The sequence below is a fragment of the Ambystoma mexicanum genome, chromosome 8, assembly GCF_040938575.1.
Source record: "Ambystoma mexicanum isolate Mex_15411 chromosome 8, UKY_AmexF1_1, whole genome shotgun sequence".
NCBI classification, from domain to species: Eukaryota; Metazoa; Chordata; class Amphibia; order Caudata; family Ambystomatidae; genus Ambystoma; species Ambystoma mexicanum.
In genome coordinates this window covers 979,253,476-979,397,654 of record NC_090929.1, presented here as the reverse complement: position 1 = coordinate 979,397,654, position 144,179 = coordinate 979,253,476, and positions in this window count along the sequence as shown.

Genomic DNA, 144,179 nt, shown 5'->3' with positions numbered 1-144,179 from the left:
CTCACTGGGAACCAGGCTCCTATATGACCAGTCTCCCCCACACAGCCTGCAGGCCTAACACTCACTGGGGGTTGTAACTGTAACCTCTGCATTCCCCCGCCTCCTTGCACTTACCCAGAGCCAAAATGCCCTGGCTGCACTTACTCAGAGCAATGCTGCCCTGATCATATTTTCCCTTTCCCTCTCCCTTGCACTTCTGCCACCCCACTCCCCTGCTCCTTTCGTTGCGTCACTTGCACGATCTGAATGACATAAGGCCTAGTAAGATAGTTTGACTTGTCTTCCCTCCCTCCCTACCCTCCCTTGTCTTGTCGCACAGAGAAACACATGTGTACAGGCATGTCAAAAATGGCATATCGTATCACAGCATATGATTAAAGATCTTGAGAAAAAAAGCCCTTATATGGGAATTGGCGATGTGATGTTGAGTGTTTGTTGACTAAATACACGTATGGCAAATATGCCATGCAAGCGTTTGTTCCACACTGTCCACAAAATTATCTGAGTGTAGTCCTGTACCCAAGTCTCCGTAGATTTATTATGCACCTAAACATGAATAAACTTCCTCCATTGGCAACGATTGGCTCGAGACTTCCAGGATATTATCTAATACTCAGAATGTACATGTTTGGCATAAGGCAGAGACACTTATTAATGGTGTAAAATGTAAACCCTCATTTATAGAGGGAAAGGCAAAATCAAATCCATTACCTGTGTACATTACGTGAATCTTATTTTTCTATGAGATTAATGCACTCAAAGAGAGGATTTTTCCTGTCACCGGTGACCCACGATTATCATGTGTGTCTATATATACAAACATGTATGATAATGTTTTAGGTAGGTACTCTTGAAGAATTTTGATATAAGTGTTTTATGATTTTAAAGAATTACATTGTGTGAAAAGTTGTTAACTGAAACACACTAAATAAAAATAATATTTACTCTTCTCACAACTTCATTGTCTAACTTAATGTCTGAAGTAATTAAATATTGCTTTAGTTCAGAAGTGCATGTAAATCCTGTATTTGTCTACTTTCTTTTAAAGAAATGTGGTAGAATCTTCTCCACCACATCAGGCGTGGGGCTGGAATTTCTTTCATCACTCAGTGGCTTGTGTGTTTTTTTGAGGGGATATTTCACAGCCCCTGTAGTGATAATCAAACAATGGCACCCATGTTGTAGTGCTTTGCTGCAATTAAGTAGCTGTTCTATGAGAGGAAACTTAAGTCCACGTTCCCTGCTGAAGGCCATGTTGACTCATACTGTCCTATTCTCTGTTTGATGGAGGTGTGCCACATTCTATACCGTCCGTCCATTATGAGAGATGCGTGTTCTATGTGTGGAAAGTGGTTCATGCTGTGCCACTTTGTTGTGAAATGGAAGCTTGAAGCACTGCTGACCTGTTCTGAGAGGTGGAAAATGTTCACTGCCCCTACCCAAGCTGTACATTTTCTTCAAGAGTGAGGTATTACAAAGCTTGCAATGGTGAGGAACCTCTTTGGTAAGAAAGAAGTAGCCTGTATTGCTGCAATTAATGTTGTACCTGTTGCACGTGTCAGGGTAAGGTTGTATTGCCACAACAAGGCCTTTGCATGTTCCTCGTGAAGGAAACCTGATTTGCTGTTCATGCTGCCCCTGTTCTATTTGCACAGGAAGCTATCTCTGCTGCTTCCAATGCTGTACTTGTTCTCTTTGACAGATGTGGTGCTTTTGGTACTCTTTTATCTTTCCCTATATTCACATTAGAAATTAATCAAAAAACAACAAATCAATAGCATCGATTATATGATCGTGGACTGTTACTTCTTCGGTATGATAGTAGACGTTTGGGTGGAACATCGGGGGGAGAGTGATCCCTTGCCTTTGGTTTCTCGTTTAGTACTCCCTGGATATGAAGAGCAACAAGACTATGAGAAGAGCTTACCACATATAGAATTTCCAGATGTGGAACACATAACTAGTTGTCATTATGCCAATGACATTATCAGCCAGCACCAAATTCTCCTGGGAATGGAGCATGCACCAGAAGATTTAGTGGCATCAATTGAACTGCTAGCAGCAATGGCCCATGACAAATTATTTTAAGGCCAGAAAGAGCATAAAATGAAGACAGTATATAAACAACCACATTCCCCCAGGTTCAATACTCAATGTTGGGCCAGAAAGAAAGCCTAATACGAGGTGCTTAAGAAGCAGCACCCTACAGGCTCTGTTAAATGGGATATCATATTGTGCCTCCTTTATTGTATATATTGGCCTAAGCCCAGACGCTCTGCGCAGAAATCCGCGCTGCAAAGTCCCGACCTTGGACTGACTTAGCTGCCATTTTAGGTCCATCCGCCATTTTGATTTCCATTTCAAAGTCACTCTGTGTTCTAAAATGGTGGACAGTGTTACCCGCTTGTAACCTAGCCGTCCTGACCTTCGCACCAAAGTTAATGTCTAAACTGCCCGTAGGCCAAATGTTAGGTTCGTGTAATGAGACCTTGTCCTATGTTTGACCTGTAGATCGAGGATTACCTGCGCCGACAAGCCCGATACGCAGACATACATCACATACAATGTTGTTTAAATACTAAACGTGAACATTTGTTGGACTGCATTGTATAAAACGTGTACTAAGGCTTAATGTTCAATTCAAAGATACACTTTTGCCATTGTGACTTGTTGTTGTACAAACTGGAAATAATCCACATGCATATAGTTGGACAAACTAGAGGTGAACTTGGCACAAACCCTAGACTGAGAATTATTAACCTGCAGAGGGGTTGGACATTACGATTGGAAAATGTATAAAAGATGCAAATGTTTAGACGTCCAGTACCTCTCACTTCTCACACCGAAAGGGCTGGTATTCGCTGTGATGTACTGAGGGCCAGATAGCTATCTGATACTTTGTTTCTTTGTAAACTGTACAGTTATTTGAATAAAGATCTGTGAATCTTTATAAGCCTGTGTTTGGTGTATTTCCTCTTGGGGTACTCAGCCTCAATATTTTTCTTTGCTTTTACAGCTTGTCAAAAATTTAGACTGAAAAAAGAATATAAGATGTTAGTAAAAAGTAAGAAACAGGAGCTAGTTGAAAAATAAATAGCACTTATTAGCCCAAGCAAGTTATTCTAGAGACTCGTCGCTAAGGGCTGGGAAAAGGGGGGCCATTTACAAGGTGGATTGGTTGACAAGAATAGGTGGATGGTCCACTTTCAGAAGATCTTTTATATGGAGCAAGGGTAGGAGGCTCAACCCCAAATTGCCGGTCCTAATAGAAAGATTGAGTTTAATGAGTCAGAGATTTCTTTGTTTTTTAACCAACTGAAAAAGGGGAAAGCAGCTGGCCAAGGCCAGCTGAATTCAAACATTTTGTGGAGTTCTCTGGTTGGTGAGTTTTGTTAAATTATTTGAAGCAATTGAGGAGGGCACTTTGGTCCCGTCGCTTTGGAGGAGAGGATTAATCACCCCAATATTTAAAAAACGAGTTCCGAACTATGTGCACTGGTATAGAACAATTTCTTTACTGGATACCACATTTAAAATCTACTCTAAATGTATCTTGTGTAGGTTGGAAGAATGGGTGTCCAACAATAACATGATACAGTCATCTCAGGCACCCTGTCAACTGAGAGGAGGTTCTGTCTATGGAGCCTTCCTGGATTTCCAAAAAGCATTTGACACTATTGACAGGGGCACTTTAGGAAGCAAACTGAATGGTATTGATATTCCACCAGGGCTACTTAGATTGGTGCAATTATACTATGTGGACACCATGACAGCAGTCAGGTATTGTGGCTTAGGAGTAAACACACCATATTTTGAGACCAACAAGGAGGTAAAGCAGGTATGTCTCCTTGCCTCCCTGTGTCACGGCTCACTCCCTTCGCTCCCGTTCCCGTCACTTGGGGGCATGTTTTGGGGTTTTTTCCCTACTGGACATTTCCTCCGAACCTTATGCTACAGTGCTGTGATGAATTGGGAGCGCTAAAACCTTATTTTCCAAGTTACTTCCCTTCCGGATCCATTCTGGGTTTTTGGCAGCCAGCATGCTACGTTAATCTAATGACTATGCTTCCCAGAATGCCTGGCTCACTGCCTCACCTCCTCCCTTGCAGGACAAGGTTGGGTGGAGGATAGGCAACACCTGTGGCTGCAGGTGCAGCAGGCGGTACACCTGAGGGGTGTGCTCGTTAAGGAGCTTTAAAAGCCTCAGTTTACTTCAGTCCAGCGCTGGTCATTGTTTCAGTGTTCCTGTTGTGACTGGTCCCTTGTTCTTGGTTCCTAGTTTTTGTGCCTGGTTCCTAGTTCCTGCTTCTTGTTCCTCTGCCCTGGATTTCGAATTTATGTGCTTAATTGATTTCTGCTTTCTGGATTTCCCTTTCTGTCTTCCTCTGTCTGCAGGCAGCCTTTCTCTGTGCTTTACCCTTTGATGCTGCCCAATTTGCCTGTGTTCTCTGTTTCTTTGAAGCTGTCCTTTGCTACTGAAAAACTTGATGCATTAGTCTTTCCCTTTATAGTTTTAGCTTCCTCCTTTTCTCCTTGGATGGGTGGGAAAGGTTTCCTTTTGTGATATCATTTTCCCTGCTCCTGATCCTTACTTTCTATTGGGGTCCATTCCATGTTTTCCATTGCACTTCTGCATTTATTTCCCATTGATTATTAGGTGTGGGGTGCTGTTGTAACTAGTCCCAGTGTGAATGCCCTTTGTTTTCCTCACTATTCTATAATCACTATTCCTACTTGCCCCTTGACTAGGGTCTTATGTATTTAGTTTCCTCCACCCATTGCTGTTATAGCCTTCAGGGTCCCTGTTTGATCAACTGGGTTCGTGGGTTTACTGACATTCAAGTGGTCTTTCCGGTCCTCGTGAGTACTGTTTCTAAGTTCCTTATTCAGTATCATCCAGAGTGTCAGCTCACAGATCCTGTCCTTGCTTGCCCTCTACGTGGGCTTAGCGCTATCAGTATCTGTAATAGCATAGTGGGTACGGAGTTTGTCGACTTTCCTTTCAGTCATAAGGAGGTACTAAGTGCTTACCCCACATCCCTTTTCATATATTGGTATTATTGTTTCACTCTATTTGCATTCCTGGGCTTTAGTATACACGAGTCTTGGGTATTGTATGCACGTTGTTAGATTCAAAGTTGTTCACTGTGTGATTCCGTGCACATTTCCCTTGCCATATTCATTGCCTTCTTCCTTTCTTAACACCCTGTTATTTATTCTCTTTATGTGAGACTTCAACCCAGGCAGGTTTAACACAAAGGTATTCCCACTTAGGCAGAGAAACAAAGAGTACAGTCCCCTATTCTATGCTGATGAGACAGCCATCTTGACTTTAGCCCGAGGTGGTTTGAACCAAGGGTTTGGTTATACCAATGACTTTCTGGAACACCATTGAAGTGGTGAACTGTTATGTCTACCTTGGATTAAAGTTTACTAGGAATAGCCGCTGGACAGCACACATTAAATACCAGGTAGAAAGAGCAACACCTAGACTTAAGAGGCTCTTAAGATTATATTACTGTTATGGAGCACTCAGGTTTGACAAATGTATGGAGGTTTTCAAACTAAAAGTGTCCTCGCTGATGCTCTATGGTAGCAAAAACAGGAGGCATGGAAAATGTATGCTTATCGACATAGCACAGTCAAAATATCTGCACTGAATATTAGGTCTACCTAATATTAATAAAAATATAAATATATAAATAATACCTGAATGCCCAAATGGTGCTTTAAGAACAATTAGGGCTACTGAGTTTTGCACCCTTATCACAGACTAGATATCTGATGTACTACTCCAGGTTAAAACAGGGGTTTTCTGATAACCCAAATACATTGATAGGTTTCTTGGAGATTGAAGGCTCAGTGAGTAGGGACACATATCTCTGGTATAAGGAAGGAGATAAGCTTTGGGAGGTGTTAGCTGGAAGAAGTGGAGCAGATATAACTATGGGGACTCTGACACAAGTTAAAGCTGCCATATAAATTTGGTGTAGCAAGAGGGCATTAGCCGTGGATGCAGATGGAACTAAAGCCTTGCCTTCACTGTCCTCGTACGTCAAGGTTAAGGTGAATCAGACATGTCTGAGGTCTATTAGCAGTATGAAATTGCCCACATTTAGGAGGCTTCTAACTATGACTCAATAAAACATACTTCCGCTCTTTAAAAGAGCAAGCTGTTGTAGAGCCTCACCATAATGCTTGTGTGCTATTGGGGTGGAAGAAGATCTGGCCTAATTATTCCTGATCTGCCCAGTCTGCCATGTAGTGAGGAGTGAGTGGTTAATGCCACATGCCTTGGAGCTTCGTATTAGATCTTGTAAGGAAGTCATGGCGTTGTTGATAAAATGTTTTGAGCCTCTGTTTCTGTACAACCTGGTGAAGTTTATAGACAACCACTTAATATAAGAAGGTCGAAGAAACATACTTAGGCCCTATATTAAAGCCATTAAGGGTAGTGTTTGTCAAAGCAAGTAGACAAGTATTATAAAGGACGTCTACTGAAATCTGTATTTAACTTTATTTGAATAAATAATGTTTCTTGTGGGGGAATTGACTGTCGCACAAAGGGGGTGATGGTGTTCTACAATTTTGATGTATCTATTTAATTTTAATGGAGTATTCTGAAATAAAAATGTCAACTATGAATAGCAATTTATTTTTAAACCTATGCTATAAAATTGCAATTTGTGGCCCAAGTTTTCATACTTCTCCTTGCAGCGTATCCATTCAAAACTCCCTGCAATTCATGGTGGGTTTTTCCCTTCCTGTTTTTTTAAAAGATCACGAGTCATCTCTGTGCCTTACAAGATAAACATGTGTATTGTGTCATGAAATAGCTACATGATGCCAAGCCAAAATGTCCCACACCCTCCCAAATCTCATGATCATGTCTCAATAAATGACAGAGATGAGCCACTGGCACTTATTTGTTATCAAATTAAGGACTGGTGACATCAGACACATACTTTGTCTGGAATTTCAGCAGACGTGTGTTCAAACTTTGCTATTTCTTTTTTGTGTGTGTTTCTATGGAGGATAGTGTTATAAAGTTATTGGTTAATGTTTTGTAAGTTAAATGTGTTTTCTAATTCTAGTTCAGTTCCAAAATAGTTACTTTGTATGTGTTCTATTTGTCTGAAGAGTTCTTCAGATGTTTCATGTAGATGTGTGATTGAGTTTTTGTTGTAGAGCAGAAACATTGTACAATCTATGCACAAGGTTTTGCATTGAGGAATGGTGTGTTGCTAACATTATAATATGATGGAAGATGCTTTTAGAAGCAGTTCCTGAAATGCAGGATAATGAATGTCCTCATAGTCCAGTGTGGATGCACACTGCGTAGGAGTCCATGTTTTGTAAAATGTTGATGCTGCCTCTGTCTTTTATTTTAACATTGTGATTGAGGAATTGGTGTACACATTTGAACAACTGTTGGCACACATTACATATTGAGCTGCATATCCATTAGTGCACTGGACGACTAGTGTGGACATGAGGAACATTTAGTTGAACATGTGTTGGGTAAGATTTGTTTATTAGGGTTTCTTTTGCCATAATGGTGTCTGCTACTATTTCATAGCCTCTTCCAATAGTGTCTATGGAAATGTGGTTTTTTATTGGTGTTTAGATTCTTCTTCATTGAAATACAGTTCTGTTCTACTGGTGTGAAACCATTTGCCTGCACAGGAGCTAGAAACATTATCTATGTTCACATTGCACATGTTTAGAAATTGTTTCTGTATTTGTTTTTATTCATTTTGTTAGTGCTTTCATTCTGTTTAAAACTAAAATAAAGAATGTTCTTTTTAGTTTGAATGTGCTGTCAATCAGATCTTCAAGTGTCAGTTTTCTTTGGTAATTTTTAAGTGAGCCACATGACTTTTCAGATCTTTTTATAAGATTTCTAAGTACTCTGCACCAGCAATATTTAGTTAAAATTGATTTTTTGCATGTTTTACTGTGGCTGCATTGACATTGCTATCGTTTGAGGTTCATTTTCAGTTGTCATTTTGCTACTACATATTTGGTTACTTTTATTTTCTGAAGCAGGAACAATACATTCGTCAGTGGTGTCTGTTGTACTTCACAAGACCACAGTTACTTGTTCTCTCGCTTCTACTTTTTCTATACATTGTGGACGGTGAGTTTATGACTTTCCCTTCTGTTATCTGCTCAATATTTTCCTTGTTTTCTAAAGCGCTGAGTTTTAGCAGGCATTGTTTTGCATTTGTTAGAGAAAAGTAATTGTGTACTTAAATGTTGCAGAAGGGTTCTATGGGTGTTATTGTACGTGGGATGAAGAAGGGTGCTGTGTGGATAATGATGTGCCTTAATATTGGATACTGGGATGCGAAAGGGGGTGTTGGAGTGATAATGGTATGGCGTCCATTCATCGACATGCACCTTTTCGATGGGTTTGTGGAAGAGGGATGTGTAGTTGTTGGGGATTGTGTTATAAAGTAATTGTAGTGATATGGTTGGAGAGTGGTGGTGTTGTTGAATAAGGAGGAATGCTGTGCTGTAATGGAAAAGAGTGTGGATGATGCAATGAAATGAGGAAGTGGGAAATATAGTGTATAGTATGAATTGATAGTTTAGGATAATACATATTATAGCTGTGTTATCATAATTGTTGCGGCATACATGGCACATTGATATACTTAGTTTGTATAAATGGAAGTGGTTTATTTGGTCATCTTTTTTCTGTAAATGTGAAGGAAAGGTAGTTGGCAAGTGTGAACATTGTGCATTACTATAAGTAGTAGGACATGGCATTCACTATGGAAGCAGCAATAAAAGCTCTATTAAAGTATAGTGATGGCTGGTGCAGTGATGCAGGTTTGCAGCATAGAAAACCACTTGCAGTTGAAGTAACTTTGAAGGCAAGGTCGTATAAAATAGCGTAATAGGAAGGTCTGCAATAGTTGTGACAGAAGGAAGGTCATTTTTACCAAAATATGTCATTATTTGTTGTACTCTAGGTTGACAATTAAAGTATTTTTAATTATGGAATTGTTGCTTGGTATAAGTAGTAGCACATGGCATTCACAATGGAAAAAGAAGTACTTTTAAAAGCAGTAATACGCTATTGGGATGGGTGCTACAGTGAAGCATGGATTGCAGTAAAGAAAAAAACCTTCTTGCAACTGAAGCAAAGTTAAAGTTAAAATTTTTAATATAAAGGTCTGCTATAGTTTTGAAAGAAAGCAGGTGATTGTTTTTGTTTAAAAGACTGTGACATTATGTGTTGTGCTGTAGTTTGATAATGGAGGTACTTTTAATTATAGAATTGCATAGTTGCTCAAATACATAAGTACAGGTTCCAGACTGGAAAAGAAAAAAACAGGATTGGATAAGGACCTACAGATTGTAATGGGTCATGTTGGCAACTAGGAAATTGTGGAGTGCTTTTAGTAATAGCACATGTGAGTCACTATATATGGAGAAATACTTGTAAAAGCACTAATTAGGTATTTGCCTAGGTGCTGCAGTGAAGTATGTTTTGAAGTTATATTATCAAGAAGGTGGTATTAAATATTACTTTAAAAAATCAAAGCATACCTGTAGTATATCGTTTTAGATGTAGATTGTGGAATGTATACCATGTTGCTTCTGGAAAAAGAAATCTGTAAAGGTTTGCAAAGTAGGTTGTGATAGAGGAGGCTCTGAATCACAACACAAACATATGTACCAGTTGAAAAATACATCTGAACTGTTGAACTAAGGTGACAGGGTTAGATGTAGAGTTTTTGGATGTGGTTGGTGGGTGGAAGTGTGAATGTTTGAATGTAGCCAATCAGGGACTGTTGCAGAGTCAAGGGTTAAAAGGGAAAAAGGATGGTTTGTGGATAGATTGCACATGCCATCTAGGCTCTTTTCCATGCCTTGCAGGGAAAGAGGACTGCAAGGGTCAAGGACACCGTGGATGTCTGTGGGTGACAGGATATACCAGATCAGGCCTTCTCTCCCCAAATAATCTGGCCACTGACTATTAGTACTAGTATATGTAATTTGGGTTGAATGCATGTATCAATGTGGCTACTGGCCATGGATACAATAGTGTGCTTAGTGGACACGGTAACAAGAGAACATATGTGTTTCTTTGAAAGGAAAAGAACATATAGTTAGTTGTAGACCATGGTACAGAACATATACAAGCATGAGGTTTTACACATACATTTCCTTTTTTGACCCTCATAAGTAGTAGATTGCATGTACTAGGTTTTCTACAATATTGGTGTGTGATACACTGTTGTTGTATTAACATATTATAATCATTGGGTCATGGGGAAAAATTCCAAGGTGGATTGGAAACATTGCTTTTGTATATTTACTGATCATAAAATGTGCATTGTGTTAAACGTTTTGAAGTTGTAACTAGTGTTACAAGTATATGTGGGGAGGAATATAATTATTGGTTCACAATGATTGTCCATATATGTCTTTTTCGGTAATTGGAAGGAATAGTTCTTGTATTTTCCATGCTTAGTTGAGTAGGTTTCTTTGGTAATGTTCTTTTTTATAGAAATGAAAAAGAGAGATTGTTGTCAACTTTGAAAATCCCACCAGCTACCTTGCAAGTGATAGAAGAGGCTGTTGACTCATATCTTTCAAACATAACAGTACTCTGGATATACTGCAACACACCCCTCTGGAGGGGGGAGCAGTTTCAAAGTACTTTTGAAGCTGCATTCAAGGAGCATGAGAAACACTGCCCCCTACCTTAGATGTAACACAAAAGCAACATCTTCCCCTGTCCACCTGCCCCTCCATATTTGTGGTTGGTGCCTCTTCCCTCATTTCCCTCCCCATCTTACTTTCTGACCTCCTGCAAAAAATAAAGTAATAAAAAATCACCAAAAATAAGATTCCTTTAGGAACCACCTTCACAGTTAGTAAATAGAACTAAACAAAATATCTTATAGACTCCATCTACTTTACATTTCTTAGTAAAGTCGATAGACTCAATAAGATTGTCCAACATTCCCATTAGCATTTTGTGTTATGCTAATGGGAAATAATGTGGTGTTCAACCCCCGTTCAAGGGGCTCAAACAGGGATAATGGCCCAGCAGCCCAAGTTATTATCCCAAGCAAAACGAGGGCGGATAACAAGGTCTCTGGGCCGTTATCCCCTGTTCCAGCCCTAGAACGGGAGATGATGGCCATTAGTCCCGGTTTGCCAAAGAGGTAACCCAGGATGCTAAAAAAAGGATTTTGCCTCCTACAGAGAGATGAGCGCAGTGTCCCGCTGTAGGAAGGAAAATATTTAGAAGATGACTGCCAAGGAAAAGGAAGGCGGGGCTCCTTATGGAGCCCCTCTTCTCTTTCCATGGCAGCCTGTAGGGGGCGAAGAGAAGGAGTGGATGCACCCACTTCCACCCAAATAAGGTAAGTAGGTGGAGTGGTGGGGTGGAAAACAATCAAAATGGGACAGAGGGTCGGGGGGAGATAGCGGCAGGGAGAGCAGGCCGTCAAATGACTTGGAACACAGGCTTGTACCAGCGGTTCATGCCTGCGTTCCTAGCCACCTGATTGGCTGGGTCCCCTGCCCAGGGTGCTAATAGACAATTGTATACTAGAGAAAAATATGAAATGACGGAAACAATTTTCTGTACTAAATACTTTTCTCTAGCATACAATAAGAACCATAATCGAAGGACCTTTATAACTATCCACGGTCTCCACAGTCCCCTTTCCACCTTTTTAAATTTTATATTTTTAACGCTCGCTCAATGCTTGCTTTCTAACAGTCGCACATTCATCAACCAATCCCTTTCAAAAACTGTACATATGACCCTATGACAAAAACTGTAAATTTCCCCTGCACTTGCACATTCTCAATGTCACTGGGCCTAGTAAAATTGTTGTTTTGTCCTGCCTTGTTACGCTTGTTCCCCCTCCCTTGCCTTGTCACGCTCTGAAACACTTGTGTATGGGAGCGATACAAATAAAATATCATATCATATCATATCTTGACCAGATTAAGTTTCCACACACCAACTGCCACTTAACAATTTTCTACAAATCTTTTGCATCTGCATTTCCAAAAGTGTACACAATGCTCCTATAAATCTACATATGCATTGTGCAGTGAGAGAAGTGCATAAATAGAAGGGGCAGTATGGATGGGGCAGTGATCATGAGAACCCAAGAGGGAAAGGCCAAGGGATGCCAAGGTGGGATGCCACCGGCTAACTACTGGAGCAGAGGAGTCCCAAGGGTGGGGTGCATCTTAACCATAACACCTCTTTCACAAAGTTGAAGAGGAAGTGCCAAGTGTCATCTGCACTCCAGCCACCCGATTTGAAGTGGCAGGTATGTTCACCCCAAAATATGTGACGTATGATGAACAGATAAACCAGCAGAGAGCCGCAGCTGGGCTCTGCCCAGTGCCTATCAGAGTAACAAAACCTATTGAAGTACCGACACCTAAGAAAACCTGGACAGTAAGGTACCCAGTGAGAAAGCCATATCTACAGGCAAGACAAAATGACATTTGTCAGAATGGAATACCCGAAGAAGCCAAGAAGATAATAAAGGAAGATGAATGGTGACGTCATAAGAAATCGGACGGACACACATATAGAAGATATAATGACCTGAGAATACTGACAAAGAGACAAAATACCCTGGATAAGTGACATCTTGAGCCAAAGATGAAGCAGTTGATGTCAAGATGCAGAAACTTATTCCATATGCATGATGAAGATATTCAGTTAGTTTAAACGTGTACAGGTGCAAGAAACCGCAAGAAGCAAAGAAATCGTTAAGCTTGCTTGTGCTTAGTAGCAAATAGATTGCGTCAAGCGCCAACTATACATATATATATACCTCAAAAAGCACTTTATAGATCAGTGTAAATCCACTATGCACATAAGAGGAATTGAACAAAGGTTACTTAAGGTCTCAAGAGGAGAGTGTTGCAGCAAACAAATTGAGAATTAAGATGGAGAGGAACCCAGCTGAAGGTAACCATGCCAAGAAGCCAAGGTTGTATCGGCTGGAATAGGCCATCAGTGGATACAACTAAAGAGAAAAGAACAGAGTATTCTGTTCAGAAAGGTCAAGATAAGCCACAGATGGTAGAAGACTGGCAGAATTAAATCAAATACACGAAATTACATGGAGAAGAGGTTGATTTCACGGTGCACCGAATTACGTGACAATGCAGGCAGGAAGGGATGTGAGACTTTGACACCTACAAATGGATCCCAGCCATACCCATACTCCTTATCTTTCTCAGACCAAGAATCAGACTTGAGGCCAAACTACAAGGAAGTAATGACACATGACCACTGAGGTGATGATTGATTGTAACATAATTGGAGGGTAGCTGGGGTGCAGACAAACTCCCTTCACCTGGCTGGTTGTTCTGCATGCTGTTAGACGTAAGTGGAAAAGTATGAGTGGGGTTGATGCCAGCCCAATCATAGTGAACCGTGTAATCTAGGGTCCTATAGTGAGTAGAACCAATGGGACGCCGTACTTTTAGTGATATTTATAGTAATCACTTTGAAGGAAGGGCTTAGTTGCCCCAACTGTCATTGATTATCTAATCCCCTCTCCCCGTTACCACATACAGTTATAGTACCTATGTTAAAGTTACCTTCCTATAACCAATCATATGCATGTTAGGTTTTTAAGATTGCGCATCAGCAATGACGAGTTTTTGATATAAATATTGTGTTTTTTCTGAAATTAAGTGGAGTTGAAGCAAGAAGGAAGATCGAGCGGTTGCTGATGTTCATTGAACTCCCTGTTTTTTGTACTTGTCATTAAACGGACTCCCTTTGCCAAACTATTGAGTTGTCATAGTTATTTGGTGCAAGAGTACAAATCTGAATCCCCATCTATCTCGAGGGTGCTGCTACTCATCTTAAAGTGCTGTTTGGAGACCCCCAGTTAAATGGGCCCGGCTGGGGTCCGTCCAGTTCACTTGATAGCAGAGATTAGATGGTTGGATTAGATAAAACATCCATTGGCCGTCGACATAAGTAACTTCGGGTCCTCAGCAATATCACAAGTCCTTTGCCATCCGACTGAAATAACGAGAAGCTCCCCGTAGATAGTGGTTAGTTTAATTAAAACCCTGCAGGTTAGGTGTGAAGGGACCTTTGCTTTCTCCCAAGAACCCCTTCCCACTTCTACGAGCAGCTGATCGATTGAGCGGCACGGAATGGCGGGAAGGAAGGCGGTGATCCTGAGCATCCAGAGAGGAAAAACATGCGAACGGTGAGTGAAAAAGACTGGATGCTTTGGAAAAAGTTGCATGCCTTAAAACAAGTAAAGGGAAGGTAACGGAGGGAGTTGGGACAAAAATAACATCAAAGTAAGAATATAATGTATATATAAGGGGAAAGTATTGACTCGAGGGTGGCCGAGCAATATAGAGAGATACCAGGAGTGGCTGAGATAAGAGTGTACGCCCAAGTTTCTAGGTTTTAAAGAGCGCTAGAAGAAGCCTTCATTAAAAGTCCTGAATTGATAGGATGACGTAGACGACCAGAAAATGCGATCTGAAAGAAATGGTCATAAATTCCATGTTGGAATACAAATTAGGGGCAGGATGCATCTGAGGAAGCAGATGGAATGACATTTGTGTTGCCGCCCGTAGTCTGTCTGTCTGTTTTATATGTTTTGGTAAATCTATGATGTCATAAGGTTAAAAAAACCTTTTTTAAAACAGCATCAAAATTGCATGATTGTAACAATAAGATGTTGCATGCCATATATTGATGGTTGTTGTTAACAAAAGTAAAAGTGAAATTATAGTTGGAAAAAAAACTGGATTGAGCTTGCGACGATTGGTGCTCGCTCATATTGTTGATCTTGTTTGTGAACGTAAAAACATAACAAAGTGTATTATAAGTAGAGGATAAACAGGTCAAGCATGGAAGACATTACCCCATTGATACACATGTGCAAACAGCTGCCGAAGCATGCACCAAAGCTTAAAAAGTACAGTGCAGAATGGGTTAAAGGGATCGCTATCTAAAACGGTCTTGCAGCTCATGACGACATATTTGCACGCCAGGTATACTGGCAGAAAGTTAGACAAGCGCCTAGTGAGTTTAGAACTTTGGAAAATGTACCAAGAGGAAAAGGAGGAGGAGCCACCGTTAGATTGGCTACTGAATGTATGCAGAGGGGGGGGTAAAGAGCCTTCTGTGCCACCCGCCCCATCTGAAACAAAAAGCGAAGCTAGTAAAGACGAATGATTATACCCGTTGAGAGAAATTACAGCAGCCACGGGATATAGCAATGCGTCATATGAGTCGCCTATGCAAAGTAGTGACAAAAGCCCAGAAAAGGACAGAGAAAGAGATATAGCCTCTAAAGTCCCAAAGGACAAGGAGGGAAGCAAAAAGGAAAAAGGAGACCAAGCACAAGCAAGTACATCTCTAGATACGGGAAGAGAGGTAAAGAGATGGAAAGGAGATGAGGATAGGACTGATGAGATGACATTCACACAGAACGAATGGATGAGAGGTCAGATTTTATTGAAACTCGATGGTAAAGGCATTGAGGATATGAGACATAAGGGAGAACAAGATGAATTAGGAAGGAAAGAGAAGGAAAAGGAAAAACGATTGAGAGACAAAGGGGCTACAAAAAAAGATAGGCAGAAACGAGAGCAGTTATATCGTGATGAGCAGGTCAGAAAACAGGAAAAGACAGGAACAAAACAAATGCAATCATTAGCAGAGAACAGCTGATCATAAGGATACAACAGAACAAAGGAGAATAGAAGAAGAAGAGCAAAATATACAGGAGAAGAGAATAAAAAGACAAAGAGATGAGGAAATGCAAAGGGAAAATGAATGAAGAGATGTGAGGAAGCAAGAAGATGATAGGGTCAGAGAGGAAGCGAGGAAGCATAGAGAGATTGATGACGACATAGAACGCAAGCGAAGACAGAGAGCGCGGATCTCGAATATCTAGAAAGAGAGGTTAAAAAATCTGATCCAGTAGTACACTGGGAAGATATAGAAGAATTCTTTCCTGAGTATGATTCAGTGGCAGGCACATCTAGGGCAAATGTAAAAGATGACTTCGACACCAGAAGCATCGGAAAGACGATCGATAGAATATACGATGAGATGGGGCTAGAAAAAGTACCCCAAGGGAAAGGAGAGGATGAGCACCTTGAGAGCACTCAGTTGTAGGATACTGAGGACGCCTCCCGAAGTAGCAGAAATAGAGAGCTGTCATTAGATAGGCTGACTCTAAATAGAAATGACGAGGATGAGAGAAGTTGCACGAGTTGGGCACAGACAATATCGGATGCAGAAAGAGAAGAATGTGAAGAAAGAGAAGACGAGCGAAGAGGCAAAAAACGCTTCTCCAGGGGAAAGGGAATAAGATGGTCGGTGTGTAGTGGATCTGCACCTAAGGCACCGGAGTTAGCCATACAATCAGATCAGCATGAAGGAGTATTATATGGTCAAAGGGGGGTATCTCCACCACCCTATGTGAGCAGATTAAGGACATTGCCAGGTAGACAGCGATGCAGGAACATTACCCCTGCGGTAGACAGAAAAATTATGAGAGAGGAAAAGGAGTGTCATCTGTCACAGTTCCCTTTACTAGAAAAAGGAGGAACAAGGCCACAATATATACCTTGGCCACACATGGGTAGAGAAAACCTGAAAAATAAGCTCCCAATGTAGACATCTGGAGCTGGAAAATTGATGCAATTTCCATGACGCCTGTTATTGGAAACTCTGGAATCTTGGGGGAAATCTATACCCGTGTTTTACCATAATTTATGCCAAGGGCTGCCAGAGCAGGTACAGAAACAGCTCAAGAAATTGGTAGGGATTGAAGCTAAGCCATAGTCTGTCAGGAGTACAGCAAAGCTTGCAACCACAGCAGACAGTGACACATTTTCCACAAGGACAGTCTCAACAGTCGCCAATGCAACAAACAACAGGCACAGGACAGGTACTGAATTCTGGGATAGGAGATGCCACAAGTGATGGGGGAAATCCATTCACTCAGAATGGGACAAAATTATATATGGTCTTGGACAGCTCACTGGGAGACCTGATGTGTTCTATCCTATCAGTGACACCAAACCCTCACGAGGAACCAAGGGTAAATGTCTTTATAGGGGATAAGGAATATTCTTTCTTAGTTGACAAGGGTGCGACATCCTTGTGTATACGTGAAGGCAAGTTTTCTTTGTCGGGTGATGCCATAAATACTCAGGGCTTCACAGGAGCAACAAGTTGTGTTCCTTTTACAAAAATAACTTCCAGTTTCCATAGGAGAATGTGACATGAAAGTGCCACTGCTATATTCAAGGCAGACAACAGTGAATATATTGGGACGAGACCTAATGACAAATTTAAACATGACAATCTTGTTCACGGAAAAGGGAATAGTATGTTCAACTCCAGGAATGCATTATTTGAACGTGTGCGAAATGATTAGAGCATACGCAGAACAAATGGCTATGAGAGCTATTCCATTAGAACCCGAAATATTCTCCTATGGAGTGCGTATATTACTGTAATGGCTACCATGTCTTGCAGACAAAACACCCCAGATGAGTTTCTGTTCAGGCCAAGAATACCTAAGCATGAGGAAAAGGGACGAGTGTTTCCCTTAACAATACAAGCAGCCATAGTGCGAGGGGAGATGGCTTTGCTTGATGGTTGTGATGATGAAGGCAGGCAATGGTGCACAGTAATCACCATTAGGGAAGGTTACAGATTGACTGACATCACTAATGACAAATTATTTGAAGAGCAAATAGGTGACGATGAGATGACAGTTGAGGTTAATCTCATTTATTGGGTGAAAATGATCAAAAGAGAGAACGATTCTGGCACAAAAACGTCCTGAATATTTTGATGACGACAAGGCAAAGGTGCCTGTCTCAATATGGACTACAGGCCCTTATGATGTAAACTTACTGAAAGGAGTCGGAGAAGTGAAGATAAAACCAGGAGCAATATTACCGAAAGCATGACAGTATCCCATGTCTAGGGAGGCAGATGAAGGGATTTTTAAGAGAATTTCTGCCATGATGGAGCAGGGCATCTTAGTGATGGCAGAGTGGTCATGTAATACTTTGATTTACCCTGTGAAAAAAGGAGGCTAGTGCAAGATCTTCGCCCGATAAACCAGCTAGTCGAGGCTGAGTTCCCTCCCGTCCACGATCCAATGTAATATACCCGTTGAAGCGAGGTATTTCACAGTGATTGACTTGAAAAATGCATTTTTCTCAATCCCCTTGCACAAAGACACACAAGATTTGACATTGTTTACGTTCAGACAAGTTCGCCTGAAAAGCACAAGGTTACCTCAAGGATATTGTGAGTCTCCTTCGATTTTCAATAGAGTCCTGCAGATGAACCTAAGCAATATTGCATTAGAAAGTGCTGTCTTGCAATACATGGATGACATTCTAATTTGCAGCACAACAGAGGAAAAGTGCATACATAATTCTATTCAGCTATTAATTATACTGGCTGAGAAAGGATATAAAGTTGACAATGAGAAGTTACAATATTGTCAACAAGAAGTGCTGTACATAGGCCAGCCGATCTCACATGAGAGGAAAAGGTTACCCCTGAAAGGGCTGAAACCATTTCAAAAACAGCCAAGCCACACATGATAAAACAAATGCAGAGTTTTCTAGGATTATGTAATTATGTCAGGGCATGGGTCTTTCAGTACAGCTCTTATACCAGGCTCTTGTTATAAGCCTTAAAGAAAGCACAGGATATGAAAGAAAAAAGTGTGTGGACTGAGACCATGGAAGAAGGGTTTGTTGAACTAAAAAAGGCCATTTGCATGGCACCAGTCTTAGGGATCCCCAATTATGCAGAGGAATTGTACCTGTTTTCACACACGAATGACAGTGTTATGACAGCAGTACTCACACCGAAAACCACATTGAGGTACAAGCCCCATGCATACTACAGTGGGAATTTAGACCCAGTAATGGGGGGGTCACTTCCCGTGTGAACAAAGTTTGGCTGCCGCAGCATTTGTCATAGAGAAGGCTACAACCATTGTGATGGGATGCCCAATGACGTTATTCATTGAGTACACATTATTTGCCATTTTAGAGAAACCAAAAGGCACATTGACATCTCAGAGAGATTCTGCTTATGAAGTGGTCACATCAAATCCAACCATTAAAATAGTTTGATGCAAAATAATGAACCCAGCAATGTTTATAGCAGAGCCAGTCACTGTAGGAGAGCCAATACATAATTGTGCAAACTATGAAGAATTCTATGATGAGATTCCCAGACTAAAAGAAAATCCATTGGCAGAAGGACAAATCATCTTTGTTGATGGTTCTTCGAGGATCGATCAAAATGATGGACATACAGGTGCCGCTGTGATGAAGCACATGGCAAATGGGGAATTTCAAGTACTTATTAGTGCACGATTACCCTCACATTATTCAGCACAAGCTGCAAAATCATTGGCATTGATATTCGCACTCGAGAATCACTCAGATGAAGAAATGATGGTGTACAGTGACTCCGCCTCTGTGACGTCAAATGTGCATGCAGGCCTAGCGCGCTGGAAAAAGAGGGTTGCTGCCGAGCAGACGGCATGCCAGTGCAGCATGTAGCCTTATTGGACAGGCTCATTAAGGCACTACAACTCCCAGTGGGCATAGCGGTCATAAAATGCTCCACCCACACTAAAGGGACAGATTTAATCTCACGTGGAAATCAAGCAGCAGACACTGAAGCCAAGCGTGTTGCAACCAAAGACGAAATAATAATGAGTGTGGAAATAATTGATGTGGATGAGAGAATGATTGTTGCATGAATGAGCCGGAAGGCTATAGCAATATGGCAAAAACTCAGTTAATGGAGCTCCAAGGAGAAGCACCGCAGGAAGAGAAGAATTTATGGAAGCAACAAGGGTGTTCTTTAAACCCCTCTGAGAGCTTGTGGTGACAAGACAGCACTGGTAAACCCGTGATGCCTATAGATTTATTGAAAATAGCACTGGAACAGTTACTCTATCCAGCGCAAATGACAAAGGAACATCTAGCAGCAACAATTGTCGAAGACTGGTTCATACTGAACTTGGCAGAACAGGTTGCATTTTTTATGGTAAACTGTATAATCTGTCAGCAGTTCACGGCTGGGCATACACTACGTGTAATTAGAGGAGTTATCCCAAGGCCTAATGGGCCTTTTCAGCACTTGCATATCGATTATGTCGATATGATTCAAGTATGTAACAGGTATAGGTATCTAATTGTTATGGTGTGTCTATTCTCTAGATGGATAGAAGCAGGTCGATGAACACACCCATACTCTACCTGTGCGGCCAAATTTATGGTGAGGGAGGTGTTTCCCAGATGGGGAGTGTGTGAAGACATGAGCTCAGACAATGGTCCTCATTTTGGTATAAAGCACAAGTTTTCTTCAGCGTATCATCCTCAAGGGAATGGGATAGGCAAGAAGTTCAATTACTTGTTAAAGGAAAGGATAACCAGGTTGAAGCTTACTCTGAAGAAGGGATGGCTGCACTGTCTTCCACTGGCACTGTATGCACTCAGAAACCAGCATGGTCCTGATACCATCTCACGCCGCATGAAATCGTGACAGGCAGAAGGATGCGCACACAATGAACACCTCAAAATAGAGCTAGATGTGATGCTCAGCCAACAGGAGAAGTGTTAGGATTGGAAATGCAAAACTACTTGAATTGCATAACATCTTGTCTTACTGTAATTTCAGGACAGCTGCAGCGACGACAAGAATGGTGTAGGGAAGTACAGAACACAGAAGGAGAGGCTGCAATAGACAAAATTCCAGAATTACGTGTTCCTCCTATATTCCCTGGGGACACAGTCCTGGTAAGAAATCACACCAGAAAAAAGTGGGACAAGCCAAGGTTCAACAGCCCCTTTAAATTGGAGGACGTCACACCCTCTGCAGTCAAGTTACTGGGAAGAAGAGCTTGGACCTTTTTGGGCGACATCAAGCCATACATCGGAGGAAACCCTCTGCCTGCACCCCACCGCGAAGAGACTACAGAAAACAGGGAAGAACCACAGCACGTGCAGATAAAGTCCATGACGAGGAAGATGGATGCATGACCAGCCAAGCAAAAGACAAAGAACTTTTTTGCAAAGTTGTGACTTAGTTCTGGACACTTCCTTTGAGCAAAATAAGGGAAGAAGGACATGAAAACACGGACACTCTGTGCATCCTAGTTGCAAGGTGAAGAAGAAGAATTGCACGTATGAGCCACAAAATAACGTGTTGGCTTTGAACTTTGGACTGAGGCGCACTGAAGCCTTGAAAAGAAAAGATATGCCAAATTTTGATCGAGTATGCATCAATTGGAAGAGAATACAGTATCCTGACTCTTTTAACATAGAATCCCTATTTGGACTTACTTATGGTGTCACGTAATAGTGACCTCACCAAAGACATTCTGATCTATTTTGAGTTAGTATTGAGGTCTTACCCGTCGTTGGTGGGAAGGCTCACGAACATAACAGAGTTTCTTCAAGATCCTGAAAACGAAAAGACAATAAGGAGGCTGCTCACAGTGATTGCAGAGCAGTTGTTCCCGGAGTACAGCGAGGACAAGACAAATGTCCCTGTCACAAGAGAATAGCAGTAATGTATTTTTTCGCGTGATTGAAGACTTTCCAGAACTTGTAGGTAGACATGCCAATGTCTACATCCTCACTTTCATCAGAGACACAGCGAACGCTACACATCTGGATATGCTCCTGCATAATGCAGGTTGAACTTTCTAGTCAGCATTAGAATCACAGGAGAAGAGTGTAAACTTTCCTTCGAGGGACAGATCGTAAAGGTGTTGCCAAAGACTTCACTTTTGTTCATGCTGACAAAGAACCAACATGTCGTCTGGAGTGTAACAGATTAGAGTCATAGACTGCGAATTGGTTTACATGGAACACACAAATTAAGACTTATTGAACTTATTGCCTCATCTGGAACTTTCATTAATGGAAAAAGAACTGTTTCCAAAGACAAGAGAGAGTCTATTATTTGTACAAAGAGGATCAGTCCAGCATTTGTGACCTGCAAGCAGAGGCAGCAGAACCCAGATAAAGTGGTAATGTTTTGCATGAATTAGTTTTGCTTCCTTAGATGATCGAGATGGGAAACCAGAACAGAAATGTAGTCGTCCCTCATGAGGAAAGACATTCATATTGGCCCAGGCAAAATTGTTTCAAATTAACATAAAGTGTATCATTTACACATGCATTGTGTTCATTATCATATTACTGTCATTGACGATTAGAACTGCATTTTTCATTGGTGCAGTGTTCAGATTCCCGTGCACCCTCCTAATGATGTATGCTTGAAACCTACAAAGGTGCCCAGACCCTACATTGTCATTCCAGTTCCTAGAAAGAATGATAGCATGACTGAGCTTGCGATGGATGTGAAAAACAATGAGACGCACCCAGCACTTGCATTAAGAAATGGATTGAAACGCCAGAGACAGGGTCGGCAAAGTAAACCGGAGAAGGGATTGATGAAAGGTATGCATACACAAATAATGAGTACATACACACCTGGTCTAGTGTCAATCGCATCATAGAATCTCATTCCAGAGAATGGGGAGAGTATGGACAGAGCTCAACAAGAAGCTTTTTTTTCCAAAGGGTGTTATAAGACACATGGAAAAGGAACTGTTGCCTGGAAGAAAGACATGGAACGAAATCCTGAAAAACATTTTCATGCCCAGTTGGTATGTTGAAAGGATGAAGCATATTGGACTTCCTCCTACTCAAATGATACAGATGAAAATGCCAGGATCATTGATGGAAATACCTGATAATCCTCCAGCAACAAGAAGCTATACAGATGTGTTCAAAGATGTGGTTTTAGCAAACTACAGGAAGACCTTGAGAATTAGAAGAAGCACACAAGAAGACAATAATGAATTGAACGATTACCTGGACAGCACAGCACACTTGGGAAACAACATATGGTACCAACATCTGAAAGAAGTTGGAAGATGAACTTCAGAGGAAGAATGCTTTGTTTGTGCGCTCCTACCGTACAGCATGGGGAAGTCAAAAATCTTCATAGCTGTTGAAATAGAGACAGCGCACTACCTATCACATTTATCAATGTGCAAGACCAGAGGCCAGTTCATGAGAAGTGATGCTTCACTTAAATGGGCAACTGAAGCAGCTGTCCCAGATGAAGATGATGATGTCCGAGACATAAAGACGAGAAACAATGGCAAAACAAAAAACATTGTGATCAGATAAGAGAATCCTGGAGTTAAAGGGGCAGAGGTCAGAAGAGAAACAAACAGAAAGCTGAACGTCAAAGGCAAATCTACAGAAAGAAGCTTGAAGATGGAAGGACAGAGGTCAAATGCAAATTTGGGGAACAGTGCTTTCTCCAGAAGGATGGGAGAAAGAAGTAGTGATTTGCAGAGCATGGATGATCATTGGATACTACAAAGAAAGAATTGAAAATGCACAGATGATATGCAAACCATTATGGGCGAGACTTGCATGACTGCTAACATGGGTCGACGATAGAGGAGGACCCCTACAGATGCAATTGGAGAATTCCAAACTGTGTTTCAGAAACAATGGTACAAGAAAAATGGGAGAAAATCAGAACTGTGGACGAATCTTTGATGCTGCAGGAATGATGCATGGAACAGCAGTGATCAAGGATCATTATTGGGTGTGTGAGTCCAAAGCATATATCAGATTGCCGAAGAATTGGGGCGGTATATGCACATTGGTAAATGTCCATGTTCCAGCATTGATTCCAAGAAGTGGTCTGAATATTGACAGTTTCCCGAAAGCAGGTGCTCACCTGAGGAAGAAGAGATCTATGGAACTGATAACCAGGATGAAGAGAGAAAATTATTTCTCTGCCAAATCAATAGAAGCCTTTGATGCAATTCCATATGAACATAAGTGAGGTACAGCACTGATGAGGTGATTAGGTTCAGCTTAACCTAATCAGTGTTCACGAAAATCTTGATGCCAATAATTCAGGTTGGAGCAAAATACTAAATAGTTGCAGATAACTAGATGGGAGTTACTGCAGACCATCAACACAACCATAAAGGGATTTAATGAAATCAAAGAAGAGTTAAGAGCAATTCGACTAATGACCAATGACGCTTCAGAACAGATATGTCCTGCACATGATCACAGCTAAGGATGGACGTGTTTGTGCAAAAATCAGAGAATCATGTTGCAAATTTATACCGTCACACAATGACGAAAATGGAACCTTAACAGAAGCTATAGGTATGTTGACAAAACTACAGAATCAGATGATAGATGAAGTTGACGAAGTTGATGATGACAGTTGGTTTGGATCACTGTTTTCATGGGCTTCACAATGGATGGCAGATGCATTCAAGTTCCTAGGAGCCCTGTAGATGATGATATTGCTTGGATTCTGTATAATCAAGCTAATAATCTCTCATTGCCAGAAAACTGTGAAAAAGGCAATAGGGATGAAAATCATGATTGATGTCGAATCAGGATGGAAGCCGAAGGATATGACTGATGAAGAAATAAGAGACTTTGTGAAAGCCAGCATTTATGCACCAAAAGGAACAATGTTTCGGTATCCAAAGAAACATAGAGAATATGTGGGAAAATGGATCTATTGCAATCCAAGTGGATAATGTCAAGTAATGACATGGAACAAAGATGAGCACGTAAGAAAAGCAGGATGCTTGAGGGGAGTCATAAAGATATGGACCCCAAAGAAGCATTTCTTCAGACCTAGATGTCTAGATCCAGAGGATGAAATAAACATGAATGCAAAGAAAGAAATGAGAGTGGTCGATGAACCGCCCAGAGGGGGGAGTGAAGAGGAAGTGCCAAGTGTCATCCGCACTCCAGCCGCCGGCTTTGAAGTGCCAGGTACGTATGTGATGTATGATGAACAGATGAACCAGCAGAGAGCCGCATCTGAGCTCTGCCCAGTGCCTATTAGAGTAACAAAACCTATTGAAGTACCGACACCTAAGAAAACCTGGACAATAAGGTACCCAGTGAGAAAGCCATATCTACCGCAAGACAAAATGACATTTGTCAGAATGGAATACCCGAAGAAGCCAAGAAGATATTAAAGGAAGATGAATGGTGAGGTCATAAGAAATCGGACGGACACACATATAGAACATATAACGACCTGAGAATACTGACAAAGAGAAAATACCATGGATAAGTGACATCTTGAGCCAAAGATGAAGCAGTTGATTTCAAGATGCAGAAACTTATGCCATATGCACGATGAAGATATTCAGTTACGTGTACAGATGCAAGAAACTGCAAGAAGCAAAGAAATCATGAAGCTTGCTTATGCTTAGTAGCAAATAGATTGCGGCAAGCGCCAACTATACATATATGAACCTCAAAAAGCACTTTATAGAGAAGTGTAAATCCACTACGCACATAAGCAGAATTGAACAAAGGTTACTAAAGGTCTCAAGAGGAGAGTGTTGCAGCAAACAAATCAAGAATTAAGACAGAGAGAAACCCAGCTGAAGGTAACCATGCCAAGAAGCCAAGGTTGTATCGGCTGGAATAGGCCAACAGTGGATACAATTAAAGAGTAAAAGAACAGAGTATCCTATTCAGAAAGGTCAAGATAAGCCACAGATGGTAGAAGACTGGCAGAATTAAATCAAATACACGAAATTACACAAAGAAGAGGTTGATTTCACTGTGTCTGAATCACGTGACAAGGCAGGCAGGAAGGGATGAGACTTTCACACCTACGCATGGATCCCTGCCATACCCATACTCCTTAACTTTCTCAGACAAAGAAGCAGACTCGAGGCCAAACTACAAGGAAGTAATTGACACATGACCACTGAGGTGATGATTTATTGTAACATAATTGGAGGGAAGCTGGGGTGCAGACAAACTCCCTGCACCTGGCTGGTTGTTCTGCATGCTGTTAGATATAAGTGGAAAAGTATGAGTGGGGATCGTGTAATCTAGGGTCCTATAGTGAGTAGACCCAATGGGACATCATACTTTTAGTGATGATTATAGTAGCCATTTTGAAGGAAGGGCTTAGTAGCCCCACCTGACATTGATTATCCAATCCCCTCTCCCTGTTAATACATACAGTTATAGTATCTATGTTAAAGTTAACTTCCTATAACCAATCACATGCATGTTAGGTTTTTAGGATTGCGTGTCAGTGATGATGAGTTTTTGATATAAATACTGTGTTTTTTTCTGAAATTAAGTGAAGTTTAAGCGAGAACGAAGATCTAGCGGTTGCTGATGTTCATTGAACTCCCCGTTTTTTGTACTTGTCATTAAACAGACTCCCTTTGCCAAACTATTGAGTTGTCATAGTTATGTGGTGCAAGAGTACGAATCTGCATCCCCATCTATCTCGAGGGTGCTGCTACTCATTTTAAAGGGCTGTTCGGAGACCCCCAGTTAAATGGGCCAGCTAGGATCCATTCAGTTCAAAGTTTTTTCTGTCAATTTAATAGGTTTTTATAAGTGAAAATGTTTCATGGTGTCACGTCACTATATATAAGTTATTAATAATTACTCTTTTCATATATATGAAAGAACTACAAACCTCCTTTAAGAAACATATTTTTAGCAACACATGCTTGTGTCTGTCGTTATCAGCAGCGCATGCTGGGGATGCAAATCATTGTTCAATTGCCTACTGTTGGAATTGAAATGATATTATGCCTCCTATCGCAGTATTTGAATGTGTATTGGCCTACGCCAAGTTGTCTAAAATATCATGTAAATAGGCTCCGCGGCAAGGTCTTGACCTTAACGAAAAGTTATGTAAGTCGCCATCTTGGATTTAGCCGCCATTTTAGGTTCTCTTGTAAAGTGGAAGTCACCCTGAACGTTAAAATTGAGGCGGAATGACATTCTGAGTGAGATTCTGGCCGTTGTGACCTCCGCACACATGAATAATTAATATGCCTGCAAGCCACTTGTCGGGGTCGCGAACTGAGACCTTGTCCTATCCCTGACCTATGTGTAAATGAACAACTGTATCAGCGGAACTGATTAAAATGCAAACATTATGGGATTGACCTGGCAAGGAATGCTAAGCCTGGTCCCGAGAATGGTTAACCCGCGAGGGGGTTGGCCAAGGGCTGGATAAAGGATATAAAAGCCCAAGTATTCCAATGTACGGTCTCTCTACTAATGCATCAAACCCTCGTTGAAGTTCGTTACGTTACTCTGAGAGCCGAATAGCTATCCGTTTGTCAATTGACTTTGGTAACTGTTGTAGCTTTGAAATAAAGCACTTTGTATGTCCTTTGTAACCTGTGTTGGTGTGTGTTTTCTTTGGGCTTCCCAGCCTCATATCAATTTTTATGTTTTCACACTACGGCATAAGGCTCCACCATTACCCCAGCCGAACCAAACCACCCCCTATTATTCACTGCACCTACCTTGCATCCTAGCTCAGTGTCCACTATATCTAATTATGGAGCCAATGGCCAGTGGTCATGGCTTACACCCATGGCCAGTCTCCAAATCAATGGAGCATAGGCTTTGGCCATGCTGCATTCCCCAATAAGCAAATCGGAGTACATATTTGCATTTGCTGAGGACTAAGCCCAGTAGCCAGACAACAAATATATATCACTAGTTGTGCTACTTACATTCTTACACTTTGGAAAACTAGCCCACAACTTAAGGCTGTAACCGGAAGCAGAATATTTTTTCCCATTCAACCTACCACTTTGTCCATGCTGCATGCCCCAATGAGCAAATTACAGTACACATTTCTCCTTGCTTTATCCTCACTATATTTTATTCAGTGAGTTCCAAGGGTTTTGTTGTACCTTATCTTTTTTACGGGCCACTAGCCATGGCCTTTAGCAGTGTTCACAGTGGATGTTCGCCAATATGTATTTTTTTTACCCACTAGGTGGCCACAGCCTTTGGCCATGCCCACTATTTCTTTTAAAACACTACCTTTCTTTCTTGCTCACTAGCCATGGCCTTTGTTCATGATCATTGGCCCTGACCTTCAGCCATGGCATCTTTACATGTTGCCCCAATAGCTTTCTTCCGGTCTCACTAGCCATGGTCAAGCCACTCTACATATTGCTCCAATAGGTTTCCTAAACAGGCCCACTAGCCATGGCCTTCATCCATGGCTAGTGGCCCTGGCCTTCGGGATTGTGGCCATACCACTAGATTTCTTTATGGCACACTAGATATGGCCTTCGCCCATGGCCAGTGGCTGTAGCATTTTGTTGTGGCCCTTTTACATGTTGCTCTAGGAGGTTTTGTTGGGGCTCACTAGCCATGACTTTCGCCCATGTACACTTTCCATATTGCATCATTCTGTTCCTTAAAGTAACCCAGTAGCCATAGCCTTCGGCAACACCAATTACCCACCTCACTGTAGCTGTAAAATTCTATGTTTTGTATTAATGTCATTTTATTAACTCTCTTATACTGTGGTTAGTATAACCCCTATAATAGCAATCCACTGCAAATAACCCTGATTATCTGTAAACGTATGCAAAATATGCAGTTATCTGTAAAAAGCACACAAAATCCCAAACTCTTCCCTGTCCTCCCAGGCATTTGCTTAGTGTCCCCTCCTCTTGCAGGCTTGCCCCATCCCCTCATGTCCTTTTCCCCTCCCTACCCCTCTCGCATTCCCCCAATACCTGTCATTTCGTGTATTACACTTTCATTCCTGATCACGTTTTCTATTGTAACTGGGGTTATCCTGTGTAATAATCCCAGTTATGTGAAAATGTTCGATCTCTAAACTTGGTCCCCGGCACCCCCCCCCCACCCGCAACTCCCCAAATTCACATGGTATCCTCTTCCCATCTCTAGCCTGATGCCATTTCATTCTTCTACGTCCTCCAGATGACTTTTGTTCCACTTTATGCTTTCTGCTAATCCCGGTTATGCCCATTATAACTGGTTACCTCTTGCTTCGAAAAAAATGGCAGATGTTCATTTCTGAAAGGTCTCTGCTGCAAAGCACTATTGGAAAATGTATCTATAATTTTGGGAGAAAAGGACACCCTTTTCCCTGTCAAACCTTTTAACAACTACTGTTCGGAATAACCCCAGACCCCTCTCAGAAATCGAGTCAATGATTCGTGCCCAAGTTGTTTCATACCTGGTCCAATTGCGCAGAAATGTGGACTTTTTCTCTGTGGAAAACTGAATGGGAGTAGGCTGAAAACAGTGGGTGTTTTTTTGCTTTCTTTTACATTTTTTAAAAAATCTTTCCCAAAATGTCCAGTCTGGAGGGGAAGTGGGGCGTGGGTCTGACAGTGTTTGCAAAATATCAGCCAAACTCACCATGCAAGTCGAACGTTATTTGCAATTCAATTTACAGGGTTCCTATGGAACCTGATACGGAACTATAGTGCAATGACCACGCACTATAATTTATATCCATAATGCATACATATGGTAGGTATGGAAAGGAAAGTTGAGCAAAAATGGAGGTAAAAAAGAGGTGAATGAAGGAGAGGGTGGTGTGGTAGGGACAAAGGGGGTATGGGGTGTGGGGTGGGGGCGGGATCCCTCCCATAGAAAATAAACCTTGCATTGAAAAAAAACAGAACAACATGTCAAACAAACTAATAGAAAATGATGTTAGTTTTTCAGGGAATTTCAGCAATCGCATACAACCAAGTAACACATTCTTAAATGGTGAACCTGTCCATTCATCGGTTCCCCTGATACGTTATTTCAGATTTGGAATATTCGAGACTGGTCCAACCCAGTGCAAAGTGATAAACATCTATGCGGTCAACACTCTCATCAACTCCATGTAAAAATAGCACAACAGTAGTGACACAAGCCACTACATTGGGATGGGCTAAATCTCTGTTGCACTGACCACAACAAACAGGTGGTGTTTGTTTTCTAGGGAGGAAGCAAACTAGTTACACAACGTCTGATGACAATCTGAGTTTTCAAGAGGTTGAGCGGTAGGCTATGGTCGATCATGCAAAAATGCTGCTGACAGATCCAGCAACACCAGTATACAAGCACAACCATTATCCAATTATGTGACAAACATCATCAAGCAATTGCACTGTTGTCATGTCTGTACTGGAGAAAAATCAAAAAACCTGATTGACAGTTTTCCAGAATGTTCTCCTTTGACACATTACTGTGAAGATGAGAAATCACCTCGTGTTGCATTTAGAAAAAAAACTTATATAATGTTATAGAGTGGTACCTGCTCTGCATCACTACGTCTAGGTTAGGATTTTTGATGGTGGGGTGAGTCCCGGAAAGTGTTAGAAGCATTTAAGGAGATAGTATTGCCCAGAACAGAGCAATAAGGATATTTTCACCTGATTCTTGTGCCTGGTGCCAGCTGGGGAGCTAGAATTCATGTCTGCACACTAAACGTTTTGCTTTCGGCAAGCAAACATGGAACCTGTTACCCTACACAAAACACTTTAAAGATGCCTCCACAAAGAATCTCATTCCACCCATAGTGTTTAATTATTTATTATTTATTGAACAATTGTGTGGCGCCTATACAGCAGAAAATGTTTCCAAGCGCCAAAAGACAAAAAAGTGTGGGGGAGGGAAACAATAACAGTCCTACTAGGCCTTTTGCCATTGGGATCATGCAAGTGCAATATCAAGAAGTGCATGGGGGAGGGGACAGGTGTGGAAGGGATGAGGTAGGGAGAAGTCAAAGGAGGGGGAAGTGCTGGAGGAAGGGGCCCCAAGGGGCTGGGCAAGTGCTAAGGGGTGCCCAGGAGGGCAAGTGCCAGGGGGACGAAGTGATATGGGTAATGGTGAGAGGAGGAGGGAGGACCAGCCTAGGAAGGCTAGTCAGGAAAGGGTCCCCAAGGGCAAGCACTGGTAGGAAGGGTGAGAGGGGAAGACTTGACAAAGGAGGGCCTGGCCCCAGCGAGACTCATGATGGACACAAGCAACCAGTCATAGCGGCAGGAGAAGACTAGCAGGGGAGAGGGAGAGGGAATGAGTAGGAGAAAAGGAAGGTTTGAGTAGCTTCCACATATTAAGGAGATCTGGCTCAAGGTTTAGAGAGGCAGGGAGGCCGTTCCAAAGTGAGGCTGCTGCGGAAGAGAGAGATCTACCCTCAATCTCTGCTTGGAGGCAAGTCTGATCTGCAGTGAGCTGGAGCTAGAGGACCAAAGGACTCTAGCCGGAAGGTATTTAGAGAGAGAGAGTGAATGTAGCGAGGTCTCAGGCAACAGATGATTCAGAGGGTGGATGATTCAGAGAGTCTTGAATTTGATCCATGCAGCCACCGGGAGCAATTGGAGAGATTTTAGGGCTGGGGAGATGTGGTCCCTGGACTTGAGGCCAAGGATATGCCTCAGAGTACTATTCTGGATTAGTTGTAGAGGACGGGTGAGGAAAGAGGCAGATTAAAGAAGAGGCTGTTGCAATAATCAAGCCTTGAGAGAACCAGAGCTCTGGAGACATTGACTTTCTGGGGAAAGGTGAGGAAAGGGAGAATGCCTTTGAGGAGGGGAAGCTGATGGTGGGCTTTCTTGGCAAGGTCAGCGATTTGAGGTGAGGATAGAGCCGAGTCAAAGATGACACCAACGTTTTTTGCCTCACACAAGGGTGAGGAGAGGGGGCCCGAGCAGAGCTGCCAGAGTGTTGGAGGGAAGGAGGGAGAAGGAATCCCAACAGGAGTTAACAAATGAAGTAAAAAAGGGTGTTGCTGTCAGGACCATGCTGGTTCCAAAGGAAAGCAAAGGAAAAGAGGGGGAAACCCACTCACTGGAACCAGCAGATAAAAAGAAAGAAACACTGGCTGCATAGACAAGGCACAGGAGGAGCAGAAGAAAGCAGCAGGTTGAGGGGTTTCGTGAGGCACCAGAGTGCATTGGATGACAGGCTCCTTGGAATTGCACACAAAACTGTCAAATATTGCCTGCTTTTCAAGTATCTTTATAGGCCGAAGCACCGCCCACCCAACCCCCAGTATATCACTGATCTGGGTTGCACACTATATTTTACGTGAATATATCTATGTAATTTTGCAGAGATCTCAAGTTTCCCGTGGCCTTGCGTGACGAGGCCATACAGTCCCATTTTTGCTTGAAATTCCTGGGCTTGCAGTTTTCCTAAATTTGAAATGGGCAAGAAAAACTACAAGTTCCAGAATTCAAAAGGAAAAACAGTTCTGGCTGGCCTTCTCACTCATGGCCACGGGAAACTTGTGAGCTGTGATTTTTTCAGGAAAAGAAATACCAGCAGACTTCATAGATTGCTCCATGACGCCATTTTGTTTAGGAGCTGGAAGTGGGTTCTTTGATTTCATCTAACATGGCAAAGAGTGCCTTATGTTTGCTCTTTGACTCTTCTATTTGCGCCGAATAGAGGTTTCACAGTGGAGAATTAGCTACTCCAATACTATATTTGTGTTTTAGCCAAGCAGACTTTAGTTAGAGATCATTTTCCAATGACACAGATTTTTTCCACAGTGCTTCTATTATACGAAGATCTTCTACTTCAGTTAAAAGATTATGTGAGAAACATGTACTCTTTCCACCCTGAAATTGCACAGAGACAGAGAAGTCAGTTGTGAGTGACTTTAATAAATGTCACATTATGAAATACAATGCACAATGCTCGCACCAGATTTACTCTGGCTCATCAAATATTGTACCGAAATGGCCTACTACTCTGTTAGTAGCAATTGAATATCCTGCTTTGCTGAGAAAAATGAAATGCAAGCACATGGAAACTGTTCTGTAATCGCCCCACAAAGTGCCATCCAAAAATGAAATTAGATACAGCATAACTTTGTTATCCGGAAGTCTATTAAACAGAGATGCCTAATTGCTGGCAACCCCTTTGCTGATATAGTACCGATTCCAGTTAACAAAATACCAGATAACCAAGTTTCGGAGGCAGATAATGTAGCAAACAGGCCAGGTAGCCTTTTATCCTGCCTATTTGCAGTTAACCAAGTTTCATTTTCCTGCTCCTTTGGCTTCCAAAGGTGCCGGATAATCAAACTTTCATTGTATATAAACCTACAATATTGTTATAATTGTTCTTTTACAACGTGCTAATACCAGAGATTGGTTTCTAAGCACGGGAGTGGGATTCGAACCTGTGTTGCTGCGTTGTCATGCTTCCACGACACATCGGTTGCCCCTGAGCTATCACTCCTCACCTATCGATAAACTGTCTCAGATGTATCTAAACGAATACAGGGAATGATACCTGACCATTCAATTAGGTAATAATAACACCTACTGTTGCATACCCCCAGCCCCTTGCCCCCAGGAGTGTCTCCAAGCCCACCCCTTGCCCCCGTGAGCGTCTCCAAGCCTGCCCTCCACCCCTTACCCCCTGTGAGTGTCTCCAAGCCCATCCCTTGCCCCCGTGATTGTCTCCAAGTTCACCCCCCACCCATACCCCCGTGAGTGTCTCCAAGCCTACCCCCCACCCCTTGCCCCTGTGAGTGTCTCATAGCCGACCCCTCACACCACCTACACCTGGAGAGTGTCTCCCAGCCCACCCCTTGCCCCTGTGATTGTCTCCAATCCCCCCCACCCCTTGCCCCAATGAGTGTTTCCAAGCCAGCACACCGCCCACCCCATGCCCACTGTGAATGTCTCCAAGCCTGCCCCCCACCTCTTGCCCCCCCCCATTATGGTTAAGTTGCATTAATAAAAACCTATGAAATTCATTGAAAAACCTTTGTTAAAGGGACGGTATGGTTACAAATAAAACCAAAAAACCTCAGAAATTCTCTGGTTATGGTAAATTAAGCAACCATAACTCGCGCCCCCACCGTGCACTGCTAAGACTAACACCCAGGACATCAAAGATGACATCACACATGTCATTGATGACATCACTGATGACATCACATATCTGGGCCACTTGTTTTTGTTCACTGACATAAACAACAATAACTGTCCTACTAGGCATTGTGATTGTGCAAGTGCAGTAGGGAGAAGTTAAAGGAGGGGGGAGTGCTGGAGGGAGAGGGTCCAAGGGGCTGGGCAAGTGCCAGGGGGGCGAAGGGATTAAGGTAATGGTGAGGTGGGCAGCCTAGGAAGGCTAGTCAGGAAAGGGTGCCCAAGGGCTACTGGTAGGAAGGGTGAGAGGGGATGACTAGACAAAGAAGGGCCTGGCCCCAGCGAAACTCATGAGGGACACAAGCAACCAGTCATAGCGGCAGGAGGAGACTAGCAGGGGAGAAGGAGAGGGAATGAGTAGGAGAAAAGGAAGGTCTTGAGTAGCTTTCAGAACTTAAGGAGATCCGGCTCAAGGTGGAGAGGTGCAGGTAGGCCTTTCCAAAGTGTGGCTACTGCCGAAGAGAGAGATCTACCCCCACTCTCTGCTTGGAGGCAAGTCTGATCTGTAGAGAGTTGAAGCTAGAGGACCAAAGGACTCTAGCCTTTTTGGGGTGAGAGAGTTGAATGTAGCGAGGTCCCAGGCCACAGAGGGCCTTGTGGATGATTCAGAGTGTCTTAAATCTGATCCTAGCAGCCAACGGGAGCCAGTGGAGAGATTTTAGCAGAGATGTGGTCCCTGGGCTTGAGACCAAGGATAAGTTTCACAGTCCTATTCTGTATTAGTTGTAGAGGACGGAGTGAGGAAAGAGGCAGATTAAGGAGGAGGCTGTTGCAATAATCAAGCCTTGAGAGAACCAGAGCTCTGGAGACATTGACTTTCTGGGGAAAGGTGAGGAAAGGGAGAATGCCTCTGAGGAGGGGAAGCTGATAGTGGGCCTTCTTGGCAAGGTCAGCGATATGAGATGAGGAGAGAGCGGAGTCAAAGATGACACCCATGTTTTTTGCCTCACACAAGGGTGAAGAGAGGGGGCCCAAGGAGAGCGGCCAGAGTGTTGGAGGGAAGGAGGGAGAAGGAATCCCAACAGGAGTTAACAAATGAAGTACACGTAAGGGTTGCTGTCAGGACCATGCTGGTTCTAAAGGAAAGCAAAGGAAAAGAGGGGGAAACCCACTCACTGGAACCAGCAGATAAAAAGAAAGAAACACTGGCTGCATAGACAAGTCACAGGAGGAGCAGAAGAAAGCAGCAGGTTGCAGGGTTTGGTCAGGCACCCAGAGTGCATTGAATGACAGGATCCTTGGAATTGCACACGGAACTGTCAAATATTGCCTGGTTTCCAAGTATCTTTATAGGCCGAAGCACCGTCCCCCAAACCTCAATATCTCACTAGGGTGGGGACACTATATTTTACGTGAATATATCTATGTGATTTTGCAGAGAAATAAAGTTTCCCATGGCCTTGGGTGAGGAGGCTATCCAGTCCCATTTTATATCCCAAAAATATCAGATAACCAAGTTTCGGAGGCAGATAATGTAGCAAACAGGCCAGGTAGCCTGCCTATTTGCAGTTAACCATGTTTCATTTTCATCTGTGAAAGGTACAGTGAGCAAAAAGCGTGTGCTGCAAACTCTCACCTCAGAACAGGTTATCATGCCATGTTCTCTCTGGAGAGGAGCGCCTGCTACCTTTTGTGAAACATGTTTCATTTTCCTGCTCCTTCCATTGTACATAAACCTCCAATATTATTATACTTGTTCTATCTGTGAGCTCTCCCCCTCACCTATCATAAACTGGCTCGGATTTATCTAAAAGAACACGGGGAATGATACCTGACAATTCATTTAGGTAACAATAACACCTATTGTTGCATGCCTTATAAGCAAAAGGAATCCTGCATGAATCATTATCATTAATCGTTAATATCATTAACAGGTTCCATGTCTTAAAATCGATGGCAAAAATGGCTGTGCATACAAAATATTGCTGCAAAAATGCTGTGGTTTTGCCGCCACAATCATGTAAAGGATGCGGGGGGGAAACCCTGCAACCCCCAGACCCATTATACCATATAAGGACAGTGGGGGTCACCCCCGCAACCCTCGCTCCCCTTAAATGGTATAATGGGGTACACCTTTACCGGGTCAAACCACTGCATTTTTGCAGCGATTTCTTTTACCAGCGACATTTTTGCCGCTATTTCATTACCTGACACCCATTATCATGAAAAATTGAGTACCAATTTCGATTGGGCAATAATAATTGTATATAAAACATGTTCCACGTAAAGTGCTTTTGATAAAAGCCCTATATAAATGATAAGTTATTATTATCAATGTATTTGACTCCACTGGACAAGTGGGGGAAAGGTCAATATTTGCAAAAACATGGTTTAGGGCTTTCTCACCTGTTAAAGCTGGAAGAATCCACATTGGGTCTGGTTCTCAAACCACATTGCGGGTCACAAGAAAACATATATGCTAGTATTGCTGGCCGATATATGCAAAATATTCCCAGTGTGCTAATGCAGAAAGTTATAATTGCCCGTTTTGCACAGAATGAACAAAGCACAAGATGCCCTTGAAATGTATGTTTTCCTTGCAAAAGGGAGAATTTTGGCGCATGCGCAACTTCAGCACATTTTGTCCACGTGCAAGATGCAATAGGGCTGACCATTAAAAAGCCTTCTTGGAACATTTCAAGTACTTTTCACGTTAAGAAATATGTTTCTGTCACAGAGAAACCTTGCTGAGCATATTCGTGTGATAACATATCATTTTGGCCACATTTTTAGTTTGGGCTATTGGGACTAAATTGTTGCAACAGAGTAATAGAGAGGGAGGAATGGCTTATGAGGAGGGACACACAGCCTGTAGGCGCTGTTTGGTGACTTGCCCACCAATTGCCTGCCCATGGCCATGCTAATCCCTATGGCTATTCACACGCAGTTCTTGCTACACCCCACCCAAAACATCTCCTCATGGGAACTCTTTGAGCTTGCTTTAATCAGTGTTTTTTCAAAGTAGTCTTCTGAGAGCTAATAACTTAATCGAAATTGTACACCGGCAAAAGGTGTACTATAAATGTCTTACCAGGTTATCCTTGAGCCACTCAATTTATAAACACTCTGCATGTCCTTCTCTGAAGTCCTGTTAAAAACTAGCATTGCCAGTGCCAAAAGTTTGGGCTTTTTGTATGCATGGGAAAGACACTTGCCAAGCACAGCTGCAGTGGTATTAACTATCCATTGATGATAGCAGGTGCAAAATGGTATGAGTACCTGGCCATCTAATAGCAGTGTTTGGCAAATGTTAAGTACTTATACATAAGAAAATCTGTTGGGTTTGCTACTAGAATTCTCTTTTCTAATTCACAGATGATTGTAAAGAAACACTTCCCTTTTAAACTCTCTATTGAGATCTATGCGTGTTCATTATGTCTTATATATGTAAAGAATGTGAAAAGATCGATTGTATTGTACTAATGATGATTTTTTATATATATTTGTAAAGTTGAATTTTCAACTAAAACAAATAAAAAATAAAAATAAAAAATAAACAAATTAGCCAAATCTGCATACAGTTGGTCCTCTCTTGTAGTAGGACAGGAAATCTAACAACCACTGACAAAGTCGATAGAATGTGGCTATCTTTTGTCAAGTGCCACACATGTTCCAATAAATGCCATGCCCTGATTAAACAGCAGCAGTACAATTCACACCAACACACATGATACCCATTGACGTATTTAACACAAAAGAGGAACATACTCTAAACACAACTAATACTATTCTGTCAACCCGCATCCATCTAGGGCGCTTTCTATTAACCTGACAGCAGCCACAGCCACTTGCAACTAAAGGAGGCACTGAATCTTCAGCACTCAGCAAATCAAAATCCCAGAAACATAGAAAAGGGGCGAATAAGAACGTATCACTAAGGTGGATGTGTATACGTACACATTTGCTGTCTATCATTACCCATACCAATAGCATAGCAATAGTTTTTGCTCTTCTAGGTATCAATGATACCTATGAGCCAAATTCTAAAAATGATGGAATGCTGCAAGGCATCCTCAGAGGTTTAGTGGTGTAACTTTGAGCAATTCATCACAAGTTCTCAGACACATGAAACTTTAGCTTGCAGGATCCGATATCAAATGTATCACATGCAGATACTTAGGTTCTAATCGATCTACACAAATATATCGGCAATTCATGCTTAGTTTTGGACTGCTTAACAAAAGTACCACAGTTAAAGTGGTGCACATATCTGAACACTATTATTAGCCAGGCAGGAGAGGGTTGCCAACCTGTGTATCATCCGTTACAAGCAGCTATTGTTTAAATCAAAAGTCAACACAACTGACCACATCTGTACTTTACCATGTTTGCACCGTTGCTAAGGTTTGATTCCTCCTTCCGACCGTATCATTTATTGCTGATGTGTGCCAGATTGTGACACACAGAGGTACCTGTTACACTTGAAAGGCTACTTGGTATTTTAAAAGACTGTAATGTGGCAATGAACACACCCATGTTATGGTGATAGGCTGTACGTCCCTAGCAACTGTGTTGTGCACATGGAGCATTGCACTCCGGGAGATCCACATTTTCAAATACCTCTGCATTAGCAAAAGCCACTCATTTCTGTTGCACAAGTGTGACGAATTGACTTCTGTGCAGCAGTAGTACAAAGATGAGCAGAGGCTGAAGGGCCTACTCAGCCCTCCCAGTTCTATAAACCAACACAATCATAAAGGTAAAACCAGCACAGTCAAGAGAAAATCCTCCTTCGTTTATCGCAACGTGAGCCGAGGGAAGGCTATCATTTCAAGAAGGGTGTGAATGTGGTTCAGTAGCAACCCAAACAGCAAAGTATAACAGTCCAAAATAAAGGAATGTCCAATCAAATTTCTATGAAAAATATATTCTTTAATCAAAGACAACATGTACGATAATAACTAACTAGAAAACACTGTAAAAATCCATCCCTGTAGAAAGAACACTGAATATGCAACGAAAGAACAGATTCTGCACTCTGTGTAATGATACAGGGGAAAAAAGGCAATTTCTTTTTTTCATTGTATATGGTGTACATAAGAAACCTTTACAATTACATTTAATAAGAAGAAAAAGGCAATAGGTGTAAATATACATACAATACAATAATTTGAAAATACATCACAGCCCTGAAACCTTTTTTTTAAAAGTAAGAAACATAGGCCAAGCCAATAAAATCAGTGCATAGTTAAAAATCATACTTCCCCCTGCATAGCAAGAAATCAAGAATATAAAAAATACAGTAAATTAATTAAACAAACAATTAATATAAATAGAAAAATTCATCATACAAATAGTTCATCAGATAGGTGCATATAGGTCTAACAATTGAATGAATCCTGCAACCGCAAGTCCGTCTGTAGTATGGGTGATAGAGAGACAGTTAGACCAAATAAAAATGTCTGCCCCCAGAAGTCCCAGTGTATTGAATCTGCCTAAGTAGAGAGCCCTAAGCCCTTTCAATTCTGCACAATCTAAAAAGAGGTGGCAGGCAGATTCAATAACCCCTGGATTGTGACAGAAGCGACAAGAGAGATCCAAGTCACCAATCGCCTTGCTTCTATATAGGACCTCCTTAGTAGGCAGAATGTTCCATCTGAGTTTCAGGAGGAGGGAACGATAGTAGTGGTTAGGAAATTGTGTCAAGATAAAAGACAAGCAGCCTGTCTTCTTGTAATCGAATTGTAGGTCAGAGAGGGATGGGTAAGAGCGGAATTTCTCCAAGGTATCATTCCAGTCATAGCAGAAGAGAAGTTCTTTCACTTTGTTCAGATTAGTCAACAAAGTATCCCTATCGGTAGATAGATATAGTAAGGTCTTATCACACAGATCTCTGAATTTTAGAAGGAATATGTTTCGATCTAGGGATCCCTGTGAGAAGAGAGTCTTACCCACCTCATCATATATCGTATTATATTTAGGACAGAGCAGGGAAGAGAAAAGTGCTAGAACCCTCCAAAGGATTCTGGCTCAAAGAGATACTAGACCCAATTCGAACCTAATAGCCAGGGGTGTTGCTAGGTCTGGAAAAGACCCGGGGCTACGCTGATGTCGGAACTGTCAGGACTCGGGGCTAGATAGCCTTTTGGTTGTAGCTCCTGAGATTCTATCCGGGGCTACAACCAAAAGACCAGGGGCTATAGCCCCCTTAGCCCCCCCTAGCAACGTGTATGCTAATAGCCACTATCGGGTCACAATTGGGAAGTTTCATGACCTTTCTCCAGTAGATACCCTCAAGGATATACCAAAAGATCAGGATATCCATATAATGTAGTTCCATTCCGTATATTAGTTTCAGAATGACCTTTCCCTTGAAGAAATCTACCACTGACTTAAAGGAAACCATGCCGTACTTGTTATCTAGCTTGATAGACTGTGAAATAAGCAGGAGTGCTTTATATCTGAGTGAACGTCGTTTGGGCCAAAATAAGGAATCCCAGATAGATAATTTTATGTGCTCTCATAATGTTTTCACTGCCAATTTTCCTTTCCACACTTGTTTATTCCCTTTTTTTCCCTTGGAGAAGACCATTGTGCGGGTTTTACTCGGGTTGATTTTTAGCCCATTAAGTCTAGAATATTCTTCAAACTTGCATATAAGTCTTTGCAGGCCCACTTTGGTCTGATCGAAGAGAAGGAAGTCATCAGCATATGCCAACCACGAGAGCCTGAGATCCCCAATTTTGCGTTTACCAAACCTGCATCTCTGAGAAACTACCCTACATCTGCCAAATAGAGAATAAAGAGGCATGGAGCTAAGGAACAGCCCTGTCTGACCCCAATGCGTGTCCTTATTCTTCTAGAGAGGGTTCCCTCTAAGCCAATCCTTATATGGACCCTGAGTTCTCATACATTGCCATAATTAGGATAAGAAGGCCTGCCGGGATCCCCCACCTTGATAATTTTGCCCAGAGCCAAGACCTGTTAACCAGATCGAATGTATTTGACAAATCGATTGAGGCGACATAGAGAGTACCACCAAATTTTCCCCATGTTGAGCTTTGTAAGGCAGTTAGAATAAAGCCATTTAGGTTGGTTGAATGGCCAGCCCTAAAGCCTGTTTGTTGTTTCGGAAGAATATGGTTCTCCTTGATCCAGACATTAAGATGAGAAAGAAGCATAGAAGCAAAAAGCTTACAGTCCGCATCAATAGGAGAAATTGTCTGTAGTTCTTAACCAGAGACCGTTCACCTCTCTTAAAGATGGGAACAATATGGGCAGTCTGCCAGCTAGTTGGAACATTGCCAGTATTTACTATGTCATGGAATAGCATGCATAGAAGCTTTGCCCAAATTACTGGTTCGGCTTTCAATGTATTATTTGTAAGGCTGTTAGGGCCGGGAGCCCTGGATTTCTTAGCTTTGGCGATTAGCCCAACTATTGTCGCATAATCAATGCCGGGCTCCCACCTAGCATTAAGTACATCCTCCCCAGTTGCACAAACTTCAAAACCCTCTTCCCCTTTACCAAAGAGTTTGGTGTAGTGATCTACCCACTGGACCTCCGCGATGGCGTTTAGTTGGTCAATAACCGCATCGGGATCTTGAGCTGAGAAAATACCCCAAAATGTCCTAAGATCCCTTTTAAGCAGGACTCTTAGCATAAGCTCTGCATCGTTTTGCAGCAAACTAGATTTTCTTGATTTGCAATAGTTTTTATATTTCTGATGTATGGATTTAATTTTTGCTTTTTTATTATCCAGGTCAGTGTCAAGCAATTGGACTTGTCTGATAAGTTTGCGTGTGTGGGCCTTTTCATTGGCCAGGTCCTGATCAAACCTAAGGACATAAACTCTTTTGTAGTTACCCTTCTTGAATGAATCATAGATGCTACTTTGAAGAGCATTCAAGAAAGTGTCAAAGTGAAAAGTGTTAAAAACCACTTGTTTCCACAGGAGCGAGGTATGGTTAAATGAGGAGATGAGTTGACCGCTGTGGAGATTAACATTAACCGGCTACCAACGTACCCCATTCCCTTGGCCCACGGTTTTTAGATGTCGTGGTCCCCCAGAGGACAATGTCTTCATTGAAAAGAAGAAGGAGACAGACAGAGAGCCATGATCACTCCAGGGGTTAAAAGAGACCTGGACCTCAGATGAGAGAGAAGATAGGGAGTAATCTACGAAGACATAGTCTATAGTAGAGGATGACAAACCTCTATGCCAAGTAGGGCGAAGAGGGAGAGTAGAATCATAGGACCCATTCATACATACTAGACCCACCGATTCCATAGAGAGATTCCACAATCTACCCTAAGCAAATTTCTGACCTCTCCGATTATCATCCTCCAGATCCTGCCCCAAATCGTCATAGTTGGCCTCAGATGATACAGAGCAGTCAGAATTGAGATCTCCAGCCAGGATCACTTTCCCCCTGGTATGCAGAGATCTCCAAGCGAGAATCATATCGGTTAGACTTTCCAGAAAAGGCTCAAGGGCAGCAAGGCCTTTGTGCCAATAGATGTTAATCATAAGGATATTGACCAGGCCCTCTCCAGAAACAGACTCCAATGCTAAAAGACCAAATGACGTGTCCGAAAGGACCACAATCCTAAAACCAAGGGAAGCTCTTATCCCAATGAGAAGACCCCCTGAAGCCCTCCCTCCTAAACTAGGTTTAGCATTTTGGGAGTACATTTTGAAGACATCAATGATAGTGGGGAGAGCAGCCAGGTTTCCTGTAAATAAAAGCAGTTATAACCATTGATCATAGCTGCCGTGTCAGTATTAGTTAAAAGATGTAGATTACCCCTGGAATTCCAAGACAAAAAAGTGAATTTATCAGGGGCCATATTGTTAGTTACTGGATCCAAACTCATAGGGGAATGCTCATTTCCACAGGCCAGAGGTAACCTGAGCCCAGTTTCTGGCATCTCCCTTGTATCTGGCCGTAAATAGCCTCCATTGAGGCTGCAAAACCTTTTGCGGGTGTTAGACCATATTAAGATTTGCCCTGTACTCGTCAGATCATCATGCTTATCAGGGAAATCACTGGATTTTAGCAATCTTATTTCAAAACCAAGCTGCATTAGGCCCTCTTTTTACATCACTCTTGATTTTAAAACAATATTGCTCAAATCTACACGATCCTTAGAGGGGAAAATAATCCTTTCCATATCATAACTAGAGATAAGAGAAAGAGGTGTCAATTGATGAAAAATGTTCTGGATATTCCCACGGTTCAAACAAATAGGCATATCCTGACCCCATAGACTAGTAAGTTGCACAGTCTCTAATGGATCTTTATCCCCCAATGGTTGGGGAAGTGAGTCAGCAATATATTTAGTGAATTTGCTTAGAGAGTCAGCTTCCAAATCAGGGCCCCTTGGACCCCTTAAAATTGTCCTATTTTGGATTACATGAGGACCCATGGGAATCTTTCCTGCCCATTGAACAGGCCCCCATTTGATGGTTTTAATTGAGCGGGATTTAAGATGTTAGGAACATAGAGATCCCCCACAGTCCTAAATCCCATAACACGTTCCCCTAGGACTGAGTCTGTAGAGACCATATGACCCTCAGAAGAGAGGGATGATTGGCCATCTGTAGTAAAAGAGCTAGTAGTTGTGACAGTGGCCTGAGCTAAGCCTAAAGTCGGGTTAGCGTCCACCAAAGAGGGGGGCTTTGTTCTATAGAGATCCTGTAGTAATTGTTTCACCATATAAATATTAACCAGGGTCACAGATACAGGAGTTGTTGTAGCCAGAGGATGAGTAGTATTTAAACAGGATAACAAATTTCCGGGAATAATGAGGGACTCTGCAACCAGAGAGGAAGCCTCAGAATTATATTCTGTTCGAGCATTCAGAATAACTGGAGCACTGTTATTTATAGGCTCAGAAAGTATAGGGATTACTTTAGGGTTACAGGTAACATGGGTGTCCTCAACCAGAACAGCATTCCCCGCCACCACAGGGGCAATATTGTCACTCGGCATAGAACTAGTTGCCAATTAATCTGTCTGACTGCCTACAGCTATATTAGTAGGCATTAAGGTATCCACAACGGGAGCAGGGACAGCATTAGTAATAGCAGTAGAGGGTACTACTCCTTTCACCGAGATATGAGCCCGCTTAAAAGGGGTGACAGTGGTTACGAGCGGGGAAGCAGTTGGCAGAACCAGATTTTAAAAAAAACGATTAGTAAATGAATTTATTTTTTTCATGTTTTTCTGATTTTTAGTTTTCTTAATTTGTTGAATAGCTTTTTTTATTCAAAGGAACACAGCCCCTTAAGTGAACTACTTGTTTAGTGAGATCAATGAAATCAGAAGATTTCTCCAAATTAGGAAGAGGATTAGAATCTGAGGTAGGGGCACCATTATCTCCCTTGGGTTGTTTGTCATTTTCTAGTGTATTGGGGTCGCAGGCAAGCATCGGAGAAGAAGGACCAGGGGAATAGACAACCAACCCATCTAGAGCTTCTCCCGAGGGAGTATTAAGAGGTCACCTTTTCAGGGTTAATTAGTGATTTTACGCCTGAGACGTGATCCAAGAGAACTCCCTCATTCTTCAGAGACGGAGTAGGCAAAATTTGAGAACATATTCTCTTCTCTGAAGTGCGTGAGGTGGTTGAGAAAGAGATCTTATTTGAATCCTCCCCAGAAACACTAGCCCTTTCCTGATTAGGGCCCCTCTTAACTAACAGCCCTTCCGTAATTAATTTTCTTGGCACAGCAGATTCAGGGCATAATTTAGTTATAAATTGGTTATCTTCCTTAATAATTTTCACCAACTCTTCAAACCTATCAAGTCCCTCTAACCTGGCATAAATTTCAGAAAGAAGAAGAGAGTGGGATCTGACCTCTGCCCAGATATTGTCATAGAGGCTGACAAAGGAGCTTAGCACCATATTCAGGGTGGACACTGTAGGTTGAGTCAATCTTATCCTATCGTCAGCCTCTTTGACAGTATGGTGCAGTATAGAATCACTGGCATGTTCCTTTTTCATATCTGGCAGTAGACCCCTTTCTCTAAGCCAGTTTTGCTTCTCTGTATACTCATTGATAAAATTAGTGAGTTCAGAGGGAGAACCCACGAGAGAAGCATCACAAGTTTGTTGGGTTACATTGTTAGTCTCATAAGGTTTGGGTTCTAACTCACTCTCAGCTATTGCCTTATCTGCACATTCAATAATACTGATGTCATCAATATTATTGTGTGCAGGATCATCAGTCTCTAGTTTCTTTACTACATCTGCTAAATGCAGATGAACCAGGGTGGCCACTGTCAGAGCTGAGTGAGGAGGTTTAATAAGTGTACTGGTTGCTGTTCTTTTCCCAGAATAATTGGAGATTTTTTCCCCTTGAATTGATTCACCTAAAGTGCCCATTTTAGATTTTGTTTTGGGAGTATTAAACAGCAGTTTCATTAGGGGAGTTTTGAAAACTGTGGCTTTCATAGTAGGAGTGATAGTGTTGCCAACAGAAGTAGCAGAGAGATTCACCTGAATAGAAGAGGTATGATTAACCACCCCACCAGAAGAGTGGGGGAAATGAATTCGAAAGAGAAATAGTGTGGTTATTGTTATCCTCTAATAAGGAAGATTGCGGGCAGTAGTGTCATTAGGTGCAGCATATGTTGTGATAGAGTTAGGGCCAGAACCGTCCACCATAGAGCCAGACAGAAACAGTTTTGATTGTAACGAAATGGGAGTCAGATGGATAGTATTCAGCATATCATAGTTCAAATAATCAAGACAAGTCCTCGCCCTTAATGAGCTGCCCCCATCATCTAAGTTCAAGGCTACAGTGGCTGCTAGACGATCTTCTTGAGTATCAACGGAGATATCCTGTTTTCCATTGAAGATACAGCTATTGTCATCTAGAGTATGTGGAGTAATGCCCATGATGTTAAATACCTCACTCCTATCTTGAGAGTGGATTTGGGCTTGAACCGTGCTTTTTGAAACAGCAGGGTCCAAAGGATCAAGCACTTGTGTATGAGGGGGCTTACCCGGAGAGGTAGGACGAGAATTCAAGGGAAAGACAGCTTCTTTGGGATCAGGTGAAAGGCCCTCCATGGTAGGTTGCATGGAGTACAAAGAAGCCTCCATAACTGACTGACTCCTGAGGCCCTTACGTGTCATCCGAAAATGGGGGCTGTGCCTAAAAACTAAAGAGCCAAAAAGAAAGAAGTAGCAGCAGAGGAAACAACCTTCTAAGTAGCAGGGTCAGGGTCTCACTGCTAGACAGATACAATCAATATCACAAGCAGATAAAAGCAAATTGAAAATATTTAGGAGAGGGAAGAAAAGTAAAAAATGCACTGAGTAAAAGTAATGACTGAGGTGAATCAGTAGATAAAAGTCAATATAGACTACCACTAAAATACATTTGAACACACAAATATGAATCTTACAGTAAAAACAGGAAATGCATAGGGAGAGGTGTATTATTAAATATCAGTTAAATAGTGGTATATAGAAATTATGAAGGAGCGAGAATCCCACGGATCTGCAAATGTCCGAATAGGTCCAAAGGCACAGGGTAAGGAACGCCCGACAGCTTAAGGAGCTGCCAGAGTCTGACTCTCCCCCCTCACCTTGATGACTAATATGAGTAGGAGCGACCAGTAGGGCAAACCCTGGTTTATGATACTCACTGAGTCGCTGTTGGTGAATGAAGTGTCTGTTAGACAAGGACACAGGTCACAGCCAAACAGCAAAACAGAAGCTCCAGCCCTTACTGCCTCTAGGGCTTAACGTAGCAAGGGTGGTTGGGCCGGCAATTTGTGATGGAAAAATGTCACGTGATCCATCACGTGTCTGAAATAGGCTCTGCCCCCTCCAGGAAGCAGGTGGAGCAGCAAGAGCTCCGCTTGCATTGCTGCTGTCAAGTAAGTAACTGCAGGCAGGAGCGAACGTTCACAGGATAGAGCGCTCCTTCAAAGTTTCACAATAAAAAGGCAATTAAAATACCTCAATGATCAAAAGAGATATTTCTTGATTTTGCCAAGGGGATTAAAATGAAATATCAAGTCTCTTGGGCCCAAATATGGACATGAGGGGCAGATATCAATCAAGTGTTGATTCAGGGTTCATCTTGGGCCAAGGATACAGCAGTCGAGATGGAACAGTGTCAAGCTGGCGTCAAGTCGAGGTCGAACGGAAGGTATCTGTGGTCTTGAAGCATTCGCTCGAGCCTTGTGGATTGGGCAGTTACCAGGCTTGGTTCAGCGGTCGAGGACTGATGGCATTCGAGCTGGAACGCAGATGTGCAGGCGAGTCTATTTGATGCAGGGGCTCATAGGTCGCTGTTCAGGAGAGACCCGGGTCGGGTCGATAAACTTACAGAAAGGGTGATGTAAAATCTGGTGCTTCGAATGGTGACTCGAGAAATGCAAGGTAGAAGTACTTTGTTGGCTCGACCTGAGGCAATGACACTGTTCAGCTGGCACGTGCAATGGTGAACCTAGTCAAGCAGCAAACAGCGGTTCAGGGAATGATGAACACCAAAGGCAGCTTCAAAGGAGGTTTTCACGGCTTAGAACAAACTCGAATCACGGCTCGCAAAGGCCGACATCAACAACACAAGGCTCTTGGCTGTTCAGGCTTTTAGAAGCTGTAAGACCCACTTCAGCATCTCAAGCACCAAGGTTTGTCCTTTTCTTGTGCTCCCAAACATGGGGGAGGCTGGCACACACTTTCAGGGATCCTGCAACACAATGAGGTCCTAGGCAATGGGGAGGCTGGCAGAGATGCAGGTCTTCGTCCAGCAGCAGAGTTTACTCCCAATAGTCCCGGGGTGGGGGTTAGGGGACAGACCTCTGCCTTGGAAGACTGACTTAATCTGGCACCTGGAAGACTATAGAAAGGATTGCTCTGTCAGCAGGATCCAGCGATATCTTCTTCCAGGGTTGAATTCCAGAAATGATTTAAATAAGTGTTTTGAGACTCTTATTTTAAAAGTAAACCTAATTAGGTGATTTGACTAAAGCTAGCCTGCTTTATGGGTCTTATCCCTGCTCCTGGAATGAGTGGACTTTACCTTTTTAACATCACACCCACAGAGCTTCATGCGACAGGAAGTTAAAGGGACAGGAAAGAGAGTGAGAGAGAGAGAGAGAGAGAGAGAGAGAGATAACTAGACGGCAGGCAGAATGTTTCCCCAACTCTAGAGATGTCTTCCTGGCAACACTATCCCCACCCCGTCCTCTTCTCAATAGAATCAAAGGCCTTTAGAAATACAGCACCCTGGTGTGAGGCCTAGCCTTTTGTGAATGGGTGTGCCCTTTTGATTCCTATTCCCAGGCCAGCTTCCTGTGGAGTGGATGTTCCTGAGGAAAGGGTGTTACCTGCCCTTACAAAAGGAACAAAGATATGCAATTCCTCAAGGCTACAGTCCTGCCAGTGGGAAGACAGAGCCTTGTCTGGAACAAATACACATAACCCTTCCACGGCTGATCTGGGCCCACAGGGCTGGCACATGTGTCATATTAATTGTATGTGGCTGGGCCAACTATGGTAGATGTCTGCCACCATTCCATGGCTCAGATACATCTTATATATACAGTTTAACATGCCACCAGGACAGAATCATCAGAGTTATGCCGTTTTTAGAACAGGGGTGAATATCTTAAATGCAGCCCCTGTTCTGCAGAGACTTGGATGTCAATGCAGCTGCCAAGAGGTTTCCTGTAACCTGACCCTGCTCTGTGCCACTGTAGGGCAGGTGCTGCCATCAGGTCATAGATGCACACATGCACAGTTGTGCACTATATTTTTGGTATGGAGTATTATGAAAGGGAAATCTGATCAGCAGATTGCCTTTCCCGAAATGGAATTACCTGCATCATTTTATTTACTAATAAACATTTTAAAAAGCCAGGGTTTCTACACCCTTGCCAGGTGACAATTCCTCAACAAGCCCTTCAGCCAAAAATATTGAGACTCAGACTTTCGAAGAGTCAAGCTCATCCTCAAGGCAAAAGTATTTACTGAGAACATCTGCATTAGAGTGCTGCAACCAATGGTTTGTGTTAGATGTCCATGTCCAATCCTGTAGGCATATGGCCCAATGCAACAACTTGGGATTCACATCCTACAAAGCCATAACCCACCTAAGAGGTCTGTGATCCATTTGGACAGCAAAATGAAACCCAAAGTCAAAAGCCTACAAAGATACGCACATGGTTGCTCTACCCCCCTGACAGTTTAGCTAACACTGCATCAATTCCAAACTCACAAGTGTTTGTCTGTATGATGAACTCTTGCTCATAATCCAGGTTCTTCAGAATTGGGCATTGCACAACCCATCCTTCAAGCTATGGAAGGAAGTTTGGCAGGCAGTGGTCCAAGTGACCTTCTATGGCATCTTTTTGGATATGACATCATTGAGGGCAAGTGCCCCCTATCCCTTGATGAAAGGCATGTAATAGCCAGTGAGGCCCAGGAAGATCCTTACCTGAGTCCGGATAGTGGGACTATCCCAATCCACTAATGCCTGGAGAGGCTGGTTCTTATCACAACCTACTTGGTGTACCAGGTAAGTATAACTACTCTGCGCTGTCTGACACTTGGATTCCTAGATAGTCAAGACAACCTTCAACATGGCTTGAAGCACCTGCTTCAGATAGGGATAGATGGTCTTCCCAGGTATGGCTGAAGACAGCAACGTCATCAAGATAGGCAACAGTGAAAGCCTCTAACCAAGATAGGGCATGATTCACTGTCCCCTGAATGGTGGTAGGGACATTCTTTAAGCCAAAGGGCATCACATTAAACTGGTATACCCTTCTGGTCTGGAGCATTCAGACCGCTCTTTTGCTTTGTCCATTAGGCCAAATTGCCAGTACCCTGTTGTGAGGTCAAAAGTACTCATAAATGTGCCTGAGGTATGGGGTGTGCATCTGTCTTTGTAACAGAATTGAGCCCCCTGTAGTTCACACAAAAGCAGACATATTATTTCTCACTACTGGACCTCTTAGGGACCAGTACCAGTGGGATAGCTTAGGGGCTGTGGGAAGGCTCAATGACCCCTAAATCCATCATCTTGGAGACCTCCTCCTTAATGGTGTCCTTTACTTCATCGAATAGCTGGTGAATTCTGCTCTTCACTGGCTTACTGTCCCCATTGTCAATATCATGGATGCACCAGTCAATTTTACCTGGAGTCAGTGAGAACATACTTGTGTACTAGCCCAGCAGCTGCGGACATTCAAGCAATTGCTGTTCATTCATGTGTGGGATGTTTTAACCCACTAGGCTCTGCCCTGCGACATCCCTGTGTGCTGATGGTGAAAGAATCATCAAAACGGCCACAAAAGCCCGATGCGTGCCAAAACCTATGAAAATTGCACTTTGAAACCAAAAAAGATGGCTGCCAAATCTACTTTGCCTGTTGTCAGTGGTGAAATCGAGACCTCACTGCTGAAACCTGTCACTGGGCTGTCTACCGAGTAAAAAGGCAACACTGCAGGGAAGGCAGTGCTTTATTGCAAGAAACCCAGAAATTGCTCTTAAAACATTTTTTTTTGGTTGCTGGAAATACAGAATGCCAGTCCAAAACATTAGAAAACACCCAATATCTTTGCTGGGTGTTATCCGCCACTTCTTTTAAGGAATCAATATGTACCCACAATGTCAGGAAAAGTGGAATCTATCATCAAAATATACACAGTAAAAAGTGTGCTTGTCTGTGAAAAGCTGTCAAAATATGGGCACAATACCAGCGGCCGCCTGTGACTGTTTCAAAAGCCTGCATTTAAACTGAAAATGTGCACCATTAAGATCTAATGTCTTAAATCTAAGTGACCTGTCATTAAGAGGAACATAAGTTGTAACTATTTAATCTCCATGATTTAGAGACTGGAATCAGAGTTCTAGCTGCATGATTAAAAATTGCAAGTTTTATTTTAAATTAAGAAACATGTTATACATTGACAGTGGATTTAGCTGAACTCAGGGTCACCAAACCAGTTTCCCCCAGCTTTCCCCTAACAAAAGGCATCTCACATGCCTCCCACCAAAAGCCAGGAACTCACATTCAGGCATTGATTAAGAGGGGAGGAGATTTTGGGCTGCTGCTCCTGGAGGAGAAAATGAACCTTGCTTGGCTGAAAGGATATGCAGATTGTAAGTGTTAACAGTGGCCTTTGCCAGAGGAAGAAGGTGGAGATTGTTCTTGAGCTACAAGATAGGAATGGAGGCAGGGATAGACATTTTTTTTGATTCTCAGTGGACAGAAAGCATATTTTGGGAAAAGGCTAATAAAGGACTGTGCTAATTTGTAAATATTAGAGAACTAACAGCATTGTGAATGTGACTATTTTGTGCACATTTTAAAAGGAGCCAGAACTCTGTGCGATGGCGCACATCTGTACAAGATTGTGGACAAATCAGATGTTGTGTCTCGGACAAAAGTGTGAAAATGTGTCAAATCCAGACCCAAGATCCCACCGCAACGAGGATTGGAAGAGAGTGTGCTCCACAAAATATGTGATCTATGTATGCTATGGGTATAAATATTGTACACATGTAAAGATGTATTATATTAAAAATAGATTTTATGTGCAAAAGGCAAAGGGGAGGATCATGATGACACTCTGTTTCTCCTCTAATCAAGGGAGAGAGCAGACTTTAGCCAATAGACTACCTAGGGGGTGCGCCTAGGATAATTTAGCATACCCACCCCTTTATGAAACACATAAATAGAGACAGCTGAGGACCTAGAGAAAGACACTGATCCACCCACCATCCTGAATTTGGTGAAGCAATTTGAAGGAGATCCAACCATACTCCTTGTTCCAGACTCCTGAAACTTTGCAAGCAGAAAGGCTCAGAGCATAGCTGAACCACTTTCAGCTGGGCCTAACTTCCAGAACCCATCCCTCAACTTAAAAGGGGAACCTAAAGAAACAGCCAGGCCGTGCTGTAACTGCTTGCCTGCCAAAGAATCACCTTCTTAACCAGAAGGGCAGATTAAACCCCGTCTGGTGCCGTGCTGTGCTGTGCAGGCCAGAGAGCCATTACAGATCTAGTCCAGTCATGCTGTGCAGTGTAGAGCAGAGCGCCTTGCTGTCCAGTCCTGCCGTGCGTGTGTCCAGAGGGCCTTGCTGATCACTGACCAGACCAGTCCGGTGTGCCCAGCAGTCTGTCCCAGAAAGTATCCCTGACCAGATCCCTGACACTACCATTCAAAGCATTGGTAGTGAGTATCGATAGTATAGGATTGTCACTAGCCTATGTACTGTCCATAGTCATCCCTATCCAAATCAAATCTATTTTATATCCAGAACTGTATTGCTAGAAATCCTTTTTGTCTTGCCTGAATTCTCTCTCTTATCCTATAGTAGTGTAATAATATTGTTAAAATCATCTTTGCGCTGGTATACTGCATCTGAAGAAAGGCAAGCGTCTTGGCAGGCAAAAACCTGATCGGTGACGTCCTGGTCTGGTGGTTGTGCTGTCGTGTAGGTTGTATCTTCATAGTCCACCCCTAGTGTAAATAAACCTTGTTTGTATTTTAAAAGCGCATTCTTACGAGTTTGCCTCTTTCTGGAAAAAAACGACCTCCACAAAAAGTCCATAACGTCTTCAATTTACATGCTAGAAATGAGAATTTAAGTGTCTACTTGAAGCTAACATCCTAAACTTTCCAATGAACCCAAAGCCGCAACCCAACTCCTTATAGTTTTTCCCACAATTGCGCTTACCGCACGCGGAAAAGTTTGCTGCAAATTTTCGTTTGGCTAAAATCTATAATGTGTAAAATAGCTTTTCATTGCAACCGACCTCAAATTTAAGTTTTCTACTTGCTTATTACTCTCTAATCATTGCTAGTGCTTGTCTGAAACCATACAAAGTGGCTCTTATTAGAATTTCAACCATTTTAGTGAATTAAACCATTTTCAGTGTTTTACCCATTCATTCAAAGCCAACTTTAAAGCCGTTTTTGACAAGTTTGCCAATCAATTCTGTTTTTCTCTGGTGTTTGCTGGGGGGAAATTGGGATTGATACTTTTGCTTGAATTCTGCATTCCTGAAACCTGTTCTGTCTCCTTCTATATCTCTACATTGCATATTGGGGGGTTGAGGGGTGTGCAGGGGGAAATATTAACCACATTGCCATTTGATTGAACATACACAAAAGTATTATTTCTGTGCTGCATTATTTTTCCTCATCATTACTCCTTGTGATTAAAGAGATTGCTTAATGTGACATCACCCCATTGGTGATCATTGTATACTCATTAAAATAGTGTGATATATATATTGTGAAATACATAAATACATATTTTTAACTTTGCAAACCAGCCTGATTCCTGGTTCAGTGTGACCGGAGGGGAGGGGGGTTAAAAGAGAGGGGCGTGATATAAGTGGTACATCATTCAGAATAAAAGAATTTATAGACACAAATAAATAATGAGGGTTTCAGTTGTGCATCACATGCTAGGCATTGACTTAGGTGAAGTGCCAGATTGAAATCCCTTACAAGATTGGGGGCTCGTGCCGGGATTTCCGAATTAGACATACCACTTGTGACAGTCTAGTACAGTGTGCTAACTAATGGGGTACATAAACCCTGTTGGGCTACCACGCTGTATTACACTATGAAAAGCACCCCTCAATAGGAATGCTCTAAGGAATTAGTCTGTTTTGCAAAAATAAAATAAACTCATGTAAGTCAGAAAGGAAATTAATATTTCCAGAATGGCGACCTTGGTAGAAATCAATATGGCAAAAGAACACTTACTGCACAAACTATTTGTCAGGGGTGAATGGATAGAGCAGGATCAGAATGTGTGGTTGCAGGAAATTAAAGAACAGGCCACTGCAACTGGATTAAATATATGGCAGGATCAGGGTCCATTACATATGGCACTGAGTGAACTGTATATGGCCCATAAGGTAAAAGAAGAGCAAAGTAAGATTGCCAAAATATCGGCATATCTGTACCTCCACATTGGAGCAATACAGGAGAAATAGGCCGAGAACCTAGATCTGGCAAACAAGCAACTGCAATCATTAGAAAAAGCCTAAACTGATTTGGACTCTGCAGAGCAAAGGCTACAAAAGAGCCATGAATCAGAAAATGAAACCAGGCAATACCTGATAAAAATAAAAGACGATATGGATATACTGCAGCAGGATAAGGCAGAGCAGGATACCAAAATGTGGCGCTGCAGAAATAGTGCCAAGAAAGTTTGGACTCTCTACTGCAGAGCCAGAAAAAGCTGGAACAGCAAATATATTTTAACAGGGCATGCGCAGAGCAGGTAGTCACCCTGCAAAACAGCCTAGACCAAGAAAAAGAAGAAAATAATACATTAATTCTCAAAGACCTGGACACACAGGCAGAATTTGATGAAGAGCACCAGAAAGCTGGTGCACTCCAAAAACAAAGAGACGACCTGGCTGCACAGAGGGGTACTCTTATTCAGGAAAGGGACACCTTAGGCCAGGAGGTCAGTTATTTAAACAATAAAATGGGAGAAAATCACTTGGCCCTCCAGGGATTGGGGGAGCTCCAAAAAGATTACACAAAACTGTTAGAGAACTCCAGGAGGATGGAAGATGCTCTAGCAAGGAGTGGCCATGCCAGTAAGGACAGGACTCAGGAGGTAACCCTCCAGCAACAAAAATTGGCCCAATATTCAAAAGTTACACAGGAAGCAAAGAGAGACAATGAGGCTCTCTGTGAGAAAAATGACAGGCTCCACAGACAGGTAGCTATGCAGAAACAACTGATAGAGACTAGCAAGGCCTTGATAGAGGAACAGAAAGGTCAGGTTCTTGCATGGCAACAGGGAGCAGGGGCTGAGAGAGATGAGGTCCACTGGGAAAGGGAAACACCTGAGCATAACCTCAGGAACCCTAGTACCAGAGGCCTTCATCTCTTCCACTCCATGGACTCTGCCACCCCCATGTCCACTGGCGCACATGAGCCCAGGGCCACGGGGATGGCAGACTTCAATCCAATGAGGAATATGGGGCTCATAGATCAGAACCTCCCAGGAATGGATGGGCGGGTATCTGGGTACGGGTTCCCAAGTGCTAGGGCCATATTTTCTGATCAGGGAGACTCCAATGAGGGGAGGGTCAGAGAAATGGATCCTCAAAAGTATAATTTACCCAGAGACCAGATGGTAACATTTAGTGGGGAACTCCATGAGAGTAGGCCCACTAAGGCCATCCTGATAACCTCTGCCCAGCTAGGACAGTGGGGGTGGGGGGTACTCAGCAAATCCGGGGAGCAAGGAGGAATCAGAAGACTCCTCTGAGCACCACAGGACTCAGGAAACTAGGCCCCCACATTCTGCCAGCCATTCCCAAGCTCGCAGAATTCGGGAGAGCCTAGAATACCAGACAGGCACCTGTTGTAGTAGTGCCTCTGAGTCAGAGGATGAATGGACCAGGGTTACCCGAACCAAGAAAGCCAACAAAGTCAAGAGGGCCTTGCTCAGGGATCCCCTAAAACAAATAAAGGCCATTAGGAGCGTCATCACACCCTATCATAAGAATGCAAAGTATTCGGTTTGGGAGCACCTTGAGGTCTTCGAACAAATGATGGATACTTTTCATTTGAAGGACAGCCAAAGCTGTATTCAATATGTAAAGTAGACCTTCTCTCCCGAGTACTCCAGCTTCTTTGCGGGGCTGGAGGATCAGAATCATTCCAGATGGTCCACCTATATATAGGGTGGCCATCTTGAAACATTTTTCTGTGCACAGGAATCCTCAGGAGGCTCGCAAGGCAGCCTACAACTTGCAATGTGGGGAAGATCAGGCCCCACAAGAATTTGTTCAAGAATTAAAGCGTGCCTTTGCGCAGACCACTAGAAGGGTGCGCACTGACAGCAAAGAGTTTGTAAATACTTTCTTCCACGCTCTCCATAAGTACATCATGGCCCAGCTAGTGAGAGTCTTTCATGGGAAAAGATCGCTAGACTGGGTCATTGAACAAGCCACACGCATTTATGAGGTGCAAAAGCCAGTGGAAAATAAAAATAGTCTCAAAAGCCCCAAAACAACCAACACCCCTGCTGCTGCTAAAGTGGCGGAGGTGAAGGTTGCCCCCATTTTAGATTTAGAGATGTGGGGCCTAAAAACCTGCCTGCACAGAATCAGAACAACCCCAAACCCAGAAGGCCCTCGGGCCAATCACAAAAAGGGGACCAGTGAGGCAACCCCACAAATGGGACCCCTAACCCCCCTGACTACATCAGCCCATGCTACAAGGGCAATCGACCGACCCATCCTGGGTTATGTGTGGACTCCTCCAGCCCAATGGGGGGGGGATCCACCCAGACAGCAGCTAACCCAGGGAACTTCCCTCCTCACTTTCCTCAGGAGGGCAGTAATCCCCTAAATACTGGACAGAATTTCTTCCCAAGGTACCCGCAAAAATTTAACCTCTAAAACAATCCATCCTTCTTTCCCCACTTTCCTGAGCCCAGACAACCCAATCTGGGAGGAGGGAGGCCAAGGGTGGAGGGGTACCCAAATTTTCCTAACCCGGGGTATTTTGGGAGAAGGGATAGCTACCCTTCCCGGGATCAGCCCAGGGGAGGCATGAGGACCCCGTACCAGCCAGAGCGGGTGTCCCAACTAGAGCGCCATGTCCAAAACATGGCACAGAATCTGGGTCGCATGCTGAGGGCTCAACAGAACCCTCAGATGAGCGTGGCGGTGCAGAATGCCTCAAATCCAGGACCTGGTGCTCCAGAGCAATGACGGAGGAAGAACCCCGACAAACCACAAGTTCCCAGGGAGGAGGCGCAAGGCGAAGGGGGATATAAAGCCTTGGAGGAAGCTTCCACTTGTAAAAAGCCCCTAGAAACCCACGACCGGAAGCAAAATATCTGAAAGTCTGCAACCCAAGGAACAGAGGCGGGGGGGTAGGAAAAATAAAGAGCCCAAAAAGACCCATATTGAGGAGGAGGTACAAATCTTCCAGTTTGAAGGAGTGGGGTCCTCAGAGGATCCTGGGAAAAGGATCTTCTCCTTCAGAGATGGGGGAACTCCTCCCAAAGAAAAATGGGTCCCAAAGGATCCAAATCCATAAGATGGTGGTAATCAATGTGTCTCTACAATTTCTAGACAAGCACATCCAACAAATACCCGGGTGGCTAAAACCCTGCGTCTGCCAGTGGAAGGACTAGATGGAAATCCTTTATCATCAGGACCCATTAAAGAAAACACAACTTTTCTCACCATGAAGATTTCTACTCATGAAGAAGAGTTATCATTCGATTTGATAAAAGCTGCTCATTATCCACTTATACTGGGTCTCCCATGGCTTGTTAAACATAACCCATTCATCAATTGGACTGCAGGAACATTGTTTTTGGGTTCCGAACACTGCTTGCATTCTTGCCTACCCAAAGGAGTGGTGGGCTTGTATACTACAACTGCATCCCCGGACAAAAACCCGGTATTGTCTACCATATCCAACCTAAATCTACTGCCGGAATGTTACCACAAGTACAGCTCTGTTTTCTCAAATGATGAATACAAGGAATTACCACCCCACAGAAAGGACGATTGTTCTATCGATTTACTACCAGATGCGCAAGTACCCTTTGGTCGCATGTACACTCTCTCTATTCCCGAGAAAGTTGCCTTAAAGGAATACCTACAAACTAACTTGCGTCATGGTCTCATCACAGAGTCTAAAAGTTCTGAGGTGCTTCACTTTTCTTTATCCCCAAAAAAGATTGTAAAGAGCTCCATCCTTGCATCGATTTTAGAGGCCTAAACAAAGTTACATACAAAGATCGATACCCACTGCCCCTTATCCAGGACATTCTGGAAGCTGTCCGAGGCGCTACTATCTTTACAAAACTCGACCTTAGAGGGGCATATCATCTGATCAGAATTAAAAGTGGAGATGAATGGAAAATAGCTTTCTGCACACCTTTCGGACATTATGAGTATCGAGTGATGCCTTTTGGGCTAGCAAATGCCCCTTCAGTCTTTCAACGTTTTGTAGATCACATATTTGCGGATTCACTCCTTCATACCCTAATCGTATACTTGGACGACATCCTCATTTTTTCTAACAATCTGCAAGAACATATTATCCATGTTTCTGAAGTTCTAGAACGGCTTCATCAAAATCGATTGTTTGCCAAAATTGAAAAATGCTCATTCCATCTACCCAGTATCCCCTATTTGGGTTTCATTTTATCTGCAGAAGGAGCTGCCATGGATCCAAGGAAGGTAGAAGCCATCTACAAATGGAAACCTCCTCAGAACGTAAAGGAGGTACAGCGGTTCTTAGGGTTCACTAACTTCTACCGAAAATGTATTCCAAATTTTTATAGAATCATCAAACCCTTCACTCTTCTTCTTCAAAAAGGAAGATCTTTTGAGTGGAATTCAACCGCTCAGAAAGCCTTTGAAGGTCTCAAAATAGCCTTCTCTACAGCACCGATTTTACGGTTACCAGATCAGACAAAACCTTTTATATTGGAAACCGATGCTTCGGATTCAGCCATAGGAGGAGTACTCAAGCAAGTTTCGAAAGAAGGGATCGAACATCCAATTGCCTACATGTCAAAATCCCTGACAGAATCAGAACGCAATTATACCGTACTTGAAAAAGAACTCTTAGCTATAAAAAGGAGTTGCCAGGAATGGAGACACCTCCTTTTAGGGGCTCAACATCCTGTTCAAATTCGTACAGATCACAGGAACTTGAGAGTGTTACAGAACATGGAGTGCCAAAACAGTCGACAAGCTCAGTGGGCATATTTTTTTCATCCTATGACTTCGTCCTTACTTACATACCGGGAACCAATAATCAAATCGCTGATGCTCTTTCCAGAAGTTCACACAATACTTTGTCATTCCTCCCGGAAAAGATGTGGTCACACGCCACTTTTCTATACTATGTATCCTCTTATTTTCAAACTATACGAAAACAATGCCAAGAACTGAACCAGAAAGAAATCAGTGATCATGACCTGAGAATGGAAGATGGACTTTACTTTCGAGCTAACCAACTATACATACCTGAAGGTATATCAAGAAAGAGAGTATTACATATGTGCCATGACCATAAAGTCGCAGGACATAGAGGAATCAAAACCACCTTGGAACTCATCAATAGACACTTTTGGTGGCCTGGAGTTACACAAGACATCAAGGATTATGTTTCCTCTTGCTCCATCTGCCAGCAATCTAAGGTTCCTAGACATCTGCCTACAGGGCGGTTGGTACAACCTAAGCTTCCCACTCAACCATGGGATTGCATATCTACAGATTTTATTGTAGATTTACCACCTTCTTCAAACAATACAGCCATCATGGTGACTATAGATACTTTGACCAAACTAGCACATTTCATTCCCATGAGCCGATTACCTTCAGCGGCTCAGATGGCATCCTGTTTTTTACAAACTATCTTCCGTCTCCATGGACTTCCAAAATACATCATATCTGACAGAGGTTCACAATATGTTTCCTCCTTCTGGAAAATACTATGCAAAACCTTAGGTATACAAAGAAACCTCACCTCTGGGTATCACCCACAATCCAAAGGGCAAACGGAGAGATTAAATTAATCCTTAGAACAGTATCTGCGTTGCTTTGTGTCAGCTGCTCAAGACAACTGGAGCCTTCTTCTACCATATGCTGAATTCGCATATAATAATTCCTTTCACACAGCCATCAAAATGACACCTTTTTTATGCACATATGGATTCCATCCATCCAGTTTCCCTACCGTAACTCCTCGATCCACCAAAATCCCAGCGGTGGATGAGTTAGTCTCTGACATCCAGAAAGGGCATGCTACAGCCCTTGCTACCCTTTCTGAAACCAGAGACCGGGTAAAACAACAAGCTGACAAGAAACGCTCGCAGGAACCAACTTACAAAACTAAAGATCTAGTATGGCTCTCCTCTAAATACCTTCCTAAACATTTGGTACCATCGAAACTATCACCCAAGTATTTTGAACCATTTGCCATTATTGAGGCCATCGGAAAGGTAGCATATAAAATCCGTTTCCCAGCATCCTGGCACCGGATTCATAATGTTTTTCATGTCTCTCAACTCAAGACACAGATACCGGATAGGTTCAATAGGGGCTTCAATCATACTCCCCCTCCAGTGGATACTCAAGAGGGTCCTGAGTACGAAGTAGCAGCAATATGCGACTCCAGATACTATCACGGAAAGTTGCAATACCTAATCGATTGGAAAGGCTACAATCCATCAGACAGGACTTGGGAAAATGCTTCATCAGTTCATACCTCCAGACTGGTAAACAAATTCCATCGCTCTCACCCCTGGAAACCTGGACCAATCACCCCACGGGGAGTGCATACTGTCAGGAATTCAGCTTGACACGCTTGGCGGAAATGGAGAATGAGTCATTCAAGATACCAACAATGGAACTCAAGATGGCGGCTTATCAGCGCTATTGCTACACGACGATTACCGTTCTAGTTGTTTCCAACATGGCGACCGCGTCTGCCCATTCTATATCTTCCTCTCTATGGTCGGGCAAGACGCGTCGCTTCTGTTCGCTTCACCTCGAAGTTGCGCTGGTGCTTTTCTAAAACTTTCTGCAGTACTACCGTTGAGGCTTTTCTAAGCCTCTTCTCCTCTCTTCTGCGCTCTGTGCACTCTATCTGAGCTCCGTCTCAACTGATTCTACCTTTTCCTTACCTTCCGTTTTCCCTGTTACTCTTCTTGCTTTCCTTCCCCGTGCACTCGTGTGCGGTTTCATTTCTACGCTACTTCTTTCCTCTTTTCCTTCCTTACTTTTTCTCCTTATCTACAGCATTCAGCACGACCGGTCTTCCTTCCACGTTGCTGCTCGACTCCTTCTCGCCGAGCGGATTCCTGGAACCGTTCCTTCCTCAACCTGCTGTACTCGGGCTTCCACTACGTTGCTGCTCGACTCTTCTCACCGAGCGGATTCCTGGAATCGTTCCTCCCTCAGCCTGCAGTACTTACCATTCTTCCACAGCTACTCGGGAGACACCATCCTCTACGAGACACAATTGGGTTTTCTTCCCCACAAGGGTTTCCCAAGGGTACTGCCACCGGGGTGCACTGAGTCCAGTTTTCTGGCCTCTGAACACTTTGGGGGAATTACCTATATACTTCAGAGCCAATTTTACACCTCTGCTGTTTCCAGACATTCGTGAGTACCTAGTTGTTACAACGTGACACTAATTGCAGTAGGACAACAAACTGGTGATGGGGGGTCCTCTCTATTTCTGAAAATCAACCTTCCTTCCAGTCTAAGGTGGCATTCCACACTGGAAGGAAACACTCTGAAGTACTTTTCAAATTCACAATCAGAAAATCCCACTCCTATAGTCCAGAAAGATGAAGAATCAGCTCAAAGCCTGGCTGTTATTCAGAAAATTGGAGAGCAGTTATTCATCCCTATTCAGTTAAATGAAGGGAAGGACTCTGATCTCGCCTGAGTGTGTGTGAATAACAGTAAGAGCTTCATCAGCGAGGCCATGTTCCGCAAACTCCCAAGAGATCCAGCCATTCCCACATTTAAACTGATAAACAAATGGGAAATGGATCTGGAAACACCCAATTCCAAACATCTCCTGCCTAGCAGGTTTATGCTCAGAATTTTCATAGGTAACAAGAGCATAGTCCATAATTGTTGGGTCGTGCGAGATGTCCCTGCTGCATTTTACTTAGGCAGTGACATTCTCAATCGCTTTGCCATTAGTTTGGACCTAATAAACTTCAAAGCTTGGTCCCGATTAGCGGGTAATCCCAGGGGCTTTGATGACCTAGAGAAAGCATTTAGGTCAGCTCAATTGCTGCCTTATGCAGTTGAAATTCAGATTGGAGAGGAAGTCACCATCCCAGAAAGGACCTGACAATTCTCACTGGAAGTGAAAGTTAAAAGAGGACAGAAACTGAAAAACCCTGACTCCAATATTCATCTTCTCATCTTAATGCTCATTTCCAACAGAAGGGTTGGGGGTAAACCCAACACCACTAGTAAATATAGAACAGAACACCATTCCAATACAGGTGGATAACAGCGACTTAAAGAGTATCACTCTAGCCGCAGGCACCATTATTGGAATGGCTGTTGATGACCGACATTTTTCCATAGATTTAGGTAATGAACTGTTAGGACCAATCCCAGAGGACTGTTTTGACAATGATAGTGACGATGACACAACACCAGACAGGATCTTCACCCGGCATCGGGGGAATTTTCTGGTGTACACTTTCTGCCCTTATGAGAAGGAAGATGTGACCTGTGACTTCAGGAGAGATGAGGTGATATTCCAAGTCCGCGAGGACTGCCTTCCCCACCTGAAGCCACCAGTCCAAATCAGCACTTTGACCACGGACCTCTCCACCCAGCTGGAGGAGGCCGCTGAGACAGCAAAACCGGAAGTCTTTCCAGGCTTCAGGCAGATGGTTGAAGAGAGAGTCAACCTAGCTGATGCCTGTGAGACTCTGGAGCAAAAGCAACAATTGAAACAAGTTTTCTTAGATTTTCAAGATCTCTTTGCGGTGGACTCATATGACTGTGGTCGCACCGATATCCACTCAACAACAATTCCCATGGACCCTGGCATGACTCCAGTGTTTGTGAAGCAAAATCGCTTGCCTCTCGCATCAATAGAGTCCCTTACTGAAATAATTAAGAACCTTGAGTCCCGTGGGATAATTCGTCCAGTCCACAGCACCCTTAATAATCTGGAGCTGGGGATTTTGAAGCCAAACGGGCAGTGGAGACTCTGCGCCGACCTTCGGGAGCTCAAAGAACGGGTCCATACTTCCCGATGGCCTCTTCCCTACATTGACCAAGGGCTGGCCCAGATCCAGGGGTCAAGGGTATTCACTGCCATTGACCTGACCAATGGGTACTGGACTGTACCTGTCAGTAGGGAGGACCAATACAAGCTGGCTTTCAACTTCGGGGGGGCAGTAGTACACATGGATCCGGACTCCCTTCGGATACATCAACTCCAGCAATAAATTCAACATTTTTCTACACAAGGCCATGCCTGACCTGGGTGAAAGGGGTAACCTGGCCTATGTAGATGATGTTTTAATCAAGAGCTCAACTGTGGAGGAACACATAGCGGAGATCCGTTATGTTCTGACACAGTTGAGGGCTGCCGGAGCAAAACTCTCCTTTCAAAAGGGTCAGTGGTGCAGAACCTGTGCCAATTTCTTGGGGCATGAGATTACTCCTCAGGGTCTCTGTCCCCAGGAAAAGAAAGTGGAAGCACTCCAGAAATTAAAAGACCCCACATCTCTGCGGGAACTAAGGAGCCTCCTTGGACTAACTACTTACAGTAGAAAGTTCATTGAGGACTACGCAGAGATCACAAGACTCCTGATCCATCTTTTGAAGGGGGGGTCAAGTGGGAGTGGGGTCCAGAACAAGCCGAGGTAGTAATACAACTCAAAAGAAGCCTCTCACAAGCACCTTGCCTAGCTTACCCTGTCAGAAACATGGAGTTCTTCTTGGAGACAGGGTTCTCAAATACATGCTTGACTGCAGTATTATATCATAAGCATGACAAGGTCAATAAAAAAATCTTATATGCGAGTAAGACTTTATCCTCTGTGGAGGAAAAATTCTATGATTGTGAGCATGCACTCCTGGCAACGGTGTGGGCATTGAAGAATTACCGCCCATTTATCCAGGGGAACACATCATAGTGGAGACTCCACACCAGCCTCTGCAACATCTCCAAAGTGACAGAATCCATGCGGGAAATGTGAGTTATTCCCAAATTCCTTCCTGGATTCTGTCAATGCAAGGCTTTCCTGTGGAGGTCAGATATGGCCAAAACAAGAAGAGTCCCTTCGCACAAGGTCTGGCTGTTTTGCATGATTGTGCCAGAAAAAACTGTCTCGAGGACGAAAGTCTTAAAATCAAGGACAACATGGAGGCATACCTTAATTCCCCACACAAAGTCTTTGAAGAAAACCAATGTGAGGGAATGCCCACTGTCTATGTGGATGGATGTTCCTACCATGTTGACAACAACGGGGAAAAAGAACTTGTGGCCGGTGTAGGGAAAGCATGGGTGAATGATGCCCCAGAACTCTCCGCTGGGTACAAAATCTGTCCCCGAAGTAGTCAAGTGGCAGAGTTGATGGCTGTGCATCAAGCCATCCTCACTGCTGTCCAACACCAACTCCACAAACTGGTCATAATCACAGATTCAAATTATGTACGGAACGGGTTCATGGAGCACCTGGGTAACTGGAAAACCAGAGGCATGCTATGTGCTAATAACAAACCATTGAAACATGGAAAATGAATTCAAAATATTGATGATCTGGTAACCTCGAATGGGATGACCATCTACTGGAAAAAGATCAAGGGTCATTCTAAAGTAGAGGGACCAGACAAAACTGGAAATGACCTAGCGGATCAGCTGGCCAAACCCAGAGCCATCCAAGGGGATCTACTTGAGATAGAGTCCCTGTTGGGGGACATCCAGGTCACTGCTATCACTAGGTCCCAGGCAAATGCTCACAATGAACTCTCAACTGCACAATGGAGTAAGGAGACCCCAGATGCTAATTTGATTACGGCTCAAAAAGGGGATCCAATAATTGGTAAGTTTTATCAACACATTGAGGGCCCTGAGAACTTTCCCCTGACGGATACCGATTACATAGGGAAAGAGGACCTCAGAGTTTTGATGAAATGTCCAAAAATGTTCCGAATCCAAGACGGTTTGTTGGTGAGGAGATCCATAGCTGGCCATGATCAGTGGGTGGTCCCCACCTCATTCCGAAGCCTGATGCTAAGTCACGCCCATGATGCGGCCACAGCCGGTCATCAGGGGTTTCATACAACACTTGAAATCCTAAGAGAGGTTGCATACTGGCCACACATGGGGCAGGACCTCAACCAATAATTGAAGGTGTGTCTTGTGTGTGCACAATTTCAGCCAACATCCCTCATACACTGTGCGCCTCTCCAAAAGAGGGGGATGACACTGGCTTGGTCAGATTTGCAAATCGATTTTATCGAGCCCGTGATTCGCTCCTCTAGGGGGAAGAAGTATATGTCGGCCCCAAATTGCAAGGCAGAAACAGCAGCTGCCCTGATGATCAACCACATCTTCTCGCGTTTTGGACTACCCCAAAGAATTGAGTCTGACTGAGGTAGCCTCTTCACTAGCGAAGTGATGGCAAAGATGTGGGAGATACTTGGGGTCAAAAGGAAACTACACATTGCCTACCGGATAGCCTCTAGTGGTGGAGTTGAGAGATACAGCAAGACAATTGTGAGCACATTAAAAAAGTTTGTGGCAGATTCTGGGCCAAGTTGGGACATCCGAATATTTCTTGTCCTGATGGCCATCAGATCTACCCCTTCATCTGCAACAAAAATGTCACTGTTTGATCTGATGACCGGACGAAGGATGGTGCTGCCCCAGCATCTGCTCTACAGAACCCAAGAGTAGACTTTGATAAATGCCACCACAATTCATGAGTATATTGAAAATCTGAGAAAACACCTTCAACATGCTTTTGCCTATGCTCAGCGAAATCTAGAAACATCTGCAGACAGTATGAAGACCCACTATGACTGAAATATTACTAGAAAAGAATACCAAGTAGGAGACTGGGTCTACCTATACAATTTCCAAAGGAACCAGGCCAAACAGCGCAGAGGGTCCTTTTGAATTTGTAGACAAAATCTCACCAGTCGCCTATAAAATCCGTATCCCCAAAGGCAGTTTGGCAGAAGGGGAAGATAAGTGGGTCCACATCAACCAACTGAAGTGTTGCCATCCTAGGCATACTCTGCAGCAACTAAAGGATTCATCTGGAAACCCAGAGGGGGTCACTCCAGCTCCCTAGAAATTCCAACTATAAAACTATTCCACCTGTTGAAAATGAGTAATAAATTGAAAACAGAAAAGATTGTCCTTATATGTCAAATTTATGTGTCTGCCCCACTACATGAATAGTTGTGGGGAAATGTCTACAAAAATGCTCTGTTTTGTCATCCTAGAATTTGAAACCATGGATCCTAAGTATCAAGGAGGACCACTCAGGGACCGGAAGGAAAAACCCAAGGGGCCCGGGGTATTGCTCCATACTCTCATCCGGAACCGGCGAGGAGAACCTGTCGATCCACCACTGATGGGAGAAGCAGACAAATTTTTCCATTTGGACCAGAAAGAAAAAACTGAACATCGCAATCTTGCGACTTCCCCTTGACGGGCGGTCAAAAGTCAAATCGCGAAGGGGGGCTTGTGGGATGTTTTAACCCACTAGGCTCTGCCCTGCTACATCCCTGTGTGCTGATGGTGAAAGAATCATCACAATGGCCGCAAAAGCCCTATGCGCGCCAAACCTATGAAAATTGTGCTTTGAAACCGAAAAAGATGGCTGCCAAATCGACTTTGCCTGTTGTCAGTGGTGAAATGGAGACCTCACTGCTGAAACCTGTCACTGGGCTGCTATCGAGTAAAAAGGGAACACTGCAGGGAAGGCAGTGCTTTATTGCAAGAAACCCAGAAATTGCTCTTAAAACCCTTTTTCTTGGTTGCTGAAAATACAGAATGTCAGTCCAAAACATCAGAAAACACCCAATATCTTTGCTGGGTGTTACCCGCTACTTCATTTAAGGAATCAATATGAAGCCACAATGTCAGGAAAAGTGGAATCTAATATCAACATATCCACAGTATAAAGTGTGCTTACCTGTGAAAATCTGTCAAAATATGGGCGCAGTACCAGCAGCCGCCTGTGACTGTTTCAAAAGCCTGCATTTAAACTGCAAATTTGCACCGTTATGATCTAATGTCTTAAATCTAAGTGACCTGTCATTAGGAGGAACATAGGTTGTAACTATTTAATCTCCATGATTTAGAGACTGTAATCAGAGTTCTAGCTGCTTGATTAAAAATTGCAAGTTTTATTTTAAATTAAGAAAATTTTTATAAATTGACAGTGGATTTAGCTGAACTCAGAGTCACCAAACCAGTTTTCCCCAGATTTCCCCTAACAAAAGGCATCTCCCCTGCTTCCCACCAAAGGCCAGGAACTCACATTCATTTGTTGATTAAGAGGGGAGGAGATTTTGGCCTGCTGCTCCTGGAGGAGACAATGAACCTTCCTTGGCTGAAAGGATATGCAGATGGGAAGTGTTAACAGTGGCCTCTGCCAGAGGAGGAAGGCGGAGAATGCTCTTGAGCTACAAGATAGGAATGGAGGCGGGGATAGACATTTTTGTTGATTCTCAATGGACAGAAAGCATATTTTTGGAAATGCGAATGTGATTTTGTTGTACACATTTTAAAAGGAGCCAGAACTCTGTGCGATGTTCTGAGAAGGCGCAGTAATAATTCTGGTTTTGTAGCAATTGTATTTATGTCAGAAGCATGAAACTTCATACGATTATGCCCAGATATCAGGCGCACATATGTACAAAATTGTGGACAAATCAGATTTTGTGTCCTGGACAAAAGTGCGAAAATTTGTCAAATCCAGACCTAAGATCCCACCGTAATGTGGATTGGAAGATAGTGCGCTCCACAAAATATGTGATCTATGTATGTTATGGGTATAAATATTGTACACATGTAAAGAGGTATTATATCAAAAAGAGATTTTATGTGCAAAAGGCAAAGGGGAGGATGTTTTGCCTCATAAACTACATCATCATGATGACACTCTGTTTCACCTCCAATCAAGGGAGAGAGCAGACTTTAGCCAATAGACTACCTAGGGGGTGCACCTAGGATAATTCAGCATGCCCACCCCTTTATGTATGAAACACATAACTAGAGACAGCTGAGGACCTAGAGAAAGACACTGATCCACCCACCATCCCGAATTTGCCAAAGCACTTTGAAGGAGATCCATTCATACTCCTTGTTCCAGACTCCTGAAACTTTGCAAGCAGAAAGGCTCAGAGCATAGCTGAACCACTTTCAGCTGCGCCTAACTTCCAGAACCCATCCCTCAACTTAAAACCACATTGCCATTTGATTGAACACACACAAAAATATTATTTCTGTGCTGCATTATTTTTCCTCATCATTTCTCCTTGTGATTAAAGAGATTGCTTAGTGTGACATCACCCCATCGGTGATCATTGTATACCCATTAAAATAGTGTGATATATATATTGTGAAATACATAAATACATATTTTTAACTTTGCAAACCAACCTGATTCCTGGTTCAGTGTGACCGGGGGGGGGTTAAAAGAGAGGGGCTTGATATAAGTGGTACATCGTTTAGAATAAAAGAATTTATAGACACAAATAAATAATTAAGGGTTTCAGTTGTGCATCCCACGTTAGGCATTGACTTAGGTGAAGTGCCGGATTCAAATCACTTGCACATGTCTAGGGAGGTTGGAACTCCCTCTAGAGCCCCATCAGTGGACTCTGAATGCAACACATCTGGGAGGGGATCTGTCTCCTCCTCAGTCTCATCGTCTGTCATGAGAGCCATCACCAAGTCATCCCGTTTATAACAAGGCTTCATTTGGTTGACATGAAAGACCCTATGAATCTGCCTTGGGGTCTTTATGCCAATTAGGTAGTTAACTATACTGATCTTGTTGAGCACAGCAAGGTCCCTGTTCACCTATCATGAAAGGAAATGGGTTTGACATAATCCAGACCATCTCTCCCAGATTATATGATGTTACTGTGGCTTTCTGGTCATGTCAATACTTCATGAGCTCCTTGTTGGCCTTCAGATTTTGAGTCTCTATTCTCTTTATTTGGCCATCTTGTGCCACAGTCCAAGCACATATTCCACTTTGTTGTGGTAAGGAGTTCAGGGATTGGCCACCCATCATTCCCACATCAGGCTTAGTTGACACGTAACAGGAGGGCCAAACAGCAGCTCGAAGGGACTACATCCTACACCACTCTGTGGCACCTCCCGGTAGGCAAACAGAAGGACTGACAGGAAAATATCCCGCTTTCTCTTTGGGTGCTTTTCCAAGCCACCTATCAAGCACTTTAGAGTATTTTTGAACTGCTCATCCAGCCCATTTGTCTGTGGGTGAAAGGCTGTGGAGAACTTGTAAGTAATTCCGCATTCATCCCACATAGCCTTCATGTATGCAGATATTAAGTTTGATCCTCTTTCAGAAATTACCTCTTTGGGGAATACCACATGAGAGAATATCCCTTCAAAGCTTTTGAGACCATTGGGGCTTTCTCAAGGGTACATCCTCTTTGTACCAGGTGGCATGGTCTACCACAACGAAAATGTACCGGTTCCATGAGGAAGTCTAATGACCCAAAGGACCCACATTGTCCATGCCACTTGTCTTGAAAGGCCGTCTGACCACTGGAAGTGTAATTAGGGGGCCTTTGCTACCCCAACAGACTTAGCTGATGCTTGTCAGACAGGACAGGACCTTACAAACGCCTTTATTTGTACACCCATCTGGGGCCAGTAAAAATGGGGGACAATCTGTCAGCTGTCTTGGGCACTCTTAAGTGACCTACTAAAGGAATGTCATCAGCTACGTCTATGACATTGGGGCACCACCAACCTACGGTTGGCCCAAGCCACAGTATTCTTGAGCTACATCAGAGTGCAAGAGACCATTCTCCTGGTACAACTTGAACACCCCAGGAGTTTCCCTATGAGCCTTTTCTCTGCCTGTTCATGCAGATCTGCCAGAGTTGGACAGTCACGTTGTGCTTGGCAAAGGTTATCCTGGCTTGGACCCCCAGCAAAGGACAAGCCATTTAGCTCTGGCAGGCCATTGAGGTTTGAGAGTTCCATGTCATTTACCCCAGGTTGTGGTTCTATGTGTGTAGGCAACCCTGGAGTCACTGAATCTAGTGCCACTGCAATAGACACCTCAGTGGCCCTGGGTCTCTCCGGTAGGAAAAAGTCCCTCTGTGGACACAGGATCTGCACTAGGCAGCACCAGTAGTGCCAGTCTTTCCCCATCCTCAGCTGGTAGCATGGCTATACCCATGGCCTAGTGGGTTGCTAACCATGCTGCTTCTTTAGCCCTAGATTATTATTATTATTATTATTATTATTAGTATTATATTTTTTGTGCTCGTACCTAGCTGCGAGAAGCAATGGAGCATTTTACAGAGTTGTACAACAATACAGATTAACAACAGATTCCTTTACAGGGGTATACAACAGTACAGATGCATAACATAGTGCTTTTCAGAGGTAACAATAGAACAGATATACAGGGGGGTAGGATACAGAGGGGCACAGAGGAGGGGTGCAGTTGTACAGGGTGGCGCAGTGGAGAGGGACGGACAGCTTCTAGTGAGTCAGGTGATGTGGGGGGGCATGATGGACTAGGTGTTGAGGAGGAGAGACTACTTGAAGAGGTGGGCCTTAAGTTCTTTGCTGAATTGTAGGAGTGTGGGGCGAGTCTGATGCTGATGGGGAGGAGGTTCCATTGCCTTTGGCAGTAGGCATAGAAGGATTGTTTTCTGGTTCTTTCCTTTTTGCAGTGGCAGATTGCAAGCCTGAAAGTGTCCTGGCTTCTGGTGGTACGCTGTCTGCCAGAGATGCTGAGTTTCTCCACAAGGTAGCTGGGTTAATTGAAGGCAACTGCCTTATAGAGAATGCAGATAGACTTGAAGGTGATTTGTACATGCAGCGGGAGCCAGTGAAGGTTGATGAGGGCTGGGGTGATGTGTCATATTTGTATAGACCTTTGATGAGGCGTTCAGCGGCATGTAGGGCACTTCTCAGGGGCACACAGGTGGACAACAGGAGGCTTTCGAAGGACGGCATTGCCCACATCCAGGTGGGATAGGACCAGTGCTTGAACAGAGGATTGAAAGCTGTCCGGTGGGAGGAAGGGCTTGACTTTCTGCAGGAGGGAGAGCTGATACCAGGCTGTCTGAGTTTTCTTTGCTGTGTGTGCCTTGAAGTAGAGGTGTTTGTGGATGTGGAACCCGAGGTACTTGGCACAGGAGGTGAGCTTGGGTGTGAAGTCCTTAGCGTTCATGGTTGATAGCCAGGTCTGTATGTCTGGGTGTTTGGTGTTGTTGGTAAGGAGTAGGAATACAGGCTTGGAGGGGTTGAGCTTCATAATCCCAGAAATCATTTCAGCATCCAGCTTGTCATTCCCTAACAGACAGTCCACTGGAATTATGCCTTTGACAACAATGTGCAGCAGAGTGGTTTCACCCCTCCAGCTAAACGCTACAATAGCCAGATGTCATTTGGTGAGCCAATCACATTCCTGATTAACATGGAAGGACCAGGGAAAATCTGGTCCTTGCGCATCCACTGTCGACAGATAAAGGTGATACTTGCAGCAGTATCTTGAAGTGATGGGGCTTTGCTCCCATTTATGAACACGTGGCCCAAAAATATTTCTGTAACTGGGGCCTCGATGGGAGACCCAGTACCTTTCCCACGTAGCGATAATAGGGTGCGTTTGTTCTAGTGGCAATGCATCTACTGTGATGCTCACACTGACTATTGCCTCACCCTCTACAAGGGTAACATTGTTTACGGTTTGCATGGGCCTACCCTTGCAAGCGGCATGCTCCTTCCTTTTTGTCATGTCTCCACATAGAAAGTAGCCTCTTGGGACTCTGGAGGTGGTTGGCCCAGTGCTAGGGGTGCCCTCGCTCCTTCATTCCAGGGGTGCTGATGAAGTAGTTATTGTGGATTTCATTTAGTGTTTTTGGGGCCCTTCTTGGAAGAATGGTGAGAGCCTGTGCTCTTGCCCTCCTTGTGTTTACTTTTACCACTTGTTTTGCCATCTGGTTTAGATGGAATTGCCTGAGCCTTCTTCTGGACTAGAGTGCTCACGTACCTGCCAGCAGCCTTTGCAAGCTCCCATGGGTCTGTGATACTCTTGTCCATTAAATTATGGTGTAACTCCATTTTACAACTCTTAAGTATATTGTCACATCCAATCAGATTGAACATGATCTCAAATGTGTCAACTTTAATACCTGTAACCGATCCATTCAGATATATCAAAGATTGATGTACAAACACCTAAAATGTTTGTCCTCCTTTTTGGTGAGCTCTCTAAAGCTCATGAGGTACTGTTCGGGGTCTTTCAGAACTTACCGCATACAGCAGTCTTCATTTTCTTATAAATGGGCCTCTCCTCAGGAGCCAACTGAATTATTACATTAGTACCAGCTTTCGGTAGACAGCTCATAAGGGCTGCACCCCACAACGTTTCTTCCACATCCAGAATACAGAAGACATGCTCCAGTCCCTCAAACCAATCAATGATGTCCTTCCCCATCTCATAAGGATGGAGTAAGTCCTTGGGGATGTGGTGCCTAGGATTCCCCTGGGTGCCACCACTAAGGATATCCCCTTCCCCATTGGAAGTTCTCTTCTGGTTTCTCTAGTTCCATTTTGTGCAGGAGCACATCCCTCTGTTTCTTTCTCTCATTCTCAGTTTCTGTTCCTCTAAGGCCACTCTCCTTTCCTCTATGAGGTACTGACTTTCCTCTCGGTCTGCTCCAGGGGGGATCCTTTGGGACCTGGCAGAAACATGTGACCTTACAGACGTATGGGACCTGACTGAGGCCTCAGACCATTGGGAATCAGGAGACCTTTGAGACTCCTGAGAAATTCTACTAGCTGCTCTCTGGGGAGAATGGTGGAAAGCACTATTGCTGTTACTCTCCCCATATATTGCAATGCCCCCCAGAGAAATGGGATTTTGAGCTGGAGACTCAGTACTGCTGCTGGCCTCCTGGGAATCATAAACTCCCCTAGCTTCTTCAAATCCCTGGAGGATTTTCAACAGTTTGGCTTTCGGAACCTTACTGGCCTTTTTATCTGGATACCCACAGTGCTGCTCATCGTGCAGGCTCTCTGGCCTGACTACACCCTTGAGGTGAGTGCCCTCTGCCCATGCCCCATCCTCGGTTCTCTCTCCATTTTGTTTATTTTTTCTTTTCTTTTCACTTCCCCTGCCCACTCTTGCTTCTGTAGCCCGGCCAGTTTCCCTCCACGGTCCTTATCCCGATTGGTGGAATCCTCTACGGAGACCCAACTACCTCACAACACTGAGGCTCCTTTTCCCTCTTTCTTTACTTTACTTTATTGCATTTTAGTGCGCAGTCATAGACCCGTGTGTGTGAGGGCGCGGACAAGACAGACATGACGTAAAAACAAGCAGAAGCTGTTCTAGGAACAAGAGAATGCCATAAAGGGGTTGTCAAGAGGACTGAGGAACCTCTCAGGTTGCTGGGCAGCGAGTTCCATACAATGGAGCCACAAAAGCAAAGGTGCCAAGTTGCACTTTTTTAGTTTTAAACCTAGGCTGGTGGAGAAGGTTATGATTGTTAGAGTGCAAATTTCTAAGGCAAGATTTTTTTCCAATATACCTTTGTAAATATGGGGGCATCGTTCCCATAAGACATTTGAAGGTAATGACCAAAAGTCTGAAGGAGATACAAGCTTCCACAGGGAGCCAATGCAGGGCTCGACGTGCTTCCGAGACATGGGACCAATAAGAGAGGCCAGCTACAACTCTAACCGCTCTGTTCTGAACTACCTGAAGTCGATTAATGGTAGATTTGCTGGAGCCTGCCAGCAGACTGCAACAATAATCTAATTTGGCTCCTACAATGGCTCGAGCAATAGACTCAGCATTCAGTTTGGAGATGAACGTTCTTAGGTGGGCCAGCAATTTAATATAGTAGGTGGAGGATGCGACTGTGCTGGCTACGTAGGGCTTCATGTTAAGCGACTGATCTAGAACCACTCCCAAAATGTTTACTTTTGGGAGGGTGGGGATTTTAATATCCCCTAACTGGAAGTGCTTAAAGGCAGGGTCAAGTTTAGCTAAGATGCCCTTGGAGCCCACAACCATGAGTTTGGTTTTACCACGATTAAGTGCGAGGTTATTTAGCATCATCCACTGCTCAATGATGGAGAATATACGATTAAGTTCACTCTCATCTAAGACATGCTGACCAGTGAGAGGGATGACACATTGTGTGTCATCTGCGTAGTTAGAGAAAAGTATACCCTCTTGAGCGAGATGAGCAAAGAAAGGAGTCATAAAGATATTATAGATACAAGGTGATAAACTGGCTCCTTGCGGAAACTCCAAAGAGTACCTGCATGGCAGGTCCTTCGCCTCATTGGCACACACTCTACTGAATCTGTTTGAAAGGAAAGAGAGCAGCCATTTAGTGGCGGCATGAGAGCAATTGGCTACTGACATGAGCCTGTCTGCCAGGATAGAATGATCGACCAGGTCGAACGCCACAGATTGATCTAGGGAGATTAGGAGTGAGATCTGCTGGTTGTCCAATCTCTGAAGGAGTTGAGATTTAAGGTCCGGTAGAGAGGTCTCGGTGCCAAAACCTTGTCTGAAACCCGATTGAAAGGGGTTGAGGATGGGGTGCGAATTGAGATGTTGAGCGATTTGAGAATATGCAACCCGGTCCAATATTCTTAACAGAAAGGGGGTGTTGTTATAGGCCTATAGTTGGTCGGGACGTTTTGGTCCAGATTAGGCTTTTTTAAGAGAGGTGTGACCCATGCTTGCTTCATCTCATCTGGAACAACGCCATTGAGAAGTGAAGAGTTGACAAATGAGCATATGTCATGCACCAGTGAGGGAGAGCAGGCTTTGATAATGGTAGAAGCACAGGGATCCCCTGTGCAATTGGTGGTTTTGAGTTTGGCAATAATGGAGGCTAATTCCTCCTCTGAGATAGGGGTGAAATCAAAAATGGGAATGTCTGGATTCTTAGTAAATTTATTACCATAACTATGAGTACCTTGGATGTCGAAGGTGCTCTTTTTTGTAGTTATGCCTTCCCGGATACCATCTAGTTACTTTGACATGGCATTCTGGATATCCATACACCAATTATCATCTTTGCTGATTGTGGAGACTACGGGCTCTAGAGTAACCTCTTGTTCTTTAAGAATTTTAAACAATTCCCTAGAATTAGAGGATGCATGTGAAATTCTAGCATCCAGATGGGATTTCTTGACTTCCATTATGGCTACTTTGTAGGTGTTGGCTCTGGACACCTGCAGAGCTGGTCATTGCAGAGGCTCTCTGACCCGACTGCACCATTACGGTGAGGGCCCTCTGCCCATGCCCCATCCTTGTTTCTCTCTCCATTTTGTTTTTCATGTGTTTTTTCCCTTCCCCTGCCTGCACTTGGTCCTGTAGCCTGCCCAGTTTCCCTTCCATGTCTTCATCCCACCCACCTTCTGCCCTCCTGAGCCGTGATTGGTGGCTTCCTCTAAGGAAACCCTGCTTCCTCACATCACCAAGGCTTGAGGGTCCTTTTCCCTCTGGAGACCCACAGAGCGGGTTGTTGCACAAGCTACTTGGCCTGACTGCAACCTTGAGGTGAGTTCCCTCTGCCCCGTTCTTGTTTCTCTCTCGATTTTGTTTATTTTTTCTTTTCTTTTCCCTTGCCCTGCCTGCTGTTGCTCCTGTAGTCTGCCCAGTTTCCCTCCCCTGTCCTCATCCCGCCCACCTCCCAACTTCCTGAGCCATGATTAGAGGCTTCCTCTAGGGAACCCTGACTGCCTCACAACACTGATACTTGAGGGTCCTTTGCACTCTGGAGACCCGCAGAGTGGGTCATTGCGGAGGCTCTCTGGCCTGACTGCACCCTTGAGGTGAGTGTCCTCTGTCCATGCTGCATCCTCGATTCTCTCTCCATTTTGTTTATTTTTTCTTTTCTTTTCACTTCCCCTGCCCACTCTTGCTTCTGTAGCCCAGCCAGTTTCCCTCCCCTCTCCTTATCCCGCCCACCTCCCGCGTCCCCGAAGCATGATTGGTGGATTCCTCTTGGGAGACCCAACTACCTCTCTGAGGCTCCTTTTCCCTTTGGACACCCACAGAGCGGGTCATTGCAGAGGCTCTCTGGCCTGACTGCACCCTTGAGGTGAGTGCCCTCTGCCCGTGCCTCATCCTCATTTCTCTCTCCATTTTGTTTATTTTTTCTTTTCTTTTCCCTTCCCCTGCCTGCTCCTTTAGCCTGCCCAGTTTCTCCCCCCCCATCCTCATCCCACCCACCTCCTGCCTCCCCCCATGTGATTGGCCAGCCACGCTGGTCACTGGCCTTTTAACAGAGGGACCCAGGGCAGCCATGCCTGATCAGCCATCAGCTGAGGGCCTGAGGCAAAGGGCAGCTTCCATCCCTGTTCGCCCATGGATGTCCAACGAAACACCCCACAGCTACAACTAAGGAAAGGTTGGCACCAGTGGTGAACACAACCATTACTGTGGTCTATTTAAACCTTGCCACTTCTATATTATGTTTTTTACTATAATTCCACTGTGTACATTACCCGCTTCATCCCAAAGATAGAACTCTAGATTTATTGGGAGCTATCAGTGCGTCTCCCTTAGCTGTATTTTGTGGTGGGAAATGTGTACCACTTAGTTGGACTTTTGGGGGGTTGGAAATGTGTCACACTTAGATGAACATTTGGGGGTAGGGAATGTGTCACTGTGAGGCTCACCTGGTTCCCACAGGGGCGTCGATCGGACCCAGACAGCTGCGGTCTCCACCAACGTGATGGAAGTGCCGAGATGACTGTCTGGACTGGCCCACCTAATCTCGTCTGCTTGATCCGTAGAAGTATTCTCCTGCAAGTGGAGAAAGGGATTTAGCCACCCGTGGATTTTAGTGATGGCCCCCTCCCACTGTTCTCGTTCTCCCCTCTTGTCACCTCCGATATTCCCTTTTAGTAACCTCACCTTATGTTTTTAAATGATGAGCTCTCCATCCTGCATGACATGCAGGGGCGCGTAGATACCAGTTACTTCACTGGTTTGAAGGTGCTGGAGGACTTCCAGAGGAATATTGACTCCGGGGTTTATAAAGTTCAAAGAGTTCAATATGTCCGATGTTCACTCTTATTCCATTCCCTTGTTGAATTGCAACTGGTTCAAAAGAATATTGCCTGGAGGCAGCTGATGGCGTTCAGGTAAGAGTCTGTATTACCCAACACTGTCCGGTAAAAGTTGCATGAGTTTAACTTGTTGTTTTCTCCCTTTAAAGTTGCGGCAAATGAAGATGAGGCGTATTAAAGGGTAATGCCTCCGGTGGCAAATCAGGTAAGCCTATGGTGGTAAGAGATTGTATTCGTCGGCTCTCTTGGCTCACCTTGTTGTTTCTTTTGTTTTCCCCCAGGTGCTGGAGTTCGGCAAAGAAAATGACGGAGGCAGCGCCAGATTGAAAAATGCTGTGAAGACTGGTGAGTATGGCGCGGCGCTGCAGCTGGCAATGCGACGCATGCAGAAATAATGTCCCTTTCAAGTTCGAAGACGTGATGGATCCGGAATCAGGTAAGGATTGAAATAATGTCGGTGTTCTAACCTTTCCTTCTTCTTTCCTCTTTTGCTAGGAGCTCTGGATTCGAGACGGGCGTGGCTGAAGACTGGATGCTGACTGCAGGCACGGTGAGCGTTACACTGCTGGATGCAGAATAACGCAAAGCGTGTGTTGCTGATGGGGCGTGGTTTAAATAGCCTCCAAAGTAGTTCCAGGTAAGAAGCTCCCCAGAACCACACCAGAGTAAAAAATAGTCCCTGTAACAAAATAGTCCCATCCAAGCCTCACGTTGGCTTGGATTCAGTTGCAGCATGGTCTGCATGAGGTAAGTAATGTCTAGGAGCCTGGTGCGTAAGGCACCAGGACTGAACCCAGACAGGCCCTAGCCAGGGCTACTGGGGTTTTAATAAATATCTGGATGCCGGCTCCCAGGGCTGATAGGCTTGGTCCGGATGCCCGGGGATAGGCATCATGACAGCACTCCCCCCCAAGGCCCCTCCTAAAGGTGTTCTTCCCCTTGGTCCTGGTTTGTCTGGGAAGTTCCAATGGAATTTTTTCACCAACCGAGGTGCATGAACGTGGTGACTAGGCTCCCATGACCTTTCCTGTGGTCCGTAACCCTTCCAGTCGATTAAATAAAAAGGTCTTGATTTAACCATTTTAGATTCCAGGATATTTTTAACTTTGAATTCGGGTTCCGCATCTATTAGGATGGGGTCGGGTAGTTTGGCTAGTCTTGTCCTGGGTTGAACTGGTTTCAGGAGTGAAGCATGAAAGACAGGATGGATCCGCATATTAGAGGGTAATTCCAATTTGTCGGCCACCGGGTTGATAATGGCCTTAATAGTGTAAGGTCCCAAATATCTAGGATTAAAAGTCTGAGTCCCTTTTAGTGGTATGTGTTTTATAGCCAGCCAAACTTGATCTCCAATCTGGTATTGTGGGGCATCACTTCTATGTTGATCAGCATTTTTCTTGTATTTCTCTTTCGCTTGTTTCAAATATTCTGTTGCTTCCTTAAAGGCTTGTGTAATAATAGAATGCAGATGATTCACTGCGGGCATTTCTAAGTGTTGAGGCGAATCGAGTTCTGATGTTCGAGGATGATGTCCATATATGGTATAAAAGGGGCTTTGTCCGGTTCCAAAATGTACAGAGTTATTTTATGAGTATTCGGAAATCCATAAAATATCCTTCCAATTGCTTTCGGTTTGGTGTAGCATGCAACGTAGGTACTGTTCAAGAGTCTGGTTGGTCCTCTCCATCTGACCATCGGTCTGGGGGTGGTGACTGGTTGATAACCTCACGTCGATTTGCGCTAATTGACAACATCTTTTCCAAAATTGAGAAATGAATTGGCTACCTCGGTCAGAGACCAATACAGAAGGAAATCCATGTATTCGAACAATGTTTTTGAGAAATTCCTTGGCCAAAATTGAAGCGGAAGGTAATCTCTTTAAAGGAATAAAGTGGGCCATCTTGGAAAAAAGATCCACAATAACTAGAATGGTGTTAAATCCATTACATGGAGGTAGATCAGTAATAAAGTCTAAAGACAAAGTATGCCAAGGTGTAGGAGGAATATCCAAAGGTTGTAAAAGACCAGCTGGTTTCTTCTTTTTACTTTTGTTTTGGGCGCAGATACCACAAGATAGCACAAATGACTTTATGTCTTTTCGCCAGGTGGGCCACCAGAATTGTCTTTTAATTTTAGCTTCCGTTTTTGCGATACCTGGATGTCCTTCCATCAGAGCATCATGATAATTGGAGATAACTAGTTCTTGTAGTTCCTTGTGTGGTAGAAATAGACGCACTTGATAGTAAGGTAGGTCATTGCTGACGGAATAATCTTTGCCTTTCTTTACCCAGTCCTGCAGGGCTGCAGGATCGAAAAGTTGTTGGATTTTTAAATGAATATCTTCTAAAGTCTGTAGAGTAGTTATGCCAAGAATTCTTTGTTCTGAAATTATAGGCACCGGTTCCGGGTTCGAATATGCTTCTCCCATCTCTATTCGGGATAAGGCATCTGCCTTGCCGTTTTTGCAACCTGGTCGATAAGTGATCACAAAATCGAATTCGGCAAAGAATAATGCCCAACGAAGTTGACGCGATGATTGGGCCTTGGCTGTTTTCAAATACTGCGGATTCCTGTGATAGGTGATTACAGTGATGGTATGCCTAGCACCGAGAAGATAATGCCGCCAAGCCTTGAAGGCAGACTTAATGGCTAATAACTCCTTATCAGTAACCGCATAGTTTAACTCGGGTGCTGAGAACTTTCTTGACCAGAAAGCTACTGGATGAAGTTGACCGGTTTCAGGATCCTTCTGGGACAGGACAGCTCCCATGGATAAACTGGATGCATCGGTTTCAACTATGTATGGAAGCTCAGGGCGTGAATGCTTTAAAATAGGTGCAGACGTGAAGTTCGATTTTAGCACTTGAAAGGCTCTTTCAGCCTCTTCAGTCCACAAAAAACGTTTGTTTTTTCGCAAAAGTGCTGCGATGGGGTGTACAATATGTGAGAACTCAGGAATAAATCTGCGATAGAAATTAGCAAATCCAAGCATGCTTTGTACCCCTTTAACTGAACTGGGTGATGGCCACTTGAGGATTGCGTCCATCTTTCGAGAGTCCATTCAAACTCCTTTTGGAGTCAGGATAAATCCAAGGAATTCAACTTCTGTAGAATGAAAAACAAATTTCTCCAATTTTGCGTATAACTTGTGCTGGCGTAGTTTCTCAAGGACTGCACTAACAAGCTTCACATGATCTGATTCTGAGGAGGAGTACACTAGAATATCGTCTATGTATATGACAACACAGACGTCAATGAGTTCACGAAGGACATCGTTCATAAAATACTGGAAGGCTGCTGGTGCATTGAACAACCCGAAGGGCATCACCTGGTATTCGAATAACCCGTACTTGGTGCGAAAGGCAGTCTTCCATTCGTCGCCTTTCTTTACACGTACCAGATGATATGCCCCTCGGAGATCTAATTTAGTGTAGATGCAAGCGTCCTTTACTTGGTCGAGTAATTCGGGGATCAGAGGCAATGGATATCGGTTCTTAACCGTGATCTGATTTATTGCGTGGTAGTCTATGCACGTTCTGAGGTCACCTTCCTTTTTAGGTACGAAGAAGAAAGCTGAGAATGCAGGGGACTTGGATGGACGAATGAAGCCATTAGCAAGGTATTGGTCCAAGTATTGTCGTAGGTGAAGGTTTTCGGGTTCTGTAAGGGCGTAGATCCTACTACATGGCGGTTGTGCACCGGGTATGAGGTCGATTTGACAATCGTATGATCTGTGAGATGGTAAGGTGTTTGCCTGTTCTTTTTGGAAAACATCCTGGAATTCTTGAAATTCCTGAGGTATCTGCACGACTGGAGTAGCGACTGTGGCCAGGCCTTTGTTCAAGGGTTTTTCTGGGTAACAGGTGTGTGCACAATCCGGGAAGGTTATTCTCTTCTCTCGCCAATCAATACAAGGATTATGTGTTTCCAACCAAGGTATCCCCGGTATTATTTGGAACTGCGGGGCTTTTTTATTAAATCAAACACAATAGTCTCTCGATGCCCATCCTGACCCAACAGTGTCATCTCTGCGTTGGAATGAGTTACAGGGCCAGAGACAATTTCAATTCCATCGACTGTGGTGATGACATCCGAAGTGGTCTTTTTGCAGAGAGGTAGATTCATCCTAGAAGCCAATTCGTGGTCCATATAGTTTCCTATGGCCAGCTATCAATGTATGCCCTTACTGCGTGCATACGTGATGGCTGCCTTTGATCAATAAGGACCATTTGTATGATGAGGTGCGAGGTCTGAGTATCCTTCTTCAAGCTCGGCAAGCGGACCTCTACGCTTGTCGGGTGTAGTCGTTTCCCGAATCAGGCTCTCTTTGATTTCTATCAGGAAGTCCGACTACTTTCTTGGATGGTTTTATAGGGCAATCCCGTAGAAAATGTCCTGAGGACCCACAATACAGACACAATTGCATCTGCCGTCTCCTTTCTCTTTCCTTTTGAGTTAAGGGTCCCTTAAGCCCCCGATCTGCATCGTTTCTGATGCATCTGTTCCTTTGGGGATAACATTGGGTTTAACCAATACCCGATTCTCGAACTTCGCTCGATCAGCCTTTCTATTCTGAAGTCGGTGGTCTAACTGGACCACTAAGTCTATATATTCTGCGCAATCCTGAGGTGGGTTCACCACTTGGGCTAAAACATCTTTGAGTTCACCCCGAAGTCCACGATTAAATAATGTAATTCGTTTTAACTCTGGCCATCCGGTTTCCACCACCAACCTATTGAAGGTTGCGATGTAGGTTAGTAGATCTTGGTTACCTTGTCGTAAGGATAAAAGTTCGTTATCCAGGGCCTGTCCCTGTGAATGTCTGGCAAATAGTCTTTCCATGCTCAATTGAAAACTTTGAAAATCCCGAAGAAGAGGGTGATCCTGGTTGACTAGTGGAATTGACCAATCCGCTTCGCTGCCACTAAGGTATGATAGTACAAAGGCTACTTTGGCTTGGTCGTTTGGAAAAGCTCCAGGTCTGCATAAAAAGTGCAAGCGGCATTGGTTCATAAACACAGTGAACTTTTTCGGGTCCCCAGCATAACGTTCGGGTGGAGCTAAAGGAATGCTCCCTGGTAGAACAGCTTGCACAGGATTGCTCGATGAAACAGGAGTTGGGTTCCCCCCGAGTCCAGGTAATGGTGTTTGCCCAGATTGGTTTTGCAGCAATTGTCTAGCATGATCATCAGTGCGCTCCTTTGACACAATCAGTTCTCTCCTGAGGGCATTAGTTTCTTGGCGCGCGGAGTGCACTTCTGCCCTAAGTTCCCCTAACAATAGGGCTGGTTGGTCGGTTTCTGAGGTTTCCATTACGCCCGGGTGGGGATTTGTAGATAGGCTTTGTGTTCTGTTACGCTCACCTGGTTCCCACAGGGGCGTCGATCGGACCCGGACAGCTGCGGTCTCCACCAACGTGATGCGTTGTGCCGAGATGACTGTCTGGACTGGCCCGCCTAATCTTGTCTGCTTGATCCGTAGAAGTATTGTCCTGCAAGTGGAGAAAGGGATTTTGACACCCGTGGATTTTAGTGATGGCCCCCTCCCACTGTTCTCGTTCTCCCCTCTTGTCACCTCTGATATTCCCTTTTAGTAACCTCACCTTATGTTTTTAAATGATGAGCTCTCCATCCTGCATGGCATGCAGGGGCGCGTAGATACCAGTTACTTCACTGGTTTGAAGGTGCTGGAGGATTTCCGGAGGAATATTGACTCCCGGGTTTATAAAGTTCAAAGAGTTCAATATGTCCGATGTTCACTCTTATTCCATTCCCTTGTTGAATTGCAACTGGTTCAAAAGAATATTGCCTGGAGGCAGCTGATGGCGTTCAGGTAAGAGTCTGTATTACCCAACACTGTCCGGCAAAAGTTGCATGAGTTTAACGTGTTGTTTTCTCCCTTTATAGGTGTGGCAAATGAAGATTAGGCGTATTAAAGGGTAATGCCTCCAGTGGTAAATCAGGTAAGCCTATGGTGGTAAGAGATTGTATTTGTCGGCTCTCTTGGCTCACCTTGTTGTTTCTTTTGTTTTCCCCCAGGTGCTGGAGTTCGGCGAAGAAAGAGATGGAGGCAGCGCCAGATCGAAAAATGCTGTGAAGACTGGTGAGTATGGCGCGGCGCTGCAGCTGGCGATGCGACACGTGCAGAAATAATGTCCTTTTCAAGTTCGAAGACGTGATGGATTCGGAATCAGGTAAGGATTGAAATAATGTCGGTGTTCTAACCTTTCCTTCTTCTTTCCTCTTTTACTAGGAGCTCTGGATTCGAGACGGGCGTGGCTGAAGACTGGATGCTGACTGCAGGCACGGTGAGCGTTACGCTGCTGGATGCAGAATAACGCGAAGCATGTGTTGATGATCGGGCGTGGTTTAAATAGCCCCCAAAGTAGTTCCGGGTAAGAAGCTCCCCAGAACCACACCCAAGTAAAAAATAGTCCCTGTAACAAAATAGTCCCATCCAAGCCTCACGTTGGCTTGGATTCAGTTGTAGCATGGTCTGCATGAGGTAAGTAATGTTTATGAGCCTGGCGCCTATGGCGCCAGGACTGATTTCTATTAGGAGCCTGGTGCCTAAGGCGCCAGGACTGAGCCCAGACAGCCCTTAGCCGGGGCTGCTGGGTTTTTAATAAATATCTGGGTGCCTGCTCCCGGGGCTGATGGGCTTGGTCCGGATGCCCGGGGGTAGGCATCATGACAGTCACATTTAGATGGACTTGTGAGGGTAGGAAATGTGTCACACTTAGATGGAGTTTTTGGGGTAGGAAATGTATTGCACTTAGATGGACTTGGGGGTAGGAAATGTGTTACACATAATGATATGTGAAGGTACCAAATCAAATCAAACATACTTTTATTCGGTATACACAGTCAAGTCAGCCCATAAACACACAAGTACAAATTTCAGTAAAATTAGACAAAGAATACATACAATACAAAGAAGTATTCTGAACATTACTCAATAAAAGTTATATGAACATTTTTTTAAAGTACAAAATTCAAGGAGAGCAAATTGCCAAATAATTCAATCGAAGCCTTCTTTCTTAGTAGCCACACCCTCTAGCTATATATATGCAGGTACCCTTGATACTGCAGTAGAACATGTCTGTGTTAGGCAGAATCCTGTGCAGTTCCCTTGGGGAACACTGCAAAAAGATTAAGACCACAGGAGTAAGCAGCAAACCCAGTTGGTAGCAGTCTGCATCACCCAGATTTACCTGGTAGCTTTGGCTGAGCAGTCAGACCTCTCTCAAGAAGAGTAGGGCAGTATGCAGAGTATACACAATAGGGCCAAAACACAGTAGAGCAAACAAACACGGACCAGAGCTTTGTATAAAATGTATATAATTATTTTTGTAAAACACACTTTATGGCATATACTAGCACTCTCAATCAAAAGCAAGTTAAAACACAGTCAGGTAAAGTATACACACCACCCTTAATAGTTATCAGACAAGTCAGGGTTAAAACACTACTATTTGTTAGAACAGATGTGAGCGCTTAACCAAGATGGCACTCTGATAATGTAGTTAAAGGGAGAGAAAAAGGCAGAGCAAAAGAATAAAACAGTTCCCAACACTTTTCGAATTCAGGGCAAGGGGAGAAAGGCAGGTTATACTGTAGAGCCAAAGTTCTTAGGCCAGATCCACTTTAAATGGGGCAAAGCGAAATGTGCCCAGGAGCACACGGTTTAAAGTGCACTGAAAGTCTTTGCAGAGTGTTCAAAAGAGGTTGGGGAGATTCAAAAGATATAGTTAGAAGGCCTGGAGCCAACCCAGTTTAGAAGCCAAGGATTTAAGGGTCACCTTTAGCAATCTGTAGAAAGGGAGGCCAGGCAAGACACAGTACCTTAAAGAGAAAAGAAGCTCCAGCGGGGGCAGTTGTTCCTGGCAGTGGTTGAAGTTTGTGGTTCCGACCAGGGGAAGAGAAGTTCTCGTCGAGGAGGGAACGTGGAGTCGTTGCACTGCACAGGGATGAAACCAGCCGCGGAGTTCCCGATTAAAAGGTGTGGTCCTTTTATTCACGGTCAAAAGTGGTGAGCTTGGCTATCCGGCCGCCGGGGTGCTTGGCACAGGCGATTTGACCAAGAGACATCTTTGGAAGGCGAAAAGGGCGAACTGGTTGATCCCCCAGCTCAGGGGAAGAAGACTCGTCCAGCAGAAGATCTTCTCTTGTCGTCGGGAAAGTGGTGAGGTAGTTGCAGCAGGGCTTCACCGGTGGTGTCGTCGTTGCAGATGGCTCAGCTTCTTCCCTCTTTGGATTATTAGGTCCTGTGGCGACATCTGAAGTTCCAGTCCCAAAGGCCCTGCTTTTATGCAGAAAAACCCCCATTCATCAGCCTAGCTGTCAATCACACATGCTAAGTGGTGAGCCGGGCGGCTCACCACTGGGCCAATCAGAGTAGAGTGTGACTTGGGTTGCTAAGGCAATGCAGCCCAGGGTGCCAATTCCCCCCTCCACCCTTCCTGTGGAACCCAGACAGAATGGCACCATTTGGAAGGCTTCTGTGGAGAAGCACGCCAAAATAGTGGAACAAAGGGCTCGTCCTTGGTCAGAGTTACAGAGACAGACACAAACACCATTTTAGAGTCAAATTCTGGTAAAAAGACCCAACCGGTGATTAAATATTAAATAAATAAACCGGCGGTATCTTTAACATTGCACCAAAAAGTGGTGCGTTTAAAATCAATGGGAAAATCCCACAGAGAATATTCCGGTGGAATATTTCGCGTGGTAACCACTGCCACCAGCCAGAAACTCGACGAGGGGCGACGGGATAGTGCCCCCTCGAAAACAGACCCAGGGGCAATCGAATTACCCCTTACCAGTACTTCCACAATATGATGGTTTTTACTGGTTCTGTTCACAATTTTGGACTGACCAATGGTGACTTTACATGCCCTGGGAGACAGTAGTCAGTCCCAGGGTATGGAGTCTATGTTTGGGGGTCACTGTGACACCCCTGTGGTACTGCACTGAGGGTGCTGTGTACCACACATACAGAAAAACAGATAATACCCTACGGAGTAAAAAGAAGCCCCATAACCCATGAGCACACACAGAGTCAAAGACACTCAAATCATGCCTAAGAGTGGGAGGAAAAGAATCTCACTCTTAGCAGGAAAAAAAATATAAAAATCCAGCAAAGCTTCTGGGGGGATTCACTAGGTTTGGGAAATTAGCCTTTTAAGAGAATTCTCCCTAACAGTGATGGTAGCCTATTATGGAACTTAGAAGATATAGAGTAAGGCTATAATGGGTAGCCTGTCTATGGTGCCAGACATTTCTATGATCCTAGATCCTAAGGCAGCCTGTCTGCTACATCTAGAAGACAGTATAAGATAGCAGGTCTATTTGTGCTTAGAGGAATTTGAGGGTGGCCTGGCCATAGTGTCTAGAAGAGCATATGAGGGTAGCTTGTCTTTTTCACACAGATGACCGGATCATACAGCGAGATCAAAGATAAGCTCCATCTGATCTTAAGGTATGAATGCAAGCAGCACTTTGGTGGACACCTGCAATCCAACCACACACTTTAGAATGCAGTTATGACTTAAACACATTTGGCCTCACTGGACACGTAATGGCTTCATCCTTACACCAGATGTGCCTTAACCCCTCTGCCATTAGAATGCAGTGACAGCCAATGACAATTGTTGGTCTAGCTGGGCACACATCGAGTATCTTGCCTCTTGCACAAGCTCTCTGTCATGACCTCCCTCAGCAGCCGTCCACATGATCTCTTCGGTTGCTTACTGGTGCCTAGCCAGGCCTCTTAAATCCTAATCATGGCAAAAGGCACACTTGCATTTAAGGCTTTTCTGAGACTTTTCCCATACCTGGACTTTGGTCCCCAAGGGCGTTCCTACCACAAAGCGCACTGATGCCATACAAATGGGAAAAGGCAATATATATAAATGACAACTTCAATACAATACAATAGGCAAGTCCACTTACTTGGCAGTATTACCGCAGTTCATCTACCGGCAAAGTGGCTGCAGAGCTCACTGAAGCAGTTAAAGAATATGACTTGGCATTGAAACTAATATTAAGTGTACAATCTTATTTTGTCTGACTAGGCTGTAGGCACAGTCTGTTCCACATCCCAACCACTGCCCACCAATGTGATGAATTGACTTCTGCCCTTTCTGGAGTGCAAGGATGATCAGTTGCTCGAGCGTCCACTCAGCCCTCACACTTCTACAAACCAAGAGTCAACACAATCGAGCGTCCACTCAGCCCTCACACTTCTACAAACCAAGAGTCAACACAATCATAAAGGTAATACAGGCACAGGTAAGAGATATACGTCTTTTGTCTTTTTTGGTTACGTGGCCGAGGGAAGTCTATACTCTCAAGAGGGGTGTGAATGTGGTTCAGTAGCAGCCCAAACACCGAAGTATAACTTTCCAAAATAGAATTAGAGCAGTGAAACGAGTCCTGTGTAACTCTGGGAATAATATCCTAATTTTTAACTATTTGGTCCACAAAAACATCAGAAAGAGCATTGCATAGAACTTGAGATGCTGCAATAGCTGAAACCACTGATGCAGGTGTCGATAGTTCATGAGTAACTGCAAAGAGTTCTTGAGTCTGATTCTCAGCAGATAGTTTCTGAATGGAAACACTGCAGGCCTTGGCCTCATTAATAGCCTTGTGCTAGTGCAGACAGGGAGGTTTTAGAAATATTCTATCTTGTTCAAGATAGGCTTGTCTACACTTCCACTCTGCTCTGTGTGTTTATATTGTAACTTAAGAGTCCTCAAAGGAGAGGTGTACCACGGGGCGGAGCATCACACTTGCTTCTTTCTCAGTTTTTCTGGTGCTAACTCATTGACGGACCTACTAAAAGCCTCTTGCAAAGCAGAAAGACCGCTTGTCCGAAGTGCAGATAGTATTAGTTTATAGTGAGTAGAGATAGAGGTGTCCAAAGTGTTAGGGTTCACACGACTCCATGCATGGCTAGAATAAGACAGAGGCTGATGCCTAGCAGCAGCTGTCAAAGTAAGAGAGATGAATGTGATAATATAGTGATCAGACCATTCCACCGGAATAGCAGTGAGCATGCTTATGCTGCTGGCCTCTGCAAAAGCAAGGTCCAGAGTATGTCCCTGTAGGTGAGTAGTGCCAGAAGAAAATTGCTCCAGATGAAGATCAGACATTGTACTCAGCAGATGGTCTGCCAGGATATCCGTAAAATCCTCCACTCACAGACTAAAGTCACCTACAATGAATAAGCACAGGTATTTCAGCTGTAAGGTGGCTATAAAATCTGCGAAAGCTACTGAAAAAGAAGAATCATAAGAAGGAGGTTGGTAAATGATCAGAAAACAAACAGTCATGGTTGGGGAATAGGTAAGCCTAACCAGTAAGGACTCCATTTGTATAGTGTGGTTGGTTGCAATGATTGCGCATTCAAAACTACGTTTAAGCACAAATGCCACCCCAACACCTCGATGGACTGAGTGTCTATCAGCTTGCAATATAGTAAAAGGTGCTGGTATAGTATGGCACAGCTCTGAAGTAGAAGATTTGCTTAGTCACGTCTCTGTGATTAACAGTATATCAGGATCATGAACTTCTAATAGTTCATGAATGGCCAGTTTGTTACGTACCAATGAGCGAGAGTTGCAGAGGAGGCCCAGTAAAGGTGCTCACCCATCAGTGGGGGTTGGCATCAGGGATGGTGCTTCACTTTTCCATCCGGCAGGCCACTTAAACCCACATGGAACCAGGTTACATAGAATGTTCCTGTATTAAGTAGATAATCCGGGTGTAAAGGTAGTTTGTGGCACCCCAGCCTCGCCCGGGACACGGAAGAACAAAGTCAGGCTTGCCATTATCGCACCTTTGGTGCGCAAGCTGTGCCCGTCCACTGCACGGGCAGTCCCTCCGGCACATAAATGCCATGGAGGGGAAGCTGGAAGTGCAGCGCTATGACGTATTGCTCAGTAGAAGTGGTAGACAAACTACTGGTAAACACAAAGGACTAAACAGACTGAAGAATAGCCTGCTCGCAAATCGCCCCACAATGTCAAAATGCACCCTAGACACAATAAATAATGTTATTTTAAATTCTAAAAATCACAATAACTCAATATTTAAAAATTAGTTAAAAAATATAAGGTGAGTGGAGCTGCTCTCAGCACTGTCTCACTGTTGGCTTCGTTCACGGGTGGACCCTCTAGCAATAAATGCCATGGAGATGAAGCGGGAAGTGGAGTGCGATGATGCATTCCCTAGTAGAAGTGGTAGACAGATTACCTGTCACCACGAAGGACAGATTGTAAGATCTTGTTCAAATTTCCATCATCTCACTATTCTCACATACTGTCCTGCTTCTAAAATGGTGGCCATAGTACCCCCAATGGAAACCCCTCCACAAGAGGTTATGTTATGTTACTAGGATTTATACTACACACTTCTGCCATTTGTATGGCCTCCAAGTGCTCTGGCAGATTTGAAAGCGAAGGAGTGGGTTAGGTTAGTGGGGAGGGTGGGAAAATGCAAAATAGCTTTGCTGATGTGTTGATGCAAGCAATTGGGAAGGGTATCACCCGTTTACTGCGAACCCAAAAATACTGAATATGAAAATGTTGAATCACTTCACTTTTCACCACAAGTATCTGTGGGAAGTGGTTTAGGGTAATACATAATGTAAGGGGAGAATTGGAGGCCAGCAAGGGGTCTCCCCTTGCATGTAACCTGCAATGAAATAAAAAAGAAATACGACATGTATGTATTCAGCATTTTTATTTCACAGTGATCCCACAGATCCGTTCTGTGTACGTAGCTGTTTCAGGATGGTCTGTTTTCGGTTTGGGTGCCTTGTGTGCCTGTGGTGCGAGGGTTCATTGGCCAGGGCGATGGCATGTATGTAGCAGAGTTCTGTTGTTTGATGTCTGTAGGGAGGGATTATACATTTCTGTGGGCCAGGGGCTTAGCTGGGCTGTGTATAGTGTGCTTGGTCATGAAGAAGAGAATCCAAGTGTTGGTGCAAACAATTCATACCTTGGGCAAACAATTTAGGAGGCTAAGAAGCAAAATACAACGGGACAACAATGAAACTAGGGCAAACAATTCCTCCAGTGGGGCAAACATTTGGTGAATAATGTATACATTGGGGAAAACGTTTTTAGGCATGTAACACACAACCCATCTAGCAATACTAGATTTGTTTATGGTGCACCCCTCTTGACCTGATGCAGAAGAAACAAGGCATTGGCTTGTGTTTCTTGTTTCTTCAGCCCTGCCAAACATGCTGGCCCTACATACTTGTCTGCATGTGTCTCTAGTTTTACAAAGAATGCAGGTAGCGTATGGATTGGTTGGAATGATACTTTGAAATGCATTTTGTTGAAAATTGAGGATGGTTTCTGAAGACCACCTTGTCCTTGTGTATGGCACAAAATGGTTTATCTACTGCCAAAGCCTGCAGTTCACTTACACATCTTATTGTGGTGATTGCTATTATACCCTATTATATTCTGCCCAAGGTAAGCCAGTATGAGTGCTGCACTTATTTCTGCCATGATCGAAAAAGACAAAGCAGACTCTAAGTTAAAAACTCGGCATATGATTAATATAGCAGACCGGGCTTGCACCCGTCTTACTAAAGCATGCAACCTTCTTTTGGATAAAGATAGTCTCATGCAGACGATTAATACTGTTACAGATGACTTGATCGGAGCTATGATCAACAATGTTGATCAATTATACCTAAATTTGAGGAAGTCTTTGGGCATTATGCTGCCTGCTCCACCTGGCTCATCAGTTAATATTGCTAGTACAGTCAATGACAACGACACATTGGGCCTCATTATGACCCTGCCGGTACAGTATGGATGGTGCCGGTATGGCACCGGAACCGTCCATACCGTACCACCTTATTCCGAGTTTCCCTTGCGGGTCCCTGACAGCCCACCAGGTCTTCCCTTGCAGGCTGTGTGGCACCCGCGGGGAAACTCGTGATTGCACCGGCACCGTTATCAACGGTGCCGGTGCAACCATGCTCCCGACCCCCATTGTTCTCTAAGGGGCAGAATGGGGATCGGGAGCCCGGCATTACCACCTCCCGCGAATGGACAATTACCGGCCCATTCAACTCGTAATGGGTCGGTAAGTGCCCATTCGTGGGAGGCGGTGCCGGTAGCGTGCATTGCGGTAGCTGTGCCTGCCATACAGGCACGGCTACCGCTATGCTCGTAATGAGGCCCATTGACTAATACCACAGTGGATAATATCCAGTTCACAGGAAATGAAGATGGGCTAATCCACCACACAATTTCTCCCTGCGAAGCTTTAACTCCCACTTCCAGTGGAGCCACTAACAGAACTAATTTAGGCATAAAGTGTTTACTTCTGAACACTCGCTCTCTCCTTAAACATGCCTTAGAAGTCTCAACATACATAACCTCTGAGGACATAGAATTCTGTGCTCTTACCGAGACTTGGAATCATGCAGCAGCCGGCCCGTCCCTGGCACTGGTTACACCACAAGGTTCAGGACCGATCAGACAGAAAAGGAGGGGGGTGGCTGTTATTTATAAAGAAACTCTAGATATATGTAAAGTTGATGTCATCAATCTGGATGGCTGTGATATCCTCCATATTAAATTAAGAAAAGATGCCGAAAGTATTTTTAACCTGATACGTGTGTATCGACCCCCTTTCCTTAATGTGTGAATTTACCAATCATATATGTGACATACTTCTTTAATTTTTAAAACCTAATACCAGAACCCTACTTTTAGGTGATTTTAACTACTGGTTGTCTGACAGGAATGACTCACAGGCAAGGCTGCTTGATGAGGTACTTACAGAGTAAGGGTTTGAACAATTTGTCAAGAAACCTACACATGTAAAAGGCAACATGTTAGATTGGGTAACGGGACATAAAGCTATTTCATCTAACCCCAAAATATTCCCATGCCCATGGTCTGATCATTTTTTCATTCACTTTGAGATTGTATGTGAGTAGAAGGTTTCAAGGAAGAAAGTCATAAAGTCCTCAGTGCGTTGTAGAAACACTAAAAATCTTACGCATGATTCCCTTGTCCCATGGCTCTCTCTTCTACATCAGGATCTGAATGGTCTTTCCTCTGAGGATGAAATTGCGGAGGTCTTTCAGGCTACCCTACAGAAGGCTGCAAACGCGATAGCCCCTTGTTGAACAAAGAATGTTATTCAAATGGAAACTAACCCTTGGTTCTCCGAAGATATGCAGGCACTAAAGAGTTTAAAAATTAAAACACTTTACAAATGGAAAAACTCCCGTTCTGAGTCTGATAAAGAGGCATATGGTATGGCAGCAAAAAAAATGTAAGTTAGCTGTCATTCAGGCCAAATAAATCATATCTTGATGACCGTATTAAAAAAGCACATTCACAACTGTGGGAATTATTTAAAATTCACGGGGAGCTAGAACATCCATACCAGGATAATAGGGATGTGGTCATCAGAGACAGCGAATAGTGCACCTCAATCCAAGATACCATGGGCACCTAACTAAATACCATTAAAGATAAGATTGTACTTGCTAAGAAAGCCACAAACCTTAAAGAGGGGGAAACTACGAACATCATGCAAAGAAAATGGAAACTCTAAGAACAATTTTCCTTCAAACCTGTCAGTGAACCAGACGTGGCTCTGATTATAGAAAAGCTAAAGCCGACTAACTGTTAGGGGGATGTTTGCCCGCCTTTGGCTATTAAGGGATGTTTTTCTTTGCTTATCTCGACTTTATGCACATTTATTAATGTCTCTTTTAGGGATGGCTGTGTCCTAAAAAACAACAACACCTGGATCACCCCTCTATTGAAGAAACCCAGCCTTTGTCCTCTCGATCCATTGAACTACTGCTCTATTTCCAACTGTCCATTTTTACTTAAGATCTTAGATCAAGTTGCTTACTCACAAGTGTTACACATCTCATATCCCATGACATTTTGAATAGATGGCAATCAGGGTTCAGAGAGGATCACGGTACAGAGACAGCGCTGTTGGACCTTAAGTCTAGGTTGCTTCGATTTATGGACAATGGTCAAATGGTTATGAACATGGTTCTGGACTTATCTGCCGCCTTTGTCCTGGTCGACCATGCATTACTGGTCGCCAGATTGGAGGAGGCAGCAAGGTTTTCAGGGTCAGCAGCTTGCTGGGCTAGGTCTTTCCTCAGTGAACAGAATGGCCCTCATTACAACCTTGGCGGAGGACCATGGTGCTATTAGCACCATGGTCCATGCCGCTAAGGTTGCAATTCCGCCATGGTGGATGGCGGAATTACCGCCCCATTCCAAGGTGAGTGGGGCGGTAATTCCCCATTCACCAATGGCCCCTTCCCCATTCCCATTTCTGCCCCATAGGGCATAATGGGAATGGGGAAAGGCGATAATTACGGCACCGTAAATTACGGTGCTGTAATTATCGCCAAGGTCCCTTTGCGGCATGGCTTTTAAACAGCCATCCCGCAAAGGGAATCTTGTAATCAGGCGTTAAGGGTCGGTGCCGTTTACGGCGCCGTAAACCCCTTAACGCCTGAGTCGGAATGAGGCCCAATGTAGGGTAAGTAGCGACATAGCAGAGGCAACATTGACTGAGCTTACACACAGAGTACCACAAAGAGTCTGTCTGTCTCTGATTTTTATAATATTTTTACTGTTCTCTTTCTCGATTTTTTGGAAAGCCATAAAATCAAGTTTACAAACTACGCTGATGACACACAATGTGTTGTCCCTCTTTCTGGCAACTTTGTGGAGGTTGAGACCAACATCAACAGAATCTACTGTTTGAGCCAAAACTGGATGTGTAAGAATGGTTTTGCACTAAACACCTGCAAAACCAAATTGATGCTAGTGGGCACAGAAGCAAAAACCCGAAAAGTGGAGCCAGAATATGCTCAGATACAAATGGATGGATGCATGATTACAACAAAAAACAAAGTTAAGACCCTTGGGTCGTCTTCGACCATAATCTGAAAATGAAAGCTCAAGTCAGTAGCCTGGTGTCTTCAGCATCATATTATATTAAGTTTATGACCCACGCACGCCCATTCATCTCCAGAGAGAACCGTGAAATACTCGCTAGGACTATGATGGGCTCCAGAATAGACTATTGTAATAGCCTGTTAGTCGGTCTGCCGATGTCAACCGGCTTCAAGTTGTGCAAAACAATGCTGTAAGAGTCGTCATGTATCTCAAAAATAGGGACCGTATCTCTGAAACTATGAGGAGTCTTCATTGGCTTCCCATAAAAGACATAGGGCCTCATTAGGACCCTGGCGGCCGCGGATTGAACGGTGTCCTTAGCGGGACCCGCTAGTAGACCAGGATGCTAAAAACGGGCCCGGCATTAACGGGCCTGTTGTTAGCATCCTCCCCATTCCCATTGAGCCTTATGGGGCTCAAATGGGAAGGGGATGCATTTTTAGCACAGCCCAGAAAAGGGCAATTACCGGGTCAGCCAAGGTCGGCATGACCCGGTTATTGCCCTTTTCTAGGCTCCGGTAAAAAATCATTACTGGCGGCAGCCGTGCCCTTTAGAAGGGCACGGCTAACGCCAGGGTCGTAATAAGGCTCATAATCTCTTTACGTCTCATGCTGATTACCCACAAATATTTAAGAAGCACAGCTCTAGTTTATCTGAAGAAAGAATTGACACAAAAAGTTAATATGTGTAATTTAAGATCAAATAACACCAGTCAATTAAAAATCCCAGCCTGCAGACTGTTGCACTTTAGGAAGGGAGCGTTCTTTGATGCAGCCCCGTCTGCCTGCAATTCTATGCCTCAGAGTGTTAGTGAGGAAACCTCTACTCCTGTCTTTAGAAAGAAACAAAAGACATTTCTGTTAGTTAGAGTGAGCTCTCTTTATCGCTGTTATGGCCCATCTGATGATACCGGCCTGGTTAAGGCCCCTTTTGGCCATGGCTGATGTATTTCTCTGTCAAACTGTATTCCTGGTGCCCTTAAGCATCCGGGTCAGTGGTGCACGATATAAATTGATTAAAGTAAAAAAAGTAAAGAATAAAGCTCTTTTAATTTTAGATATGCAAAGGAGCACATTTGCATGGACTCATAAAGGGGCAGCATGCGCCTGTGCAGTACAGTGTTCAATTCCAAGATGCAATAGAGTTAGCTGCTGGTTATCCACTGGTGGGTATATTTGTTTAACACTCACCATGAAAGCTTTCTTGATCATGATCCTCCACTCCAATGTGCATCACCCACCGAGCACTGAACAACACAGGTCCAGAATATCTGCAACACAAACTCACACCCTGCAGGCCCACCAGAAACCTGAGATCCAGCATAGCTTTCCTCCTCATCATCCCAGGCGTAAAGTCGAGCACAAGAGGGGCATCTTCTTTCTCTGTACAAGCTCCCACTATCTGGAACTTGATTCCATTTAGCATCAGCCGCATAGAGGATCCCCTCACTTTCGGGAAGGTTCTCAAGACCTGATGCTTCCCTTCTGCATCCTGACTAACCTAGTCCACCTACTGAGTGAACTATAACCCCCTGACAGGAAAGCAGGGGCACCTGATGAGTCACATGAAGTGACAACAAGGTGATACCTAGCACCATCGGAAATAATTCCAGTCAAACCTTATCATACGCATAACCTCATGGTAATTAGATATCATCATTGATTCACTGGTACGTTTAACAATCCATCACAATGGAACATAGCTGTATCACTCCTCGGGCACAGCCACCCAACCGCATAAATCTGCAATAATCACTACTCAACTTCACAACACACATCACCACTGCCAATGGAATGCATGCAACTGTGCATATAATCAGTCACCTTGACTCGCGTACTCTCCTAACGAGTGATCAAAGTGGGCGGGAGCGGACAGGAACAGTGCACCTCTACTTCTTTAAATTAAGTTTGATCATTCCTATACTTCGTTATTTTAAAAAGAAACCATTCCGGAATGGCTTCATTTGAAAATAAAAGAGTAGGAAGAAGTTGACACTTGCATTTCAGTGCACCGCACTGAACGTTCGCTTAAACAGCAGACGCATTTGTTTCGGGGTTTGGATTGCGCGTGGGAGGGGCATGCCAATGGAATTTGTGAGGGATCTGGGGCAGGCCACCAGGGAACATAATTCCAATACTTCTTTTCGTACACTTCGACCACTGCTCCTAACAGTCTATCACAGCACCGATCCAATATCCAGATCTACCTACCATTGTTCTGGCTAAAAATGCAAACATGCATTCTACAATCCTCTCTCACATCTCAGACCTCAGTCCTCCAGGAGTGTCACAGCGCTTTGGCAGAAGGCGCTATACAAATGCCATACAACAAAACATAACATAACAAAGCATTCATTTGAGTTGTTGTATATGAAACTGCCAGATGTACCTTCAAAGAGGTAATTACTAGTACTTAATCTAGAAGGTATCATAAATAAGTAACAATGGGCCTCATCGCAAGTTGGGCGGAGAGTTAAAATGCAATGGTAATGCTATTACCGCCACATTTACTGCTCTGGCCAATCTCAAGTTGGGCATAAAAATGGGAGTTTTACCACCACTTTTCTCGCTGGAGGTAAAAAATCTCAATTTACCTGCCATTTTCGGCACTATTAGCGCAGAGCTAATAGCGCCAAGTAACCCCTAATGGACCAATGTGAATGGGGATTTACCTCTACAGCAACACAGGACCCAGTCAAAATTGCACCGGACCGGGTTGCGGTAACGCTGATAGTGTTGGGTGGTATCCCGTCGCAATTAGCACTGGGATACCGCCCAACCCCTGATGTTTGATCTGTTTTTTTGCTGTGTGAGCAGGTTGCTTGCGTATTTCATTGGAGGTTCCACAGAGAGCAGGTGTCGGTTGCACATGGAGAGCAGGTGTTGGTACCATACCTTTCATGCCCAAGTTGGGGCAATGAATACTACAGTCAGATTCCCAAGAAAGTATTTCTGTACTACATTGTTTTCATGGGGTGATGGTGGAGAAGCGTAAGCAAAATTCCCTGAGCATGTCATGCAAAGTTTATTGCCCAGTGACCCTTTTTAGGGGTATCTGGATGCGAAGCGTCAGCATTTGGTGTTTATTGTCACTGTAAACAAGTGTGATTGTCTCTGCGCTGATTTCCCACATTCCAGTAGTACCTGATGACTGATGTTATTAAGACAATTTTCCAACATGGGGACTTATTGGTTCTGGACACAGAAACTCCTCGCAACACACCAATCTGAAATATGATGGGTAACTTGTGAAAGTGCTTGCACATGTGTGTCCCAATGTAAGTTTATATAAAATGTAGCTGTGGTGTTGTCTGTACAAAGATGCTTATAGCGTGCATCAATGCTTGGAAACTGAGCAGTGCTTTGTGAACTGGCATGAGTTCAAGACATTGATGTGCAGATTAGTCTCCGGTGCTGTCCATTTCCCCTGGACATTGAAGCCTTCATATCGTGGATACGTCCATGTGGTGACCAACTGCACTAAAGGGCTTGCAAAAGGTTGCTTTTTTTTAACATATTTGTCTTGTTCCAGGACTTCATAACGGGCACAACATTTTTTGCTACTACCGCTGGTCAATTTTGTGTGTGCACTTTTAGTTGAATGGACAAATTGCATATACATTAATATGTATATATTCACTGAAAAAACGTTGTTAAAGGGACGTTATGGTTTCAAGTAAAACCGAAAACCACCAGCGATTCGCCACTTATGGTAAGCTAAGCAACCATAACTCGTGTCACCACCGTGCACTGCTAAGACTAACACCCAGGACATGAAATATGACATCAAAAATGTCATATTACATCACTGATGACATCACATATGTGGGCCACTTGTTTTTGTTCAGTGACATATCTAGTCCAGTTGTGTTTGTCCACTAACAGTGAGAATTTTAACATTTGAAAGGTGATATATATATAGATGTTAACCTTGTCCTATGTTGTTAAGTTACTTTCCTTGGGGTTGGTCTCAGCTCATGGTGCACATAAATGGGGCAATATGCAGGCCTCAAACACACAATTCATGTGTATACATGATAATGAACTTTAATGTTATTGACATTTTCTGGTGATGTTGCTTCTTTCTTCCTAACTTTATTTTCCCTGTATGTGCCTCTGATTTGCATGCATTGTGGGTCTTCATATGTATTGTTTGTACTACCCCAATTATGTAGTAAGTCTTCAATTATTAGCTATTGGTTCCATGTTTATCTTTACGCAAAACTCTGATAAGGTAGCATTCACTATTTTACTACCTTAAATCTTTGCGATTTCGCACCTTATAGCATAATTTTTAACACTTCTATACACTTTTTGCAACTTTTACACTGTTTTCTTGTTTCCCGACATTTGCGGATGCCTGACGTTATCGCTGATTTTCCGGACAGTGTCACGGGACCACACACACGAACGGTTCCGTGTTTCGTGAACAGTTCAGAACTGCACTTTTCGGCTCATCTAGGCACTTTGAAGCTCAAAATGTACCCTTGCACAGCTCCAACACCTATTCTTTCTCATTATCCATTAACAATCTAGCACACAGTACATACTTGAAAGAATATTAGAAAAACTGCTATTTATATTAAACATGGCATCAGCTATTGCCATCCCACCCCCCCCAAGAGTTCCACTACCTGCTGTAGGATCTATACAACAACAAAAGCGCAGTACTAAAGACAATGAAGAGGTCCAAGAAGATGAGGTAGAGGAAGTACCTACCTCTAGCACCCAGAGAGAATCATGGTTTTGGCAGTTCTTTACTACTGTAAGGAATGTACCAAAGGATAAAGGTATCAAAGTGAAATGCACTGATTGCAACATTGAACTCAGTCGCGGGTTACTTGGACAGTACTCCTAAGGGACCAACTCCAAGCGCCGCCACACCAAATCGAACCACCGTAATGCTCTCTGAAAGGTTGTTCCATTCTTAGCAAATAGTAGGCTGTCTTCCTCCACCTCACCACCTCAACCAATACTGTAACCACACAGCCTACTTCCATCGGATACAAATCCTGCCAGCTACTTTGCAAGTGATAAACAAGGCTGTTGATCCATATCTTTCGAAGACAACAGTACTCTGCATATACTGCATAACACCACTCTGCATGAAGGAGCAATTTCAAAGTGCTTTTGAAGCTGTAATCAAGGAGCATGAGAAACTCCTGCCCCCTACCTTAGATGTAACACACGGGCAACATCTCCCCCTGTACACCTGCTGCTTCCATATTTGAGGTTGGTGCCTCTTCCCTCTTTTCCCTCCTCACCTTACTTTCTGACCACTCCTGCAACAACAAAAAAAATGCCTTTAGGAACCAGTTAAAAAATAGAACTAGAAAATGAATCTTATAGACCTCATCTACTTTACATTTCAAAATAAAGTAGTCAGACTCAATAAGATTCTATCTCCCTAATTTCAAAGGCCCTCGCAGCACTGATTAGGTTCACCCGCCCCTAACACTAACATCACTAGCTCCACCTATTTCAATGATGTTAGTGGGCAGCGTAATTTTATTTTGAAGAAAACAGCAATAGTCGGGACCGTAATAAGTAGTTTCAATTTTGACACAATGATGAAAACATTTAATTATGTCCACAAAAACTTGGTTAACTGGTTAACTTTTTTGAATACAGTTCATAGCTACAAACCTCGCATCGTTATCATTTTTAGTTTAACTGTCAGCAGTGATCTTCTAATGCCAAATCCCATTATCGATCGATTAATCCAAGTCTTCACAAAAAGCTATCTTCGATGAGCGACGAGAAATCTATGCACATGGCGCTCCATTTCAGAGGAGAAATTAGTGCTTTAAAATTGAAATAAATGCAACACTTTCACATGTGCACGTTTCTGGAACCTATACGCTCCCATGTTGCGCCATGTTACTGCAACCCCGAAAGGACAGATTGTTGTTTGGCGAACATCCCAAATGATCCTTATCACAGATCTGGCCTTGATAATTATTGTCCATCTACTGTTGAAGAAGCTGTTGGCCAGTAGACTGTACCCATGACATGCGCATATCGGGATTATATAACTATGTAAAATCGGGACTGCAAAAACATATTTCAGTAAGCACTTTATAATTGAATATACACAGAACATTCTTATCTTGGCTAAGTTACAATTACCACGTACAATGTCTCTTCTTTGCGTGAAATTGAAAATTCATCCGTGAGAACGTTCATCATATGGCACACAGCACCCTTTCCATCCACACTTGCATAAATATTAATTAAAATCTTGCTTACATTGTGTTTGAGAATTCATTCTTCCGATGTAGCGGGGGACCAACTGCTTCAAAACACAGTTTTCTGAAATAGAAACTGTACTTTCCGGCGTAAGCTTTCAATATAGTGAATCTTATAATTTCTTCGTGGATTTTTGACATATTTAGTCCTTCCAATTCTTAGTGCGGTGTATTCAAGAACACATAACAATGAGACCCTTCATCTATCGTTCACAGCATGCCTAAGTCAGTTTCGTTTTTGGTAACATGCCACAAAAATGAACAATATTAGTGGCAATAAGTGTACTTAAAAACAACTAAATCTTTCAAGTAAACCACATATCACAATATTTACTTCCATTTTAATGGTATCAATGCGCTTTTTCCCAATCCATATCAGTTTTATTCCAGAGATTAATTCAGGCGCAGTGCACAGAGGCACGGATTTCCCAAAACGTCAATAGTGATCTGCCCCCTGCTCTCTCCTATGAGAAGCGTTCCTCAGTAGAGTGTTGGACCAACAGGGTCGAAGGTATCGCGAAGAAGAGTAGTTTTACAGAAAGAGCTGCAGGTAGTGTGTTCCCATGCCCCAGACAGCCTTGTGGATAATGCAAGGGTCTTGAATTTGATCCTTAAAGCAAGCACAAAGGCATCAGAGTTTGTCCAGCATTATTGCTGGGACCTGAAGGGATAAAAGTGATGAAAACAGAGGTACAGTGAGCACGTAAAATTCTAGAGACACGAACAGTGGAGTACAGGCTTCCTAGATTCTGCCTAGATCTATTCACACAATCATATCAATTTCTGCATTCTTGCAGGCACCTCTCTTTGCCCTCCACAGTAAGATGTAAATGTGCAAAGGCCACAGGCGCATGTTCATAATGCACATTGGCAATACAAATGCCTTTGCCAATTATTCCAATATTGGCTAACACTGCAGCAAATACACATATCTATTGAAATATGCAGCCACTTATCATGGTACCTACATTGCAGCATGTCCAGACTTCATTTACTTTATTCATTTAAGTCTTGGTTATTTGTGAAGCTCCTACACCAAAAATAGTTTTTTCACATCGCCACAAGACCAAAAAAGGGTTGGCGGGGGCCAGGGAACAAAACAACAATGATACGATAAGTCATTAATAATATGCCTGTACACAAGTGTTTCTGGGCACGTCAAGAAAAGGAAGGGAAAAACAAAGGGAAATAGAACAAACAATCTTACTAGGCCTAGTCATTCAGATCATGCAAGTGCAAGTGGAAACGAGAGGAGAACTGCCAGGGGGATGGAATGGGAGAGTGCAATAAGCAACCTCCAGTAAGAGACGCTGGGGTGGCCAGCAAATAGGCATGGCACTGTAGGGTTGCAGATAAAGTCCATTGCGCGTGGTTGGCCCGGAGGCATTGCATGGGGCTACTGGTCATGAGGGAACCCGGTCCCCATAAGGTTTAGATGGTGGCCAGGTAACCAGTTAGTGCAGCAGAACGAGACCATCAGCAGGGGAGAGAGAGAAAGCAGAAGTGTAAAGGAAAATCTTCAATTGCTTCTGGAACCTGAGCTGTTCCTGCTCAAGTTTGAGAGAGGCAGGGAAGCTGTTCCACAGGGAGGCACCATCCGAGGAGAGAAAACTACCCCCCTCCCCACTCTCTGCCTGGTCCAATAAGGATGTTCTCAGTATTACTGTTATTAAGGCCGACATCGTTGGAGGCACACCATTCCTGAATCTGGGCTTTTATGACACATTTGACTCATTGGCAAAAACAACCATGATCGCTTTGGAAAATTTGGGTTTTAATCAACACATCTGGCAACCAACCCACTCATGTGGCAGAATACTTGACTGGGTGGTGTCACATGGAACTGGGCTTGAGAAGGTAGAAGTGAAACCATGCCCATAGTCGGAGCATAGCTTCATACAATTTGAAATAGCACTGATAGAAAAAATAAAGAGAGTAAAACCATCACGAGGGAAAGTGCTCTGTTGTAACCTATGAAAACTCACTCCATAGGGGTTAACTCCTTTCTTTGCCCCTTATGTTAATAACCTTGCTCAGTACACATATAATGAGATGATGACCAAAACTGTGGAGAGTTTAGCTCCTCAGAAGCTAAAACGAGAAAAGACCACACCTTCCAAAAGCTGCTACTCATCAGAAATCCAAAACCTGAAACATACGAAAAGTAAGGCTCTCCAGAAATGGCAAAAACACTGTCCCCTGATGACAAATCCTTTTACGCCCATGCAGCTAAGGAGCACAAAGAGGCCATCTGTACAGCAAATAAGTGCTCCTATGAGAATAGAATTAAGACTGCTGCATCAGACACAAAGGAATTCATTAAGATCCTAAAAGAAGTCGAAGCTCCTTGTCCGATTAACGCCACAGTCGTGAAAGACTCAGACTGGTGCACTCAAATCGAAAAAAAGCTATGTCCAGCAAGATTTCCATGATCAAAGGGGAAATTGAATCCAGGTGAGCCAAATTGAATACTCCATCCCCTACTGTCTCTGCCCGGCACCGGCCAGACCTGCCAACACCCTTTAAATTTGTAGAGGTAACTGAATCAGAGGTTTTGTACATATTAATCAGGACAAAACCTACTAGCTGTAAGGAGGATATCTGCCCTGCTAAAATAGCCAAAGCCTGTGCCCCGTCCCTTGTCCCTTTTATTACAAAGTTTGTAAATGCGTCGTTCAAACAAATGTCAATTCCAACAGATGTCAAGCCAGCATGGATAACCCCTCTTTTGAAGAAGCCATAATTGGATCCTTTTGTGGTGGTCAACTATACAGAGCTGTGTTTGTCCTCTTTTTAGGGGCTGTGTGGGTGAGGACTACAAAATTGAATATAGCAAAGAAAAATCCCACAAAACAGCTTCCTACCTTTAAGCTATAAGGTTGTTCTTAGTATCCACCTGGCACATACACACACATCCTATTCAACATAATTTAGAAGAGAACACATGGTTTTCAAAAACAACATTCATATTTTAATGTTCATACATTTATAAAACACAATCATAATAGAAAAAAGTTTTTTTTTAAATGACCTTAATGGTTCACAAATCTGAATCATTTATCTCAAACACCATTTCATTATTGGTGTATATGCATCAAGACACAAATTGCCAAATCATCCAAAAAATTGGTAAAATATGCCAACAGTTAATCTTGTGTCTTTTATGAAGCTCCTTTTTAGGGGAGGATGTATGTGTCAACACTTAACGTGTTTCTAGAACCCATATACATTTTTGAAATGCATTCAAATTAATATTCCTTTGCATTTCTCATTGGTTCTGTCTTCAGGACACTTTTTTATTCTCTTCAGGTGGTGACATTTAACGTGTTGCATACTAGGAACATGATGTGTTCCAAACAATCTACAAATTATTAGTATCAAAGCTCAAATGGCTCCCAGACAGGCACTGCCTCAGATCCAACAACACTCGTCTACTACAACTACCTAAAGCAAAACTGTCACATGTTAAAGATGGATGTTTTTCCTATTTCGACACCACGACTGTGGAACGCCCTGCCCCATGACCTGAGATTATGTCCTAGTCTTCCCAGCTTTAAGCGTGATTTGAAAGCCTTCCTCTTTGAATAGTTACATGCCCCCCAGCTGAAATGGAACAGTACTGTGTTATACGGGTCCATGGATCATCCCTCTAAATGTTGTTTTCTTTTCTTTTTTTATATGTTCTCTGTTGTATGTCAGTCTCAGCGCTCTCATGCCTCAGGGCTTCTGTCTTCAGCACTATAGAAATAAATACACAGTAAGGAATAAGCAAGAGAGGAGAGGATGCAGCACAGAGGTTGAAGGAGAGCTAAGCTTCATCCGCATAACACTGAAATTTAGAAAAGATTGTAGAGATTAGGTGGGCTACAAGTACCAAGTAAAGGTTGAAGAGCCATGGTGAGATATGCAGTACCTGGTCTTGAGGCCAAGGATTAGCCTTGCAGCCTTATTTCGAATTAGCTAGACAGGGCCAAGAGAGAAAGTGGGTAGATTAAGTAAGAGGCTGTTGCAATAGTACAGCCTAGAAAGTACCAGAGCTCTACAGACATTGAGCTTCTAAGTAAAAGTGAGGGGAGTGGATGAGGATGGTGAGAGCGCGATCGGCCCGGAGCAATGTTCAAGGGACAAATACATATGTTCATTACAGTAACAGGGTCTTCAAAGGGGAGTCTGGAGACATCGGGACTGCGGTGGCCATGTCACAGTGCGTAAGATGCCTTTGAGGTGCACATGGTGTTCCGCACCTTGAGCATCCCCATTCACTCAGCCACCTTGTGAGCGCACAATCACAGGTACCAAATGCCATTGATACTGGAGGGGGGGTACATGAGAATGAGGCGAGTGCCATTGGCCAATGCACGTGTTGTTGCAAACCAAAATGTAACAATACTCTTATATGTTTGGACATGTAGGACACTTACAAAACCTTCTCACAACTGTTGAGCTTGAATTATTTTTAATATTTGTATTTAGTTTGGTAAGGTGGATATCAATGACACTACAACTTATACTGCAGCGGTTGAGGTACTGGATGCATCAATCCACTGTATTCTCCGCTGTCACTGGGGAATTCATCATGAATGGCTCAAACCACACAGGCAGGTATTACTCTTCGGACGTAAAATCCCAGTCTTCCATGAACCCACCATGTATTTGCGGGATATGCCACAAACCTGCACCACCTGTGTAACAGATACAGACATCATTTACAGGAATGAAGGCAATGATTGATTTTTTTTAATTTACACTACCTTGTAAAAATGTATGCCATTGTTTTCATTTATAAAGTACCTTTTCATACTACGTATTGACAGTACCTGTGTTTTGTGATCCACAAACAGAACTCTCTTGCCCATTTAAATTCCGTAATGTCACGCTATCCTCTCATTCTGTCCCTGTTTCACAAGCATCTCGGACAGGCAATACTCACACTGTATCTAGGACAGGTAACACTCACAATGCATCTAGGACAGGCAACACTCACAATGCCTCAGTTACCCCAGCCAGGTTCCAATTTCCTGTCACTCACAGTGGACGGGTGGCACGTGAGCGGGTTTACCCCAAGGGCCACATGTGCAGACTCGGGGGTTCCCCGTTCCTTCACTGGCGTCTGCCATGGCGTCTGCAGGAGGGAGCTCGCAGACGCCGGCTGCAGGACGCTGCGCGTAGAAAGTCATTTCCGCGATCATTGAGATCATTGAGATCCAAACAACGCTCACGTGTCACGCTTGCGGATCACGTGATGCGTTCATCCATCTCACTCGCGGATCATGTGACGCGGAAGCACCCACTACTTAAGCGCTGAACTTCCGCACTTCCCTGCTTCACAGCTGTTCTTTGGAGGACTCTATACGGCGTTCGGATACTTTGTGTTTCACGGCTCTTGACTCTTGGACTGTTATTCGGATTTGCTTTGCTCACGTCCTTTGGCTCTGTTTGCTGGATCAATTGAACCTGGAACACCTTTTGGACTGTCTTGGATTACCCTGAATGGACTTGGCATTTTTCTCTTCACTGCATTACGTTACCAAGTACTTTGGATTTTGGTCCTTTCGTTTCATCAGTTACAGGAGGACAGGTTGGGTCTATACCCAGTCTACAGTTCTTCTCCCTATTGTCATCGGGGAAAGCAGCTCACGTGCCCCTCCACGGAATTATCACCCATCATACTATTCTGGGCTCCATCACCCATCAGCTTAGGTAAGCACTGCTCTTTATCCTGCTTGTTTGCTTGTACTGTACTCATTTCATTGCTAATAAAGGTTTTCCTTTACAGCTGCCTTGGGTTTTGACATTCTGTGGTTCCGGGCTTCAAGAACTACCCACCTGTGGCCTCAATGATCGCATAGGGAGTAATCTTATGTTCTCTCTCTGTGGTACTTGGGGACGGAGGTATCATACTCTTCACGACAATCAAGCAACCTGACAAGTAACACAAATGGAGTAAATTGTTATGCTAATGTACAATGAATCTTCTCTTTCAATTGCCACCAATTGTTCACAACATTTACTTAAACGACTCAGACCAGTTGTGTTTGCAAATGCTCGTCCTTCATAGACATGCCACAAATAATCCTGACAACACTTACAGTGTCTCAGGTATAAAGCAACAATTGGAATACTGTGCAATGATGGTACAAGTGACCATAAATACACAGGAAGATCCACAAGAATTCCTGATGTACTTACTACAAGTACTGGAAACCAAAAACATCCCTATGAATGAAATCTTCCAGATTTCATACACGTTCAAACAGACATCCACTCTCTGCAACCATGTTTCACAAGACCACATCCCTAATGAACAATTTGTATTCGTAGTAATACCAAATTCTGAATCCATTCCATATCACCAGCTTCTGCAGAATGCAGATCATTGCATACTATGCCCTTTTTTGCAATTCACACAATTGCTCCACCATCGAAAGAAAAACTCACATAGTCAATATGTCATACTAATGCTTCTAAGGTACAATGCACATGTACCAAAAATAACTGGCAGCTTACAGGCTTCACACACAGCAAAGTATCTCTTGGAAAGAAAACCTTCACAACTGTAGGTAAAGAATACCACGCTGGTGCCACAACCACTTCAGGACACTACACTGCATATGTCAAAAAAAGAAGTGGTTGGTTTCAATTTAACAATACCTCTGTTACTCCAAAACAAAGGTTACCAGCAAATTTAACAAATGCCTACTTAATATTCCTTCAACCCAAATTTAGTCACTAAACTATAGCACAATTAACAATTAGAATACACCAACAGATATCTAACTTCATCCAAAATACTACAATAATACTTTTCAAAGTCAATCCAATTAGAATACGCCAACAAGTATCTAACTACTTGAACAATACCCTTCATTCCAAAACACTTCAAATATGCCATCTCAATTCTAATATGACAAAACATCTTGTAACCTCTAATGTAGTTAGAATATGCCAAGAGATATCTAAGTACTTCAAGCATTCCCTTAATCACAACATACTTCAAACAAACATAATATCACACTTATACTCACATAACTGTAATCATTTTTTAAATCTTGTATGGATTTTTGTTCCCAATGACCCAATGATTATGTAATGTCAAGACAATAGCAGTGTATCATACACTAATGTTGTGTAAAACATAGTACTTAAAATGTACTGTTTATAGGGGTCTAAAAAAATGTATATGCAAAATTGTATACACTTACAGCTTTTCAATTATCCTGCTTAACAAATTGCGCTGTTTTTTTCCCCACAGAAAATAAACCAGAGATTTCAGCTTCATAACGCTATAAAACTAAGTAACCTTAGCAATTACTATACACATATTACTACTGTGGTGGTGGCTATGGCCAGTGGACATATAATTGGGGTCATGGCCTGTGGCCATGTCCCCCAGAATAAGACCACTGGCCTGAACCACCACAATACAATTAACTATATAACAAGTGCGTACCATACACCGTCAACTAATAAAACTCACCCTAACTCCCTGCAATCTAACATATAGAAACAGCTCCATACCATCTTTATTCCACTCCCTACCCTTTCCAAACCCTCTTTCACCAACCAAATAACTCTAAATGTGTTTCCCAAGCCGTCCATTCACGGTGCTCTCTGTGAACTACTGCAGTGTCTGCGGACTGCTACGAAACCTGCCCAACTTTTTTCCACCTACAAAAACAGCCCCATTTAATCTTTTTTCCAAACCCTACCCTTCCCAGCTCCTCTTTCCATCGCCAAATAACCCAAAATGTGTTTTCCAGACTTTTCCCCCAGCGTGCTGTCCGTGGATCCAACATGGCGGGTGTTTCCAAAAATATGACGCACCTCATGCTTTTCACCATCCAATCAGCAGGCGCGTCTGTTGTCAGCGGACCTCATGCCTCCCTCTGCACCTATCAGAAGCTCATCCACAGACCAAATAGGGAAATGAGTGGACCGAACCCAGATATCACAAGTTTTTTTTACCTACTTTTTGGCTGTTTAAAAAAAGATAACTGGACGGATTTACACCAAATTTACAAAAGCACACTTTTGGGACCAAGCTGCCACTCCTGCTGCAAATTTGGTGAAAATCCATCCAGTGGTTTGGGCTGTAGGTATGAGCAATATTTGCTTACCATTGTGTCTATGGGAAAAACCACACATTTTGGGACCCCCGTATAACTTTGCCCCCTTGACAAAACCTCACCAAACTTTGCAGAATGAATCCGACGGCGCTATATTCTTCTTTTGAAAAGTTTCATGAGGATTCATCCGGGGGGGCCAAGTTATAAGCCGTCCAAAAAGTGCGCTTCCTATGGGTTGAGCACCTTAACCATAACCGCAAGCCTTGTAATGTATGTAGTGGAAGGAGAGTAGGGGGCTTGCTGCGGTTATTGGGAAGTTGGGATGTGGGTTAGGGAGGGCATTATTGTGGTGCCCCCAAACCAAAAACAAAAAACTGGTCTACTTCAGGTTGACCAAAAGTGCACAAACGAAATGCAGACTTTCAAATGAAAGCTGTTCAAGACATGTACATCTTCACATGCCCCTTTTCCTTGAGGACTGTGTGTCCTGAGCCATTCCTGTATTGTTTGTATTAGGTGATTCAATGCCATAATTCCTATTAATTTTAAAACTAATTTTACCGTGGCAGTTGCTGCTGGCTGATAATGGGAAACTATGCCCTGGAAAGCTTGAACACATCTCAGAAATATCAATATGAATATAAGTCCTGAGAAAGCATCAGATAATTCAAAATGTGCATCAAGTTGTACAATGTGAGAAAATATATTATAAAACAAAAAAATGATATTGTGTACCTTATTAGGATCTCCACATTTTTTTACCAAAACAATCTGGCCTCATTATGAGTTTGGCAGTATTCCTCCAATAAATCTGCCAAAATCAAATATCGTTACCTCCACTTGGTCCCATGGGTTTACCACAGGATTACAAGGGGTGGTAAGGTGGTGTTAGTCACAATTTCCATTGGGCATTTTTTGAGAAATTACCACCAGCGGAATTTCAGATTGTTAATTCCGCTGATTTTTGGAGAAAAAGTGGATGATTTACCTCCAGCATTAAGACGGAAAGGCAAAGAAATCGTTGGAATTACCACTCACTAATTCTGCCGGTGTAAAACTTATAATGTGGGAAAAGTGGAGGTCAGGGAATTATAGCCAATGTATTCCTGCACTGACAAACTTATAATGAGGCTAAGCAAGAACATACAGGACATGTTAACAAAGATAAGTATGATACGTAGACCAGGAAAACATATTCCCTACATTTCTAAGCAACATTTTTTAAATCCCAATGAAGAACAGCTGTATGTCAGTGGGCCCCATTATGAGGTTGGCAGGAACCTGCTGGTGCTGCCGGCGGATCGCCGTCAACCCCGTAACACCCTACTGTCGCCTACCGTAAGCGGCAGTGGTAAGGGGACTCCATGGAAATGGGGACACTTAAGCACCGCCACCGTTGCTTAATGGTCTTCAGTGATGGACATGCCGGTAGGGGCCTGAATTCCCAGCAGGTCAATCCTGCCGGGGGATCCGTGCCCCTAGCAGCATTCTCATAGTACAGCGGTCCAGAAAGGGTGCTGAAACGTTGCTACCGGTACCCTTATTTCCGGACCGCCATACTTGGAATGAGGCCCTAATGTCTTTGTGTCCTACACAACAATATTACAGAGTTAATGGTAGTGACTATGTAGTCATGGTTAAGTTGCATTCTCCATTGGAAAAGCACTCTTTGGGTGGCTTAGAACTTTGGCTCCCAATATAGACCAGACATTTTTATTTTTGCAAAGTTGGAAGCAGTTTTGTCAATGGGGGGCAAATTTATACGGTTGGCTATCAATTTCTGAAAAGTCATTGACCTGCTTACGAAAAAAATGAATTACTGGGCTGATTTGTACCAAAACATTGAGCGACAGTTTGGTCCCATAAATTTGATTTGGCTTTAGCCCTTTTGTTTCAAGATATACCAAAAAAAGAAAATTGTTCTCTTCTTACTGTGATGAATACTGTGATGTTGTCCCTTTTCCCCAAGGGGGAGACCCTTTCTTTGAGGCCAGGGAGGTGAGGCCGCCACCTAATAGTTCCTCTAGGGGTGGAACTGAGCGGGAGGATCTCATGCCGGGGGGGATTCCCCTGGGGATTCAGGGAGGATATCATGGGTGAACACAGTATGCCCACCACTCATCACACCTTCCTCCTTACCGTTCTATAATCCTGACAGCCTCCCCATGTACCTATGTCAACCCTTCTATATATTTTAGTACTGGGATGAAGAAGAGCAGGGATGACTTTGTTGGATATCCAGAACAAACTACTGTGATGAGGATGAGCTGGAGAGCCACTGAGAGAAGCATTCGAATGGTCAAACCTCAAGCAACTTAAAGCTGGAAGAAGGACTGACATTGCTGTCAGTCCCTCCTCGGAGGCACCGCGAGTAGAGGTTCTTTCCTGCATCAGGGCCAGCGGAGCCTGTAGCAGTGGACCGGGACATGGCAAGGGCCGTCCAGGCATCCCTACCTGCTCTGCCAATGGCAGAAGTGCTGGGACCAGACTCGGCAGTCTGCCCCGGGACAGGAGAGTGTGTCGCACAGAGAGGCTGAGCAGGTATGTGCTCTGCAGCTCCACGGAAGTGAAGCAGAGCCACGTAACACAGCACAAACACAGGCAAGAGCAAAGGAGAGCTGTTGTAAGATGTAAAGAAACATGAGAAGGAAGCAGATGCCTGGTAGCCCTGAGATAAGGTACAGGGGCTGATCAGGGACCTCTGGCTCTTGAGAAAAACCATTGTGAAGGGGCCAGGTACCCAAATCTAAGAAATCAATATAAATGGGCCTGGGACATGCATCTGAGAAGCCAATGTAAAGGGGTCTGTGACCCACTGATAAGAAGCCAATATGGAGGGGTCTGGGCCTGTGTGTGAGAAACCATTGTCAAGGGGTCAGGGGCCCAAAGACAAGAAATCAATCATAAGGGGTCTGGAACCCATGTGTGAGAAACCATTGTGAAGGGGTCTGTGACCCGAGGCAATCCCAAGGCAATCCCTGACAGGAGAGTACATCAAGGTTGGCTGTTGAACTGTCAAACCACTGTGAAGCCTTCTGGGACCCAAGGCCATCCCTGGCAGGATAGTAAGCCAGGGTTGCCAGCTGGACTGTTTTAAGCAAGCCTAAACAAGGCTGGGGGAAGGGGGACATTCCCTCAACAATATTAAGTAGTCCCTGGCCAGAGCGTACAGCAGGGCTGTCTGTTGAACTGTCAAAGTGAGCCAGGGGAAGGGAGACATCCCCCGCATCTTTGTTAAACCTCCAAGAGAAGCCTGAGAAAGTCCAGGGTAAGGGAGGCATTCCCCCAATCACATTGAACTGCCTATATAAGCCAGTGAAAGGCCAGGGAAAGGGAGACATACCCCAACCACATTGAACTGCTAAGAGAAGCCTGACAAAGGCATGGGGAAGGGAGACACCCCCACAACCACATTGAACTGCCATGAGAAATCTGAGAAGGGCATGGGGAAGGGATACATTCCTTCAACCACATGAACTACCAAGAGAAGCCTGAGAAAGGGCAGGGGGAGGGAGACATTCCCCCAACCACACCAAACTGCCAAGAGAAGCCTGAGAAAATCCATGTGAACCAAAACATTCCCCAACCACATTGAACTGCCAAGAGAAGCCTGAGAAAGGACAGGTCGAGGGAGACATATCTCCAACCACATTGAACTACCATGAAAACCCAGAGAAAGGTCAAGTGAATGCAGACATTCCCTGTACGTTGTGAACCATACCCATCCAGAAGAAGGGAGTAATTCTTTTAGACCCAGAAGAGACAAATCCAGTTTAGTTTGGTTATAAGTGTAGGGGATAGAAGTAGGATTTTGATGCTGGATGGTGGACACTTTATTTTTGGACATTCTGATATTTCCTTAGTGTTTTGTTGTGGCATGGAAACCCCTCTTATAGTTAGAGATTTCTAGGTTTCCTTGTTTCTTTTGGTATACATATATGGCTTTGCCCAAAAGCATGCCACCTGTGTGCCGGTCTCCTCCTTCTAGACCCTTATAGTACATACATGTCTTTGATTAGAAGGAAACAAGTAGATGTGTGGGGAATTTTTGGGTTTCTTGTACTTTGTGAAATTTAGCAATGACAAACTGTATATTATCTTGATCTGTATATGGTTGTAAACCAACAACTGTGCTTCATTTACTAAACCATGGTCCAGGCTTCATCAAGGAAATACTCTGCAGTTGAGGCAGAGAGTCAATGCTCTGTATAATCCGGCTGTGCTTCACGCTGATTTTTCTTACTTGTTAGGCATGTGCTGGCTTGTTGGTAAATAGAGAGTGTATTGTCATTTACTTCTAATGTGTCTATACTATTGATGTGCACTATGGGCTGATTTTGAAGCATGTATTAATTAAATTGGGCATGGTCTTTAAGTGTAGATATCACACACACATAGGCCCTCATTACGATTCTGCGGGTAACCTGCCGGTAGCACAGGCAGACTCGCCTTACTGTTACTGGCACCCGATATCCCGGTGTTACCAGGATATTATGGGTGCCGGCAATGGCATACGTTCCCATTCAATGGAGTCCTAAAGGACTCCATGGGTTGGGTTTACCCCTATCCAAGGAGTTTTCCTCTATCACTGGCACCTGTAGTAACAGTGCCGGTGATAGGGACAATTCTCTGCTGGTAGGGGCCTGAACTACTGGCAGATTAGGCCTACCGCTAGTTCACTGCCCCTACCGGCAGACTCACAGTGAGCCAATCCAGAATAAATGCCAGAGCCAGTGGTAACGGCATTGATTCCGGCATTGTTTTTAGACCGGCTCACTCGTAATGAGCACCAGAGTGCCCATTTGGACATGCAAACTCCATACAATTCAGTTAAAAGTCTGGTTTTAAGGTTGTTTTAGCATGCTCAGAAAGTACACCGATGTTCTTTAGTATTTGAGCATAGTTTGTGTCTGTTGCCTGAAGCATATTTTGCACACACTTTTTGCAGCAAAGGTTATGCCAGGGGTTTACATTCCCTTAAAGATCAATCCAATGAGAACTTGCTGGCATGGAGTTTATTGAGAAGCAGTATAAGAGCATGATTATTGAGGCCAAAAAAAACCTTTATGAAGACAAAATAAACAGGTCTGGTGACAAGACGAAAAAAACTCTTTTGGATTTTGAGAACATGGGAGAAACCCAATGTCTGCAATCCCCCAATTAAACCCACAGCTGATGACTGCAATAGAGTCCTGAAGGCCTTTGCTGAGAAACTTTTGAAGGCTCAAAATAAAATTATGCAAGAAGTTCAAGCACCCTCACCAACAGGTTTTATATCGAAATTAAGTCAGTCAGAAACAGCTACTTGTATTAATCCTTTAAAAGATCTGATAAATCAGAACCATGCAGTAGCTGGTCAACAGGACCAGCTTGCCGGTTTTGACTTTAAAGAACCCTCATTAACGGAAATGTTGGGTTTGCTTAAAACCATGCATCCCACCAACTGCCCGGGTGAACTATTTCCCTCCAAATACATCTTAGAGCACCGGGACTTGTTTGCTCCTTTTCTCTGTCGATTTGTTAACTCAACTTTTCGTACCAGTATTATTCCTCAGTCTATCAAAAATGTAGCAGTCACTCCCTTGTTGAAAAAAGTAGGACTGGACCCTTCGGATGCAGTGAATCTAAGGCCTATCACTAACACCCTCTTCTTCCTTAAACTTATCGACAAGGTCACTAATGTACAATTGTAATCTTACGTACTAGACACGGGTAAACTACATGTGAAGCAATCTGGTTTTCGGAGTTTCCACGGTACCGAGACTGCATTGTTGGACTTGCAAACGTACATGCTTTCCAAATTGGAACACAGTAGGTCGGGGCTGCTGCAGCCTTTGACTTGTTAGACCACAACACCTTACTCGATCGGATGTCCACTGTCAGAGTACTCTCTAAAAATGCCATCACCTGGCTCAGATCGTTTTGGAAGGTCGCCAGTCATGGATATTTTGGGGTGACTGTGCTTCCGAGCCAAAGACCACGACATGCAGAGTCCCTCAGGGGGATTGTCTTTCCCCCTGTTGTTAAACATTTATATCTTCCCCTATGTGTCGAATTAGAATCACTGGGGATTTTCTTCTGCACTTTTTACTATCGATGGCAACCAAATTAAAGTAGTACAGAAAGTTAAGACACTAGGTACATACATGGAGGAAAGTCTGGACTGCGAGGTGCAATTTACAGCAATTTCCACAAATGCCAATTACCATCTCAAATTGCTCAGACAAGTAGCACCTTTAATCTCAGCGGAAAATTGCAACAAGCAATTTTGGTAATGCTCCCCTATATCTGGAAGAAAAGATCAGTATCTACCAACGTAGGAAATAGCTAAGATCTACCGAGGGCTTCCTGTTGGAACTACCCCGGATAAAACGATCTTGTGGTTTAGGACGAGCTTTCCACATCCATGGTGCCAGAGCATGGAATGCCCTACCCCTACAGTTATGAAAGACGGAGGACCATCTTTCGTAAACAGCTGACGACAATGCTGTTTTATTAGAATTGACAGCGCTCAGCTACTCGCCACTTTTTCTGCCTCTCGGCGCCTAGATGCCTACGGGCTTTGGTGCCTTGCAAGCCTAATAACATAACATAACATAACTGTAGGAGATCACCAAATACACTAATATGATTTCGCCTAAGTAGTTCTTCATTTCCAGTCTTAGGCAGTTCCTGCAATCGGTGGTTAATAAAGACTAGCATTAACTTAGAAACCACGCTTAACTTAGAAACCACGCTTACCTAATCTGTTAGGAGAATCTTAATTTGATGTGGAATTCTACCATCTTTAAATGCGGCCTCTGCAAATAGTTTTTTTGGGTCTTAACTGGGAGCAGTAGGAGGCGATGTAAAGTCATAGCACCTATTCTGAAAGAAGCTAATCCTGCGGGGACTGCAACAACACATGAGAGGCTGTTGATGCTTATCATCGTAAAAATGAATTGAAGTTTCAATTAGGAAAGTTTTTATAAACCAGCTGCACAACTGATATATCATTTAGAATTTGAATTTTTTAAGTATTTATACCACACGGCCAGCTAGAATAAACTGCTTTAGGTGCAGGTGACATTAAGAAAATATTCAACTACTGTGCAAAGCTACAGACTATGATCTGGATGAACACCCCTGTCCAATAATCTAATTAAACAAGTATGTTTTTAAGGATTTATGGAATTGTGTTAGCTCTGTCATGCTCTGTAACTCCCAGGACTATAATCTGGGGCCACACAACGCAAATCACCTGTCCCCTGGAGACACGGCAGAAAGGTGGAATCACAAAAAAAGCTTGTCTGAGGACTGCAACGATTGGCTTGGACTGTTTACACAGTTTATACCAACTCAGTTTATCTGTGAGATACGTGGGTGCAAGATAAAGACCAGGCATAAAATCTTGAAGTCGACCATCTCTTTAACAGAGAGCCAGTGTAGAAATCTGCGCAATGGTGAAATGGCAGCTGTTTTCGAGACTTTATAAAGTAGTCGAACTGCAGCATTCTGAGATTTCTGAAGCCTGGTCAGTTGAATCTTTGGAACGCCTGCGAACGTTTTGTGTCCATAATCAAGTCATCATTGATTAGTGCCCCCACTACAGTAGCATGGACTTTATGTGGCATAAAAGGAAAACCAAGGTGCAAAAGGCTCAATGAATAGAACACAGATCACACCTTTGCTCCCTCCTGATTTTCACTCCTACAGTCTGAATCCCAAATACATCCCAAATTCTTGATTTTAGAGGCATAAGTGAGTCTCAGTCTCATGAAGCATGGAGGGGAGGGGCACTTAGTTTCCTCTGCTAGAAGATGTTTAGGTCTAAACAGTATCACCCTTTTAGGGTTTAACTGCAGCCGATTCTGGGACATCAATAGGACAACTTCTTCCAAGCATTGACCTACTTTAAGGAAAGACTCCTCGAAGTTACCAACTCTCAGGTAAATCTGAGTGTCGTCCGCATATGAGTGAAAGCTATGGTTGTGCTTCCTGAAGATCCCCATTAGAAGTTAAATTTAGAGATGAAACATAAGGGGCGAGAGCACAGAGCTCTGGGGGACACCACTTTTCTGAGGTAGAATATCCAAGAAGTGTCCACCAAATTTCACATGTTGAAGACCGTTCAACAGGAAAGCATTCTCTGAAACCCCCCAACCCCTACTGCCCTCAGACATGATAGTAAGAACTATGGTCCACTGTATCAAATTCTGCTGAGAGATCCACCATCACCAAAAGAGATAGTTCACCATTGCCTGACAATTTTAATACGTTATTCCAGACTGCCACCAATGCTGTCTCCATTCAATGCCCAGGACGAAAACCGGATTGATGGGTGTCCAGTAGTGAGTATTTCTCAACATGATCTTGTAAATGGGTAGTCACCACTTGTTTTCAGAATTTTCCCTGGCCAGAGAAGGCTAGCAACTGGGTGGCAATTATGAAGATCATCGAGACAAGTGTGGGTTACCAACAATGCTAATACTACTGAATGTTTCAGCTCGGGCGGAACTAGACCTTGTATTGTAGTGATGATTGGTTAATAGAAATAGTCATAAAATGGCCCAGGTCTTCAGTGTGAGATTCTGCTGTGCAAGAGGGGAGGATGAAAAGTGCATCATTGATAGGTTTTAATTTCCTTAACAATGCAGAGATAGTGGGGGTACTACTGGAATCATAGTGGTCATAATGCACAGATTAGGCTCTGAAAAGGAGGGATGTGACAGAAGAGAATCATGTTTTCTTGTGAAGGAAGGATTTCTGTACCGGGGTGAGCCCATCCCAGAAAAAAAAAAAAACATTTCAATTTATGATTCCTGAAAGTCACAAAAAGATAGTCTTGGGAAAAGTTCAGTCTCATCTTCCACAAGATCATACAAGCCATAGGAAACTTACATATTTTTTAAGAGACAGGTTCTTTTTGTTTGGGGTTGAGACTGATATTAAGATCCTGATATCTGATTGCATAACTTGTCAGAAAGTTGATCCACCCATTCAGTCGGTATGTTCCTATAATGAAGGTATAGGTAGAAAGAAACAAAATGTATAAACCGATTATACACATCCCAAATGATGAAGGGAAGGATCAGTTCTTTCACCCAAAAGTTAATCAGCTATGACTAACCTTCCTGAACTTTGAACAGACAGGCAATCCTCCCTTTTAGAAAATCTAAATGATGATCAGCTTTTCTGTCCATATCATTGTCAGATACCATGGACAGATAAAATAATAATTTTCCTGGGTCTACAGGTTGATTTTCCCCGGGAATCAGGTATATAGATATATCACTGCCAAAGAGTTTAGGATTAAAAATACAGGCTATACTCTCTCAGGGGGAGGAGTTAAAGAATGTCCTATTGAATTGTTCTGATGATCATATTAAGCTTATCAGGGGTCAACTGTCAGGAATCCTCAAGTATGAAATGGTAGGGGAACCTTTCTCCTGGACCGAAGCAAAAGAGAATTTTCAGGAACCCATTTCAGCAAAGAAAGAAAGGCAAGCTATGAGTGTTGGTCTTTTAGAAGCAGATTCTCAACAATCTAACTGGGGCACTGTATTGTCAAGCTCAGTCAATTTCTTGGAAGGTATAGAACCACCTAAAGTTAAGGGAGAAGATAAGAGAAGTATAACCAGGGCAAAATATTTGGAGGAAATATCAGAACCTTCTAGTTGTTCAACGAGGAAATTGTTAGACATTAACCTTCCCCAGATAAACCCTTCTTTGAGGTAGGGATTAGAGGAGTTGAATCAAAAAGGTATGATAGAGAAAAAGAAAAGTATCCATTAGTAATAAATTCGTCCCTTGATCCATATAGGAAATGTCATCCATGCAATGTTTTTGGACATGTAGCAAACAACCTTCTGAAGATGGTAAGTTAATGTCATCCATCCAACCCAATGCACCTAAAAGGGAGTCTAATCCTTTATTGTATATAAAAGTTGTATATTAAAGGTCCTAATAGGTATAAGGTTCCTGTTGTCTTAGAAGGGGAACTCATTTGGGCAGAATTGGACATGGGAAGTAAAGAAAATGCCTTAAGATCAGAAGAACTTCCATAAGGGTGTAGGAGAGAGGCCGGAAAATGAAATAATGTGTGTACATGGCCATTCAAAAAATGACCTGCTGACTCTTTCTGTATCGATTCTAGGAAGAAAAATCCCGCTAATGGTAATAGTGGTTTCCAATGTTAATCCTAGGGAGAGATAGCCCTCACTTTGATCAATGGATTTCGAGAATAGCCCAAAGAAACTCTAAATGTTTTGTAGTTGGATCTCAGATCCCTTTACAAATGAAGGATCCCAGATCAGAAATTAAGTTGTTGGGAAATTGGAAAAATGCAAACTTTGCGTGCCATATCACTGACTTGGGGGGTGGACATGTCATCATCGTCATTTCTGTCACTTTTGGCAAATTGGTACAAATATTACAATATTTATGGTAAACGGGAAAAATGTTACATTTAGGTTACTTTGTGTTATTTTGTGTAGAGGCGATACATTTGTAGATTTGCATGCGTGCAGAAACATAACAATGAAAAATTGTCAGACACAGGGCCCCTCCCCACTTAGGTGAAGCATGCAATCAATAGGTGCGTATGAAATTTAGCGGAATGTCTGGCGGTCATGAGAAGATATGAAATATATAAAGCATGGTTGCTATGTGTATCATGGGTCTTCGTATTGTGGATTAATTAGAAGAGTTTTTTTCGCAGTCGTGGCAAAAGCTTGCAAAGGCCCATCAGCAGTCAGTAAACAGGTTTTGTAAGTTGGTCACCAGGGTGGCTGCGGTCATTTTGCAAATGGCTCAAGTGCTGGAGGGCGAAGGAAAGATCTGATCTCTGGTAAACAGGAGAGCTCATTGTTGTAAGGGATAGGCATTTGTGAAACTCACTGGGTTATTCGGAACAGGTGATCTCTCCAAGGGCACATGCAGAGATCAGTAGTAATATATTTCAGCAGAGCGATTGAGTGGGCAGAGGGCAGTGAGTGGGCAGAACTCATGTGAATAGGAAAGGTGAGAAGTCATAAAAATTCGGGCACCAGACACATTTGGGCAATGCGATTAGCAAACACGATTAGGTAAATAGGGAATCTATGTGTCTTTTTCTCATCTTAATGTGCTTAGGTATTTTTAGGGCAGGTCCGTGTGTGTCATTAATAGGAATTCTTTTGTTGTGCAACTAAGAGGCAAGGCTTCCACCAAATATGGAGATGTTTTTCAGAAGGGGTGTGTTGGAAATATAAAACTTGTAATTATAAGTGTTTAGGACATTGTGTTATAATGTCTGTGTCCAATGGATTGTGCAGAATTTAGATTTCTCTGAACAGGGCAACCAATCAAGTTTGGGGGGATGCCTTTGTAACGGTATCTGGGGGAGTGTATTGACTATTGCAAACTGTATCAAATGTGTCTTCTTTGTGTGTTTCAGGGAGACCAGGGTTAGTGTGACTCTTAGATGTCATCTAAGCTACTCCCGGCCGTCTGTACAATAAACTTGCTCTATGGACAAAAGGCGCACTTACTAATTCTAGAGAAAACAAGTAAATGCTGCATTTATGAAATATTGAATGAAAAGAAAGCTGCTATTTGATCAGACTATGACGTGCTAAAGGATTTCATGAGCATTCTGGGACAATCAGGTATATCAAGTAACCTACTGCCAGTAAAGCACCTTAAGAATAATGTGAAAGACATGTAAGTGAGCTTGTGAACAGAGGAAACAAGTCAACTGCTCAGTATACATCTTGAGGAAGAGGACCCTGAGAACCAAAGAACTGGTTGACTATTTATCTTGGGGAAGGGAGTCCCAAGATCGCAGTGTTATATGAACTTGATTACATTTGAACTTGGGGAAGGGAAACCCAAGGCCCTCTTTTGGTGCAAACTGTAAAACCTGTGAACCTACAGAAGGGAACTTCAGAACTTGATCAAACATCTATGAAACAAAGTTACATCGGATCTGTATTGAACTTGAGAAAGAGAACTGTAGACAAACCTAAATTACCGGCTTCACATTTACTTTTGAACACTTAAATTTGGTTGAAAACATTTCCCCACTAGATATAGTCATAGTTGTGAGGACAAGCATAGGTTTTGACACAGGCAGACATTTTTATTTGGATTTGTGGACTCAGACTTGACTTAAATTTCTTTAAGTAGGGGTAATCCCAACATAGCATTGGGTTAGTTAGGTGTTACACCATCCTGATTATTAATAAAGCTTTGTTTAGAAATATATATCTGTTGTCTGCGTCATCTCTCTTGATAGCATGCTTGTCTCACAGTGACTTTCACGGATGCTATCAACGCAGAGGGGTGGCAGGCCATTGCCCAAAGTGCGTTCACAAGCGATGGAAGGACCTCAAGTCACAGACCCACTCCAAGCCAGTAGCAGCCCTTGAAGCTTGTGCCACTATGAAGGTGCACCATGCAGGCTGCTACACGCTTTCCACCAACAATATGCGGCTCCTGGAGAGGTTCTAGCTGGAGCTATATCCCCAGACCTGTGAGTGGCAATGGCATCTAGATGCTGCTGGTAAGTAGCTATGTGGTGCACTGCACTACAGTGCATGTGTGTTGTGCATAAACTTGCATGATTTCAGTTACTCCCTTCTGTAGGCAACATGTGTGTTTCAGTGATCCACAGCGGTGCATGCAGCCCCAGACAATGCTGCCATGTGTGATGTCAGAATCTGTTGATTGGACATGTTTTGGTATGTGCAGTGTTCGTAGTTGTAGACCTCACGCCAACCATGCACATACAATGTCAGTTGATGGTTACACGTGCTTGGACAGTAAGGGTGCCAGATTATGATGTTGTGCCCATGTGAGGGGCATGCATGATGGAAAGATTGTTGTGTGGTCCATTACTGAACATCTGGAGGTGACGTGTGTATGGATGTTGGTGTTTGTCATTTTGGAGCATTGACCGTTCAGGGACATTGATGTGATTTGTAATCCCACTGCATGTGAAGTATGGGTCGATGTGTGATCATCTCATGTGTATGTGCTTGGGGCTACAGCAAACTCGTGTGTGCCTCTGCAATTTGTGCATCTATGTGTTGCCTGCTTACAGGTAAGGATGTAAGGGAGGCATGTTGGGTGATGTAATTGTGCTGACAGATGTGCATGCAGGTCTTTGCTTGGCCAATGCTGTGTGTAGTACAATAATGAGTATCTACTGAGATCCAGCATTACACTGGGTGTCTTGCCACCAATGTGTTACAAGGAGTACCCCAGTCCATCTGTGCTTCCATGCATTCTGTGGTTGGACAACCTACCAGTTGACTCCCTGCCAACCCATGTGCCCCTGTGGCATGACTCCAGTGGCAACGCAGCAGGTTGCATTTAGGTCACCTTGGCATTGGCATTGTGCCACGTCTGTGGACCACCATCTATGTGCAGTGTTGATATGTTAATGTGTTGTGACTGTGCTCATCATTTACCCTAGACAGGTGTGTCAGTTTTCAGGGGAATTGGATGGGTGTGTGTGTGGCTGTTGCTTATTGACCCATGCTGAATTCATGTTACTGTAAATGTTGTGTATGCCACACATGCTTTCATACTGTTGACTGATGTCACTGTTCTATGTCTGCTTTCCCACAATTGCTGCAGCTGGCGAAGAGGGCAGAAGCAGTGCTGTGGAGTGAGGACGGAGAGACCGGGCCACCAGACCAAGGCGCAGACCCCAGCCACTCCCCGTGACACCTCCTCTTCGGGGAGCGATGTGACTGAGGGAGTGCTGGGACCATCGGGAGCGGCTGCTGGGGGTAAGTCCCAGGGGTAAGGGAGGCAGGGAACACCTCAGCCGCGGTGGGGCAGGGTGTTGCCACATAGGAGCCATCCACAGGGGAAGACACCCTGGATCAATCCAGCTGGATTTAAGTGGAGGCGGAGGAGGTGGCCATTGCAGGCCAGCCCATTGGGTCAGGTGGGGGTGTCGAGGAGGGTGTGCATGCTGAAACCCTGTCCCAGTGGCATGAGGCTGTGCAGGCCACTGTGGAGGTGCCTGCTCAAAATGATGTCCCTATGCCATCAGATGCAGCAGTGCCCACCTTCCGGGATGCCTCCAGACCAGCATCCCCATGCCAGCCGATGTGTCCATCCTGAATCATGTGCCTCCTCTTGCTGGCTTCTCTCACGAGGCAGACTGCAGTCATACGTGATGATGTATAGGCTACTCGTAGTCTGCTTGTACATCATCACAATGAGCTGTTCTGCCTCATGGACTTGCTGGAAACAACAATGTTCTTGTGTGGGCTCTGTGGGCTGTTCTCTGTAGTGACCCTTCCTCCACTTCCTCCTCTGTGCACCAGTCGTCCTCCAGGGTGCCTTCCAGGCCACATTCCAGCACACTGCCCGAGGTGGGAGTCCCTTCAATATCGTCGGATGAAGTGGTCACAGTGCCTACCGAGGCACCGACATAGACACAGACAGTAAAGTTTCAGCAGGCACCTCAGAGCCGGGCAGGTGCTGTATGTCCCCAATGACAGTCATCAGGTCAGAGGCCATCGCTACACAGCTTGCACTCAGCATGGCAGCAGCAGGTGGCAGCCATGAGGTGGCAGATGGTCACAGAAGATAACATCCTGAAGAGGCATGTGGTACCTTTGAGGCAGGAGGACCATAGGGGAGCCATGCAGGCTTTGTCATCCGTGTTCAGGCTCTACCAGAGGCAGCTGGTGGCAGAGAGGAAGCAGGCAAGGGAGGCAGAACTGATGGTGGCCAGGGCTGAGGTGGCGCTGTGCAGAGCGCAGAGGTGGGCTGCCATACTGGAGGCAACTTGCAGGTTTGCAGAAGAGGCAGAGCAGCAGATGGTGGCCACCCTTCAGTCCCTGCAGGCGACAACGGAGGCTCACCTGAGGGAGGATGTTGATTTCGACTCAGCCCTGGTCGAAGCACTGTCTGAGATTGGAGAGGACTAGCTCGCTGCTTGTGTAAATAGTTATATAGGATTAGGTTTCATTTGTGACTTTTTTCTATTTCACTTCCCCCAGACTTTTAAGACATTTGCTCCATTTTATCATGTATATAGTTCAATTTCAATACAGGTTTTACATCACTTCATTCCATGCATGTCTGTCTACGCATTTGATTTTTGAATGTTCTCCAAGTGCATCTGTTCATTGTCGGTCATGTGTATTGTGGCCTTACTGTGTGTGTCATGTTGCTGCTGTGATGTTTGCTGGGGGAGAGGTACACATGTGCATGACATGTGGGGGTGTGGCCATCAGACAGCTTGAGGGTGCACTGGAGGATATTCATATTCCATTCCATGTACTGGGGCACTGCATGTTTGGCATCAGTGTGTTGGTGTTGTTGGCATGGAGGCTTCAGTTCTGTGTGTGATGGTGTACATATGGGTATGGTTGTGGTGATGTGTGGATGCCTTAGGATGGTTTTTGTTGTCTCTCATTGGGGATGGATTGCCACCTGTTCATGTATATTGCCACATGTTCCATGTGTTTCATTTGTGTGTTGTATGTGGTGTCATCTGTATTGCATCTGCACATTTGCTACTGGAGGTAGTTTTTCTGTTGCGCTGTTTTCATTTCAGGTCCACTGTTGTCGAGGTGTCCCTTTGGCACATGCTTGGGATTGTGTAGGTGCCCACACTCTATTCACTGTAGTTTATATTTGGCATTAAGGATGGGTGGCTTGGACACATCACTTGCCCATTTGACATTTCATTGCCGCGCCATTCCGTGTCATGGTCACCCATCCACCCACATCTGCAGTCATGCACCCCCTGCTCTCATGTTATGCACCACCTCTGCCACTGGAATGCAGATGAGTCCTATGATTGCTGTTTCAGAGTGGCAGTACACATTTCCTGTCTCACTGAGTTACACACTCTCTGACTGGCTTCCCATCACCCATGCACAGGCGTGTCATGTTTTCATCCCTGACAGGGACTTTGCCACCCCTACCACACTGGTTACTTTTGTACAGGTTGTAATGCACCCGGTCATTCTTCGTGGATATGCCCAATCTATCATTCTGTGTACATCTATCCTCCACAGGGATTCACTTGCTGTTCTTTGAGGCTAATGCAATGACACATGGGCAATATTCACATGCCACTTTGAATTCCCATGTCACATGTAACTGGTGCAACAGTGTGCTGTCCATTTGAGGTGCTGCAGAATCAGGTCTACCAGGGAATGACACGAGATGCTCCAGTCCTGGATTCAACAACAGTGCTACCAGTTGATCGTGTTGGTGGAGGACATGTGGCAGGTCTGCATCATGGTGGAAGTAGACCAGAGGGGTTTATGTAAGTCGTAGCTCCACATTGGACTGGTAGGGGGCAGACTGTCAGGGTGCTGGCTGGTGTGGTGGCAGAGGTCAGTGGGGTGTACGGGTGTTCTGTCAGGGTGCTGCCTGAGGTGATGGCAGAGGTGAGGGGTGCTGGTGGGTGGTGTCAGGACTTGAGGGGGCTGCCTGGAGTAGTGACAGAGGTGAGGGGGTTGGTGGGTGGTATCATGACTTGAGGGGGCTGTCTGGGGTGATGGCAGAGGTGATTGGGCTGGCGGGTTGTGTCAGGACTTGAGGGGGCTGCCTGGAGGTAGTGGCGGAGGTGAGGGTGGCTGGTGGGTGGTGGCAGGACTTGATGGGGCTTTCTGGGGTAGTGGTGGAGGTGAGGGGGGCTGGTGGGTGCCGTCAGAACTTGAGGGGACTGCCTGCGATAGTGGCAGAGGTGAGGGGGGCTGGTGGGTGGTGGCACGACTTTTGGGGGATGCCTGGGGTAGTGGCAGAGGTGAGGGGCTGGGTGGTTTCAGGACTTGAGCGGGCTGCCTGGGGGTAGTGGCGGAGGTGAGGTGGGCTGGTGGGTGGTGGCCGGTTTTGACAGGGCTGTCTGGGGTAGTGTTGGAGGTGAGGGGGGATGGTGGGTGGTGTCAGCACTTGTGGGGACTGCCTGGGGTAGTGGCAGAGGTGAGGGACTGAGTGGTGTCAGGACTTGAGAGGGCTGCCTGGAGTAGTGGTGGAGGTGAGGGAGGCTCAACGGGGGTCAGGACTTGAGGGGGCTTCCTGGGGATGGTTTTGGAGGTCAGGAGTGTGTGTGGAGGGGCATGTACTGTCAGGGGTTGCCTGGGGTAGCAGCAGAGGTGAGGTGGGCTGATGGGTGGTGTCAGGATGTGAGGGGGCAGCTTGAGGTAATGGTGGAGGTGAGGGGGGCTGGTGGGTGGTGTCAGGACTTGAGGGGGCTGCCTGGGGTAGTGGTGGAGTTGAGGGGGGCTGGTGGGTGGTGTTAGGACTTGTGGGGGCTGCTTGGTTAGTGGTGGGGGTGAGGGGGGCTGAAAGGTGATGTCAGGACTTGAGGGAGCTGCCTGGGGCTAGTGGTGTAGGTGAGGTGGGCTGGTGGGTGGTGTCAAGACTTGAGGGGGCGGCCTGGCTACTGATGAGGTCCAACCAAACCGAAACACGTGTCTGGGGTTGCTGTTGGTACTCTTGTTCAGCGGAGAATTGCCTAGCATTTCGGTGCTGGACTGCCCTAGGGCAGGACAAAGACTGATATGTTTGGGATATTTCTTCTCTGTGAAAGATAGTGAGCTAAATACTCTGGGCAAGTCTCTCGTAACCAGGACTAATGTCTGGCAGAGCGACTCCCAGGACTCCCTTGTTAATTCGTAAGTCTCTGTGTCAGAAGTTTGTGTGTTGTAAGAGCATGTGTCATAAGAGTGTGTGTCAAAAAATGTGTGTTTAAGAATGTTTGTTGTAACATTGTGCGCGTCGTAAGAGCTTGTCTTGTAACAGCATGTGTATCATAAGGGTGTGTGGTGTAAGAACGTTTTGGCAGAAGTGTGTGTCATACGTGCGTGTGTATGTGTGTGTCATTTGTGTGTGGTATAAGAGTGTCTGGTGTAAAGTGTGTGAGTGTTTGGTAAATAAGCATCTGAAATGTGAGTGTATGGCATATACGTAGCGTATGAGTGTTTGGTATTAAGTCATGAAATGCACATATCTAACACGCCTCCTATAGATATGAAAACTCACATTAAAGTAAGGTTTAACTTTGATGTGAGATTTTATATGTGTAGGAGGCATGTACGAGTTGTTCATAAATGTGCGCAATTCACATCTCCTCTGCATCCTATATAACTATGAAACCTCACATCAAAGTCCTTCCTGACTTTGATGTGATTTTTCATATTTATAGTAGCGTAAGTTCACAGTGAGGTCTATGTGCATGCCAAAATTCTTTAAAATCATAGTGGAATATTTTTATTTATTTGGGCAGACATTTGTTTTTGTTCCCTATGACGAACTCCACATGAAAGCTGTTAAAACACACTAAAAATAAATGTATTTGAAAAATATGAAGCCATTCATGAAAAATTCGGAAATTCTCCTTGCCGTAATGGCTGTCTCAAAATTCTACTGAATTTTTACAGATGTTTTTATAGAAAGATTAAAGTCATTAAGAAAAGTTATTTTCTGAAAGTCCATAGACAATCACACTTAGGGCCTGGTTCATGGAATTATTTGCACATTGAATAGTGGCTTTGGGCACAATTCAGCACGCAATCCCCCCCTTCATCGATTCATGAAATTAAATTTGCAGGCCTTTTTGGGACACTGCAGAGATGTCCCGCAGGTTCAACACGTCTCTGCATGCAGTTGAGCGCCTTGGGCGAGACTCCACGCCAAGTGTGGGTCGGGCCTGCGCAGAGCTTAGAATATTGTGCAGAACATGCAAATTCTGCATTATCAACGCATATTGATGGGGTGCTGTATATATTTACGGGGGACACCACCCAGGGTTGCCCGGTTGTTGCCTTGGTTGGGGGATTCACATGAAGTATTGCCGGGGGGCATTACTTTGCGGATGAGGAGGACGTAAAGGTTGGTAAACGTGGCTGGATTTGCTATGCGTGGGGCGTGTTCTGAGGGTTCGGGGTACTACTGGCGCATAGGGTTACTTTGCAGTGTAATTTCCAAGAATACACAGAGCTCGCATAGAAAAATGTGCATGTAGGAACACGCAAAGTTGATTTCGGTGCAGGGACTTTGCAGGATCAGTGCACACTTTTGTATGAATCAGGCCCTTGATCTTGAATATGTTCTACTGTGATGTCATTATTCTTAACTCTTACATATTCATATATTTATTTATTGACATGCCCACAACCCCTAGACTCCCTTCTCTATGTCCCAATAGCATACAATAAATTTCTCTCCTCTATTCTCTAAAAGTTGTATGCATGCTTCTAGAATGCCTACTGCATTTTGTATGTGAGAATACCACAATTCATATTGAACACTGTCACTGAAGGCTATGTAGATATCGGTTTCTCTGTAAGTGTTTCCTCTAATGTTTAATTTCTAATGTATATGGTCTGATACTCTGCACCCCTGTTACTATGTGCATCACTGTTATTCTACTTTGGCCTCAGTGTGCCTTTGAGAAATACCCTAAATAAAAAACTTTTAAATTGGAAAAAACCAAAGAAGGCTAAAAATAAAGAAGCATATGAAATGCAAACAACATCATCGAATATAGCACAATGCTAAGAAAATGATACACTCCCAATTAGAACTCTTCTCCCCAACGAGGCTCTGCTTTGTGTCCTTGCTAGGCAACAGGCCTGAATATATTTTGCCAACAACCACCGACAGGTGGACGAGCAGGCCACGAGCAAGGCAAGATAAAGGCCCTGTTTCCCCTGATCGCCGTGGGGAGACAGCAGCCCTTGACTACACTTACGAGTTGCAGATATATGCTTGCTCACACTATGCTGCTTAAGGTAGTGATCACCTATTTAGTTAGAACATCGGAATCTGCCATGCTACACCTAACGTGATATCAGGTCTCATGGTACTATATTCAACATCTCCTTACAGCGCATGCCTGTATGACTCACAGCATTTGAAATGCACCGGTCTATCCCGGTAGACTGTGTCCCACTATATCATGCCTTGCTAATACTGAATTAGCCTACTCCTCCAGAGTCCATCTAACCCTACGGTTAAGAAAACGGGACTTACCTGTATATCCCGCCCTCCCTATCAGTAATTGAACTAACCCACTTTATTAGATGATGCATGTTTGCACCTTGCACTGCTAAACTGAAGTAGCCTACTAGAGCGTATCTAGCCATTCTGTTAGCAAACTGAAAGTATGATTGCACCCTGCCTTACCAAACTGAAATATCCTACTAGAGCGTATTTAGCCATACTATTAGAAAATTAAATATGTGCTTGCACCTTGCCCTACTAAACTGAAGTAGCTGACCGGAGCGTATCCAGCGTAGCTAGCTTATCTGGACTAAGCACACTATGTATGCTACTGCCCTACAGCCTATCTTACTGTCGGCCAAATTGGCACTAGTCCTAGTGTCCACTGGCCCTTCAACCACACTTGCTCCAGACTCTACCACAACAAATAATATGGCAGCCACAATGGGTGTTACACTTACCCTATCGTTACCTAGTAATCTGGGCCAACAACAACTGCCAAATCACATTAATCCTACCCAGGGTTCAACTAATATACCTTGCCACATTTCCTCTAGAAACATTAGACTCTGCTATAGACTGACAAAACTATTCAAACCACCTGCCAGTTCAATAACCAACACAGTCCTTAGGAGAAAATGCCACCATAACAAACAAACCTTTATAACAAAAGTTATCAATCCCATTACTGACAATCCCATCCACAAAAAACACCAGCAGAATAAACCCTACAAAAAACACCAGCAAAATAAACCCCACCTCCCAATACCATCTGATGTGGTTAACAACCACACTTCGCCTAATCTAGTGACAGGTAACCATGTTCCAGACCTTAAGGGGGCTCTAATAAACTCTAGATCCTAAGTAGCCCACGCTACGGAGGTAGCCAGCTTAATTCAGGCAGACAACTATGACTTTCTAGCCATTACTGAATCATGGCTACATGCAGTAGCAGGCCCTACCCTAATGCTTGCAGTATCTGATATTTATACCATTCTTAGAGCAGACAGAATCGAGACTCGGGGAGGAGGTATAGTTCTCATAACCAAAACCAACTTAGCCATGGAACTAGTCAACTCTCCTGATGTTAAATCTTGTGAATCCCTCACTGCCAAACTTCCCACCTCTGTCTCTCAAACACTCACCATTCACATAATATACAGACCTCCGGGCCCTAACGGCGCATTCGAGGAGGACATCTCCACTATTCTCTCCGATAATCTAAAAAACACCTCGCAAGTACTCTTACTTGGGGATCTCAACTTGGGATTCAACAACCCCAAAATCCAGCAAGCAGCAGCAATAGCCAATGTCCTCACTGAACTTTGCCTCACTCAAAGAGTGACACTCCCAACCTATGACAAAGGCAAAACCCTTGATTGGGTGGCAGATTACAACTGTAATGCTTCCATCACAGCCATAACCCCACAGTTATGGACAGACCATCACCTTGTAGCATTTACATTAGTTGCTAAAAGTCTCACAATTAAAAATAACCCATTTGTCCTCCTCCCCTAACAAGGAATAAAAAGAACATTACTGCAGACAAACTTCCACCCCTAATATTACCATCCCTCAATTCTCTATCAGATACCACCGATCTTACTACACTAGTTAATCAATATATTAAAACTATGACTGAAGCTCTAGATACAATTGCCCCTCTAAAAATGAGACAAAGTAAACCCAGAGCACATCTGAACTCTTGATTCACCGCACACCTCAAAACCCTAAATATGGAAAAAAGAAAATGCGAAAGCATGTGGAGGCAGCTACCTTCGGATGTTAAGAGAGCCAACCTTATCAATATATCATCCCTTTGCAAAAAAGAAATGCTTTGCACCAAGCAGGAAACATACAACAATAAGATCATGCAAGATAACTCAAGTACAAAGGAACTTTTTGTAATTCTAAAAGAGCTTGATCCCCGATCCCTGTGCCGGATAATTGTGTGAAGGATAAAGGCTGGTGCTCCAGTATACAGAAGGCTTTTTCTAACAAAATCACCACTCTTCAGGATAAAATGGCCAAAAAAAGTAAACCTACCTAACATAATCACCCTTGCGAGTACTACCTCACATCCACATAAACCTGCACAACGCTTTAGTTTTGATAAAGTTTCAATTCTCGAGGTTGGAAAAATCATCCTCCCCCTCAAACCTTCTAACTGTAAGGGAGATAAATGTCCAGCCCAAATCATTAAATATGCGGCTAGAGACCTGGAATGCTTCATATCGAAGATAATCAATGCCTCATTCTCTACTTGTACCATCCCTAGTAATCTAAAGGAGTCATGGGTACTCCCACTCCTAAAACAACTGTTATTGGATCCAACCATACCCACCAACTATAGGCCAATAACAACAGTGCCTTTCTTACTAAAAATGATCTTAGATAGGGTGGCTTATCTCCAGATACAGGATTATCTGGAGCTTAACCAGCCACTAGGAGTCCGTCAATCAGGATTCAGGCCCCAACATGGTACCGAGACGCCACTGATTGACCTCAAGGCCCATATTGACAAGCTTGGAGACAAAGGGAAATCAGCCTTACTACTTCTTGATCTCTTGGCTGCGTTCGACTTGGTGGACCACAAGGTCTTATGCAATCACCTTGACTCAGCAGTGCACTTCTCCCAGAAGGCCATAGTCTGGATACAATCCTTTCTAAGCAATCAGACTATGAGAGTCTTCTCACCATCAGCAGCAGCAGCCCCTATTCCTATCACTTGTGGAGTGCCACAGGGCTCTTGTGTCTCACCCACAATGTACAATATATTTACTAAGCCCCTTTTTGATGATCTGGACCATCTTGGTATCACCTACACTAACTATGCAGATGATACCAAGATTCTCATACCACTTACTGGAGATTATGACAAGGATTTGGCCTTGATAAAAAAAAATCTACCTCATCATCCAGGCATGGATGGCTGTCCATGGTCTATGCCTGAATGATGACAAAACTGAGCTCATAATTTTGGAAACTATGACCAACCTCATTAAACTTGGCAACAAATACACATCCTTTAATATTAATAGCAACACTATTAAGGTTGCCAAAGAGGTAAAAACCTTAGATTCCACACTCACTTTTGCCAAACAGGTCAATTCTATGGCCTCTGCCTCTGCATATACATGCAAGCTGATTAGAGCTGGCAAACCCTTCCTATTTACAAATAGCTGCACCATTCTGGCCAGAGCTTTAATCTTGTCAAAATTGGACTATTGTAACGCCCTATACCTCGGTGCCAATAAGTACATTTTCAGTAAAATTCAGACTCTACAGAATAATGCTCTTAGAGCAGCATTGGGCATAGCCAGAAAAGAGCACATCTCTGAGGTAAGGAGACAGAATGACTGGCTCTCCACGAGCGACAAAATCCTGCTTAACACTACCTCGCTAACACACAAGTGCCTTAACAATGCTGCACCCCGCTATCTCATAGAGAGAATTAATAGAAACTCTTCCAACCGGCCCACCAGAATGGCTAACACAAACTGCCTGATCGTACCGAGGTTCAAATTGACCAAAGCGGGAGGGAGCAACTTCCCAGTCAAAGTTGCACAGCTTTGGAACTCCTTCCCCCCTTCGCTTCTTGTTAGACTACACCATGCCCATTTGAGGTTGAACTGTGCACTTCTATGCAATGTTTTCCTGATTATGCTGACTGTATTTATATACTTTGCAATTGAACTATTGTCTGTATAATAGCTGTGCAATTACTGTGTAACCCTAAGCTGAAAATTCTCATGTATCCCCTTCGCCCTGATACCTTCGAGTCTGGCTCGGATTACAAATATAATAAACAAACAACCAATTAAAATAGTTGACAGAAGGACTATTTAAATGCACTCTCTTTGTTTATCATGACCTCTCTGATTTGAAATTGTTCTGGTTGCAGGAAATGTTGGCACTGGTGCAGTACAATGTGGCATTGACATTTGCTGAGCCCAACGGATCGCTTGGTATTGCAGAACGTTTTCAACCAGTGCACCAGGATCAAACCCCATCCTAATCTCACACGCACACATTGATATTTACGAAGCACCTGCACACATGTCACACACACACAGTGATGGTTGCAGTGCCCAATAACACGCACAGTAATTGTAACCCACCCGTTAGCTTTCCGTTTGTGGAACTTCCTGGAGAATATCGGCTTGCATGTCCATGCGCACAACTGACTATTTTGCAGTCAGTGCACACATTCTATAACATCACCTTCAGGTCTTCCTCGCCCTGGCCAGTCAGTGCAAATGTCAATTTTGCACTGGCTTGTCAGTGCAAAAGCCAATGAAACACTTGTCCTGTAATAATGCAAAATCCCCTGGAAATTGGTGCAATTTTTGCAAGATGGCTGTCTCACAGTGCCTCCATTTACAAATGTCATAGCTGTACTTTGGTCTTTGCATTTTTCACCGTGGACACCAATTTAGGCCCTATAAAGGAGGGATTGACAGAAGAAGAGATAGCGATGGTGGCGAGAAGTATGGGTTGTGCTTGAGCATAGTCACTTGCAAGACAGGCACTATTAGATATAGAAACTCATCTGGGAACAAATTCAGAGGAATTAAATGTGAACTAAAATGTATACCAATGATTTTTTCTAGCTGCGAGTACTCCAGTGGTGGGCAGTCAGTAAACATGTCGGGTCTGTTTGGAACTGGATGGCTTGTTTTGGTTTCAGCATGAAAAGCCAGCTGGCACTTGAATACGGTTGTCTTTTTTTTTACTTCCAAACTGCTGGAAAATACTTAATTCACATGTTTGCCTCCCATGGTTTATAGACACATGAGCGGATGTGCTTAATGGTGCTTTACTGTAATAATTAACGTATTTCCGAAGTTACAGTTTATATTGTGGGGCACTGTGTCTGACAATTTGTATTTCTTCTGCCAATTAAAATAACCAGCCTGCATTGGCTAGCAGATGTCCATACTTCCTCTCATAATGTATTTTACCTTATTTTGGGGGTTTGGCATGCCATGTTTTACAGGCCACTAATTGCTATCCTTCAGTAAGTGAGTCTCCTAGGAGACAGTAGTCCAGATGAAAGAATTGACCTAAACTCCAGCCTTGTAACCAGGATTTCTTGCCAGAGAGGTACTGCACATTATACACGTGGGCCTAGGACAGGGACCTCAAAATAAAAGGAGAAATATTTATTTTATCGGAGCATGCTCCCTCATGCCAGATCAAATGATCAAATATTATAGGGATAATTCACCCATATGTCCACTTTCATTGTACTGGAACACAAACTGATGTGATATCAACAAAACCATCTTGAGTTTTACTGCTGCGCTTTCAAGATAAAGAAAACACTGAGTGATAAAGCCACAAACTTGTAGTCATTCATTTACAAGAGCATGCCGCATCTTCTTTGTGTGACAACACATTTTAAGACCAACGAATAATGCACACTATTTTTAGAGGTCTAACATGCAAAAATTGTGGAAATAAACTAAAAAGTTTCAAATGAAGGGGGTTCTTTTTTGTGATTCAGTTTATTTTCTTTGAAGGTCAGATTTGTATCTTGGTTTGGGCTTTGAGGCCAGATGCAAAGGCTTTGAGGCATTGCAAATAATACGTACTTGGAATATGTGTCAATAGATTAAATGCACTGAATAACGGTGAGTACCAAAAGCTTCACAACATAAAACGTCAAGCGTTGACTCTCTTCAATTGAAAAGGTTCAGGACTAGAACAGGGTCTTCCCCTACTACTTTTAAAACTTTTAAAAAATACATGTTACTATTAACCAAGTCAATGGTCTTCATGTTTTTAACTGACAAAAGATGAAAGTCAGCCCTGCTGAAATCTGAGCATACATATGTTTTCACAACTGTAAAATGCATGCAGATTCGCTGTTAAGTATGATAAAGTCTAAAGCCTACAAAAAGTACTAATGCAGAAAACTGCTATCTCCGTTTCTTACCTAGCCTCACTAGTCCATGTAGACTTTTCTTTCTTGTAAATATGCTTAAACAAGGCTCTTACATCGACAGTCATTTTTGTAACTGTATTATACAAAATAAAACAAAAAAAGATCTTAAATCACATTGTGTCTAGTTATATAGCACCTTTTGAATTTTGAAATTCTCACTGTCAGTGAACAAAAACAAATAGTTTAGCTATGTCAGTGAACTCATACAAGTGGCCCAGATATACGATGTCACCAGTAATGTCATGAATTACATTTGTGATGTCATTTTTGATGCCCTGGGTATTAGCCTTAGCAGTGCACGGTGGTGGCGCAAATTATGGTTGCTTAGCTTACCATAACTGGTACATTTCTGGGGAGTTTGGGTTTTACTTGTAACCATAACATCCCTTTAACAACAACTTTTCACTGAATTTGATGTTTTTATTAGTGCAACTTAATCATAACTTCCCTTTAACAAAGTTTTTTTCACTGAACTTGATACGTTTTTATTAGTGCAACTTAGACATAATGTCCCTTTAACAAAATAATTTTACTGAATTTCATAGTTTTTTACCATTGCACGCCAATTTGCTACAACTTCCTAATATACTCACCCCAATATATTAGCATTTTCATCCAATCTAGAAAGTTTCAAGCACAAACTGTGCCATTCCCCAACTCCTAGTAACATTGTAAACACTTCTATCAACTTTCTACAACTTTGTACATCGTTTATTTGTTCACCGACATTCGCGAACGTTTGACGTCACAGCGGACTTCCTGAACAGTGTCACGCGACCATGCACATACCATGATGACGTGTTCACGAACAGGTCTGCGCTTTACGAACAGGTCTGTGCTTCAGGAACAATTTGAAACTGAATATTCAGCTAATCTAGGAAGTTCTAAGCAGAAAATCTACCTTTGCCCAGCTCCTATACCTATTCTTACTGGTTTTCCATCTGCAATCCATGATAGAGCACATGCTTCGAAGAATATTAACACAACTGCTAGTTAACTAAAAAAAACGGCATCAGCCATAGCCATCCCATCTCCCCAGAAGCCACCACAACCATCACCGCCACCACCAGCTGTAGGGCCTGGACAATGGAAAAAGCGCAATCATGCAGAAAACAATCAAAAGGACGAGGAGGTGAGACAGAAGAAATGCTTATCTACAGCACCCAGAAAGAATAATGGGTGTGGCGGTTCTTTACCACCGTTGGGGGTGTATGGAAGGCTAAGGCTACCAAGTAAAAATAAGTGTTGTACTCAGTCATGGAAAACCTGGACATACTCTTACGGAACCACCTCCAATGCACCGCCACACCAAATCCAATCACCGAGATTTTCTGAGAAAGGCTTTTCCTTTCTCAAGAAGAAGTAGTTTGCCTTCCTCTACTCCATCTTTCTCAATTAATACTGCCACCGCCCAGGCTACATTTGTAGGGCACAAAATCACACCAGCTACCATGCAAGCCTTAAAAGAGGCAGTTGATCCATATCTTTTCAAGACAACAGTACTCTGTGTATACTACAACACATCACTCTGCAAGGGGGAGCAGTTTCAAGTTCTTTCGAGGCTGTAATCAAGGAGCATGAGAAACACTGTGTCCCCTTTCTTACATTTAACGTGGGCCCAATATCTTCCTCTGTCCACCTTCCCTTCCATATCTGTGGTTGATTCCACTTCCCTCATTTTCCTCCCCCAACTTACTTCCTGGCCTCTCCTACAAAAAAGAAAAAAAGAAGAAAAGAAAATACAAAATCAAAAAACAGCCAAAAAAGGTTCCTTTAGAAAACATCATTCATAGTAAGAAATAGAACTAAAGAAAATATCTTATAAACTCCATCAACTTTACATTTTTCAGTAAAGTAGTTAGACTCAATACGATTCTCCAACATTTACATAAGCATTTTGTACTATGTTAATGGGCATAATAGACAATTGTATACTATTTTCTGTCCCAAATTCTTTTCTCTAGCATTCAATAAGGACCATAATCCATGGACCTTCATGACTATCCGTGGTCTCTGTAGTCCTGTTTCTGGGCCAGGCATCATTAATAGACCTGGATGGCACGTGCACACCATTGCACAGTACAGCCCTTCTACCATTTTTACTTTTATGTTTGTAACACTCCCTCATTGCCTACTTTAGACCAGTAACACATCCATCCACCAATCACACCCAAAACCTGTACATATGACCCTATCAACATGTTAAACTTCCACACCATTTCCCCTACTTATAAAAAAGCGTACACAGTGCTGCTATAAATGCACATATGCATTCTGCAGTAATACAAGTGCATGAATGGAGGGGGGAGTAAGTATGGGCAAGTGCTGATGGGAGCCCAGGATGTAAGTGCCAAGAGATGCAAAGGTAGAAGGCCACTGGCTAACTGCTGGGGCGGAGGAGTGCCAAGTGTGGAGTGCACAGCCGCTAGGCAGTGGACCCGCAATGGCAGTGTCGAAGTGGGAGGTACTGGTGTCCACTACACATAGGGCCTGGAACCTGTGAGGTTTATGAGGGAGTAGGCCACCAGTCTCAGTGGCAGTGCTATGAGTTAGCAGGGAAGGGATAGAGGGAAAGAAGAGGAGTTTTCAGACATTTCGGAAACTTAAGGAATTCCAGCTCAACTCTGAGAGGGGCAGGTAAGATGTTCCAAAGAGAGGCATCAGCTGAAGAGAGACCCATGCCGCCTGCTCTCTGTTTGGAGAAGCGTTTGACAAGCAAAGAATTGGAGTTAGAGGAACGAAGGGCTCTAGCTAAGGAGTATTATGGAGAGAAAGTTGAAGAAAGCATAGTCACAGGCCCCGGAAAGCCTTGTCGATGATACAGCAGATCTTGATTCTCATCCTTACAGCCACCAGTAGCCAATGTAGAGATTATAGGGCTGCAGAGATACAATGACTTGGCCAAGGATAAATCTTCCAGCCCTATTTTGGACCAGCTGAAGGGGGCAAAGAGAACAAAGGGGGAGGTTGATAAAAAGAATGTTGCAGTAGTCTAGCCTAGACAGGACCAGGGCTCTAGAGATGTTGAGCTTCTGGGGGAAAGTGACGAAAGATAGAACGACTGTAAGGAAGTTAAGCCGAGAGTGGGCCTTCTTGACAAGGTGCCAAATTTAAGGAGGGAAGGAGAGAGAGGGGTCAAAGATTACCCCAAGGTTTTCGGCCTCACAGGATGGTGAGGATAGAGGGCCCAAGGAGGGCAGCCAGATGGTAAGAGGGAAACAGGGCACAGGTGTCCCAATAAAAAGGATCTCCATTTTACTGTCATTGAGACAGAGATTGTTAGCCACACACAATGCCTGGATGGTGGTTGCACAACCATGGGTGAAAGACAGGGAGTCGAAAGTAGCAGAGGCAAGTTTCAAGGAAAGCTGTGTGTCATCATTATAACACTAGAAATGAGGAGAGAAGAAATAGATCAGGTGAGCTGAATTGACGAGATACATATCCAAGAGCCACAGCGATAGGATACAACCCTGTAGGACGCTGCATGTACAGAGTGAATTGGTGGAGGAGAAATGGCCCAGTTGCAGCTGTGAGGGGCAGTTAGTGAGGGAAACAAGTCAGTCAGTCCAGTGCCCGGTCCCTGATGCCGAAGGTATCATGAAGTTATTCAAGGCAGTCCAAAGATCGAGAAGCACTATCTTCAATTGGACTACGATCATAAATACTACACATACTTCATTTATATCATTCCACCATATTATAAATACGGTAAACTCCCCATACAGTACCTATAATTAATATACACATATAACCACAGTGTGTGCTGCCAGTGGCCAGATTCTTGGGGGCAAGGCCAATGGCCATTCCCACAAGAATCTGGCTACTGGCCACAACCATCGCAATATAATGAAACCATATAACAAGTACGTACAATACACCTTCAAATAACAAGACTCACCCAGAGCCCTCTGCCATCCAAATAATTTCTGCAGACACTAAAATTGACCATGGAATTTGGCAGCACCTCCAAACCCTTTTCCCCCCCTATAAAACAGCTTCATATTAACTTTATTCTACTCCCCTACCCTTTCCAGGCCCTCTTTCGGCCATCAAATAACCCCAAATGTGTTTTCCAGACTTTTACTTCACCGTGCAGTCTGCGGTCATCGGCGATGTCCGTGACTCAGTGGCACCTGCACACCCTTTCCTCACCTATAAAACAGCTCCATATCAACTTTATTACACCCCCCCCACCCTTTCCAGGCCCTCCTTCGGCCACCAAATAACCCAAAATGCGTTTTCCAGACTTTTTTGTCACAGCTCTGTCCGCGGTCTGCGGCAGCTGTTCGCAGACCAAACATGACGACCGCTTCAAAATATTTGACTCAGCTTAGGTTTTTCAACATCCAATCAATGGGTGAATTTGTTGTTACCAGCCTCTAATTGGCCCAGACGTGTCTACGGACCCCGAATCAGGAAATGATTTCGGACCCAGATATCACACATTTATTTGTACCTATGTTTTGGCCATTTAAAAAAAAAATACTGCATGGATTTAGACCAACTTTACAGAAGCACGCTTTAGGGACCAAGCCGCTGCTCATTATAGTGCAAATTTGATGAAAATCCGTTTAGCGGTTTGGGCTATAGGCGCAAGCAACATTTTTTTTTTTCCATTGCCTCTATGAGGATTTCCACAAATTCTGGGGCCTTCCCTATAATTTTGGCCCCCCTGGACGGAACTGCATTAAACTTTACAAAATCATTCAGAGGGGGGCATATACTTACTTTGCAAGGTTTGGCAAGGATACGTCCGGGGGGGGGGGGCAAAGTTATAAGCCATCCATAAAGTGCTCTTTCCATGAGTTGAGAAACTTAACCATAACTACAGGGCCACTACTGCAGGCCCTGTAATTAGCTAATTTAAAAACTTATGAAAAACCAAACAATATGAGATGAACAAACTGAAACATGAAGGAGACCTGGCACGATTAGCACACCCAGCGTGGGTAGATGCTCATGTAGCTGTTTCTAGGCAACAAGCATATGTTTTTTTTCTAATCCCCAGAAGGGAGACTCTTTGCATTTGCCAGAGCTGACAACCCGGCACTGGCAATGTATATGAAAAGATAGAAGGGTGTAATGGACTGAACTTGTAAAGTATACAAAGCAGTGGAGGAGACTCTTCTTCACTGTCTCTTTTTTTGAACGGGAAATTATAATTTAAGGTCCATCTGCCTTACCCCCATAATCAAGATGAAAGGACTATTAGACAATCCTATGCTAGCAAGACAAATCTTCTGGGAGACTTTCACCAGAACACCACCAAGATGACTGCCTCTTTTATGTTCGTTACCTGAGAAATTAGAGAGAAATGTGAATTGAGAACAAAAATAGAGACATCGGGCCTCATTACAGGCATGGCGATCCGGGAACTACGGTACCAGTAAGCCTGCCGGTACCGTAGTTCCCGGACCGCCATACCACGTGCTCTGCTCACGGGTGGCGTTTCACCCGCCAGGTTTTTGCTGGCGGGTGTAATGGCACCCGCGAGCAGAGCACGTCGGATGCACCAGCACAACTCTGAATGTGCCGGTGCATCCAATGTTCCCATCCCCATTCAGCCCTATGGGGCAGAATTGGGATCGTGATCCCTTTGATTCCGGCACCCAAAAAACGGGCTATTACTTGGTCCAATGAGCTCGCCATGACCCGGCTCATGCCCATTCGCGGGTGCCGGAAAAAATGCAACTCCGGCAGCAGCCGTGCCCTTAATAAGGGCACGGCTACCGCCAGAGTTGTAATGAGGCCCATCTAATTTTGTTTTTCTGACTGCAAAAGGGAATTTCAAATTCAATTACCTCTTTTCTATGCAATAAGGCACTGTTGCAATCGATTGTTCTACTGCACCCTTTATATTTTGGTATGGGTTTTCCACTGCAGGTTTTAATATGGTTGTTCCATGGCAGATGTTAATTGCTGATATCGCTGGTTTTAATGTCGAATCAACATTTTTAGTTTGATAATTTAATTTGCTTTTTCATGTATCTTATCGCGAAGGGCTCAACCAAATTTGATGAGTTTTTTGCTTTCCTGTTCCACAACTTTCCGCACAATGGACCCTTACTTACAAGGAGGCACCGTCTACTTTGAGGTCCCCAGACTGACCTGGATGGATTGGGAGAAGGCAGAAAGAAGTTCCCCTGGATCAAACTCCTACTCTCACTTTCTCACTTCCCATGGCACTTAGACTTGGACGCTGTCTGTTTTCGCTGCCACATACTCCCAGTTGAGCTCTGTGGTGGGTGCCAGGCCCTTGATATTCATTTCTTGCCCATTGCGAACCTTCTCCCATTTTTCAGACTGGGTTTTTGGGCTTAGGGGTTCATATGTGAAGCCATATCCCCTCAGGGTTCCATGCCAGAGGAAATCAAGCACCACTGCCTACAGTATAAAGTATAAATATCGCACGATTGCTGCAGCATAGGGGAAACATTGTCATCATAGACTGCGAAAAATGGACTTTCTTCAAAAAAGATTCTATCAGAAGCGATTGGAACAGACCTGTATTCATTTGGATACAGAGGTGTAGATTATGTCAAAAAATATTATACTTTAAAAAAAATTAAATCTCTCTGACATACCAATTTTAAGTGTTTTTGCATGTTGCCTTTTACAGTTCTATACTAGCCTTCACTTGATTATCTTGGCAGTAAATATTATGTTTTGTCTGTTTTCTGGAAGGAAACATATTTCTTCTGTAAGAGTGCTTGTCCAGGACATTTGTAATCTTGGGTGACAGACAGTGTGCCCTTTGCCAGGATATGAAATCCTGCACTAAAGCTAGCCTTTCCTTACACATTTATTTCTTTTGCCTTATCATGGAGACGCCTACACGAAAGTTAACTGTTTACCTACACTCTCTCCAAGGTTTCACACTAGGCAAATATTCCACTGCTCATATGTAGATGTTTAGCCATACCCAAAACGGTGTCTTAGGCAATGTTTTGCATTTTAGAAACAGAACGCAATCCTCAAGATGGCGCCTGACAAATACTGACGGTCTGTTCTCTGTCGTTAAATTCATATTTATACACGCATCGAAACCAGAGATGTTTTAGTGTAGAATTAAGACACTCCACTTGAAAAGGTGCAACCATGAGAATAGGGTTAGAAACTCTCTGCCAGAGCACTTTTGTATTTATATGTGTATACTTTAATAGAGATGGGATGAGCAATTTCGATATATCTGACATACAAAAATATCACACTTACTCAAAATTGATGAACAGTGTTTAATAAATTAACATATTAGTAGAGTACTGTATTTACCTCAAATGCAGGCAATATTTTTATATGTATTTATTCATGTGTCCGTTAATTCATACGTATGGGTTCATTAGTATGTATTTTTCAGATTATGAGAATCACGTCCAATATATTAATGAGTAAACATGATATTTTGGTAAAGGATTATGCCACCCTCCTGCTCTCTGCCTCACTGAAACTTGGCAGACTTCATTCATAACTTTAACACCTCCTTCGCTTTCTTCCTCCAGTTGCTTTTTCTCCCACACCCCCACCCCTTCTGTGGCAGCTGATATTTTATCACCTGTTCCTCTTGTTTCACCCCATTCTCAGTTGGATCATCTTGTTTTTTCTTGGTTCGAATATCACTAGTACTCTCTTTCTCCTCCTTCTCTTCATTTTTTTTCCAATAAGTTTTTATTAACAGTTTTCAATGTAACAGGAAGCAATTAATACTAACAGAAACTCCCCTTTGTCCCACATCCCCTCCTCCTGCCCCCCCAGATCCTACAGGTTTGCCAACAGCTCAAATTCCCGAACCTTCTCCTCATTTTTATTATTATTTATCACCCACCTGGTCCTCTTTCATAATTCTGTGATGATCTTGATACTCTTCTCTCTGCTCTTCTGCCTTTCTTTGCTCCCTTCTTTCTTCTGGGAGATGTTAATATCCATCTCTCCTCGACTCCTACCTCTGTTCCGCTTTTGTTTATTCTTCACTCCTGTTCTCTACCACAAATTACAACACATCCCTCATCCACATTTTAGGGCCCACGCTTGATCTCATTGTTTCCTCTTTTTATTCTTTATTTTTCATTTTCTCTCCCATCATTTCTTCCCTTGTCCCCATCTTCTGCTACTTTCTGTCATCATGATCTTAGATCCTTTGATCTTGGCTCTTCCACTTCTGCTATTACTTCAACTCTTCCTTCTGATTCAAACTTTTCTTCTCTTTCTGCTAACAATGTCTTTTCTCTTCTGTCTGACACTTCGTCTGACTCATTGGATCTTCTTTAACCTTCAGCTGCGTTGACTCCATCTCTCAGACCTTCTCAGTGTTGAATGGCACTTTCTCTTTGAGCTGCTCGCCATTCCCTTCATCTGATGAGCGGTGTTGGTGTAATTCTGGATCAGCATCCGATGTATCTTCTTTATCTGAACTTCATTCTACATATGATTCTCTTTTGCTCTCTGCTAAGCAACAGTATTTCTAGTCTCTTTTTGCCTAACTTGTTTTGCATCCTCAATATCTTTTGCAAAACTTAAATCATATCCATTCGCCTCCTTCTACCGATCCTTCATCCTCTTTTTCTCTTTCTGCATTTGACTTTGCTAATTACTTTACCTCAAACATGTCTTTACTTCATTCCTCTATTTCTTCTTCATTTGTATCTCCTTTACTTTAAATTATGTCTGTTTCTTCTGTTCTTGTATTATTGACATTCCTATCTCTTATGGATGCCAATATTTCTTTAGCCTTAGCTATGGCAATCCTACCTCTTCTCCTGATGATTCTCCTCCCTCTTCCTTAACTCTCCAGTTTATTCTTCAATTTTATCTTGAATATCTCTCTTTCTACTTATACTGTTCCTTTTTGTTTTAAGTATGCTCCTATACTTCCTATTCTGAAAAAAACGACTCTTGATCACTCTCTGCCCTCTAATTTTCGCCCTATTTCTCGTCTTCCTTTTTCTTTCTAAGCCCCTTCAGAGTATTGCTTATTTTCAAGTTTTATCCTTTATAAATGCACATTCATTGTTTCCCTCCTTTCAGTCTAGTTTCTGGCCTCACCACTCTACGAAACTGCACTTTTATTTGTTACTAATTCTCTTCTGTCGGCTCGTCACTCTAAACTTTCCTCTCTTCTTGTCCTCCTTGATCTTTCAGCTGCTTTTGATATGGTTGATCACTCTATTCTTCTCTCCTCTCTTTCTAATCTGGATTTGTGGGGTTTAATGTTGAATCAGTTACATTCTTATCTCACATACTGTACTTTCTCAATCTGTTGGGCTGGTCACTCTTCTCCTGCTTTCCAGATTCTCCACATTGTCCCTCATGGCTTTGTCCTTGGTCCTCTTCTCTTTTGTCCTTACGCCTCTTCCCATGGCTCTATTATTTCTTACATTGGATTTTCCTACAATCTATATGACGATGGTTCACATATTTTTCTATCTTTTACTTCTTTTACTGATTTTATTCACTCTATTTCTGACTGTTTGCTTATGATACAATCTTTAATTCCATCTCACAATGTATACCTTAATCCTACCAAAACAGAGGTTCTGTTTTCTTCAACTTCAACTATTCCTTCTCTTCTTCCTCCCTCTTTTCTTTCTTTTCCACCCTCTGTTCTTCCTATCTTTTTGTTAGCTCACACTCTTGGTGTTATTCTAGATTCTTCATTATCTTCTTCCACTCATGTTTCCTCTATTTTTCACTCATGTAGCTTTCAACTTTAAATATTAAAAAAACGTTTTTGTTTTCTTACTTTTTCCTCTAAAAAACGTATTTCTTCTTTGCTTAGTTCTCTCTTGTTTTATTGTTCTTCTCTCCTCTTTGGCCTTCCTGCATCTCATCTCAAATTGAGGTTACATTTGTATGTGTAATGTCTTTTTCAGACTACCTTGTTATGCAACTATGGTATAGCCAATATTAAGTAACATGTTGTAATCTGGCAGGAAATCTCTGTGGTGGATGAATGCATCATTACACCCCAACCAACCACATCTGTGCGTTATGAGGGTCTGATAATGGCCTCATATGTTACTAAACCTTTATGGCAGGTTATGCCTCCTGCGGTGAAAGTTTCCCACCAACAGACGTTTGCCCCTCAGTGAAGTTGGTTAGTTTCAAGTATTTTTTATTCCATATGCTATATAACTCAGAAGCATTAGTGTGATAAATTGACAATTTTCTTCTACTTGCAGAGCCGAATGAATACATGAATGGCAAGCATTCGTATATTGTGAATTGCTTAATTTAAAGTTGCTGTAATGGGACGCGGTCACAATTTGGTATAGATATATGCACAAATGGCTCGTTAGGAAAAGTTGCATTTGAAACATAGTTGCAAACACTAGGGGCCTCGTTTCGAGGTCAGTGGTGAGGGAAAAAATTGGTGGTAATTCCATTACCA